The 142,700-nt window shown below is 43.0% G+C and overlaps 7 protein-coding genes across 9 annotated transcripts; 5 read left to right on the top strand and 2 right to left on the bottom strand.

The window, feature by feature from the left end:
- Positions 1-29,584: 29,584 nt before the first annotated feature.
- Positions 29,585-41,399, bottom strand: pdhx (pyruvate dehydrogenase complex component X). Of its 2 annotated transcripts, none has more exons than XM_051104759.1 (11): positions 40,980-41,399; positions 39,063-39,149; positions 36,780-36,880; positions 36,208-36,380; positions 35,055-35,153; positions 32,862-33,042; positions 32,553-32,700; positions 32,116-32,174; positions 31,725-31,883; positions 31,491-31,555; positions 29,585-30,201 (listed from the first exon to the last, which is right to left on the bottom strand). In XM_051104759.1, the coding sequence occupies exons 1-11, from the start codon at positions 41,149-41,151 to the stop codon at positions 29,937-29,939; spliced, it is 1,509 nt and encodes a 502-aa protein (XP_050960716.1). In that variant the 5' UTR covers positions 41,152-41,399; the 3' UTR covers positions 29,585-29,936. The 2 variants fall into 2 exon arrangements, with proteins under 2 accessions (XP_050960716.1, XP_050960717.1); XM_051104760.1 differs by having other exon boundaries at positions 39,063-39,146.
- Positions 41,400-41,496: 97 nt separating this feature from the next.
- chmp1a (charged multivesicular body protein 1A) lies at positions 41,497-44,309 on the top strand. The gene is made up of 7 exons (XM_051104762.1): positions 41,497-41,640; positions 41,987-42,006; positions 42,100-42,177; positions 42,454-42,600; positions 42,689-42,817; positions 42,897-43,090; positions 43,180-44,309. Exons 1-7 carry the CDS (start codon positions 41,634-41,636, stop codon positions 43,199-43,201), a joined length of 597 nt encoding a protein of 198 aa, XP_050960719.1. The 5' UTR covers positions 41,497-41,633; the 3' UTR covers positions 43,202-44,309.
- Positions 44,310-45,493: 1,184 nt separating this feature from the next.
- slc10a3 (solute carrier family 10 member 3) lies at positions 45,494-48,123 on the top strand. Its single transcript, XM_051104761.1, has one exon. It carries the CDS (start codon positions 45,855-45,857, stop codon positions 47,226-47,228), a length of 1,374 nt encoding a protein of 457 aa, XP_050960718.1. The 5' UTR covers positions 45,494-45,854; the 3' UTR covers positions 47,229-48,123.
- A 1,664-nt stretch (positions 48,124-49,787) lies between these two features.
- LOC127161974 (Fanconi anemia group A protein) lies at positions 49,788-81,988 on the top strand. Of its 2 annotated transcripts, none has more exons than XM_051104757.1 (42): positions 49,788-49,974; positions 50,070-50,185; positions 56,468-56,549; positions 56,759-56,901; positions 56,987-57,082; positions 57,761-57,828; positions 57,924-58,027; positions 58,189-58,281; positions 58,440-58,494; positions 60,178-60,293; positions 60,787-60,863; positions 61,112-61,253; positions 61,340-61,473; positions 61,616-61,726; positions 61,897-61,992; positions 62,106-62,165; positions 67,896-67,978; positions 68,064-68,124; positions 68,351-68,400; positions 68,526-68,602; positions 69,433-69,528; positions 69,692-69,810; positions 70,502-70,572; positions 71,237-71,336; positions 73,537-73,721; positions 73,798-73,891; positions 73,959-74,132; positions 74,204-74,277; positions 74,368-74,496; positions 74,574-74,643; positions 76,909-77,066; positions 77,148-77,256; positions 77,347-77,403; positions 77,490-77,594; positions 77,674-77,789; positions 77,877-78,021; positions 79,593-79,655; positions 79,740-79,842; positions 79,925-80,000; positions 80,081-80,219; positions 80,293-80,376; positions 81,842-81,988. In XM_051104757.1, the coding sequence occupies exons 1-42, from the start codon at positions 49,911-49,913 to the stop codon at positions 81,917-81,919; spliced, it is 4,173 nt and encodes a 1,390-aa protein (XP_050960714.1). In that variant the 5' UTR covers positions 49,788-49,910; the 3' UTR covers positions 81,920-81,988. The 2 variants fall into 2 exon arrangements, with proteins under 2 accessions (XP_050960714.1, XP_050960712.1); XM_051104755.1 differs by having other exon boundaries at positions 56,987-57,088.
- znf276 (zinc finger protein 276) lies at positions 81,666-88,769 on the bottom strand. Its single transcript, XM_051104758.1, has 11 exons — positions 88,420-88,769; positions 86,143-86,413; positions 85,917-85,963; positions 85,487-85,846; positions 84,578-84,662; positions 84,389-84,472; positions 84,096-84,200; positions 83,694-83,769; positions 83,503-83,620; positions 83,282-83,381; positions 81,666-83,202 (listed from the first exon to the last, which is right to left on the bottom strand). The coding sequence occupies exons 1-11, from the start codon at positions 88,523-88,525 to the stop codon at positions 82,869-82,871; spliced, it is 1,686 nt and encodes a 561-aa protein (XP_050960715.1). The 5' UTR covers positions 88,526-88,769; the 3' UTR covers positions 81,666-82,868.
- A 450-nt stretch (positions 88,770-89,219) lies between these two features.
- Positions 89,220-106,168, top strand: LOC127161962 (zinc finger C3H1 domain-containing protein). The gene is given in 36 exon segments (XM_051104738.1): positions 89,220-89,814; positions 90,693-91,088; positions 91,189-91,265; positions 91,352-91,637; positions 91,725-91,933; positions 92,018-92,138; positions 92,221-92,282; positions 92,453-92,650; positions 92,725-92,886; positions 92,973-93,110; positions 93,834-93,946; positions 94,074-94,199; positions 94,689-94,863; positions 95,011-95,142; positions 95,220-95,789; positions 95,875-95,984; positions 96,096-96,227; positions 96,307-96,428; positions 96,505-96,606; positions 96,680-96,802; positions 96,889-97,066; positions 97,254-97,440; positions 97,522-97,710; positions 97,941-98,049; positions 98,052-98,177; positions 98,270-98,375; positions 98,452-98,650; positions 98,731-98,825; positions 99,794-99,901; positions 101,045-101,149; positions 101,308-101,473; positions 101,625-101,725; positions 101,958-102,059; positions 104,901-104,940; positions 105,217-105,279; positions 105,373-106,168. Coding segments are annotated over 36 exon segments (5,748 nt in total). The 5' UTR covers positions 89,220-89,420; the 3' UTR covers positions 105,499-106,168.
- A 10,715-nt stretch (positions 106,169-116,883) lies between these two features.
- LOC127161963 (receptor-type tyrosine-protein phosphatase beta-like) lies at positions 116,884-137,753 on the top strand. Its single transcript, XM_051104739.1, has 32 exons — positions 116,884-117,028; positions 118,019-118,420; positions 119,370-120,709; positions 121,051-121,318; positions 124,476-124,739; positions 124,890-125,156; positions 126,614-126,874; positions 126,999-127,265; positions 128,853-129,116; positions 129,245-129,508; positions 129,854-130,117; positions 130,659-130,922; positions 131,161-131,430; positions 131,524-131,793; positions 131,901-132,167; positions 132,322-132,606; positions 133,032-133,310; positions 133,388-133,531; positions 133,638-133,896; positions 134,153-134,259; positions 134,339-134,444; positions 135,232-135,309; positions 135,414-135,431; positions 135,539-135,620; positions 135,713-135,803; positions 135,898-135,974; positions 136,226-136,360; positions 136,450-136,572; positions 136,651-136,814; positions 137,024-137,159; positions 137,265-137,385; positions 137,472-137,753. Exons 1-32 carry the CDS (start codon positions 116,977-116,979, stop codon positions 137,492-137,494), a joined length of 7,212 nt encoding a protein of 2,403 aa, XP_050960696.1. The 5' UTR covers positions 116,884-116,976; the 3' UTR covers positions 137,495-137,753.
- The last annotated feature ends 4,947 nt before the right edge of the window (positions 137,754-142,700 follow it).

Genomic DNA, 142,700 nt, shown 5'->3' with positions numbered 1-142,700 from the left:
GATCATTATGTCACGATTAACCAATAATGATAAACACCTGCTGTTTACAAGCAGAATCACCGAAGGAAAGAGAAACACAAGAATCAGACACAGCCAAAGAGAAAATGAACTTAAATAACTGAAGACATTAAATCTCTGATTAAACAACTCCACAAACAACATTACAGATTGACTTGATTTCTGTCATATATCTATAAATATTATTTGAGAACGTCTAAACAGAGGTTTAGATGTTTTATTTTAAAAAATGTTTCATTTGACCTCACCATCATGGCGAACAGGGTTTACTTTAGTTGGGCTCTTGACCCTTGACTTTCTTAGTATAGTTTTTTTTTGTTCTTTGGTTGCTGTAATTGTGTTCGTAGAGCACATTTGTATAGCGCAAAAAAAAGGGGTCCTTATTAAGTGTTCTTGGTTAATTATTATTGATGTTGTAATCATTCTCAAGTGGTCTGATTTGCTGATATTGTTCAGTGGTTTACCTCTTAGTTTCATTATATTTACAGTAGTTGTATGAACTGTTACTATTACTACTTTAAGATCTCCAGTGTTACTTAGACACACACAGACATCAAGAATCAGCATATGAATCTCAACAATGGTGACATTCAACAGCTGCATGCTGGGAGTCATGGGTGAGTTTTATAATCTGCTGTTACCCAGCATGCAGCTGTTGAATGTCACCATTGTTGAGATTCAAATGCTGATTCTTGATGTCTGTGTGTGTCAAACTGATGCTGTAGATTTCAAGATTTAGTGTATAAAACAAACATCCATAATCGTTCATACACCTGTCGTAAACATTATGAAAATAATAGACTAACCACTGCATGAGATCAGTGCATCATGCCACTGGATGATAATGATTTAACAAACAATAAAAATTAACCAAAAACAGCTAATCAGACTTCTTTTTGGCTTTTTTATTTTGTTGTAATAAATGTGCTTCATACACATAATTACAACAGCCAAAAAAACTAACATTAAAAAAATCAAAAGTCAAGAGTCCAACTAAAGTAAACCCTGTTCGCCATGATGGTGAGGTCAATTGAAACTTTAAAAAAAAATAAAAAAAATAAAACATCTAAACCTCTGTTTAGATGTTCTCAAATAATATTTATAGATATACAACAGAAATCAAGTCAATCTGTAATGTTGTTTGTGGAGTTGTTTAATCAGAGATTTAATGTCCTCATTTATTTAAGTTAATTTTCTCTTTGGCTGTGGCTGATTCTTGTGTTTCTCTTTCCTTCGTTGATTCTGCTTGTAAACAGCAGGTGTTCATCATTATTGGTCAATCATGACATAATGATCTCCTTAACTCCAACACTGTGTCAATGCTACTTGAACACTCTGTAGTGTGGAAACACATGAACACTGAGCAGGGTTTGTTTAACACTGGGAAATATTACATCAACTTTACCTGTTTCATTTACGTAAGACTGATGCATTTGAATCACATTAAGTTTAATTGATTTGTTTAAATTAAAACTACGTAATCTAAATGCATGGAAATTTTGTACGTAATTGAATTAAGTTAAGGGCTGAAATATTTTTTTGAGTGTGGCGAGTCAGGATCGTCAACTTCATCTTTGCGACACTGACTCAGACAATACTAGTTTATTAATAAATAATTTTGAATATCTCCTTACTTTTTCCCCGGCACATTCATAGTAATTGCTTTAGGTGGGGCTTTGCGGCCAGCTTAAGTTTACTGCGTGCATTTGAACGCGGAACTCTGCGCTGAAGGCACTTGCGCTCGCTGCTGCTGCTGCTGTTGGCGGGACACTAAACACCGCCACGGCAGAATAAAGAGCAGAAACACTGTATTTTATGTTTGTTATAATGTGTTTTTCTTCAGATATTTGTCTTTTCTCTTTATTACGACAGGTGGTCTAATAAATTGTTAAGCACTGTGCTTTCATAACATTCAGAATATGGAATAGTGTAATCTTGACAAAAAAATAAAAATTGGAACTAATCAATTAATCGAAAAAATAATCGACCAACTAATCGATCGTCAAAATAATTGTTAGTTGCAGCCCTATTGGTGCTCTTCATGATGAACTGCTCAGAGACAGACTTGTAGTTGGTCTAAGAGACAGTACATTATCTGAGCGGATGCAGCTGGACAGAGACCTCACTCTCGAAAAAGCTATTAATATGGCACGACAATCAGAAGTCATTAAAAAACAGCAGACTGACTTAAGAGGTGAGTCAAGAAGTGGAGCTGAAATTGATGTGGTGGCTGCAAAAACAGACAAAATGACAGCCAAACAGGGCCCGTCAAAGTTCAAAAAGAGCAGTTTTCCAACCTCAACCTCATCCCTGAACAAAAATGATAAAAGGCCCTGTCAAAGATGTGCAAAAACACCTGGTCATGGGAAATGGCAGTGTCTAGGCACTGCTGTGGTAGAATATAGAAAAAGGCTCCTGCGGGAGCAGAAGTGTTGTGGCATTGGGGCACTTTGAATGAGGCTCCTGCGGGAACAGACACTGCTGCTGCAGTGGGGAACTATGAATGAGGTTCCAGCGGGAGCGGGCACTGCTGCGGCAGTAGGGAGATAAGGAAGGGGTTCCAGCGGGAGCGGGCGCTGCTGTGGCAGTGTGAGGAAGAAGGCGAGAGGCTCCTACTGGACTGGGATGCTGAGGGGATGGTCGAAGCGGGGATGTGTCGTTGCGGAAGGGAAATTAAAAGGGGTTGCTGTGGAGGATCTGGAGATCAAATTAATAGGAATGGACTGGAGTTAAAGGGGTTGGCCGACTAGGGTTCGGTGGGCTTCCTTGATGAGGGAGCGATCTGATCGGATATAGCTCTTGAAAGCTTCTGATGACCAGCGACCAAGTGCTTGGATCTGCTGCTGGGAGAGGCCTTTTTGGGCCGCTGTGGTTGCTGCGCCTATTCGGAATGAATGGCTGGAAAAGTTGTCAGCTGGGGTACCAGAGAGGAGCAAGACGGACTTAAGGTGCTTTTGAACCAGAAGCGAGTGGCGGGGCGGTTGAAGTCGTCTGTAAAAAGGGGGTCAGAAGGGAGTTTGGATTGGGATTTCCTGAGCTGGAGGAAGGGTATAAGGGCTAGGAATGGTTGGATGGGTGATTGGACGTTAAAAATATAAATTAAGTGGCCTTTCTTTGTTTGGTCTGTCTTACTTTGTTTTATGAAGTAAGAGATGGTTTTGTCGTCTAGCACTGCTAGATCGGAGATGGTTGGGTGGATGGCTGGGTTATTCAGAGCATCTGAGGAAACCGAAGAAAGCCAGGATAAACATGGCGTCTAGTGTGCGGGCAGCGTGGATGGAATGGTAACCTTTATGGAGAGTGGAGATGCATTTGGTCAAGAAGAAAGTTAAGCGGTTCCATTGTTTGAGGAAGGATATCCATAGACGGAGCTCGTTGCGGCACGAGTCAGTTAGGGATATGTGGTCCTCTAGTGTGTGGGCGGAGGACGCAAGGGAGAGGTAGTGGGAGATGAAGGGGGCAGCCTTGCGGGAAAATTTTCTGGTGGCTATGCCAATGGGGCTGACCTGGAAAATTCTGAAGGGAGGGACGGAAAAGGGGCCGATCATGAAATTCTGTCCTGAAAGAGCAGTTCTCACAGTTCACGATGGTCTTCTATTAAAGGGAACCCGGCTAGTTATACCCTCAGCTATGCGCAGAACAGTCCTGGAGAAGCTGCATGAAGGGCACCAGGGGTTGCTACATGTCGACTGCGTGCTCGAGACTCAGTGTGGTGGCCGGGTCTAAGTGGACAGAACTGTACAACATGTATTAAAGAACGAGAGTCCAGCTGAGCTTTTAATGCCTTCTGATTTTCCAACCAGACCATGGCTTAAGCTGAGTGCTGTCCTGTTTTCTATACATGGGAGCACTTATCTACTGGTGGTGGACTGTTTTTCCAGATTTGTGGAAATTGCCAAACTAACCCCTGCAAGATCAGATTATGTAATAGTACACTTGAAGTCCATGTTTTCACAGCGTGGAATTCCAGAGTTCCTTTTCTCAGATAATGGACCTCAATTTTCCAGCCAGACATTTGCGAGCTTCGCAGCAGACTATGGCTTCAGTCACATCACCAGCAGCCCAAGATTTGCTCAAAGCAATGGAGAAGCTGAGCATCACAGTTAAACGGTAAAACATCTCCTTGTACCCCTATTTGGCAATGCTGGCTTACAGGACAACACCACTGCCAAATGGCTACAGCCCTGCTCAGCTCCTAATGGGACGAAGGCTACGTACACCAATACCACAACATCACTCGCTTCTGATTCTGAGCCTCCCTGATTACACCACTGTGGCAGCAAAGGAAAAGGGGATAAGAAAGAAGCAGGCTGCACATTACAACACACGTCACCATGCAAGACAAGTCATTCACCTTACCTCCGGTCAGAGAGTTTGGATCACAGACACTAAGACTGAGGGTACTGTTGTAGCATGCCATTCAGCTCCTCGTTCATACTTGGTGGAAAGCCCTCAAGGTACCATTAGAAGGAACAGACGCCATCTTGTTCCTATGCAGAACACTGAACGATGTGCTGAAAGTTTCCTAGAAACTAGTGATCAAATAGAAGAGGGGGACCACTCCCCGGAGTCGTCAACAGCTCAAACAGTCAAAACTCCCATGGCATACAGAACACGATCTGGAGGGACAGTGATCCCACCAAAGAGACTGGACGTATAAATTTCAGTGAGCAAATGTGGGTTCGGCATATAGTAAACAAAAAAAAAGAAAACAAGTTAAATGCTCAGGAAAAAAATAAGTCAAACCACTTGTTCAATTATTAGTGACTGTGGTAGTTCAAAAGTAATATTGGGGGCCAATTTATATTCATGTTGTGGCTTACTGTTTCAGGTGTTGTTAGAAGGGGAGATGTGGTGTGATTGTTTTTTGTTTATTCTGTATTTGATATAGGGCTCTTTAAGAGAGTTGGGGGTGGGGAGGAGTCAATGATATACCAGGGAAAACTGGATGTGAATAGGGTTAATAAAAGTTGAGCAGCTGAGTTAACACGTACAACGTGTCTCCTATCTTTTGTTGAATAACACAACAACATTGTCCGTCTCATCAGTGCATGAGCATAAATTAATGAGCTGTTTATGCTGCCACTGGGACTGATGTAGAAGGTGATATATATCGGATTACAACATGTATCCATTTTGTTAATTAACATTACACATAGTGTGCGTCTAATTAGAGTTAAGCCAGTCAGCGTGCCCAGGCACACAAAGTCGTAGGCCACTATTGTTAAGCTGGTCTGTGTGATGTTACCCAGCTCACGGGACAATACAGGATCTACTCGAAGATTGTAAAATCTCAGGTGTTAGGTGTTGCCCAGCCCGCAGCTCTACAGATGTCTGCAAGTGGAGTGAGCCCTCACTCCCAGGGGGCCAAATCACCTTGGCACTGGTACGCCAAGGTGCTGCCATCCACCACCCGGTGAGCCAACCTCTGTTTGGAGACAGCATTTCCCTTCTGCTGACCTCCAAAGCAGACAAAGAGCTGCTGGAAGACCAGCTAAAACCAGCTATTTCCAGCTTAAACCAGCTGAGATCAGCCAACCAGCCTAGGCTGGTTTTAGCTTTTTTTTTTTTTTTTTTTTCAGCAGGGCACTCGAAATACTCCATGCTAAAGGACAACATTATTATCTTCTGTAAAGTCACAGTAGTAATTTAGCAAACAAATATAAAACATTGTTTTGTAATACATGCAGAGGAAGCTAGGGCAGATAACAACACAACCCTTACGAAAATTAAAACCACTGTAACCAATAATGAACCATTGTTTTACTCAACTAACCATAGTCTAACCATGAGATGTGTAGTAAAACTATGGTTGTAAATTAAAACAGATTGTAATCAATCCACCAAAAAAACAGTGTTACTATACTTTCACTGTAATAAACCATCGTTAATTTTAGTAAGAGAAACATATGACTCATGATAGTGCAATAACATGTTCAGTATTAGGATTTTCTGTAAAGATATTTTCATGATGTAATCATTATTGTACTCATTTTGACATTTAGGCCATTTAGAAAATAAAGTTTTGTTAAATCTATAGTATTTAAGCCATTTTAAGATAAAACAACAACACCTGGTCATAATGCAATACTTCAAATGAAACTTAAAATTGTTACTGCAAAAAGAATATAATGAGATGGTTGTTTTGCAATAAGACAGGTAGTTGCTAAAACAGGTAGTAGTAATGGGTACTTTTTACTAAAGTACATGTCTGAGCCCATACTTCTTTACTTTAACTTAAGTAAAAAAAGTGTAGTCAGTACTTCTGCTTTTACCAGAGTATTTTTAAACATGAGTATCTGTACTTCTACTGCAGTGAAGGATGTGTGTACTTTTGCCATCTCTGCTCTGGATTCTTTCTGAATCTTTTAACAATATTATGTGTGGTAGTTGGTGAAAGACCTAAATTCTTTGTGATTTTCTGTTAAGAAATGTGATTTTTGATTTGTTTGATGCCTCTTTCATAAATCTGGCACAAAGTGAAGAAACACGATCCAATTTCACTTGCAAAGTCTGAAATGTTCTTTTTATACCCAAACATTATATCCTCACCTATTTCCATTTCACCTTTTGCTGTGAACTGTTTCAAAACCTTTTCACTTTTATTTTGCCTCTGTGCCAAATTTTTTGGAGTGTGTTGCAGCCATGGAAACCCCAAATCGTGATCTCTTGAATATGTCATTAATTTCTTTATTTTATGTGCAAAATTGTTCATCCATATGCAAAACTGCCTTAAATCCCCTTTGTTTGTTTTTTTTTTTTTTTTTTTTGTTTGTTTTTTGTTTTTGTCATTGTTAAAGATACTACCATCTTTCCCTGAGCTTGTTTGCAAAGTATTAATAATATACAGAAAATAAGAGCAACAGGTGCCCAAACATCTCATAGCATCAGTATCACAACAAGCCAAACTAGTACGTTTTCCTCCATGTTTGCAATATGTGCACAGAGCTGTCGTTCAGCTGCTCAAAGATCTCGCCTTTGGAGAAGACTGTTAATTTACTACTCAGAAATTACGATGACCTCAGAATGCATTGCTAGCCCACCCCAACACTTATGAGCAATAATAATGATAAATGCTGATTATATTTTTTAGGTGTAAATCAAGCAAAATGTCATTTGTTTTGTCATATGCCAAAGCTATGCATGACTACACACTAGACAAATTCAGCCAAGGTGAATACATCTCAATTTTCAGTCAAGTAATAAATTAATCAAGGAGAAAGGATGTGACATGAGGCCAAGTATGGTGACCCATACTCAGAATTTGTGCTCTGCATTTAACCCATCCAAGTGCCCACACACACACAGTAGTGTGTAATGAACAAATTATTGTTTGGTGCCTTGCTCAAGGGACTCACTCAGTCATGGTATTGAGGGTGGAGAGAGCTGCACCTAGAAAGAAAGAGTGAAATTCTTGCTAAAATCCCATTTGGGTGAAATCCCATGTTAACCAGGGGTCTGTTTCTGCATATGGGAGTTAGTTACAGTCTAACAGTAGTTCCACAAACAGTAAAAACACTAAAGTGGCAGCTTCATGATCCATGAACCCAAAGACAGCCAGTGTTACACCACTTATCATGGTGGTACGTGATAAAAAGATGTGGGAGTCCGCATCTCTTTAGCCTCTTCACCTATCACCACTTTGTCAAGTAAAAAAAATCAATCTTTAAATGGCCTGAAAACATGATCTCTGTGTGTGTGTGTGTGTGTGTGTGTGTGTGTTTTATATTATTATTATTTTAAGTGAGCAAATAGCTTGTTAAAATTAAATGTACATTGTGTCTGTGACCAGTGTTTACCGAGCTCTGATGACTGATCAAGACCTCATGTCCTTGCCATCAAGTATTAGACAGTTTTTTTCAGAAGTTTAGCAGTAAGAAATTACTCGTCATCCAGTGTTTTTTATTTTTTTTATTTTTTTTAATATCAACTACACATTCCATTAGTTTTTCAAATTGGTATGTTTTACCGGTTGAGTATCATCAGCATAACAGTGAAAGCTAACACCATGTTTCCTGATAATATCACCCAAGGGTAACATCTAAAGCGTAAAAGGTAATGGCCCTAGTACTGATCCTTCACTGTAAAAAATAATTCAGTGGCTTTATAAATATCGCAAAAATAAAAAGTTGTATTAACCTAGTAAAATATCTGAATATCATGAAAGAGATTGTTTGAGTTGGGCTTACCAAAATTAGTAAGTAAAAATCCCATGGTTTATTTTATCTCAAATTGACAGTGTCAGGCATTCACCACAGCCACCTCCATCTGCCACACCTCCAGTTGCACCACCCACTCGTTCATCATCACCCGAATTCTAAGTATCTGCACCTGATCCTCACTGAGCCACGTCCTATATAAGAGACACTCTCACATTCCCCCATTGTCTGGTCTACCGTTCATTGCTAACGCTATTCCTGACTCTGTGCTCCTCTCCACGTGGATCTCTCCATTGCTCTCTGGTGTTTGACGTGGCTCACTCTCTGGAACTCGCATCTACTCTACATTCCAAAGGACAGTCAGTTAAGAATGCAAATTGATACAACTCGCCTTTCCCGCACCGAACGAAATCGCAGCATCTACAATGGATTATGTCTGTACTGTGGACAATCTGGTCATCTCCTACGTACATGACCCATCAGACCCCCACGCCTGGTGGTGAGTACCATTTCCACAGAGGTTGAAACTACCACTTTTACACTGTTACCAGTAACCTTGCATACTTCTAATTATTCTATATGTGTTTCCGCTCTGGTTGACTCAGGCTCCTCCGGAAAAACTTCATCTCCCAGGACTGCTTAAATCAGCTTCAACTCTCCCGTCGTCGCCATTTTCAAGTTTTCTCTGTTAAAACCATTCAAGGAAAACCACTTGGGCATGGGACGGTACGTTATTCATCACCATTCATCACACTGCAAGTCGGGCTCTTTCACAAGGAGGAAATGCGTTTTCTGGTACTGGAGGATTCCACCGTAAGCATCATCCTGGGACGCCCGTGGCTGCACTGACATTGTCCAGAACTGGGAGCCCTGCGATGTCATCCACTGGAGTGAACATTGTCACACCCAATGCCTCGTCAACTTACCTCACCCTCGTTCCATTCCCGTTCAGCTGTCTGCGACCCAGATGGAATGTCTGGAACCATCCTTCACTCCCGAGATCCCAGCTGAGTACACAGCATTCCAGGATGTATTCAGTAAGCAAGCAGCCACCCATCTACCACCTTATCGGCCATGGGATTGCGCCATCGAGTTGCTGCCTGGAGCCCAGCTCCCCAAGGGACGTATATATCCATTGTCCATCCCGGAGCGGCGATGGAGGAGTATATTGCGGAGTCAAAGTTTCATCCAACCATCTACCTCGCCGGCCGCTTCAAGCTTCTTCTTTGTGGGCAAGAAGGATGGAGGTTTGCGTCCCTGCATTGACTACAGACAACTCAATTCCCAGATCAAACAACAACCCTACCTGCTCCCTCTGGTTCCAGCCGCCCTCGAAGAGCTTCGTGGAGACCGAATCTTCACAAAGCTGGACCTGCAGAGTGCGTATAACCTCATTCGCATTCGTGCGGGGGACGAATGGAAGACGGCCTTTGTAACACCTACGGGGCATTATGAGTAACAGGTCATGCCGTACGGCTTATCCATTAGCCCATCCATCTTCCAAACGTTTATGAACGAGGAGTTCCAGGAGTTCCTCCATTGTTTCGTTGTGGTCTACATTGACGATATTCTGATCAACTCCCAGAACTTGGCCGAACATCGCCAGCACGTCCAGAGGTCCTCCATAAACTATGTGAACACTGTCTATACCTCAAGATTGAGAAGTGTGAGTTCCACCAATCATCCGTACAGTTCCTGGGATATGTCATCAGTGCCGAGGGCATGCAGATGGATCAGGGGAAAGTCTCCGCCATAAAAGAATGGCCTCAACCTCTCACAGTCAAAGAACTTCAGCGTTTCCTGGGTTTCTCCAGTTTCTACCGATGATTTATCAAGAACTACAGTTCCATCACGGCTCCGTTAACCTCCCTCCTGAGGGGTAAACCAAAAAATCTCACCTGGAACCCCACTGCTCACGAAGAATTCGTGAATTCTTCTCAAGGATATCTTAAGGATATCTTAAGTACCGCACCCTTGTTACATCACCCAGATCCTGAACTCCCCTTCTTGGTTGAGGTCGACGCTTCCACCACTGGAGTGGGAGCGGTGCTATCCCAAGCGGTCAGCGAGCCTCCTCTCCTCCATCCCTGTGCATTCTACTCCCGTAAGCTGTCTCCGCGGGGCAGAACTACGACGTAGGAAACCGAGAACTACTAGCCATCAAGTTGGCCCTGGAGGAGTGGCGCCACTGGTTGGAGGGAGCAGCTCATCAGTTCACAATCATCACGGATCACAAGAATCTCCAGTATCTCCAGGAAGCGAGACGTTTAAACCCCAGACAAGCACGTTGGGCACTATTCTTCACACGCTTCGACTTCAAAATCACATACCGCCCCGGTTCCAAGAATGTCTCTGCTGACGCCCTCTCTTGACAGTTCTCCTTGACAGCCCATCTGAACCTAAACGCATCATTCCCTCCAACCTGATTGTCAGCCCTATTCTCTGGGATCAGGATGAAACCATCAGACAAGCCACCCTCCAGCAGCCCGCTCTGCCGGAATGCCCAGAAAGGAAGATCTACCCCTTCTGGGCGCAGCTCAGCAGTCTCCAGGCTCTGGACACCTAGGCAGCCATCGGACCCTCTCGCTCCTTCAAACGTGTTACTGGTGGCCCAGTATGTGCCGTGATACCATCAGGTACGTCCAAAGCTGCTCTGTCTGTACTATGTCTACCTCTCCCCGTCAACTACCCACAGGAAAGCTGGTGCCACTACCCATCCCACAGAGGCCCTGGTCCCACATAGGAGTGGACTTTGTGACGGATCTCCCGAGCTTGGAAGGTAACACCTGTGTATTAGTCATGGTCGATTGATTCTCCAAAATGTGCAAGTTTTTCCCTCTAAAGGGACTGCTGAACATCTCTTCCAGCAAGTGTTTTGTCACTTCGGCCTGCCCGAGGAGATTGTGTTGGACCGGGGACCTCAATTCATCTCACATGTCTCATGGCTTTTGACACTGTGAATCATCAGATCCTCCTGTCCACCCTCTCATCGCTGGGCATCACAGGAATTCCACTTCACTAGTTTGAATCCTATCTCACAGGTAGGTCCTTCAGGGTGGCCTGGGGAGGGGAGGTATCCAAAGCACATCATCTGGTCACTGGGATTCCTCAGGGATCAGTTCTTGGACCCCTCCTCTTCTCCATATACACTACATCACTGGGGCCCATCATACAGGCACATGGCTTCTCCTACCACTGCTATGCTGATGACACACAGCTCTATCTTTCATTTTAACCAGATGATCCAACGGTAGCTGCACGGATCTCAGGCTGCTTGGGCGGACATCTCGGAGTGGATGAAAGAACATCACCTACAGCTCAACCTGGCAAAGACTGAGCTCCTTGTTTTCCCTGCCACTCCGACTCTACAGCATGATTTCACCATCCATTTAGGTTCATCAACAATTACCCCATCAAGTTCTGCCAGAAATCTTGGTGTAATCTTTGATGACCAGCTTACTTTCAAAGACCATGTAGCTAAAACTGCTCGATCTTCAGGTTTGCCTTACACAACATTAGGAAGATCAGGCCCTTTCTAACAGAGCAGGCCACACAACTTCTTGTCCAGGCCCTGGTCATCTCTAGGCTGGACTACTGCAATGCTCCTCTAGCCGGCCTTCCTTCATGCACAATCAAACCTCTACAAATGATTCAGAATGCAGCAGCACGATAGAGCTTAGATCGGGCCCAAAAAATTAAACCCGATCCTACCCGAGCCCGTGCACCTTGTGTCCGAGCCCGACCCGGTCCGACACATTAACTGTAATTATGAGCCCGAGCCCAATTTAAACCCGACTATTTTTTAATACGTGAGCCGTTATAACAGACGTTCTCAACTACAATTCTAAGTTGTTTGAACTACAGAAATTAGTTTAGATTTATCTTAATGAAAAATGCAACAAGGACGAAGCATGTAAACTGCATTGTTTGTTTATTCAGAATGGATCGCAAATAGATCTGAATGAAAAAAAAAAAAATAGCCTAAAAAAACGTGAACAATGATAAACATAGAATATGAACAAGTAATTAACTTTGGATGGCATATGTAATAAATATAAGTTTTAGAATATTTTTAAATAAAATAAATATTTTAAAGCCTATTATAAAACGTAGTGCAAAACAGCTTCATGACCCTAAAAACTAGATTTTTAGCAATGATCTAAAACATGCAAAACGAACAAGAAAGAACTTGACCTAGTCTATAGGCATATAACAAAATCAATATAAATCGAATAATTTGAAAACACAACAAATAGGCCTATTTTGATATTTTCAAATGTAGGCATTATTGCAAAAACGCCAGTGGAGGAGACGCTGTCGCGGGAGCTAGAGCGTTGCTGCGCATAACACGCGTTGCAAATTGCGCAACTTTGTAGACTTACACGTGTTGCTCAGGCCGACTTTGCTAAAATATTCGTATAATATTTATAATTATGGCATAGCTCTCCACCCAATTAGGCTAATTAAGTAATGATTTAAAAAAAAAAAAAAAAAAAAAAAAAAAACACACACACAAATGCTTGATCATGGCCCCGCCCAGCCCGGCCCGGCCCGGCCCGAAGATAGTGGCAGGAAATATCGGCCCGACCCGGCCCACGGGTCGGGTCGGGTCAAGTCTGAGCTCGGCCTCGGGCAGAGAATCTAAACTCTACAGCACGACTGGTCTTCAACGAGCCCAAAAGGGCCCATTTCACACCTCTCTTTATCACCCTGCACTGGCTCCCAATTGCAGCTCACATCAAATTCAAGACACTGATGCTTGCACATGGAACAGCCGCAGGCTCGGTGCCTGCCTACCTCCACTCACTGCTACCAATCTACACTCCCTCCAGAACTCTTGAGATCCACCAGTGAGCGACGCCTCATTGTACTCTCATTGTAAAGAGGCACATAATCACTTTCCAGAACGTTCTCTTACACTGTTCCTGGCTGGTGGAATGATCTTCCCACCGCTATCCGGAATGCCAACTCCCTAACAACTTTCAAGCGACTGCTGAAAACTCATCTTTTTCGACACTATTTAAAAAAAAAAAACTTTATTCTACTCTTTTTCCCTTTCTAGCTTGTACTTATCTAAACAATGCCTGTTTTATGGTATTATGAGCACTTCCTAAGTCGTTTTGCCTCTTCAGGACAAATCACTTGATGTATTCCCCACGTATTAAATGAATAAATGTAAATGTAATGCTTTATGCATGCGTTATGATAGATGACTAGTCGTATAACCCACCTATGCTATGTTTGGTCTCTTTGAATTCGTATTTTGATTATCTAAAAGATGGTGTATATTATATGTTGATACCTATGCAACATATTAGTGTTTTAAGAAAGCTTAGTAGTTTTTGCATCAACACCCAATCGAATTACATATGCAAAATACCATGCTCACAAAGAGTCGTAAACTTTCCATCCAAAAGTGAAAATCGCTGTTGGCTCTCGGACCTCCTGGAGGGGCAGCTTCCAGAGAATTTAAATGCATCCCAAGAGCTTCTTTCCTCTTCTCTTTACTCTCTTCTTCGTCTGCAAAATCTTCCAATTGCTGCCCATGTGGAGGAACCCACGGGGAGCCTGAGCCGGCACAGGGCGTGCCTGGCAGGCCTGATGGGTCCCAACATATAGAGCTGTGGCTCTCGACCACAAAGAGCCAGACATTTCCACTCGACCCTGGAATTCATCTTCATGACTCGCCTCAGTCAGTCAGGGGTTCTTTTAGAACCTAAGAGGAGGATGAGCTAGAACTCTTCAGGACTTCCCTAAGCATGCGCCAGGTCTTGCGGCCTTGTCTTTCCATTCCCCAAAGATCACAGGACTTCAGCTGGGTCCCTCTCAGCTCTTGGTTCTTCTTCAATTTTACATGGGAAGAAACTCCCAGTCACCATCGAGTCAGAACATCTTTGGAGTTCATCACTCTTTGGACCCAGAAGAACGTGATCGCGATTCCAAAACCACCACTGCTCCAACCATCAAGACTTTCACCCGAGACTGCATTCGGACACTTGTTCAACGATCAAGGCAATGCAAGTATCGTACATTTAACTAAACAAAACAGAGGTTTAGTATAAGCTGTATACAGCACTGATGGATTAACTCAGGTAGTTAACTGACTCTTTTCATAGCTTCATCTTCTTGTCTCTCTCTAACTGCTTCTCACTGACCTTCCCCCATGTATGAGTGATTCCGTGTTTGTTTGTTTAGATTAGTTATGTGTTAGTCCTTCGTTAATAAAAGTCTTGTGCACAAATTACATAAGTTTTGATTCTGATTCTACCTTGCAAATTAATGTCCCTTTACGATTCCGATTCGAGCTACATGCTCTAATGCAATGGTACTTTAAGAAAGTTATTTTCTGTGGCCAAGAAAATATCATTTCTTATAGTAGATATAGAAATTATACTGAATGTTCGCTGGGCGAACAGATTAGTTGATGGAAAATTAATTCTGCTACAGTTACTACTGGCAGCTGATATAAATAATTGTAATTAATCATAATTAATTGTAAGTATTTATATACATTTCCCTTTGAGCTAAAATCGCTACACCCGCAACCTTTCGGTTACAAGCCCGACTCCCTAACCATTAGGCCAAGGCAACTTGTTATATAAATTTTACAAACATACAAAATTCATCAAAAATAACATTTAAAATTTTAGGCATTTACCGTTACTTGCCAAATTAGACCAAAGATAAAAACACGCCATTAAAGGGTTAGTTCACAAAAAAAAAAAATTCTGTCATTAATTACTTACCCTCATGTTGTCCCGAACCTGTAAGACCTCTGGTTCATCATCAGAACACAAATATATTTCTGATGAAATCCGAAAGCTTTCTGATCCTCCACAGACAGTGAGGGTCCTACCACTATCAAGTCAGAAATGTAGTGAGGACATTGTTAAAATAGTCCATGTGACCTCAGTGGTTCAGCCGCAACTATATGATAACTATAAGCTACGAGAATACTTTTTGTGCACAAAAAAAGTAAAATAACTTTATTTAACAACTATAATTGAACGACTGATGTCAAATGGACCATTTTATTGATGTCTTTACTGCTTTTAAGTTCCCTTTCTGTCTATCAAGGGCCAGAGAGATCTCGAATTCAATCAAAAATCTCTTTATTTGTGTTCTAAATGTTTTGTTTACTATTTTGTGTTTGTGCCAGAAGCTACATATCTTCCCCCCTTTCGAACGTTGTTGTCTGTCCAACAGACAACGGCGAGTGATGTCCGAGGTGCAGAACAATCAGACACGCACCTGTCACTCATGGCTGGGAGAGAGCGGTGGCTCTCTGGCTGTTGGTGCCACTAGGAGTGGTTGGGGTGCTGTCAGGTGGTGTTCTGTGATGGTGTAGGCAGTAGCATGGTGCAGGTCCTTGAGCTTGTGCAGCAGGTATCATGGCAGTGTCACCTGTCGACCTGGGGTGATTTGGCCTGGGTCAAATGGTTGCTTTAGGTGTTGTTTGGAACAACTAGTTGAACTCTCACTTGTGAGAGGGCAGGTGATTCCGAGGGTCACAGGGAATCATAATGGAGATGATAGTGTGAAGAGAGTTTCAGACTGACCTAGTGATGATGGCAGGAGGGCAGCAGGTGGTTGTTAGCCCTCTGTTCTGCTTGAACGTCACTAAAAGTCTGATGTTGGCAGTGTTGCTTTGCTTTGCTTTGGTGGCAGCACTGACTTAAGCTTGCCTGAGTTGTGTTGGTAGAGGTTTTGCTGTTGGGCATGTGGGCCTGTTGCTGTATCCAACGTTGTCTGGCTGCTCCTGGGGTGTCGACTGGTTTCGCAGGATGCTCCTCCCCTGGAGGAGTCTGATGCTATGTTATGTTTGACACGGAGTCAAAAGTTTGTCCTTTCCAGTACTTCTCAGTGGAGTTTTGTTGGAGGAGCTCTTTTGCTAGTGTCAGCAGCTCCTGTAACTCAAAAGTGGGTGTGTCCAGCTATCGTTGTGCAGCCTCCATTTAGCACCTGTGTGAAGGGTGTGGAGGAGGATGTGGTTGACTGCTGTTGGACATACCGTGGTGTTCACAGGCTGAGGATGCCCTTTTCCATGGCTCCTCCCAGTGGTTGGTTTGGAACCTGGGATTGTTGCCATGGCGACGGTTATGTCCTCTGTTGGCTAGTGTCTTTCTGTAGAAGGGCCTGGCATTGTGGCAGTGCTGGAAACCTTCTGGTGCCTGCTTTGAATTCTGGGTTGTGCAGTCCAGAATCAGTGGGTTCTTACAAACACCTTTGGTGGAGGCCTTGTGCTTGTTAAAGGCCTTCTGTGTCAGGGCATGCAGTTGTTGAATAGGCATTGAGTGAGGGCAGGCTAGAATGCCTAAATGGTGACTCACCTTAGGATGCAGGTTTCGGAGGAAGAGGCTCTTGAAGATGGTGTCCTCCTCCGTCCCGGGATCATTGCGAGCTCTGAAGTAAGCTCGTCGAAGTCTGTGGTAGTAAACGTGGAGTTTCATACCGGCCCTGTTTGGTGGCCAGGACAGCAATCAGTCCGTGTTCAGACTCTGGGTCTGAGAATTCCTTAATGATGGCTTGTCTTAGCTGCTGGTAGTCCGATTGGATGTGTCCTGGCTGTCGAGCCAGGAAGCGTTGCACCTCTGGGCTAGAGGTGATCCAGAGCAGATAACGTCTATCTTGGTAGTTCACACATTTCCAAGACTGAAGGAAAAAATTAATGTCTCTCAGGTAGGCGTGGGCGTCATGGTCTCCTGCAAGTTCTGGTGTGAATGCAGGGATGTTTCTCGCCATTCGATTGAGTTCTTTGAGTGTCACTTCATGTGTCACTTCAGAGTTTGTCTGAATGAATTCTGTTCCTTTTCTGGAAACTAACTTGTGAAGTGTCAAGCAGAAGGTTTTGGCTCCCCCCTTTGTATCTGTGTACAGGGGTACGGGGGTTTGCACTGCTGTCTGTGTGACGTGCAGCAGGGTGTCTTTTACTTGAGTCCATGCACAGTCTGTAAGACTGTTTCAGTTCTCTCTGAACCATGTCAAGCTCCTCTTTAATGTTGCTGAATTGCTGAGTCAGTGTTTGGACTTCAGCTCTGGCTGCATGCAGATGGCCTTCTAGGGCCTTAACTCTAGTGTCTCTCTCATTAAGTTCTATGTATGCTGTTTTTAACAGTGACTTTGTATGAAACAGTTCTCTTTCCAAATCTTGTCTGGTGGTCTTTTCAAGCTGCTCTTGGTGTCTGGCAGCTGTTAGAGCCTCCTGAAGACTGGTGATTTCCTTCTGTTGTGCCGTTCTGTCAGGTTCCTTGTGCCTGTCCTGTTCCTTCTCTTGCTGAGCAGGTGTCGGTTCCCTTTGGAACTCTGTGACTTGCAGTTTCAGTTCATTTATCTCCTGTCTGAGGCCCTTGAGGGTGTGGGCCAAGAAGAAAATGATGCTGGTCAGCTCCTGGTTGTCCAGGCTGGGTGTGAGGTGTCCCCTGGTGTCGCAGTCCCGCTGTTCCTTTCTCTGCCATTGCAGGTTGTTGGCTGCTTTAGGCTGAAGAATGTCCATCACAGTGCTCTGCAGGGTCTCCAGGTGTTCCTGGTGGGTGGCAGGGCTGGATGTCCGAGGCATGCTGGTCCACTTGTGGGAACACGAGAGAGAAATGCAAACAGCAAATGCAAGTATGTACAGAGGTGTTAGCTATCTGTATAGGGAATGGCTCTGTAAGCCGTGTAAAGTGTGAAAGCTGGTTAGGGCAACTAGTGAGGTGGGGGTGCTAAGATTTTGTGAGGGTCAGCACAAGGAGAGGGTTTGAGTAACTTTGATGGGGCTGTAAGCAGGAGGTCAGCTAATGACCAGGCTTTACCAGTAGTCAAATTATTACTCAAAACACTGATGGTTCACAGGTTTGGTCACTATGAAGGTACCAAACAAACAAAACTGAAACTGAAATAAAATCAGAAATAGACAGAGGGAGAAGGAAGGGCTTTCCTTATTTAGTTGAAGATAGGAGATATGACTACGCAGTTGTTCCTTGTTCAAAGGCATGCTGCAGTAGGGTCATAAATTTAGGGAGACTGTTAGCTAAGCTAGCAGGGACGCATCAAACATCTCAAGGTAAATAAGCAGAAACACTAGGAAGTGTTTCTAGTCTTCTCAGGGTCTATGGCTTGGTGAACGGTACTTGTACCTCATGTAATAGACTGCTAAGGAGTAAGGAGAGAAAGGAATTAGTCTACTAATGACCTGTACGGTTCATTAAGGGGACATCAGTTGTTAGAACTGCTATAATCCTATACCGAGAGGGAAGATAGTGATGGTCGGATAAACTAAAATGAGGAAAGAAAAATAGAAAATATCCTAATAGCTCTAGGAAGCTAAAGGAAAAGTAAATAACTTGATTTAATTAACTTGGTGACTTAATTAAAATCAGGTTAGCTGAACTGGTACATTCAAGCTAAACAAAGGTAAATAAATGAAATAAAATCAAAAAGAGGTAGAACAAAGTCAAAATAAAAATAACACAGTTAAAACCCAAGTATGTGAGACAGTGGCAAATTTCTAGTTAGCTAAACTAGAATTACACCATTAATTCGCTATTCATTTGCATAATCTTCATGATTACAATGATATGCGATAGTTACAAGAAGGCCTTAATTCAGAGGAATGAGGAACATCGCTCAAATCACCATTACAATAACAATACTGTAGCAAGATTTCTTCATCGTTCAGTTTTAATATCAATGCAAGTGGGATTCCTTCGCCAAGCAGATTATTTAATGCCGCTAATCTGAAATTTCCTTGTCAGACAAGACTCATGCATTTAAAGCTAAAAGTGGGGATTTCTTCACCCAAATTTAGATGAATTTATTCATTTATGTGGGCTGCTAATTTGAGATTTCTTTGTCAGAGGAGACTTGCACATTTAGAGCTAAAAGTGGGGATTTCTTCGCCCAAATTTAGATTAAGTCATTCTGGTACCATTTATACGGGCTGCTAATCTGAGATTTCTTTGTCAGAGAAGGCTTACGCTATACTAACAACAGAAATTAGGATTTCTTCGCTAATATCAGGTTAGTTTCTTATCGTACGATTTAAAGATGTGTTGTAGCATTAAACAAGTTCCTACTGCTCATGGTAGGGCACATTCAAGCTATTGTCTATCTGACTTTATCAGAAGCTGCGTGTGTAAGACGTTAATAAAATTTATGAGACAAACACACAAGTTTGATATTGAATCTGCTTGCAAATAATGTTTAAACGACCGCCTGCATTCTCCACCATTAATTATGTATCGATTTTAGCTCAAAGGGAAATGTATATAAATAATTACAATTAATTATGATTAATTACAATTATTTATATCAGCTGCCAGTAGTAACTGTAGCAGAATTAATTTTCCATCAACTAATCTGTTCGCCCAGCGAATATTCAGTATAATTTCTATATCTACTCTAAGAAATGATATTTTCTTGGCCACAGAAAATAACTAAATAAAAATAAGTAAATAGCTAAATTAAATAAGAAAATAAGTACCATTGCATTAGAGCATGTAGCTCGAATCGGAATCATAAAGGGACATTAATTTGCAAGACAGAATCAGAATCAAAACTCTTGTGCACAAGAGTTTTATTAACAAAGGACTAACACATAACTAATCTAAACAAACATGAAATCACTCATACATGGGGGAATGGTCAGTGAGAAGCAGTTAGAGAGAGACAAGAAGATGAAGCTATGAAAAGAGTCAGTTAACCACCTGAGTTAATCCATCAGTGCTGTATACAGCTTATACTAAACCTCTGTTTTGTTTAGTTAAATGTACGATACTTGCATTGCCTTGGTCGTTGAACAAGTGTCCGAATGCAGTCTTGGGTGAAAGTCTTGATGGTTGGAGCAGTGGTGGTTTTGGAATTGTGATCACGTTCTTCTGGGTCCAAAGAGTGATGAACTCCAAAGATGTTCTGACTCGATGGTGACTGGGAGTTTCTTCCCATGTAAAATTGAAGAAGAACCAAGAGCTGAGAGGGACCCAGCTGAAGTCCTGTGATCTTTGGGGAATAGAAAGACAAGGCCGCAAGGCCTGGCGAACGCTTAGGGAAGTCCTGAAGAGTTCTAGCTCATCTTCTTAGGCTCTAAAAGAACCACTGACTGACTGAGGCGAGTCATGAAGATGAATTGCAGGGTTGAGTGGAAATGTCTGGCTCTTTGTGGTCGAGAGCCACAGCTCTATATGTTGGGGCCTGTCGGGCCCGCCGAGCAAGAAAGGTTTGTCTGTGAATGAATAGGAAAGAGTCTATTTCTATAGGCATTGTGTCTTTCCTATGGGCAAATGTAGCATGGGCAAATGTGCATTCCTCTGGGCAATAAAACCTCTTATCAGATCGTCATCCTGGAAACTGAGCCCTTTTGGGGTGTTAGTTGCTTTGGGGGGTTGTCTCCAGAGCTCCAGCATGTAGCTGGCTTGTTGGGTTTAAAGACTGTTTGTTAAATGTAACAATTAATGTATGTCTGATTGGTCCAGATGCTACACGGGTTTGAATCCGGCAGGGATTGAAGGTGGGGGGAGTGAATAACCAGCGCTTTCTCCACCCTCAATACCACGACTGAGGTGAGTCCCTTGAGCAAGGCACTGATCCCCCAGCTGCTCCCCAGGCGCCACAGCGATAGCAATATGGCTGCCCACTGCTCCGAGTGTGTGTTCACTGTGCGTGCGTGCGTGCGTGCGTGCGTGCGTGCGTGCGCGTGCGTGCGTGCGTGCGTGCGTGCTACTCACTACTGTGTGTGTGCACTTGGATGGGTTAAATGCAGAGCACAGATTCTGAGTATGGGTCACCAGATGTCACGTCCTTTCCTTTTTTTCCCCTTTCCTTTCCTAATGCCAACATAATTTTCGAGTCTGTTCAAATGAATGTTGTAGTCGGTAGTGTCAAACGCAGCACTAAGATCCAATAGTGAGGATACTAGCTTTTCTAATATCTTTGACAGAAATGGGAGATTCGAGATTGGTCTGTAATTAATTAATTAATTGGGGTCAAGTTGTTTTTTTAAGGGGAGGCTTGATAGCAGCCAGTTTGAAGGTTTTGGGGACATATCCTAATGACAATGATGAATTAATAATATTCAGAAGAGGATCTATGACTTCTGGAAGCACATCTTTTAGTAGCTTATATGGAATAGGGTCTAACATACATGTTGGTTTAGATGATTTAACAAGTTTATACAATTCTTCCTTTCCTATAGTAGAGAATGAGTGGAATTGTTCCTTGTGAGATCTATAGCGCCAACACGTTCTCAGTCCCAACTCGTCACATATTGACAATTGGCGAGGACCCCTTCAGCGTCACTTTTTGACGAGCAGCGTTCTCCATTGTTTTCAGTTGTTTGTCTTTAATTTAATTTAATTATGCATACATTTACCACGGGACCTGGTGAGTCCTCTGTGTCTGGCCAGAGGAGAACTGGCCCCCCGACTGAGCCTGGTTTCTCCCAAGGTTTTTCTCTCCATTTGTCACCGATGGAGTTTTGGTTCCTTGCCGCTGTTGCCTCTGGCTTGCTTAGTTGGGGACACTTTATCTTCACTTTATCTTTACACAATATTGTATTTTAGTTTGTTGTATTTGATTAACTACCTTTACCTGAAAATTGAGTGTTTACTGTTGCCCTTTGCATTGTTGATGTACTATTTCCTATTTAATACTGTACAGCCACCTTGTCACAATTCTGTATTGTTAAAGGCGGTATATAAATAAATGTTAAAAAAAAAATAATAATAATAATATAAATGTATACTTTTAAATGGAGCAAGCTAACCCCACCCCTGCCCTAAACCTACCCACTTCTGAACAATATAAAACATGCAACAGGCAAATATAAGTATAGTCACAGGTATTTATTGCAAAAACTGACCACAAACAAGCAGTATAAAAGCATTACAAACAAGTCCTGTTGCATTCCGAGTCTTCCGAAGCCTTACGATATCCTTATGCGAATAACAGAATGTTTTGATCGCTGAAAATGATCCCGCTTCGTTTTGAATGAACGCTATCGTTCATTCAAAAAGATACTCCCGAATTTCGGTCACGAGACACATAAGAGCCAATAGCATTTCACAACCAATGCTTGCTTCTTCTGGTGGCATTTTTTGGATTTGCGCACAGACTGCAGCAGAACACACAACGGCGGTCTATTCTTTTCATAAATCAATCGTTTTTCTTCGGAACCCTTGGAATATTAATACTTTTTGAAGAAATTATGAATATAGTTGTATCTGCCTGTTATATCTTGCGTTTTGTTGACAGATGGTTAGGTTTAGGGGCAGGGGTTGGGATAAATGTGTAAATAGTGTAATATAAATGAAACCGTTTTGTCTGTTTGCACTGAAAAAATCACACCCAAACATATATGCAATAATAGCAATATTATTACCCAATATATAATTTAATCATGACGATAAAATCCCCAGTGCCTTTCGGGTCAGCACATTGACGCCAAGATTTCTTATGTAAAGTACTGGAGGACCATGCACGTCAAAAAATGACGCTAGAGGGGTACCCTGAGCGTCCAGAAGTGACGCCAAAGGGGTCCTGCCCAAGTGTCAATATGTGACGAGTTACTGTGCGTTCACACCGTCGCCGGCGAGAGCGTCAAAGTGGCCGGAAGTCATTCATTTTCAATGTGAGCCGGCGGCGAGCTCCGGCGAGAAGCGGCGCGGCATGTTTTGGACGGCGTGGGCATCAGGAAGAGTTGAAGTCAGGTCAACTTTATGGTAATGAGCTATGACGCGGTTCGGTAGCAACCAGTCGGAATGTAGAAGTCCACCCCTTGAGAGGATTGCAGAGAACGCAGTCCTGCAAAACTTTGGTTCCGACCACATTAGTTCCCAAGCAAAATGATGCATAGGCCAAGGTGTCTGAGATTGTTGATGTTCCTGGTGAGTTGCTGATGTGCATTAACGTTATATATTTTCTGTAAATAAGCAGGAATTGCATATGTTAACTTTAGTGCCAGAGCATGCAAAACAGTGTCGCTGCTGAAAAATATTTCTGACATATCGACACATATTAGATTAAACTAAAAATAGGTGTTGTAGAGAAAAGTCAACACCTGTGTTGGTGCTTTATTTTTCAATAATTTAGCCACTGTGTTGAATAGGATTTGTGAAGTCCAAACTCTTTAGAGATGGTTTTGTAACCTTTTCCAGCCTGATGAGCAACAACAACAACTCTTTTTCTGTGGTCCTCAGAGATCTACTTTGTTTGTGCCATGATTCACTTTCACAAACATGATCAGACTTTAATAAATCCCTGTTCTTTAAATAAAACAGGGCATAAACTGACACCTAATTGTCATCCTATTGACTGAAAACACTACTGAACAGACAGACTCTAATTTCACCTTAAAATCAGCTGCTAATCCTAGAGATTCACATACTTTTGCAACTCACAAATATTTAACGCTGGATCATTTTTCATAATATATAAATTACAAAGTACATATTTTCATCTCATTTGTTTATTTGGGTTCTCTTTGTCAATTTTCTGAACTTGTGTTAAAATCTGATGAACTTTGGTCATATATATATATATATATATATATATATATATATATATACAGGTGCATTGCAAAAAATTAGAATACCATGAAAAAGTTATTTTCTTATGGTAACTTATTTTAAAAACTTAAACTTTCATATATTCTAGATTAATTTCATGTAAAGTTAAATATTTCCAAAGGTTTTTTTTTTTTTTTTTTTTTTTTTTTTTTTTTTTTAATTTTGATTATGATGATATTATGATTAGAGCTTACAGCTCATGAAAATCAAAAATACAGTATTTCAAAATATTATAATATTTCCTAAGATCAATCAAAAAACAGATTTGCACAAAAGAAAAGTTCAAGTTCTTTAAAGTATGTTCATTTATGCACTCAAATACTTGGTCGGCAGCACGTATTACAGCAAATGACTTGCTCCTAGCACAAATTACAGCATCAGTGAAGTGTGACGTGTAAGTGATCAGCCTGAGGCACTGCTGAGGCACTATTGAGCCTTCAGATCATCTGTATATTGTTGGATCGACTGTTTCTCATCTTTCTCTTGAAAATATCCCATAGATTCTCTATGGGGTCCAGGTCAGGCATGTTGGCTGGCCAATAAAGCACAGTAATTTCATGGTCAGCAAACCATTTGGAAGTGGTTATTGCACTGTGGGCAGGTGCTAAAGTCCTGCTGGAAAAGGAAATCAGCTTCTCCAAGCTTGTCAGCAGATGGAAGCATAAAATGCTCCAAAATGTCCTGGTAGATGGCTTCATTGACTCTGGACTTAATAAAACACAGTGGACCAACAACAGCAGACGTCACGGCACCCCAAATCATCACTGACTTCAGAAACTTCACACTGGACTTCAAGCAGCTTGGAAGCTGTGCCTCTCCAGTCTTCCTCCAGACTCTGGGACCATGATTTCAAAACAATTTGCAAAATTTACTTTTATCTGAAAAGAGGACTTTGGACCACTGAGCAACAGTCCAGTTCATTTTCTCCTTAGCCCAGGTAAGATGCTTCTGACTTTGTTTCTGTTTCAGAAGTGGCTTGGTAGCCCTTTTCCTGAAGACGTCTGAGCGTGGTGACTCTTGATGCTCTGATTCCGGCTTCATTCCACTCCTTGTGAAGCTCTCCCAAGTGTTTGAATCGGCTTTACTTGACAGTTTTCTCAAGCTTGTTGTCATCCCTGTTGCTTGTGCACCTTTACCTACCCAATTTCTTCCTTCCAATCAACGTTGCATTTAATATGCTTTGATACAGCACTCTGTAAACAGCCACCCCATTCAGTAATGACCTTCTGTGACTTATCTTCTTTGTGAAGGGTGTCAATGATTGTCTTCTGGACCATTACCAAGTCAGCAGTCTTCCCCATTATTGTGGTTTCAAAGAACAACAGATACCCAGAATTTATACTGTAGGGATGGACATATAATGAAACTCAAATGTAAATGTTCTAATATTTTGAGATACTGGATTTTTGACTTTCACGAGCTGTAAGCTCTAATCATCAAAATTTAAACAAAAAAAACTTTTGAAATGTTTCACATGTAATGAATCTAGAATATAGGAACGTTTCAGTTTTTAAAATAAGTTACAATAAAAAAAAAAAAAAAAACTTTTTCATGATATTCAAATATTTTTACATTAAATGCCCAATACAATGTAGATCACCTTAGATTTTTATATGATGTTATGTTAGGATGTGGGATCTGCAGATATTAAACAAATCCTTACATTTGTAATCCCACAGTCCCCCCCTTTGAGAGTTCTAATAACTCTCACATAATACAAATTTAAACCTCCATAAATCCATTCTGTAGCCTATGTTTGTTAACATTAAGCCCCATCTTCCATTCATGTAACTTGAAATAGTTACAGGCACATATATCTTATTCTGTCTTGTCCTAGATTAATTAGGAGTAATAGTTCTTTTCAGAACCATAACTGTTGACACATGCGACATGGATGGTAACATGTCGTACAAGCTACATGTTGACACAGAAAACCATGTAGCATAAGAGTGGAAGTCCTGACGTCCATGTCGCCTGAACAGCTGTGTAGTCTGTAGTTTTCTGTAGTCCATTTCTCACTTTTTTTAGACATTTAGACTTCTGTTGATCGTATAGTGGTTTTGTTGACCTAGTCCTAAGTCATTTGACACCTATGGACCAGTGAGGTGGGGACAAACTGATGAGGGAAAAAACCTATGAGGAAATCTTCACCACAGGGTTGGCCCCCGAGGCCTGTTGCACTTCGGTTCTTCCCTGGGCTCCTCACTGGTCTGTGTGTGTCCTAGTCTGTCCCTGTAGTTGATGTGCAAACTTATCTGTGCAATCACTCCATCCTCTAATGAAACATCAGTCATAGCAAACATCATAACCCATAGAGGATAGGTGAGTGACTGGAGTGTGCTGTAGTATTGTTTTTGGCTGTGAGTGTCCTTAACCAGAGTCCCCCAGTGGGAGGAAGTCAACTTCCTTTGTTCTGTTTACAAAGAATCTTGTCATCTTTGTTGTAGATTACTGGGGTAATTAAGAACTCACAGCCTTAACAGTTAGCACCTCAGCAAGCTGCCCCACGAGTTTGGTGTAGTGGGGAGGGTCTGCTTCCCTGAGTTGCAAGCAGACTGAGTAGGAGCTGATTTACACTATTCATTTCTCTTACATACTTTTTGTTTTTCCTACACTCTTTCATCCAGTGTCCAAGTTTACCACAGTAATGACAATTACCCTCCCTCTTAGGACATTTTATGTTTCTGTTGGTTCTTTGTGTTGACCTGAAAGGATGCTGCTGCAATCTTTGCTCTTGCCTTGACAACAGAGTCTCTTTCCCAAGTAGCTAATGTGTCTAGGTTACTTCTGAGAGTTTTGTTAGACCAAGTTAGATCTAGAAATGGCAAAGCTTTTCTGTACTCAGCTAAAAGGCCATCTGACCAGATGCAGACTAGCGGTCCTTTATCATCCAGTACCTTCTCTGGAGTGTCAGTTATTCCACTGTATGCTGCAGCTGACTGGCAAAATCTTTCAGTGTGCTCACTTACAGTTTCATCTTTCTTCTGCATACAACTCGCAACCTTTGACCAATCCACTTTTGGTCCAACAATGTTCTTTAATTCTCTCAGAACTCCCTCTCGCAATTCATCTTTACTACCTTGTTTAAACTCAGAAGCATTTACTGCATTTTCAAAATCACTGAATTCAGACTCTGTCAGGATTTGGGATATTAGCTGGATGACTTCAGTTAGAGACATATCATACAGCCTCATCTTCTTAGACAACTCTCTCCTGAATTGAGAAAAATTTCCATCCACTGATGGCAAACTCTCAGGAAGTCGTTCTATGGCTTCAGGGCTTAAGGTTGTACTGACCACTTGGACCTGCAGTATGGAGGTTGCCGATGGAACAGTGTCAACCCCTTCTGCCCTACTCTGAGCCTTTTGTCTTGCTCCACACACTTCAGCTGCATTTACATTTTTATATCTTAATCCAGTGTTGCTATTGTCCTCTAGTCTACACAAAGACTGTAAGTCAGGATAGCTTTCATCTGACTGTTGGTCTTTTGAATCACTGTTGGTTGAGGCCTTGTTATGGCCCACCTTTTTAGTGAGACAGGACACTCTAGTTTGTAATTGTTTGTTGTGTTCTTTTAATTAAGCAATACACTGAGCTTGTTCTTGTGCTAAGAATAAGGTAAGTTCTCTGTGGCAGCAGATAATGCCTTTAATGTTTTTCTTTCTGATACATGCCCCAAGTACCTTTTTGCATTCTTCAACTGACCATACTTTTTCTGGATCAATACCAAATTTCTTTGTCAAATCCAATCTGACTGACTGTTGAGTCCATGTGCTCTCCTAACAATGATTTGAACTCATTGTCTGTCCATAAAGGTGTAGCTAGTCCACCTTTCTCAGTTGTTGGAATCAACCTAGCATTCCTTCTCAACATCTTGTAATGTTTTTCTGACACAACAATACACTTCTAACACCTCCCTGGCAAGCAGAGGATAAATTTGTTAACACAGAACAACTGTTGTTAACCTTCTCTGGCAAAGCAGAGGGCAACATAAACTACTAGCACTTTACGCTAATCTTCTTTGCCTAAACAGAGGGTAACCGATATTAGCACGTAATGCTAATCTTCTCTACCTGAATAGAGGATAACTAGTCTGTTAACCAAACCCTGCAGCTGTTTGTTAACACTTCTCTGGCGGTGCAGAGGCTAACCACATGTACTGGTCTGTAGTGTTTCTTTGAATAGAGTAACACTCACCAAATCATTGTTGAGCTGATAAAACAAGTTTCCGGAATTCAGTCTGGAACGATGTCTGGCGAGAAGCTCTATCCGGGTCACGGCACCAAAACTGTTGTAAATTTTTTTTTAGAGACCAGGAGACGTTTTGGAAATCTTGAAGCAGAAGTTTCTCTTTATTGAGATACTCGCTGTGTGTCGCTGCAGTCATCAAAAAGTCGTCTGACTAAGGCAATGATATATTGTAGTTTATATACATTTAGTAGGTGGGCCTTAGAGATATTGACACAGTACTCAAGAGGTGACATCCTTTGATCAGATCAAGAACAGAGGATGCAGGACGTTATATATCTATATATCTATATCTATATCTATATATAATTTAGCTTCATTTAACATTGCCTGTTAACAGTTTTTTTAGTGTATGATATCTATTAGGCGCTGTATTGTTGGATGTAGTAATGAACATAGTGGTCGTCATTTACTCCCGACATCTGAGCCGCTGAAGATGCAGTAGATTACATTTGTTTGTGAAGGGAGTGCACCTCCCCATCTACATATATCTGTGTTCACGCAAATCATTCGTGATCCAGCTTCACTTTCCCCTAATAACCTGCTAGTTAGCATGTTTAGTGACTAAACACGGCTAAAGTAAACGGAGCTCGACTTGACACTCCACAGAGAGAAGAGAGGGGCGGGGTGAGCAGAGCTCATTTGCATTTAAAGGAACATGCAACAGAATGAGATGATTTTTGCAGAGCTGATTTTGACAAGGTAAAAAGGGTATTTTTACACTACTATTGAGAAATTTTAACCAAAGCATGTTATGGACTTTTCATTAAGACCCTAAAGAATCATCTTGTGGAAAATGGGCATCCGATTCGAAGCACTTTTCCACACAAAAGACTGTCTATAAATATGAACGTTCCTGTGTCTTTCAGTGTACGCACAGTCTGAGATCAAATTTGTGAATATGCACGCTTTATAAATGAGGCCCATGAACTCTTCATACATATATTGTGTGCAATCTGTCATTTCTTCAGTCGGTCACGGACGCATGTGCTAATAGCTCTGAAGTAAGCTAACCCTGAAACATAACCTACTCCAGAGCAGGTTATATTTAGAGAGCAAGTTGCTATGGTTACTTACGTACCTCCCGTTTTTGGAACCGAAAGTTGAGCTTATCTGCTTACCCTTAAACATACCCGGGTATGTCACATGACCTGCTTTCTGGAACACCCCGTGCACCGCACTGCCCTCGTTTCAGTCTCATTTGTCAATAAACCCATGTCTCTCTCTCTACAGTTAAGTTCTCCTTACAGATCCCTGACAGTCTAAGCATTTTCCCAGCCCTAATTCTCAGACACTCAAGAAGCTCTCCAAAGACTCATGAATGTACTTCAACAGATCTCAGCTTTCACCTTAAAGCTTGCAGCACCAGTGTGTAATGTTTTATTAACTTCACTTACGTTTGACCAAAATAATTGGTGAATATTTGAAACGAATTTGCTGAATATTTCAGGAGAGCGGCTCATCTCAGTTGATGAAGATGCACAATAACAGATAACAGAAAGCTGAGTTTCCCTATGTTTACCTGTAAAGTTGCTCAGCTAAATAGCTCCACTGAGCGGTTTCCGACAGGTAATCAGTACACAAGCACATAAAAGAACAGAAAACATAAAAAACAACTGATTCAGTACAGCAGAAGACATGAGTTTATTGGATTATTTGGCAAATAGTGTCCTAACATGATGTAATGGCTTGGAAGAATGATTTGATAATTCAGGTGACAGATGTTGTCTACTACAAAGGTGCTTTAACATTGCCATGTGATTATCAGTAGGTTTACTTTCACGCACTACACCGAACGCTTCTCCGTCGCAAAATAACCAGAACGTTCCTTTCCATGTGCTGCAAATGATAGTATTAGTTGACCTAGGCCTTCAAAAGACCTTGAGTCTCTTGTCTATGTACATCTTAACAAATAAATAGCACGTATAAGAGAAGCCCCATAACACCAGAGCGCATTCACCGTTTCCCCTCTCTACGGCAGACCGGCGCGCTGAGGCTGCTCTAGGTTCGTGCGAAATTTTTCCAGAAAGCGCGAGGCGAGTTCGTCATCCACCAGACGCCCGTCGCTAGACAAAGTCACAGTTATCAGCTGCTGAGTGCGGAGAACGGGCCCATCTGGGCTCTGGGGGGCCAACCTCAGTTCGGCCCTGGTGCCGCCCACGGCTAAGATGCACGCCTGAGGAGGATTTATGACCGCGCTGAACTCACTGATGCCAAGCATGCCCAGGTTGGAGATACTAAAACAAACAAACAACAAACAAACAATCTGAGTAGCTGATAAACAGGTCTAATACAGGGGCGTCCAAACCTGTTCCTGGAGGGCCACGGTCCCGCTGAGCTCAGCTCCGACTAATGAAACACACCTGAAGCAGCTGATCAGGGTCTGCAGACTCACTACAAACTCCAGGTCAGGCTGTTGGAGCTCAACTCTGCAGGATGTTGGACCTCCAGGAGCAGGACTGGGTGAACTGAATTACATCAAGCACAACCTATTAAAGCGGTCATGACATGAGAAATCAAATTTGCCTTTTTTGTACCATTAAGGAATTCTGCAGTTGTCAACACTTAAAAACCAAGCATTTATTTCATCAAGCTCCAAAAGCGGCTCGTTTGGATACGGTGGATCTCACTCATGTGGAATAGTGAGGAGTGCTGATACGGTTTCCTATGCAGTGACATTAGCCAATCAAAAAAATGGCCATTTACTGGTGAACCTTACGGACACAACCCTTATAAAGCGGTCACTTCAGACAACGAGTCAGAATCAGGGCTGAAAATGATAGTTTTTCCACATACAGAATGTATTGAGTTTTTTGTGCACTCTAAATATCTACTTTATTGTCTACTTTAAGTCGAATATTTTGTATAGAATTCAAATGGGTCAGACACATTTTCTTGACAGTGACAATGACTTTATTTACCCCTATGGAAAGCACAATTACTGAATGAACTGACCCCTTAAACGACATTTTTAGTTTTGATTTGATGGGCTCTTTAGGTGAACTTTGCGCTTCACATGATTTGTGTCACTACATGCATCAGACAAAAATCACTCGTCTGATCGTGACAAAGCGTAACAGGATGTGACAGCAGCGCTATACGGAGGTTAAGCTGAGGGTTCGTTCCAGCATCGACACGACCAGTGCAATCTTACAGTCAGCTGCAGGACGGGGTTTGGGAAAAAAAAAACAGAAAAACTGCCTCATCCTGTGGTTTCAATGATCAGAACACAAAGTCTTTTAGCACCGACCACTTGTGATCTTAATTCCAGGTGTGAATCCATTTAATCACCTGATTCAATGAAAATATCAAACTAAAATAATATTTTTTTACCAAACAGGCATTTCTGCTTCTCTAATGAACAGGTTGAGGAGAGTGTGTGTGTGTGAAACAGTGTGATTTTTAGAGTTTTTTTTTAAGAGCCTAATTGTAATTGTAATTGCAATTGCAATGAAAATCCTTTGAAAGAGTTGGAGTTCTGGAGGTTTCACTATTCCTTTACTACAAACAACAGAACGGCATTCACCTGAAGGATCCTCCCTGATACTCCTCTGGTAACAGTTTCCCGTCCCGCGCCTTCTGCGCCAGAGCCTGAAAGAGACGAAAACAGACTACAGCTCTGTAACACGCTAATGATGCAACACAACGATCGCCATCTCAGATCACACACGCTTACATAACCAGCGTCATATTCTCATCCATATGCGCTCTGAGCTGCGTTTGCTTTAACTCTGACGATGAGTATCTGATGTAAAATGACCTTTGCGGTGGCGGCGATCTCCTGCAGCCCTTTGTTAGCGGCATCTTTGATGATGGGCGTCATGAGGCCCCGCGGTGTGGCCACGGCCATCGAGATGTGGATGAAGTCGAGAGCCTGCGGCCCGTCACCAGACCACATCACATTCACCTCCGGCATCTCCTGCGGGACAAGACACAAACGTGGGGAACGGACTACTGTAAGCAAACGGATCGTGGGAAACATCTTGTATTACTTCTGGAGGGATCCTTCATTTGGGGTGAAACCATGTCCCATTTAACACTGACAGTCTGCTTTTACAAACTACTGAAGCGACCAATGAAGGAATGACATCGCAGTCTTATTTCCCGTAAAAGAACCACTTTGTGAATAAATGATGTGATGCAGTACTTACTCTGAGTGACACAGCAGCCGCTTTGATGATGAAATCGTTGACCGACACCTTGACGTTCTCTGAACGCAAACACACAAAACTGATGTGAGTGCAAACAGACGCTTACGTGTTCAGCATCTCCTTCAAAACGGATTAATCAGGGGGTCTCTGTAGACACACCTTTAAAAAATATAGTAAATCTTTTTTTTTTTTTACTTATCTCAATTGGAACTGGAATTGTTTTTTATCTGGCATTCCAGGTTTTTGGGGGACAAAGAGCGATGGGAAGGAAGGTGGGGCGGCCTGAGGAATTACCCACTGATCACAGACATATTATTGAACAACAGCACACACATATTCACTGTCCTCAGAGCACAGGCAGCGTAATACCAGTCATCTGTCTTGCTGTTCTGTGTGGATTATCATTTTGTAACGTGATGTAAATGCGGGTCTCCCACCTGTGGCCAGCTGTTTTCGGAGCTTCATGACGGCCCCGAGGTCACAGTCGACCGAAGCGTACGCGTGAGGTATGGTGCTCTTGGACTGCGTCAGTCTCTGCGCAATGACTCTCCTCACGTTAGAGGCCGGGATCTCGGTGAACGTGCCCTGAAAACAAAACGCATCCCAAGAGTCATCGCTGCAGATCCTGCTCTCAGTCATTCCACAGTGACCCTTCTTAAATTTTAAGCAAATTTCATACAGAACTTTTTTATTGCTTGTTTTAATTCCAGCATGACAATATGAAATGAAACGCAGCGTCCGCTCACCGGCGTTCCGGGTTTTCCGGGCACAGACACGGGGGGGAAGGTGGGGCGGCCGGTGCTCGGGGCGACGGGTGGAGCGACCGTGAGCGGGGCAGGGGGAGCAGGAGGAGCAGGAGGAGCGAGCGCAGCTGCCGGAGGAGCCGGACGGCCTTTATCACTCTGATCCAACAGCTTCAGAGCGTCTCTGAAAACAGACGGCACAGAAACAATTAGGAATTCAATCGAGCCTGAACTGCCTGGATTAGTTGGACAAAACAAGTCATGACATTTTATTTACTGTATCTCTTCACATCCACCAAATGTTCTCCTCCATACAATGTGCAAAATCAAATATAAATGCACACTGTATAAAGCTTCAGGGGTTTTTATTCAGGGGTGCATATGAGCGGTCCATGTGTGCGCATACGTGAAGAAATGCGCTGCGTAAATAAGTTCAGGTCGTTTATTTGCGTACTGACAGTTTTTAATGCTAAATTACCATTTAGATTGACAAACTGTAATTCTGTATCAGTAATGATACAGAATCAGCATAAATCTAGGCCACCGCCCCACAGTATACGCTATACTTACTCGCCAGCAACCCGCCCAAACAAAAGCGCGCCCATTTTAAGTTGGAAAATCATGAAAAAACTATAAGTTCATGAATTAACTGTATTTTTATTTAATTCTCCCTTTTTATTTTAAAATATAATATTATCACACTTTATTATTTTGCTTATAATTTTTTAAACAACATAAAAAAAACATAACTAAATAAAGTGTAATAATATTTCTATCACAGGTATCAATTCATTTTTTTATAGTTATATTTAATGGATCACACTATGTGCAGTGTGAGGACCGAAACACAAATCTCCAGGTGTTCTTATGAGAACCAGGCTGAAAAACCGATGCCGCAACACAGCATTCACAATATGAATAGCAGACAGTTTCTCACATTAGTTTTTTTTTTTTTTTCTCAGCAGGAGAGTGTAAAATCACTGAATTACAAACAAGAATGTAAGGATGATCAGCAGGAACACACTGTCTGATCAGTGCAAGAACGCTCCTGTCAGTGAAATGTCATGAGTTAATGCTCTGTCCGATCGTCGGCGTCTCTGCTGGAGTCTCGTCAGAGCTCAGAGTTTTTCTCTTCACGTGCACAGCGGCGCTCTGCGGTGTTGTCACGGCGGGAAGAAGATTCAGATACACTTCAATGAAATCAACTGGAACCATTTAAAAGCGAGACTTTAAATACAATTCAAAATATACTTTTGTTGTGATTCCAAAAATTACCGTAAAAGCCTTAAACATTTTACAAAACAAATCAACATGAAATTGTGCAAGACTGTTCTGATGATCAGCATACATCTGATCGTTTCCATCTGGTGCTGGGCAGTTACAGCAGCACATTGGATTTGGACTGAAAGTGAGAACGTGCTGCAGCTTTGAACAGAGACTGAAGGAGCAAACGCTTCTGTCACGCGCTCATAACCGAGATCATCGTCGTCTACATTACAGTCAGATCTGTGAAAAACAGCCTGAACTGTGTGAAAAAAAACACTGAGCTGACTGTAGAACCATTAGCGCTGACGGTCTTTATGACAGCTTTTTTTAAGTGTCAGAGTTGGTAAAACGGTCATAAATATCTATTTTAAATATGTTTGGCACAAGAAACCTAGGCTGATGATACCGGCAAACAGATCTAATTTTCATGGAGAAAATGTATATATGATAAAGCTGCTGCTGATGATGATAATGATGATCATATCCCCCCTATAACATAACCAAATCTCTGCATAATCTAATATAAATGCATATTGTGTCTCTTTTTCATACAGCTGAACTGTCATCCTCAGATCTGCAGTGGATTGGAGGTATTAAAAGGTGTCAGTTTCTTTGTTTCTATGGACACCCAGAAGGAGGAGGCTGCATTGCCATGGTAACGTGCGTCAGTAATGAGACTGCTCAGCGGGATCCTGTGTGTGTGTGTGTGTGTGTGTGTGTGTGTGTGTGTGAGACACCCTGGATATTGAAAAAGATCTAAACCTAAAAATAGATTCACTGGGTCATGCTATATGAAAATCTCCAAGACGGAGAGACGGAGAGCAGTGCTTAAATGTCCAATCTGTGCTTGTCTTTGTATGAGAACGTGGAGAAGCACTCACAGACTGATGTACTATTAAAACCGCATGTACGTATGTGTGCGAGACTCACTCTTTAGTGATGAGGCCGCGTGGACCTGTAGCTTTTGCCAGATGAGGATCCAAACCATGAGTGTCCAAAATGTGTCTTGCAGCTGGACTCAAACGCAATCTGTCAAAATCACAGACGAGCACACACTGATATCAGTGGCACACACAACACAAAGCAAATAAATCCCTGTACTTTGCTTGGGCATTTCAGATGACCATAACAATATTTCAGATAATGTGGAGCGAGATCGGTCCGCTGGTTAGTCAGGTTTCTCCATTCCAAGTCACGTGACTTTATTGATACGCATAGAGAAATTTATTCTGCAAATGCGTTTCCATCTTCCATTATTCGCATTGCGCCTTTTTCACACAAGTCAAAATCCACCTCAAACGAGCGTAAAACTTTTTTGTGAAGATATTTTTATTCGAAATTTGGCAAATCTTTATAAGAAAGTCTGCTAGATCGACTATCAATAAAGCACACCAATACTAATCAGAAAATTAAGATTCTTATTAAAGTGATCAATTGTGATGCAAAATTGAGTACACCCTCCAAAATAAAACCATAATCAGGCCTTCACTTCAGCTTTCTTTTTGTGATTCTTGATAAAAAAATAAAAAATGGTAAAAAAGAAGAAGAGTGACTGTCACATCTCAGACTGTAAGATGCACAGCGTCTTCACACCGGAAGCAGCAGCTGCAGCCAAAGTATGAAGAAATGCTTTAGCCTTCGATCCCATGTTAACAGAATGAAAACTTGTGGGAGTCCACATGAGACCCAGTCAAACATTTTGCAACCAAGCGCCCAAAACGCATGGGGTCGTGAGGGGAAGCGGTACAGTGAGAACGATCTGGTCACAGTGAAGGTGAATTGCACTTTTTCACTGGCGTCTTGAATTCACAGGTGTAATAAAAATAAAATAAAAAATGAAACAAACATCATGTAAACTCAATGCCAAAAGGGTCAAGTCGTAGGACAGGGAATGTGTGACACGTTTGTTGAACCGAATCAAGGCTGTACCTGTTTTATAGATGACATATGGTTCTCTTTTTAAGCATGTTTAATAAATTGTGATTTTGTCTTGAACTGTAATTGTGATCATTACAACAGCCAGAGGTGCTGTTACATACATAAGAACATTCACAAACAACAGACTTGTGTTGCCGATACTGACTGTTTGAGCGCTGAAGCCGCCAGAGGAGGGGCGGGGTCAGCGGCAGTGGGCGGGGCTGCGGCGGGCGTCGCGGCCTCAAGCGCCGGAACCTCCACCTGTTTCCAGTCTTCGCCTTCACTGACCATGAGCGCGATGAGAGTTCCCAAACGCACACCTCGACTGCCCTCCTGCACCTGAGACACAGCAGTGACGCTTATTATCGATTGGGTCAGCTGCAGCCGCGTCTGCGTACGACTGCCACATTAACACGCCAGTTGTGTCAACTTGAAACAGAGGCGTGTAATAATACCTGTGCCCACTAGCATCACCAAATGGTCTCCAAACAGGTTTCTCTAACATCAAATCATAAACGAGGACAGTATTTTCATTTTTTTAAAGCTGGGATTCAGCCAGTTCATTTCTGGGTGTTGAGTAAAGCATCAAATCAAGATTAAAAGCGTAGTATTCTTTGTTTTATTTCCATACATGCCGGGTTTGTTCGTCTGTCTATATTTCGCACTCTCAATGTCATCAGTTCATATAAAATGTCAATGTTTCAGTGTTGATTCAATCTGTGTCAGACACACACTTACAAGTATTTTAGCAAGGATTCCATCATCACTGGACTCCATGATCACCACAGCTTTATCCGTCTCAATCTCACAGAGAGCGTCACCTGCGGCCACTTCATCACCTGCTCAAACACACACACATTTCTGTAGTTTGCTGTGTGTACGTTACAACAGTATTATACAACAGTTACACCACTGACCGCCCGACAGACATGTTTAACAGAGCATGCCGTATCGGACAGTCTGTATCTCATCTGTGACAGGACTGACCCAACAGAACGACCAGCGGTGTCATTTCCCAACATTTTTTGTGACTGAGACTCCAGGTGAGAGACAGATAGCTGCAAGACCATACATTCGTGACAGCTTGTGAAGGTAAACATTTGTTGTTTTGTTTTGCATAATTGTAATAAAGTGATGAGACCTGTGAAAAAGCCTGTCATCGTTTTTATCAGTGTATTAAAAAGAATTTTAACACTGACAAAACACAGGTAACACGAAATATACATAGTCTTATTTTCACAAATACATGTGGTAAAATAAAAAGATATAAAATAATATTTGAGTATCCCGTACACAAATTATCCATGGTTTTACTACAAACAAATAAGAACAACAAACAAATATGGTTACTATAGTTAAACCATGGTAACCACATATTAACCATAGTATCTGTAGTAAAACTGTGGTTATACAAATGGTAATCAATATGCCAATCAATATCCCTTCCTATAGTAAAACCATGGTTAATTTTCCTAAGGGATTGTGTGTAATAATATGAAATAAATGTTTTAACAGGTGACATCTGATGACATTTACATCTCAAAATATCAGGGAGTGACATTTAATGACTGGGCTGTGATGTGAAGTCACGGAGGTTTACTGAAAACCCCATCCCAGCTGGGTTGCGGTGCAGCTTATCTGGAGCACACATAAACATGAATATTATGCTTGAAACGTTTCATACGTTGTATTACTGTAACTACAGTTTTACCTGTTTTTATTTATTTATATTTTAATATATGTATGTGACCCTGGACCACAAGACTTAAGCAGTACAGGTATATATTTTATGCCAAACATCATTAGGATATTAAGATCATGTTCCATGGAGATATTTTGTACATTTCCTACTACAAGCAAACAATTAAGATCCGCACATGGTTATATAGCTCTTCAAAAAAATCTTTATTAAATGCTTAAAAATATGTGCAAAAAGTGCAATAAATGTGCGTTCTCAAAAACGTTTTGCACCTTTGCACATTTATTGCACTTTTTGCTCCATGTTTTTTTGGATCTACGCACCAGACTAACTTGGGTTTTAGATTTTGGACATTTGGTGCTGCTCCTTTTCGGTGACTTGGTAAATGTCCTACTGTAAATATATCAAAAACTTACATTTTTTCATTAGTAATATGCATTGCTAAGAACTTCATTTGGTCACCTTTAAAGGTGATTTTCCTCAATATTTAGATTTTTATATATATGTATATATATGAATGTTCTCCTTAAATCACGTGCTGCTGTGTGCATCGTCGTAACTGTGATTTACGTGTGGAGCGTTAGGGATCCTGTGCAGAGGCTTGAACATCAACCATCGATAGCATCTTTATTCTCTCAGCTAACAGCAGCACATCCACTGGAAGTACAGAGGTGAAGGCAGGACTAGACGTCACCGCTGGAGGACTGCATGTTTTGGGCTTGTCCAAATACTCACACTTGCGGTCTCTGCCACTCTCGAGTGTCGGCATGTGACAGGAAGTAAACGCATGAGACTGTGCCAGGTCTGATAACGCACACTAAACCCACACTATCCCATCATGCATCACGTACAGGAAATCACGTGCCCTGAAAACGCGAGATGTTGAGAAAACATTCCAGTGCATGTTAAATGAATTCGATATTACACTTAATTTGGTAGTAAGACAAGCGTTACATGTTTTATTTTGTCTGCAACTGCTTTTTTTCACTTAATTAGAAGCACCAAATTACTACACTGTGTCGTCTGTAGAGATGATGAACATACATTTAGAAGTTTATTTTAAAATGCAAAGTGTTGAAGATCAAAATAATGCTCTGAAAACACTGGCATCTTTGTGTGTCCCCCGTCGGGTCACTGAAGCTTCTACACACACTCGTGTCAACTGATTATTACTATGCACTTGTTCTGTGTGGACATGTGGTATTATTTTTAATTTGTGCCCTTCTTAAAAAGTCTTGAATTAGATCTTAAAACCTCTGCAGTAACCCTGACATGCCCCTCATCGATGTATTACATGTAAATGATGCAGAGAAGTGACTAACCTTCTTTCTTCAGCCATTTGACAATGTTGCCCTCCTCCATGGTGGGCGAGAGCGCTGGCATCTGCACCTTCAGAGGAGCGACCCCTGCTGGACACACAACAGACCGCCTGAAACACTACATCACATACAGACAGCACATCTACAGAGGATCAGGACCAGCGCTACAGAAGATTAGGCTACATTACAAAAAAAAAAAGGATGCTGGATGCTGATTGGTCCTGAGCAAAATAAACAAAATAAAATCAACATATTGGTCAAGGGACAATGCTAACATGGAGGATGCCCTAGTGAGAAATAAATATACTACAATTTGAAATACATTTATTTCATGCTAAGTATGCGACAAATACACTTACATATCATGTACTTACTAAAAACACCCTGCAACTGAACCTTTGGTTTACTAAACTGGTTTACTTAAAGTCTGCTACATTGGAACTACTCATGTTAAATGTGTGGAAGTAGTGCTGAAATACAACTAAAGACATACTGAAGTTTATCTGATTGCGTGTACGTGGAACTATTGCATGCAAACTTCATGTACACTATAAATATCTTGCACTTAAAAAAATCAATATTATTCAAAGATCACATCCTCATCAACAGTGCCATTAAAACACATTTCAGGCTTAATATTGAGAAATGTGCATTGAGCACAAGCGGTACTCCACAAAAAGTTGAATTATAATTTTTACATCAGTAAGTTGAGTGATACGTCAGTAAATATGTGACCCTGGAGCACAAAACCAGTCTTAAGTCATTAAGTGATTAGTAATATACATTGTTAAGAACTTTATTTGGACAACAACAACCCAAACCAAACTTGAATGAAAAACATATTTATTCAGCTTTCAGACGATGTATAAATCTCAATTTCGAGAATTTGACCCTTATGACTGGTTTTGTGGTCCAGGGTCACATATGTTAAAAGATATGAACTCTACTTGGTATGAAATAGATGTATTTTAAATAGATGACTTTTTTACTGTAGTGTAGTGTGACTGGGAATGAATGTGTTTATGAAGAGTCTCCAACTCAGTTCCTGGAGGGGCACAGCTCTGCACAGTTTAGCTCCGTCCCTAATCGAACACACCCGATCCAGATCTTCAGGGTCTTCAGGATCACTAGAAACGTCCGAGCAGGAGTGAATCGGAGCAGGCTGGAGCTGAACTACGCAGATCCGCGACGCTCCAGGAACTGAGTGCGAGACCTCTGCTTTATGACACACAACTGCATAAAGAACGATTTTCATGCACAAAAGGGTTTACAGAAACTACAGTGCACATGAAAAACATGTGATAAACAAATGAGAGATTACTGGATCAACCCGGCAAGAGATTTATGTTCATTTAAACTGTTCCAGATTCAACATCAGTCGATTTTATCATGACAAACATCACCTCAGCAAATCGAATCGTAAGACTGACAGGACAGAGAGCAATGACGCATTTGTGTAATAAAGCAAATACTGATCAATGTCACAATCAGCTGACACTAACCTGAGTGACCACACGATGACCGGGATGAGATCAGATGCCAATATGCTGTATGACAGTGTTTTATGTGTCTTTACTGTGTTTTAATAGACTCGGCTAGAACAGCTCCTCATCAAACTAATGAAAGCGAGATCACTGACCTGTCATCAGCAGCACACAACAATCAACCAAAGCATCACAACTGTCAGAATCATAACTATGATCATCATTTCTCAGTCATCACCTTCTCATGTTTTGAATTATGAAACCATTCAGTGGCAACTTTACCGCTGCGCCACGGCACCAGTCCGGGAGTTTAGTGTAGAGCAAACACACTCGTCTGCACACAGCGCTGTTGTGATGTAAACTGTGCCCTATAATTAATAAATCTGAGTTTTGCCTCATCTGTGTCCTTCCGTTGATCTGACAGAGTAACACTCACCGCACACTGACGGAGACACAAACAGGTGTCTGAAGCCGCTTCCGGTCCAGCCCGCCGCCCGCTGACATTTATTCTGAATTATTAGTCTGTTCTGAGCTGTCAGCTTATTCGGTTTTATGGCTCTCAGAGCGACGAAAACGCTCCTCCGCCCGAGTCTAATGGAGGCCGCCATCGCGGTGCCCTTCTCCCGCAGTGCCTTCTTCTCTGCCGCTGAACGGAGACTCGGAGACCGGATTCGCACATCAGCGCCGCCTGCCGGACGGTCTCGAGCAGCCTACTTGTTAAATGCAGAAAATACGAAGCAGAGAGAGAAAGGACCTGACGAGAGATATGGACAGACAGGGAATGACAGGTAAAGTGGACAAAGGAACAGATACTCGCACCGCTCCGTAATCGAAAAGGGCATAAATGGAAAAAAATATGACGCACTGGAGGATGTAGCAGTTATTTGACTCCAGAAGATGGCGGTAGTGACACATCCGGAAAACCCGAAGAAGAAGCGGCGCGTGACGTCATGATGACAACGGCGAGCTGAGCGTCTGAACCCGGAAGAGAGAGACGGAGCTGGAGCGGAGACACACAAACAAACAAACCGAGCTGAAAAAAACATCAGATTAAGCCATCGGACCTTATAAAACCGCGGTGAACGTGAACATGGACGGTAGGAACACTCTCTCTCGATGTCTGTTCAACTCGTCACATTATCGCTGACTTGATTAAGAATGTCATTTCATCTGTAATGAATCACGCGCTTGTATCATTCGGGTTCATAAATATGAACAGTTGTGCTGTGTCATCTTCATCACGCTGATTGACGTGAGCACGTTAACGGTTGGTTTGATTTGTGTCATTCTGCTCGAGTTTAATCGGAGTGTTGTTGTTATTCATAGACTCGCGCTGCTGCTGTTTAATGTAAACATGAGCTGTAAGACTGTCGCCTTTTCGTGTTTATTAGTCATGATGATGTGAGCTGAATGATTGATTGTTGGTGTGTTTCTCTCATACAGACACTCTCTTCCAGCTTAAGGTGAATATATATTTCTGTTTTCCGTCTCTGTGTCGTGATGGCAGTCAGCTCTGATCTCTGACTCTTGTTTCTGAATCTTGTCTTTTTCACCAGTTCACTTCGAAGCAGTTGGAGCGACTGGCCAAAAAAGCAGAGAAAGACTCCAAAGCCGAACAAGCCAAAGTGAAAAAGGTACACGAGCAGACGTGTGATGTCACGGGTTCAGGGTGTGTTGTCGATGGTGACGTCAGCTTCAGGAGCGAGCGCAACCTCGTGACTTTACCCATAAGCACTTGCCGTGACTATGTCTGACACGCCCCTGTTTGAGGCTTTAAGGATCCAACAGTCCACGATTTAAGTCTAATGGCTCGTCGTTAATGACGAATCCCGTAGTCGCACGTCAAGCTGAGCGCTCGCCCTGATTCACCTGCTCTTAGATTTGTGTAACTCGTGTGTGTGAATCCGCAGGCTCTCCAGCAGAAGAATGTGGAGTGCGCGCGCGTGTACGCAGAGAACGCCATTCGCAAGAAAAACGAGGGTCTGAACTGGCTGCGTATGGCGTCTCGCGTGGACGCCGTGGCCTCGAAGGTCCAGACGGCCGTGACCATGAAGGGGGTGAGACGCCGACCGCGTCCCGATCGTTGTCCTCGTCATCCCTGAGAACCGATCTGAGTCCAGTCTCTCTCCTGCTTTGTTTCTACAGGTCACGAAAAACATGACGCAGGTGACTAAATCTCTGGATAAGGCTCTGAACTCCATGGACCTGCAGAAGGTGTCGGCCGTCATGGACAAGTTCGAGAGCCAGGTGCAGAATCTGGACGTTCACACCTCGGTGAGTGATCTGACCCTTCGGACGCTTTTTCTCGCGAAGGTATCGACCTCTGAGGCCCGTTTGTGTGACGTGTGTTCAGGTGATGGAGGACTCCATGAGCTCCGCCACCACGCTGACCACGCCGCAGGAGCAGGTGGACGATCTGATCCTGCAGATCGCGGAGGAGAGCGGCCTGGAGGTGGTGGATCAGCTCAGTCAGCTGCCGGCCGGAGCCACGTCTCTGGGAGAGACGTCCACGCGCTCGCAGGAGAAGGAAGACCAGCTCTCCAGACGGTACGCCGCGGTCACCGCAGTAGTTTGGCTCAGTCTTTGCTGCTGTTGAGCGTTCATCTCATCTGGTTTGTGATCCGGTTGTGTTACAGGTTGGCGGCTTTGCGTAACTGATGGCGTCCAGAGATTCAATCAAACTTCTCCTGCGTGAAGGACTTTATCAGGCCGCTGATTTTTATAACCCAGTCCATTTATGCACATTATCTCCCACACTTTACGATAAAAACAAGCACTGTCTGTCCTTTATCAGCTCTTTTTTCTCTGTATCGCCATCATCAAATGTGACCGTGCCTGTCAAAAGAGCGCAAGTCATTTCCCCTGTTTATTTCTGGACGAGAAAGATCAGGAAACTCATTTCTACTTTCGGCGAGGCTTCTGATGGAGAGGAGCTGTTGGATCTGTACTGACGCCGCGTTGATTTACGTTTGCATATTTATTTAAACCCGCTACAGACTGATTTGTCGATAATGTTAATGTTGGCAGAGCTCACGGTGTAGTGTAACAGCGCATGAAACGCAGAGCCGCGCGTTATTTTGCCTTACTGCCGAGCACACGCGTGTGAGTAGGTGCTTCTTGCGTTCAGTGCCTCGTCCTGTCAAACCACAAGAGTCTATGAATCTGCCCCAGGTGTAAACACCAGTCTTATTTGGTTCCCAGCCCCGGATCGGCTCGGTGTAGGGTTAGATCGGTTTCCTCCAGGTGGTTTTCTTCTGTGCATTTATCATGTAAATAAATAAAATCATTCTCCTGTAAGTTCTGAAGCGGATCTTATTTGGCATGTTCCAGTGCCGCTGTTTTCATTCTTTAGCATCTTAGTCCGTTAAATGTCATTTGACGTGATGATGTTTACAGCTCGTTCATCTAAACTGAACCCGTGGGTTGTCGTCGAAGGATCCTCACTGTCCACGGGAGGCTTTGATTCTGAGCTCATACGGAGCCACAGAAACTCTCGTCATCACCGTCCACTACAACACCACCGTTCTGCACCCAAGTGATGCTGATTTGAACCATGGGACGGCATAAAGTTGCGTTAGATGATTGAGAATGAAATATGAGAGGAGACGAAATGAGTGTTTTATTTGGGATGTGCCCGGTTTAGTTATTCATCTGGTAAATGACTAGATGTTAGAGATGTTCCACTACACATACATGCTTTATTACCATTACTGTATGTTTATTGAATGCAAGTACATAATAAATTTTCTGATCTTTCTTGTCTGAATGTTCGTATTCGTTCTGAATAAAACTACACTTCTTAAAATGTTTTCTGAAAGAAGTCTCTTCTGCTCACCGAAAGCTGCATTTATTCGAACAAAATACAATGAAACCGTAATATTATAATTTAAAATAACTGTTTTCTATCTGAATCTCTGTTAAAATTGCTGTGATCAAAGCTGAATTTTCAGCATCATTAATCTTCAGAATCATTCTAACTTACTGATCTGCCTTTCAAGAAACATGAAAGATTAGTCAGTTTATGTTTTGTTTAGTGGAAATGATTGTTTATGTAGTGATGTGTTGATTCAGTTTGGCAGGTGGCGCCGTTTCTACATTCAAGACATCGGAGTGTCGTGAAACTGATTTACAAACATGTCAGAATAACGACGAACTTACACAAAAAGTGGACATACAGTGATCAATCAATTAAAGATAAAAATATCAGTGTCTGAATGGCAGGTGAGTTAATACCGATGGTTTCTGTAGTATTTCTGTAACACTCTGAAGCGTCTCACAGTATTTTTGACAGCCCTGTGGAAACATTACAGAAGCTAAAATAAGCGATTGTCAGTGATGTTGGTCCACGATCGGCTTCCGTACTGTGACGAGCGGAGCGTTTCCGTGTTTTCTGTGGAGTTTCATTGGGCGGCGCGTGTTTTCGTCTGATCCTCTGGTTCCCGTGAAACACACGCTTTATTCCTGCGGGGGCGCAGTGCGGCTCAGAAAGGCCTTTCCCTAATTCAGTCTCATTCAGATGTCAAAGCACAGTTACGCTTCGCCGGAAACACTTTTACGCTGAAATTATATTGGTTTAAAAGAGCCGCTTTCGAGGACTGTTAGCCACACACAAACGCGAATCCGCCGCAGCAGTCACTCTGGAAAGCTCAAATAAAGCGTGTGAGCAGAAGCCGCTGTGATTGGTCGATCCCTGCAGCGTTCACGAAAGAAACGGGGACCACGTGACCAACGCCGTTGCAAGTATTGTCTGGACAACATTTTATACTCGAGTAATGACGGAAACCAACTTTCAAACACGCTGTATTTGGACTTACGTGGACTTAGGAGTTAAAATGTGAGATTTACTCCGTGACCCCGTCGCACTCGACCAATCCCGAATCGCTCGCCCCGCCCACTCCCGGACCCCGGTTTCCGCTCCACTGCTCGTGTGTTTCTACAGGGAGTCGCCCGTAGTAACCGCCCGAGCTGCTCAGACCGGATCCACCAGCAGAGATGACGAGAGCAAAATAAAGACACAGAAACCAGCCAACATGATGAGAAATATTAATCGGCGCACGCGGAAATACCGTCTGTGAAGCGCTCGTGCTGGACTTTTCTGGGCGGGGTCGAGTGAATTCCGGTCTGAGCCGTCATGAGATGATTGTGAGTCTGGTCGTTGCGGTGGTGAGCAGATCTGTGAGGATTTAAAGATGCCGTTAGCCGCGTTTAGACGGGCGTGAGGACAAACGTCGACGCCTCTGATGAACCGGTGATCGTGTCGGCGGCTGTCAGCGGTGCGTTCGGGTCTCGTCGAAGGGCGGCCGGTGGAGACATGAAGACAGCGCTCGTGTTGAGCTGTCTGCTGTTAATCGCTCGAGCAGAAGATCCAGAGAAAGCCGATCGGAGCCAGAGCCCCGTCCAGTACCTGCGCATCGGCGACGGCTCCTCGCAGGAGTTCGAGTTTCCCCAGAACACGCGCGGCGTGATCGTGATCTCCAGCGGCTACCGCAGCTCCGGGGGCCGGAAGGGGCGCGAGAGCCTCAAGCAGACGGTCCGGGTGAGATCCCTGGACCCGGACGTGATCTCCGTCCTCAACGTGAGCGACAGCGGCGGCGCGGGAGCCGCGAGCAGCTACGTCATCAGCATCCGGTCCGGGGTGCCGGGGACGGCGCCGCTGCTCATCCAGCTGCTGGATCTGGACAGGGACTCGGAGCCGGTTCTGATCGAGGAGCGGACCGATTACTCCATCAGGGTGGCGGCCGGCGGCGACGACCCCGCGGCCCGGCTCCTCGGGTCCGACGGGCTGTCGCACTTCTCGGAGAACCCGGTGCTGTTCGCGCTGCTGCCGCTCATCTTCGTCAACAAGTGTGCGTTCGGCTGTAAGGTGGAGGTGGACGTTCTGCTGGGTCTGCTGAAGAGGCCCGTGCCGCTGCTGCTGGGCGTGGCGGGGCAGTTCCTCATAATGCCGCTCTACGCGTACGCCCTGTCCCGCCTGGCGGCGCTCCCCAAGGCGCTGTCGCTGGGCCTGGTCATCACCTGCTCGGCCCCGGGCGGAGGCGGCGGGTACCTGTACAGCCTACTGCTGGGCGGCGACGTCACCCTGGCCATCAGCATGACCCTCATCTCCACGGTGGTGGCGGCCGCGGCCATGCCGCTGTCGTCGGCGCTGTACGGCTGGCTGCTGGGCGTTCACGCCGCCCTGCACGTGCCCTTCGTCAAGATCCTGGGCACGCTGCTCTTCATCGCCATCCCCATCTCGCTGGGCATGCTGGTGAAGCTGCGCCTGCCCGCCGTCACCAACGTCCTGCTGGCCCTCATCCGGCCCTTCAGCTTCGTGCTCATCGTAGGCGGCATCTTCATGGCCTACCAGATGGGCTCGTCCATCCTGGCCAACGTGCGGCCGCCGATCGTGGCGGCGGGCGTGACCGTGCCCGTCTTCGGGCTGCTGGTGGGCTTCGGGCTGGCGCGGCTGACGGGGCTGCCGTCGCCGCAGAGGAAGACCGTCGCCATCGAGGTGGGCGTGCAGAACAGTCTCCTGGCGCTGGCCGTCATGCAGCTGTCGTTCCAGCGGGCCGAGGCCGACTACGCATCCCAGGCGCCCTTCATAGTGGCCCTCAGCAGCACGTCGGAGATGCTCCTGCTGGTGCTCGCCCACGTCGCCCACCGCCGCCTGTGCCTGCCGTCCGCCTCTCGACCCGGCGCCTGACCGCCGAGCGAAGCCGAGCGCTGCCGAGCGCCACTGCCAGAACGGGCCGCCCGAGTGTTTCTCTCTTACTACCAAAGGCCTTCGCTCATTGTGGCCGTTTTTAGTTCAGCCTCTTTTTTAAATCAGATTTTAATGAACACAGTCTTACGCGTATTACGACGACAGTGTTTATCAAAGATATATGAGATATTTTTCTAAGTGATTTTGCGCTATGTTATTTTGTAATTCAGATGGTTCGTTTGTATCTTGTTTACAGATGACGTGTGGCTGAGATGTTGTGTGATGATGATGATGATGATGATGTTGCTGTTGATTGTTGATGTGATTGAACCGTGCGCTGAAACAATGGTGACTTGTGATTAAATGCTTTTTGACGAGACTAAACAAGTGTCTTTCGGTATTGGCACCGCGTGACTCACTTTTAATCACGCTCTCATTCATCTCATATGCAAGTTCAAACCAAAGCTGGCCTTTTTCAGATTCATCCGATCGTGCCGTCTGTACGCTACAGTGGACTCTTATCGACATCCAAACAGCGTGACGCGAGGTGTTTCACCCTTATCCCGAGTTCTCCGTGCGCTTGCGTTCACTAGAGGCACGTTTATCTTTGGCCTTTGAAAGTAAAAGTCTTTGCGTGCGAGCAAAGCTCATCTTAGGAGAACTGGGGCCGGATTCACGGAACAGGAGTAAAATTCCTCTTAAGTGCTGTTTTCTTCTTTTTAAACTTGGGAATCAATTCAGAAATATTTTGTATTACAAACACATTCCTTTAAGATTGTACTTGATCTAAAGAAAACAAATTCCTAACAAACATGTCCTTAAAAATAATTGCAAATCTTAACGTTAAAAACACCTCTAATGATCTGAGAATACATAACACCAAAGCTTTTCTTCTTAAGAAATAAAGTATGATCTTAACAAAACATTTGAGGACTTTTCAATGTTTTTTTAATAAAGAGTTGAACTTGCATTCTTACAAACATCTTAAGAAAGTTTTCACCAACAGTTTCATGAACCTGGCTACTGATCAGAAAATGTTTTTTTCTCTTTGAAATATTGACATTAGTTTATTGATGTTCAGTGGTTACAGATACAGTTCTGATGCAGAGGTTCATTCTGAATGACACTAAAATACACTCTTTGTACAGAAGCGCATGTGTTTGTGATTATGGTGGATCAGTAATAGTGTAATAGCACATGCAGAGGGTGTTAAGTCGGCTTTGTGTTTGGGACAACTGACCCACCTAAACATTCGTCCAGCCCTCATGATTTGCAGCGTAACATGGCGTGTCCTGTTTTCTTTACAAATGGCCGTGAGATTCTTGGCTTGTTCTCTCTCGTTTTGGTACAAAATTGATTTATTTGCCATCATGACTAACAACTTCCTTTGAAGGGGCAGTTTGGCATCATTTACTCATGTTTGTCTCGTTCTAAACCTGTATGATTTCTTATCGTCTGTGGAACACAAAAGAAAATGTTTGAAGAATGTTGCGGCTGTTTTTGTCCCTACAATGACAGTCAATAGAAGCACATAAGGGTTGGGTGAAACTGGAATTTAGATGACATTTCTGTTCCCTTTGAATGTCTTTTTTGCAGGCTGAAGCTGTGAAGCCCATTGACGTGGGTAAAAACAGCATTTATAAATAATGTGTTCCTAGAAGAAAGAAAATCATTCAGGTTTGTAACGACGTTAAGATGAGAGACGATGACAGAGCATTGATTTCTGGGTGAACTGTCTCTTTAAGCTCTGCATGAGCTTGATCTTTCCTCTAGTGGTCTTTGCTCTTCCTTCTGCTCCTTCACAGAGGAGTGGAGCGGTCGGTGTGACGATGCACTGTTTATTGTATTGATCCAATCTCTCCATCAGTGCATCAACGAAAAGGGGATGTTCTCTGCTCCTAATGGTCTGTTCACAAACCTTTGAAATGCTCTCATGTTCCTCATATTAACATTACTGTCACTGTGCTTCTGGGATGACTAATGCCGTAGGAGTTATTTTAATGATTAACAGGAAAACTTACATCCGCCTGAAGCTTCATGACCACAGAACATTCAAACCGTTTGTTTTATTTGCTTATGTTAACAAGATTATTATCTTAGATAAACAAATGTGTGTTGCAGTACGAACGTAACGTGTCACTAGGGTAATAATAACAACATTTTTTTTTTTCATGAGAACTGGGTTTGAACTTTTTTAAACATGTTAATTGCATTATGTGCATTATGCAAATCCATATTGCCTGATTCGCCATTCTCGAAAAGAAACTAAATTAAACAAATATCAGTTCTGATAAAACATAAACAGCCTTTTGCTGATACTATACTGGGAATTTAGCGAGCAGCGGGATGTCTGAGTTTATATTTGGGGGCGTGGCACAGAGGCTCATTGTAGCCTTTCTGTGATTGGTTTGACGTTCACTCTATGGCACCTTTGATTGGCTGACATCTGAGGCGCCCATGACGATTGGCTCCTGCCCGTTCTCTCCGAACCAATGAAAACACCCGCAGTAAAAGCCCGTTGTCGGTGATAGGTTGCTTTCAGTTTTCTCACAGCCAGTGAAAACACCGACGTGCAGCGCGCGGGTTTGCGACGGATGAAGAGTGTGTGCGTGTGTGTCACTGTACTGCTGTGTTTATCTGAGTAGTTTATTTGCACATGAGATCGAGTTTAATTATCGCAACATGTTGAGCGCGACATCAGACGCAGAGCAGTCCACGCGCTCCGCCACTGTCTCAGCGCTGCTCGGTAAGACGAACTGTTCCTGTCATTGACACACGTGTAGTGTTAGCATCAGCCGTGCTGCTTATTTCACTAGTTCACACACTGATTCATGTGTTTAGCGCGCAGACCTGTGAAGAGAGCCAGAGCTGAGGAGACGGAGACACAGCTACAGGAGTCCTGTGTGAACCTGCTGATGAGACACCAGAACACGTCACAGCTCCTGCTGGAGATCACAGTGAGTCTGATCTCATCCACAACATCAACAACGACACTCACATGCTCTGTTCTGAGTGTCACTGACAACACCAGAACAAACTACAGCAGCTCCAGTCAGAGTCACAGATGAACTTGTCCATTAAGAGGCAATATTTGACCCCCGGAATTGATTTCCGGGGCAGTGTTTATAATGGCCTATGGAATGCATCTTTTCAGAAGCACCCTTAAACCGGGGGTATTTAAAGGGGTCATCGGATGCTAAGTTCACTTTTTCATGTTGTTTGAACATTAATGTGTGTTGTCAGGGTATGTACAAATCTACCATGTAATGATCAAAATCCATGCAGTGGTTTTTAATTAATCTGTAAAAATAATATCCCTTTTTCAAATCGAGCCGTTCTCAGATGCCTGTCGGTGTGGCGTCACATGACAGAGGCCACTCCCACAATAGTTGATTGACATGAGCGTCTTACCTCAGACCCGCCCTAAATCAGCTGTAACAGTTCGACCTCCATTGTTTCGATGCCGGAGCAGGGATGTAAGTTAGACAAGAATTGAGTGATTGAGGTGTTGTGTTGCTGGATGTAATAATGAACATAGTGGTCGTCATTTACTCCCGACATCTGAGCCGCTGAAGATACAGTGGATTACGTTTGTTTGTGAAGGGAATGCGCCTCCCGATCTACATATATCCGTCTATGTTCGTGCGAATCATTCGTGATCCAGCTTCACCTACAGCAGAAGTGAGTATAAGGGGTTTATTATGAATCTTTGCAATCATCTTTCCTAATAACATGTTAGTTAGCAAGTTTCAGGGCTAAATGCGTGAAATGTGGCTAAGAGCTCATTCCATCAGAATGAGCTGATTTTTGCAGAGCTGATTTTGGCAAGGTAAAAAGGGTGTTGTTTTACACAACCATTGAGAATTTTTAAGCAAAGTATATTAGAGACTTTTCATTAAGACCCTAAAGAATCATATCAGCTTGTGGAAAATGGGCATCCGATGACCCCTTTAAAACCCATCCTGGAGTCCCTGCACTGCACATGAAACACACCTCATTCAGTCCATGCAGACTGGTTGTTTATGTCTGGACATACAAATCTGATATGATCAGTTGAAGTTGATAGTGCAGACAGTCTGCCTGAGAAGTAATGCGGCTTAAAATCTGCCTAAATTCATTTACGTCTTCACAAACAATTTCACTCCACATTCTAACAGTATTTGTGTGCATGTGTCGTTTCGTTAAAGCGCATAGCGAACGTTATCAAGGCGTTTGTGTGCGTGTGTGTTGCTCATCTGTCGTTGCAAATGGGCTGTGAAAAGTTTAACAAGTACATAATTGTATCACCATTCTGAGACGTCCTGGTTCATTCTCATAGGTGTTTCTTCTGCTGGAGTGTCTCCTTCATCCGTGTCTGACTCCAGCTCATACATGTACGACTGAACACCGGTTCTCTCGCTCTTTTCTTAGACACGCCCCAAAAAATTACACTTTCCACGTATTATTACAAATCTGTGGGGTATTTTGAGCTTAAACTTCAGACACATTCTGGGGTCACCCAAGACCAATATTACATCTTGTAAAAAGGAGTATAGTAGGTGCCGTTTAACTAACAATTAACTTTAGATGATGTTGCAAATGGAGTGTTACTGCAAAGTGTTGCCATGTCATAGAAATTCCATAGAGTCACAGTTTTACATTTTCAATGTCTGACCTCTCAAATCTGAACCATTTCCAGATCACTGAAGAAACTGGACCGTGTTGATGTGTGTCAGACCGTTACGTTTCGCTCCATTAGTGCGCGCTCACACGTGAACAGCTGATCCGGGGCGCCGTCGTGCGTCTGATCGTTAGGGCCCGAGCACTCAGTGCTTAAGCACCTGTTGGATCCGTTTGCTTTCATATTTTTTTTCTTTGTAATCCTGCTGTCAACATGTCTAATTGTGACATTTGCTAATATTTTTTATTTAAAACCCTGACATCTTGATTAAAAAAAATAATGAAATTGTGTCAAAACTTTCATTCAGAATAATCAATAAAATCTGAAAAATTCCTGAGGCACAGATCAGGCCCACACCTTCATCTTCCCACATACCGCATGGAATGACGGCACTTGGGCAGTTCGCTCCTGTTTGCCAGATTTGGGCCACAAGCAAGCCATAGGAAGGCCCAATGTCAGCCGTGAAAGTAAATAAATAAGTAAAATAAACCAGGACTGGCCCTAATGTGGGCAACAGTTGATTTTTATTCTAACCCTGGTCTTCCTCACAGTCTTCATGTGGCCACATGCAGCATGGAATGGTGGCATTTTGGCAGTGGTTCACAAGCAGGCCACTGCACAGACACGTTTTAGCGAAAATGAACCAAATAAACCGTAAATATACATTATCTGGGCCACACTAAGCCCTTTACGAGAGCTGTGCATCAACACTACTCAACATAATGTGAAGAGAAATTAAAAAAATGTCCTCCCTAGAAGTTCAAATAAGTTCCAGAAATGTGTCCTACTTTATAAAATCGTCCCAACCCAAGTGTTGCACAAGCAGCTATTCAGATGTCACAGATAAATCTTCAAAGACACATTCCAAGACTTTAAGAACAGCTCTTCATAAGTTTGAACCCAAATGTTTCTCACTCAGAGTCTGTGTCACAGCCACGCACTGTTAAAGAGCACACAATGAAGGTGAAAGGTTATATATCATTTTTCATCCAACAAAGGTAAATCCAAAATGATGTAGCACAGCAACATTCAAGACATGTAGATCTAAAACCAGACAAACCCCATGTGAACATACAGGGATAATTAAGTAGACACACCTGAACAGAATAATACAATCAACACAACAAGGAAATCGGTGCAAAAGGAAAACAAAGTCCAAATGAACAGAAACCGTGACAGATTGAGCTGTTATTATAGTGCACTTCTGTTACACACACATATATATCAGGCCCGTAGCCAGCCTAGTGGAAGGGGGGGTTCTTTTTTTCCAAAAAGTGGACCTTTTTCAGTTCCCACTCATTTTGTATTTAACTATGAGGTTCAAATACTTCATTTTGTTGACTGCTCATGCACCAGTTTGTGCTGTATTATCATGTGTGCTGGTATTTTAATAAGCATGATTTTTTGATTCACCAAAAATATTGACTACAATGTTGTCAAACTGCTTACCAAGATATCGCCTTGTTCAGTAAATATACACAAATACCTAAAGCAAGAAGTTAGTTAATTAAATGAGTGACGTTTTTAATGCAATAAAATCACAGATTCTTTGTACTGACACATATCCAAATGGTGGGTGGATGTGTGTCCCTCTAGGGGGGTCTGGGGGCATGCCCCCCCAACCCCCTCCCCCCCCAGGAGAAAATTTTACACATTTTAAAGTGAAATTCATTCATTTGGTGTACTTTAAGAACTCAAAAGTAAGAGCTCCAACCCATCTTCATTGTACAAATTGAACAAACAAAAAAGTTGATGACAGTCTGAAAAAACGGTTCTAGAACCGCCCCCGGTCAGAATATACTGTGTTCTTCCTTGACCCATGCTACACCCTTCCACTGAGTTTTCTGAGCCTCCATTCTGGGCCCCTTTCAACCTCTGAGCCCTATGCAGTCTTTCCTCCTTTTCAAAATACAAATATCAAGAAAGGAATTTTATGCAGAAAAAAAAAAAAAAAAAAAAAAAAAAAAAAAAAATATATATATATATATATATATATATATATATATATATATATATATATATATATGTGTGTGTGTGTGTATATATGTATATATTTAAAGACCTGCAGAAATAGAATTAATATGGAAAAAGCTGTCTAGTAATATGTTAAACTGATATTCTGATTTACAGCTCAGATAATGTTCATTATCAAAAACAGTAACATCTGTTCAAATTGTAACAACCTTATTTTTTTAAAACTTTATTATGGACAGGACAGATCAGAAAGGACAGGAAGTGAAATGGGCGGCGGGAAAGGTCCCCGAGTCGGTTCTCGAACACGGGAAGCCCGGAGCGCGCTGCCCACAAGGCCATTGGCGCCGACAACAACCTTATTTTTATATGATGAAATTATTAAATATAATTTTTCACCTCAATACCATGGTATAAAAATGAGCTACATGGCTTCTAGGTATTTGTATGAAGAACGGTGGTCTTAGTATTAATGCACAAACGCTATTAATCACAAAATACTGTAATTATATTCCATTACTCCTTTAATAGATTTAATACATGTATACATAATAATGTAACAGTTCGATCTGTCCCACAATTCTGCCGCAATACCATAGTACAGTCAGTGTTACAGTAAAAATAATCCATATGAAATGATTCTGACTATAGTTGCGCACAGTGTTTCTGCTGTTTGTCAGCGCTGTTTCATGTTTAAATCGCCATGTCATTGTGTTCTTCACCGAATTCAAGCGCTTCACTCTGGATCTCACAGCGCTGTTTAGTGCTCGCGAGTAAACGCGTCTGCTCTAGTGAACCTGCGCTGCTGTGTGAACTGTGATCTGTAGCGGATAACGCGCGCTTCAAACGACTAGCACATTTAATCCATAACGCGATTTTTGTCTTTTCGTCCCCAAATTTAAGACCTCTTGAAATTATAATTAAGACTTTTCTTATACTTAAGGTATTTAATACTTTTTATGGCTTTAAAGGTGTGTTGTTATTTAAAAGAACACTTGTTTATTTAAAAAAACAAACAAAAAAAAAACACGTACATACATTCCGGACCTTTGACTGGATGGGGTGGGTCGTTCGAACGCGACGGACACGAGCTAATTGAAATAAGCAAAAGTGATTCACGAGCTGCGTCCTGATTCAAAGACTGCAGCGGCTGACTTGGCCTACGAATGACGCTCTCAGTCTCGCCTTCGCGGGATTTCGTAATTGCGTCAGCAATTGCGTTATTTTATTTTTTTCGTTTCCTCACAGGACAGCAACACTAAAACATAGCCTTGTACAATATGATGCACTGCTGTACATTAAACTTCCCAACAGTAAATAAAGTCTTTTAAATGTCATGACCATGGACATATTCAGAAGTAAATGTAACATACAGTAAACGGTAGTGCAGCAGGAAATATTAATGCAAGTCCATCATATATAAAACATTTTTTCATCAGAATACAAACCAGTACATTACAGTATGAAGGATAATACTTTACTTAAGATTTTAATGCATGTATTAAATTTAGATTTAATGTAATGCATACATTACATTTGTATGGTTTTAATTTTCAAATGTTAATTGTCAAAAATGTATTGAAGAATTTCCAGAACTAATTCTTGTTTTTTATTTACAAGTTTCAACTTCTAATGAAAAAATAAAACAATGCACAGAAACAACTTTGCTTCATTTACAAATAATTTGTCAGTGTCAAAAGTGGTGTACAGAACAACTTCATTTCATTTTCCCAGCAGCTCCATTTTTGTTCCAGAACTGTTCTAAAAGAAGAGAAAAATCGAGACTAGTAAGACTGGGCTGCAGTCTTGGTTAGAAAACATGACACAGCAAGACTTGTGCACAAAACACTCCAAAAATCATGTTTCTGGATCATCACGCTCGCCTAAAACAATTGTGGACTATTTTGCATGACAGCTCTGCAAAATAAATCTAAATTTAAAAATGAAATAAAATAGAAATACAAGTGAAAAACTTAAAACATTTAACATTTGTTATTTGAGTACATTAAAACACAGTACTTATATTTGAAGGGTGCATTTGAAGTGTCGTTCGAATTGCGGCAGCGTTTGTCGCACCGCGGTGACGCGATCGGTCGTCGAATGCAGCCTTTGTAGGACCCGGCTCTAAATTAGGACAGCCTTCGTCGCATCATTGTGACGCAGTCGGCCTTCAAATACGCACTTCGAAGGATTTAGCCTATGAATTGGGACGCAGCTGCTGTTTCATATTAAAAAAAAAAAAAGTGAAATCCTGGTGGGACTGACAAACTGACTAGGGGCCCTATTTTAACGATCTAAGCGCATGGTCTAAAGCACACGGCGCAGGTGCACTCAGGGCGTGTCCGAATCCACTTTTGCTATTTTAAGGATGGGAAAAAACAGTCCGTGTATATATATATATATATATATATATATATTGTATATATATATATATATATATATATATATATATATATAATAAACAAATGTTTTGTGATTTTTTTTTTTTTTTTTTTTTTTTTTTTTTTTTTTTTTTTTTTTTTTAATAAGTAGTTTGACAAATCATAACTGTCAAAGTGTAGTGGCGTTTACAGATCCTACATTGATTACCTTTATCCTGTCTTCACAGTCACATGAGAAAATAAGAAGCATCAGCTGTGACGGATATGAAGGGCTGGAGCACAACACGGCTGTTCAGACGTCTGTTCTGGGTGAGACGCTCTCATGCAGTTCTCATACGTTATGAAAGACTAATGAGGTGGAATCAGCAGGTTTTTTAATTCTGTGAAGATTCTGAACTGTCAGTTTAAGCATATGATTAAAGCCATGAACATGTTTTTGTGTGAATCATTGCCTGTTTCTGTCGAACTGCTTGTCCTGATGTGATTATGTTGGTGTGTTTTGTGTTGATGTTGATCAGAGAGTGAGCTGCGGAGGCGATCGGAGCAGACGGGGGTTCCGGTCGGGCTGCTGTCAGCCAGAGTTTTGCTGGAAAACATCGAGGATCTGATCACACAGACGGACACAAACACAGAACAAGTGTTACTGGACGCTAAACAGAGAGTATGTCACGTGCCGATTCAGCTGATCTAGTTCTTACAGTCTGATGGACGTGTTCACACATTCAGCGTGTGTGTTTTATTAACAGACCGGCGTGTGCGCGTTACTGAAGTCGGCTCAAGCGCTGGTGTCTGCTGGAGTGTTGGGACCGGAGCTCCTCTGGCAGGAATACTGGAAGCTCCAGGTGTGTGTAAGTGTGTGTGGATCAGGATTTGATCCTGATTAAAAAAACTCACTGTGAGTAATCCATTGGATGCTGTGTAAAAAATAACCTCACTCTCACTGAAAGGTACGGCAGCATGTGTCCAAAGCATTTCTCTTTACCGCACATACAGGCATATTGTGCATACATCCATTAATACAGGAGTTTTTCCTCTCAATATAATGACATTAACTCCATGTTATGACATACTATTAACTAATCAGATTTTTCCTCAGCTTACTCTGATACAGGCCTCTGTGTGTGTGTGTGTGTACTTGTTTTTGCTTTTGATAGTAAAACCTGAAATTTTTGACCGGCCTGCGGTCCCCACAGTGTTAAAAAATGATTAAAAATAGTAAATGATGTTTATCTGAAAGTGTAACGATGCAGACATGTTTTCTGTGAGGGCTAGGTTTAGGGTTAGGGTTGGGATGATCTCAATCAGGTGTGTGAAACAAGGGAGACATGCAAAATGTGCAGAGCAGGGGGCCCCCAGGACCAGGATTGAGAACCACTGGGTTAGGGGATAGACAATATTGTTTGGTCAGTATAAAATCTATAGAAGTCTATGGAAAGTCCCCACAATTCACAAAAACAAACTGTGTGTGTGTGTGTGAGCGGGACTGCAGTGAAGAGTTGTTTGTTTTGATGTGCACACAGCCCGTGCTGGAGGTGATTTATCATCTACACACTCACAACATCCTCACGCTGGACTTCATGCTGGAAAGGTAACGCAGTCATGACACGACATACAGGAGAGATATGATGATCAGAGCAGCCGCCACATACACTGATCATGTGATGTTTGTGATGTGGTGATCAGAGATGCAGCCGTGAGCGCGTGGATCACCCGTCAGCTCGAAGCTTTATGTGCGTGCGTGAAAACGGCGGCGGACGACCGGCAGATACGACGCCAGATTCTCTCCAGTAAGAAATGATCCTCTCTGCCTCACGTCTGTCACTTTAGCATGCTTTGTTTAATTATTTTTTTATAGTTTACTTTATAATATTTCACTTAAGAATTGGCAAAGCATTGCATATAAATATACAGAGTAACAATTCCAAATGAGCTGTTGTTTGTGTTGTAGCTGTGGTGTGTGTTCTGGTGCGGAGGGCGTTTGAAGACTCGGGTCATAAACTCTCTCAGACGTGCTGTGTGATTCTGGACTCCATGATCTCATGTAAGTCCGTGGTTTACTGCAGAATCTCAGGGAGTGACATGTACTGCATTAAATAGTCAATTTAAAAAAATTACATTTTTTTTTTAAATAATGATTTTGCATACACCTTTCATGTGTTAAATTATTATAGAGTGATATGTTTTGTGTTTGATCGTCAGGGCTGCTGGACTCTCTGAGTGATACAGGCACAGAGACGTCGGCCGCTGACTTCTGGTAACTTAGTGAAGAGTAGTTGAATGAAAGCATGAGATCAGAGGTTTGGAGGACATCCCTCCAATTTTCTCTCTTTCTTTTTGGTACTGTTCTGATGATATAGCGGGTAAAATAAATATTGAACATGTCACCATTTTTCCCAGTTGTTGTCGGTCGACGTGAAATTTTCAGCAGATGTCTGTAACAACCCATGTAATCCACACATACAAACAGAACCAATCAAATACGTTCATAAATTATGTGTAATACAATGGAATGACACAGGGAAAAATATTGAACTACTGAAATGTGTTTAACACTTTGTACAAAAGCCTTTGTTGGTAATGACGGCTTCAAGACGTCTCCTGTATGGAGAAACTAGTCGCATGCATTGCTCAGCTGTGATTTTGGTCCATTCTTACACAGAGTCTTCAAATCTTGAAGGTTCTGTGCATCTCTTCTATGAACTCTGATCTTGAGTTTTTATTTTCTATTGGATTCAGATCAGGTGATTGTCTGGGTCATTCCAGCAGCTCTGTTTTCTTTTTCTGAAACCCATTGAGAGTTTCCTTGGGTGTGTTTGGGATCATTGTCTTGCTGAAATGTCCACCCTGGTTTCATCATCCTGGTACTGTAGGTGTTGGGACTGAACCATCTAAAATTAATTCCCACTGACAAGGAGCAGGATTGCTTTATAATCACGGATAGATTTCAGCTGGTGTCTTTCCATGTCTTTTTGCACCACCCTTTCTTCATGTGTTCAATATTTTCCCTGTGTCATTCCATTTTATTACACATAACTTAATTTATGAACTTATTTGTTTTGTTTTCTTTGTATGTGTGGATTACATGGGTTGTTACCGACATCTGGTGAAAATTTCAAGTTAACAGCACCTTTAGAAATATTTTTACTGAGAAAAAAGGGTGATGTGTTCAATACTTATTTTACCCACTGTATATGTTATTTAGGGATGCATTGAAATTCTGGGACAAAAACCGAAAATTCTGGATGCACTTGGCCGAAAACTGAAACCAAAAATGCTTTGCAGTAATTATTATTTTATAAAATGATATAAAGTGATTTTGTACGACTTTTTCATTTAACTCAAAAATGTTAGTGATATTAAATTAAAAAAAAAAAAAACACAAGCCAATAAAATAACCACCCTTTTTTTTTTTTTTTTGAAAGTAACTGGACATAAAATTTTATTTATATTAAATATCAGTATATTATTTGTATTCAGTGTATGCAACAGAATCAGATATTACTTTTTTTTTTTTGGACTAATTATCCACACGATGAGCAAGTCCTACAAAGCTGTTATTATCAGAGCATGTGAGCAGATCATCGTGGGGAGCAGATTGGTGAACTATGATTTATTTGAAGTTTACGGTTTCAAAAAACTAGTTTTCCAGGATTTTAAATTATTGAACAGAAAAGTAAATGTCTTCATTTAGGAAGCTAGAAATAAAAATGTGATTAATGATAAACCTAATAAGCAAAATACAATTCTGCCTCAAAGTTGTGTGACAGTTCAGAATTCTGCTTCAGATGCATTAATATTTCATTCCTGAAAATCAATAATCCATTCTGGGAAGTTGTGGTGAAGCTGACACGGAGAAACTCTTATATTATTCAGAGAGAGAACGGGATGTGTTGTGGCCGGGGACTGTCACGTGGATGTTCATGTTTGTTGTTATCAGGGTTCAGGTGTTTGACGTGTCGCTGTTTGACGGTGACCGTGTTCCTGAAGACACGTTGCGGCGCTTCTTCACACACTCGCTCATGCGCGTTCTTACGTACAGACCCGTTTACAAAGGTGAGACTTCTGTCAGATTCCAGATTCATTTCTTACATTTTGCCTTCATGTTCTGCATTAGTGAAGGGCAGATAATGTCATGTTGACAATAAACAAGTGAAAGTGCACATAAACTAGTTTGCTGGTGCAGTATGAGTTTCAGAAACACAAGGAGATGTTTGTAGTGTGTCTGACGTTCGGTCACTATATTTGAGTGCTGCTGTTCAGACTTCCTGTATCTCAGCATGACAGCTGAGTAGTGTTAGACAACTACTCAACGAACGAGTGAATGAGACGTCTGTTTTTGCTGCACCGATGAACAATGTTCCAGTAGATTTTAAACAAATTTGAGCGATTGCTTCAATGTCTTGCATATAAACACAGTCCCCTATGGACAAAGAAACCTAAACCTAACTAAAGCACAGACTGACAGGATGTCAGGAACCTCTTTTCTGTTTGTATCTTTGCAGCAGCTTGAACTGTGTGTAACTGCGTGTAATTGTGTTTTGTGTAGTGTCAGATGTCATCGCTATACAGAGTGAATGGAGCTTTGCTAAAACCCCTACGTTATTGACGGCTCTTTTCTGTAAGGTCAGTGACTTTCAGACACTTTGAACATATTCTTGACACACATTCTCTGATTCATCCATATGTTTACATAAGGGGTCATCAAGGACCCGCCTGTTTGATCGTCACTCCTGCCTTATGAAATATTTTCGTGGATGGACAGTGATCTCTGTCAATAACTGTTTCTTGTTTTGAAAAGAGAGAGAACGCTTCATCAGGCCCAGAGTAACAGCTGCGTCTCGTGTGTGTGTGTGTGTGTGTGTGTGTGTCAGATGTGTCTTGTGTTCAGTGTGGAGTGTGTGTTGGACCAGCTCCTGCAGGTTTTAGAGACGCACGAGGTGAACTGGCGTCACATTCTGTCGTGTCTGTGTCATCTGCTGATCTATCACTCTCAGACTCAGAGCTGCCTCACAGGTACACGCCATCGCTCTTCAGTTTCTGACGAACGAACACCGAGGGGGTAATTGCACGTCACGCAGCGTCCGTCTCTGTGTGTTCAGATCTGCTGTCCGGACTGCTGAGATCAGCGTTCGACGGTTACGACGTGGAGAAGATGATCACGTTGTTCCTGTTGGCCCGTCAGGCGTCTCTCGAGGGTCCCGCCGTCTTCCCCTCATACAGTGATTGGTTTAAAGTCTGTGATTTGTCTCCATATTAAACCCTTGATTAGCTTTGACCTAAGTTTGAGAATTTCAAATGTCACTTTTAAAAATCACGTGTTTGTGTTTTCATTCGCCTGTGGTGTTCAATCTGTTGTTGGTGATTTGCTTTGTCAGTTGTCGTTTGGTGGCTCCAGCAGCTATCATGCTAAAAGCAAGAAGTCCACAGTGTTTCTCCTGAAGTTCCTGTCAGATCTCGTTCCTTATGAACCACCGCAGTATCTGAAGGTCAGACGCACCCGGTGCAATTTAAGTGCAACCTAGTACCGGTTATTCACAAATCGTGCAATGTCATTTAGAATATGAAGTCTATAAATCATTGTGGTCCTCACTGATTTAGATGCCGTTTGGACTGAACTCCCTTCATGTTTCCTTTCTTTCCTCCTCTCGTTCCTCAGGTTCATGTTATGCATCCGCCGTTCATCGGAGGAAAGTATCGTTCTCTGCTGCAAGAGTACGTCACCCTCGCCAAGACCAGACTGAGAGATCTCAAGGTCTTAAAAGCTTCTTAATGTGTTGTTTGTGTTTTTATGTATGAAGTGTCATTCCACTGCATAGGAATGGATGTGTTTTGCTGGGATTTACTGTTGCGTGTGTGTGTGTGCAGGTGTCGCTGGAAGAGACGGGGATCTTTGAGGTGGTGAACGGGTCGGCCGGCGCGGTTGAAGTAAGTCACGTGAACGCGTGTTCTGTGTAACGTATCAGTTTTAGCTTGTTTGAGTGTTACAGAGGCAAACAAGTCTGTTTCTGGGTCATTTCAAACTTATAGCTAACAGCATTTGTTTAATTTGTTCCTTATGGGTGTGCTTGAGGGATCAGCAGTATTCTGACAGCAGACTTTATATGGAAAATAAAGGCAGCTAATAAAAAACACAGCAATAAAAATCAGCAGTCTCACAAATCTGCATAAATGCAAACAATGTAGCAACAGGTGAGAATAAAGGTTGAAAAGAAAAAAACCTTATCTGACCATTGTCCAATGAGAAGCACAAATGTCCTCTGACGAATGCCTGTTGCACTTGCCATTTGAAGATAATGATGATGATGGTGATGATGGTGAAATACTGTTCGCTGAGTGACAAACGAGTCCAAACCATAACCGTCCACCATCCCGAACAATCCACCGAAAGAATAAATACCTTCAAAATTCCTTTAAAAAGTCCTTCTTAAATAGAATATACAAACTTAGCGTTGGCTTACTAACAAACACATTCAACAGAGCACACATGAAAAAACTAATTACAATTTATATGTAAAGTCAACTGAACATGCTGAATAATGTGATGAACAGACTAAACATAGAAAAACACTTCCTTTGAGCTTGAAACAAGTGTTTCTCAATCTGGACTCTGTGCATTGCAGGGTTGGGGTCAGTTCAGGAATGAACTCAACAATTCCAATTCGAAGAAGGAAATGGAATTGGAATTGGAATTGGAATTCAACAACAATTACAGGAAACAGAGTTGGAATTGAATTGGAATTACAGGAAGTGGAATTCAATTCAGGGAAATTCCATTGAATTCCGTTTATTGCTGTTTCTGAGCATTTATTTGTGATTGCATTTAGAGACATGCATTTGAACTTTATTTGTGATGCTTTACAAATACCAAGTAATGTATGAAATAGAGTTGATCAAATGCAAGTAAATAAAAATGAGAACTGTACATTATGAATTAATAATTGAATGACAGTGGTGATAAGTTTCTGGATGTACTATACATTCAATATATGATTACCACATAGTATATGCCTCAACTCACAAAAAAAAATGATTCCTGTTCATTCATGTATTTCATTCACTTTTTATTGCATCGAATTATCATCATTTCCTGAAAATTGTCATCGCTAAGATTGCATCTCTCAGGCCTAAACATCTCAAGTGGAATTTAGTGGAATTTATTTGATTTCAATTCTGTTTCCTGACATTCCAATTCAATTCCAGTTCCATTTCCTGTCAGCTGCATGCAATTCCAATTCCAATTCCATTCCAGGAAGTGAATTGGAATTTACCATTCATTCTCAATTCAATTCATGAATAGCCCCAACCCTGGTGCATTAATCTTCCTCCACTACTTTACCTGGTTTTATGTTAGAGGACGTGAGAGGCTTAGAGCCCCTAGAAGACGGTAGTAGAGCTATAACCTTATATAGTCCATAGTAACAAAACTATACTGTTACATACACACACCCCCCAATGAGTGTAAGATGTGCCATAACCACAATAAATCTTTGTACATGACGGGTATCGACGTTGGTTGGATCAGACATAAGAGAGAAAGAGTAATTAACGTGACCTAACCTTTGTGGGGCCTTTTCACTTTGCAAAACGTTTGGCCTTAAAGCCGTCATCCGCTCTGGATAAGGGATGAGTCCACACTCAAGCTACAGTAGTCAGCATTTGAAGTGGATCAGAAAGTTCATGAGAGTCGTCCTAAAGCGAGAACAGAATGTTTTGGTTTTGGTCCACTTTAATGTTGACTACTGTAAATCTCTGACCTGGAATCAAGTTTGTTTGCGATGCTGCTCATAGTATCGGTTCTTCTTGGCTTGGGCTCGCGCTACAGTCTCCTTTACCAGGCTGATGAGTATAGTATAAACAGACTGTTGGGGTCAGGATGGTTGTTAAACTCTTTCCATGGTTTTTTGCACTTACGCCCAAGAGCTATTTCTGCTGGTATAAATCCTGTGCTCTTACAGTCATGGCCAAAAATATCAGCGCCCCTGCATTTCTGTCAGAAAATGCAACACTTCTCTCAGAAAATTGTTCCAGTTGCAAATGTTTTGGTATTCATGTGCTTATTGTTTTTTGTTGGCACTGCAACAACACAAAAAAACAGAGAAGAAAAGTCAAACTTGATCAAATTTCACACACAACCCAAAAATGGACTGGACAAAATTATTTGCACCTTGTCAACATTGTAAGAAATAATTGCTTTTCAAGCATGTGATGCTCCTGTAATTTGTATTTAGACACACCTGTGACAAGTAACAGGTGTGGACAATATAGTAATCACAAATGAAGCCAGTTAAAATGGAGAAAAGTTGAGTCAACCTTTGTGTAAAGAGTTGTCTGTGGATTTGAGAGAAAAAACATGGATCAATCTCAAGGCTACAAGTCCATCTCCAGAGATCTTAATGTTCCTGTGTCCACTGCGCGCAATATCATCAAGAGGTTTACAGCCCATGGCACTGTAGCGAACCTCCCTGGACGTGGACGGTGAGCAAAATTAAAGTCCACTTCCAGAACAATAATTGACAGATGATGTACTCACCCCTGGTCATCCAAGATGTTCATGTCTGTCTTTATTTCTTCAGTGGAAAATAAATTGTTTTTTTCAGGGAAACATTTCTTTTCAGCATTTTTCTCCATATAATGGACTGATGTAGTGCCCCGAGTTTGAACTTCCAAAATGCAGCTTAAATGCGACTTCAAACGATCACAAATGCGGCTGTAAATGATCCCAGCCGAGAAGGGAGCCAATAATTTTGTCCAGTGCATTTTTTGGGTTCTGTGTAGAATCGTATCAGATTTGACTCCAATGCAAAAAAAAAAAAAAAAGTGAGAATCAAAACATTTACAACTGCAAAAATTTTGTGAGAGAAAGGTTGCATTTTCTGACAGAAGTGCAAGGGTGCCGACATTTTTGGCCATGACTGTATGTAGGGATGCACCGAATTTTTGTCCGCCAAAAATTATCGACAGAAAATGGCATTTTAGATTTAGGTTTTTGGCCAAAGGCATCCATAATTTTCTGTTTTGGTTTCAGCCCAGATTTTCAATTTCGGTGCATCCCTACTCTCTGGCAAATCTATGTTCTATGTAGGATCTGATCATGATTTCACAATACTATTTACCTGCTCAATCAGATTTGTCTGTGGAAGTTACAAAAGCTGTCTTCTGAATCTCCAACTGTCAATAACCACTTCAGAGTACTGAAGACAGTGGCTCCGTGTAGTGACTCCAGGATGTCCTGTATCTGGGGCATGGGCTAGGCATCTAGGCGGAGCTTGGCATTCAGTCCACGGTAATCGATACAAAGTCTGAATCCTCCATCCTTCTTTTAAACTACCACCACTGGAGAAGCCCAAGGTGAAGTAGATCAGTGGTGATGATGCTGTTTTTAACAAGATCAGTCCGACCAGTTTCCAGTAGGCCAGTTTAACATCAGTCTCAAAAACCTGCAGGAATGGACCCAGTTGGCATAAAAACAAACAACGCAGCAACAGATGGAAATAAATGATGAAAAGAAAAAACCTTATCCGACCATTGTCCATAGAGAAGCATGAATGACCTGTGATGAATGCCTGTTGTACTTTCCTGTAGAAGACGAAGATGATGATGATGATGATGGTGTTGGTGGTGGTGATGATGATGAAGATGATGGTGGTGATGGCGGTGCAATACAGTTCAGTGAGTGACAAACGATGGTCCAAACAATAACAGGTCCACCATGTGCTCCAAACAAATGTTTTAGTCCTTGAGTGATCAATCTAAACAATCCAGCATAGGATGTGATGCAATAGCCTCAAAGAGTAAATGCCTCCAAAATCCACTCAGTGAGCATATTAGTAGTATTAAAACTATTCATATAAAAGAGTCCTTCTAAAATAGATTAGGATTCTGCCTAGTCTTTCAAACGTTGACGAGGTGTATGAATGCTGCCCTGTCACCCTGTTTGGGCCCAGGGTCTGCTGGATCATGTTGCCAAGGTGGGTCTCCTAGCGAACAGGTCAAAGAGTTCTCCATTTCCCACACAGTCGTCACGCTCACTGGGATGACGATTCGGTCACAACGCGTACCACATTCTTGCCCAGTTTTCACCTTTCTCTGGGATTACTTTACCTGCTGGTGAGGAACAGTGACACATGAGAAAATGACTCAGTTGTGTGTGCTCTTTGAGCAGGGCTGCTTAACCCTGTTCCTGGAGATCAACCTTCCCGCAGAGTTCAGTTCCAACCCTGATCAAACACACCTGTCTGTAATTCTCAAGTGCTCCTTCAGATCCTAATTAGTTGCTTCAGGTGTGTTTGATCAGGGGTGGAGCTGAACTCTGTGGGAAGTGAGATCCCCAGGAACAGGGTTGAGCACCCGTGTCTTTGAGGGTGGACAGCAGGCGTTCTGTTCTCTCTCTCGACCGACGCGTTCCCCATGGGTTGGGGAGCAGTTTGCAAACACGGAGGTACCAGGTTGATGGGCCAGTCAGTGGATCACACCAACCTGCTGGAGATTTGTGCACAATTGCTCAGGGAAGTCACAGGGTGGCACATGGATTTCCGTGCTGCTAACCATTTTGGTGGACAGAACCAAGGCACCTTCCTCTCAGGAGGTATCTCAGCTGGACAGCCGTATTTGGCTCTATGACCCGGCATGTCTTCAGTTATGGGTCTGGGAACTACTGCCCTTGAGCAGACAGTGAACCCTCAGTCACTGTACTCAACTCTAGGGCCGCTTCTACACAAACAACACCTCATACCTATTAAAGGAAGTCTTTTTGTTTGTGATGAGAGACAGAAGGTCTTTGGACAGTGGCATGGCGGTGTCCACCTTATGTGTCTCAAGTTTTATGTGGTGGTTGTGTGTTTCTGCACACAGTTCATATGGATGTTTATTCCACTGGACTAGTTTGATAGTTATTTCTTAAAAAAGGGTGCCTGCGAGGTGCCTTAAACCTCCTTGCTCTCCTGGTTCTCCTGTGTGCAGTTGACCTCTAGTGTTGGGATCTCTTTGTCAACCGCTTATTAAACTGTTGGAAATCCTTAAAAGCAGCCTTCCTCCTGGCCATGGCTTCTATAAAAAAGGGTTGGACTGTCGTTTGTCACTCACCAGAGCGTGCTTCGTCTGTGAGTCAGTCCTGCATGAGATGGAAACCAGAGGGTACTGGTGTTCTCCTTTAGCCCAATCTAGCTTTTCTTCCTAAGGTGCACTTGCACCAGTTATTATAGTCCATTGAGCTGTAACCTCCAGTCAGCAGTTCTTGAACATCTGATCCTTCTCAGCTCCTGTTCAAACCTTGAGGTGTTATGTGAAGGCTGCAGCTCAGTTAAGAGCATCAGAACAGTAGTTGTCCATTATGGTGGTGCTAATAAATGTGCTCCTCTAAGCAAAGGGTCGAGGTGGTTGTTGTGGTTGTTGCCGGTCTGAGACCATCACCTCCCATGGACTGTTTCCTCTCATGAGCCGAGTGTTTCTCTTACTGGCTGCAGTAAGGTGGTCTCTCCCGGTGGTTCGCTGTTTCTTCTCAGGAGTTTTTCTTTTTGTTGTTGTTGTTTTGTTACTTTCCTTGTGACTTTGTTGGTATACATCATCCACTCCTATATGACAACCAAATATTGACTAAATGTAAAGAATATTTCCACCAGGAGGCAGAAAGTCAAAATGTATGTAATGTATTTTCAGTGTCCGGCGCAGCAGGATGTAGAGAAGGCCATAACACTGTTCATGACCACCAATAAGATCCCAGCAACAGTCATAGAGGCCAGGTACTGTCAGATCACACACACACACACACACATACACACACACCTGTTGAAACTGTGTTGTGAGTGTGTCTTTCTGTGTCTTCAGTATTTTTCGGAGGCCGTATTTCCTTTCTCGTTTCCTACCTGCTCTCCTCTCTCCACGTGTGGTGAGTGTCATCATTTTTTCGTCGGTACGGTCTAGGTTTAGATGTCGGATGAGAAGAAGTTCAGATCGTGGTTGTAATCCTGATTCTCTTGAGGAAGACCCCACGTAACCCATGTGATGTGAGGAAGAGACTGTAATGCTGGTGTGGGGTTTTGAGGATGACCAGCGGCTATAGTAAAATGTTGGACTGGTTTTTAATGATCATCAGATTTTGTCTTTCGTTGCAGCTTCCTGTGAAGTCAGATCCCAGAATGATGTTCATTGAGGCCTTAAGAAAGTAGGTATCACTTTATCACACATTGTATTAATGCATACCATAACATTTAAATGGTTTTGAAAATGTAAACCTTTATAATGTTTGTTGATTGTTTGTATTTGGGTGTTTTTGTTTTAAACAAACAGGGCAGATAAGATTCCCGGCGGCCTGTACACGTCATACACTGAGTCCTGTCAGAGAGAGACCAACAGACTGAAACAAGGTGCTTCATCACAACATTTCTGTCCATGATTTAAAAAAAATACATATTTGAAATAATTCTTCATCTAATTTTAAAGGATAAATTGTAACTTTGAATTTTAAAGATACTTAATTTAAATATTTGTTGTTTTCATTTGTTATATATGTGTACAAATGAGTGTTCCTGCCAGCCGTGATCCTGCTGATATTACCATTACAACGAGTTTACAGAAAACAACAGAGTTTTTCTAGGGAAGTTTATATGTGGTTAGGAAGGAAATGTGGCATGACATTGTAAATATTTAGCAGGTCAGCAAGAGTGATCTTATAGAAATCAGACAAGTCATTCATTTAAAGATGTGAGAGCAGCATCATTAGGTGTCATTATCAAACTGGCTTTCATTTATTAACAATCTGTTTTAACTGAAGTACAAATTGTACATGTAGATCATACTTGAACACACGTGACATTTTCAATAGTGTCCATAATTCAAGAACCGCTTGTGTGTTTTACCAGAGTGACCTGAATTAACCCCTCATCATGTTTATAGCTCTGTGTGCTCATTTATTTTCTCTCTGATGTAGAATGTGTAAAGGTCTCTGGGTTTGTGTGTCCACAGTTTACTGTGGGTTTTGTCTGCTGTTTTTACAGCACGCACTGACATAGACGGCATGTGTGGACATTGTAGGTGTGTCTGTGATGCCTTGAAATACATTGGAAGCTTACAGTTTTTTGCGGTGGCCATTGCAGTTCAATGCTATGTGTCTTTTAGCTGAGCTTCCATTCAGTAAATAGCTAAAAAGCGCTGTGATGCATTGTTAATGTGTGTGTGTGTGTGTGTGTGTGTGGAGGTGTGTGTGAGTCGAGTGAGGACGATCACCTGCTGGATCTACAGGAGCAGTTCCTTCATTTGAGGAGAATGATGACTGACGGGGCCTCTGACGGTGGTAAACACACACACACACACGTTCATGCACACAGTGTCTCACTATCAAAATGAAGGTGTACCATAGTTATTCATGATAGAAAATGACAAAAATATTGTTTCCTTTTACGATGAGGAAAGGTTTTTAGCTCCTCTAAACCCTGCTGTCTGTTCTGTCATGGCAGATGTTTGTGCTCAGCTGTCCAGGATCTCTCTGACTTTGAGGAATGGGCGTGCTGATGAAGAGACAGGAAGTGATGTCATCACACTGAACCGGGATTCGCCCGATTCGGCGCACACTGCTGTATGAACTCCGATTAATACTGCTGTCAGTGTGCGGCTCCTTCAGAAAGCATTCACCCTCCCGCCGTTATCCCAGCATGCTTAAATGGACCCCGTTTACTCGTGAGGTTCACGATCAGCGCCCTGGGATTTGCTCCGTTCATTTTGCAGGGGTTGTTTGTTTTTAGCTCGTGTGAAGCACAGATTCTCGACCGCTTCTCCTCACGTTTCTCGAGTTTGTGAGTTGACGCAGGGTTACGTCGTCCTCCTGGTTCGGTGGAGTCGTGCGCTGAGTTCACACTGAACAGTTTGTGTTCAGCAGAGGTGAGGAGTGAGAAGTGGCAGGAAATGAGTCAATAAATGCCGCGGTTTTGCTGTGTCATGGGACTAAAGCTGGGCTTATCTTGATAGATAAACAGACCTTTGGTCCCTTTATCTTTGCTCTTTGGCCTGAAAATGAAGTGATTGTTTGGCACAAACTTCTAATCAACTTCTAGGCAGTAAACGTTCTCAGGTCAGTGAACCAAACACACAGGAAGAGCTATGAGGAAATGACCTCATCAGCTATGTTAAACCCCATTTAAAGTCTGATAACATTTAGAGCTTGGCTGTGGGTGTTTTCTGAATGTGCTGCACATCTGGTTATTTTTACGTCAGATGATAGATGTATTAATCCTCACAGTTTGCAGTCTGACTCTGTCTGCATCTTTCAGGTCACCGGTCTGATCTTACAGAACTTCTGTCTGTGTTTGCTGGACGCGTCCAAAGTAAACCCTCCTAACAGGTTTGACCTCCGTTTTCCTCATGTCATGTACATGTTGTTTCTGCCTCAAAACGTGAAGCCAAATGTTTGAGTTCTGTTCAGACCAAGCCTTCATCGCAGTCGTTCCTGTATAATCAATATTTGAACATTCTTACTGACATTGCTGTAGCCAGGATTAGGCCATTAAAACAAGCTATAACATCTGAGAGAAATTGTATAGTTCTAGGTATTATTAGCTTTACTCTACTAAAGAGTGTTCTTTAGACCGTCTGAGTGCTTCATCAGCGAGACTGAGTAATTTTGATTACAGGAAACACGTGTGTGTGTGTGAGAGTGAGATCAGAAGTGTTGTTTTACTGCTCCTACATGCTCACTTCTGAGAAAATGATTTGCGTTAAATACTTAGAAACACATCCAGGGGACACAGACACATCGTTAGAGACCTTAAACGGTCACGTGTCGATCATGTGTTGTGATTGGATGAAACGGAAGCATCCGGATTTGATTAGAGTATAAACGCCGAGTCAGGGTGTTCCTCTTGGTCACAGTCTGCAGACATGACTGTACTGCCTGTGTGACCGTCACCTTTTCTTGCAAGAAAATGAACCTTCAAAAGACTTTTGTCTCATACATTCATTGAGACAGAAAATAGGCACAATGGTTGATAGATGTTGTTGTTTCTCAGGCAGGGCTCGTGGCCGAGTGTGTTTGCGAAGGTCCTGCTGGGTCACAGGTGGCTCCTCTCAGCTGTGATACACAGACTGTGGGATCTGCTTCGGTTCCAGGTATCTGCTCTTCACTGTCTGATTGCTCTTCTCCAGCAGCATGAACCGGACTCTAGTTCAGAGCCACGGCTAATGGCGGTTCGGAGTTGGTTCGACCGGCGAATCTTCTAAGAACCGCTTTGCCTTTCCACGGGCCACATTAGCATCTGAACACAACGAATCCAGCACAACGCGTCTCAGCCCCTGACGCGAGCGGTTCTTACTTCTAGGCTGCGTTTACACTGGCACAACAAATCTAATTTTTTGCTCACACCTGACACAGACCAGAATTTGTCGCACACATGTAAACACGAGGTCCGATTGCTTTCGCATCTGATCCGGGCCACTTCCGAATGTGGGTTTTAATCGGATGCATATCTGATATCTGGGCGTCCGACCCACATCTAAACGCGCACGTCCGATTCCTCTCAGAACTTCTGATGCGAGAGAGACGCGTTTGTCCATAAAGACAGTGTTTTAATGTGCTGTATGTCACATTTTATTTTATTTTATTTTATTTGAGCTGGTTTTCAACCCCCGCCCTGTGAATTCGGTCTCAAGATGCACACCTGTAATGTTTTCTTCTAAGGCATTTTTATAAAAGCTGCTTCGATATCTTAATTTAACTAAGGCCTAGTCCTGACTTAAGCTAAGCCCCGTCTGTGAATCCAGGTCTACATTTCTCAGCAGTGAGGTGATAAAATTCACAAGTTTCTCTCTCTGTCTTAATTCATTCAAATTCATTCAAATAAATATCTTGGCAGTGCTTTATTTTACTAAAGAATTGTACCTGTAATGAGCTGTAGGTAAAACACGAAAATGACCGTCATTTTCAGATTTTGTGCTGTAAAACATCCATGGCAGCTTTTGACCATGCTGAGGAATTATAATGGCCACTGGATGTGTGAGTTATATGAAGAATTTTTATTGGCACAGCCATTTAAAACCCAAGGGTTTACCTTGTGCGTAGTAAAGCGATCACTGACCGTCATTTTGGGTGGAAATTCATGTAAACTCAGATACAGTGGCATGTGAAAGTGTGAAGAATGTGAATACTTTTAACAACATAAGAGAGATCATACAATATGCATGTTATTTTTTATTTAGTACTGTCCTGAGTAAGATATTTTACATAACATATGTTTCTATATAGTTTACAAGACAAAACAAAAGCTGAAATGATTAAAGTTTGGGAGCCCTTGGTTCTTAATGTGTGTGTGGTTACCTGGATGATCTACAAGTTTTTTTTGTTTAGTGGTGGTTGTCCATGAGTCCCTTGTTTGTTGTGAACAGTTAAACTGAGCACTGTTCTTCAGAAAGCATCCAGCTCCTGCAGATTCTTCAGTTTTCCAGCATCTTTTGCATATTTGAACCCTTTCCAGCAGTGACTGTATGGTTTTGAGATCTTTTCACACTGAGGACAACTGAGAGACTCAAACTATTAAAAAAAAGAGTTCATTCACTGATGCTCCAGAAGGAAACACGATGCATTAAGAGCCGGGGGGTGAAAACTTTTTGAACTTGAAGATCGAGGTAAATTGTACTTAATTTGTCTTGCAAGTACATGTAAGTATCTTCTGTTGAAAAATCTGGACCTCTTCATCCTGTTCAAAAGTTTTCTTAATGCATCGTGTTTCCTTCTGGAGCATCAGTGAATGTTTGAACTTTTTTTTAATTGTTGTGTTTGAGTCCCTCGGTTTTCCTGTGAAAAGATCTCAAAATCACACAGTCACTGCTGGAAAGGGGGTTATTTTAATAATTTCAGCCTTTTTTTGTTTTTTGTTTTTTTTGGCCATGGACTATGTGTGAACATCTTTTATGTAAAATGTCTTACTCAGGACAGTTACTAAATAAAAATAACATGCATTTCGTATGATCTCTCTTATTTTGTAAAAATAAATTTCCACAGATTCTGCAAGGGTTCCCAAACTTTCACATGCCACTGTATCTGAAGTGAATGTAAACCGGTGGACCATAAAATCGTACATGGTCAAAAGATCAGATCTGTGCATTAAGTCTTGCGGTGTAAACGCAGCCCTAGAGCATCAATGTTTTGGTTCACTTTCCTGGTTCAGAGCTGCTGCTTTGTGTCAAAAGACAAAGCACCGATTTGAAACGTGGCTGTGAACCAGCACTCGGACTGCCTTGTTGGACAGGTGGTATGAGAGATGTGTGTGGCCGCTGTGTGTTTATGCCGTTTCTCCTGCCGCGTGTGTTATAGGGCAGCGCGCTGAGCGCGGCTCACGTGTTGGGTTTGGCGGCGCTGCAGGTGGAGCTGCATTACTGCAGACACGCGTGTCCTCCGGTGCGGCTGACGGGCTCCTCTGCGGCCGCTCTCTCCGTGTCCGAGTGTCTGTCTGAGGCTCTGATCTGCTCCACGCGCTCACACATGGCCTTCTGCCTCAGGTTTGTCCACACCTCAAACACGTCAAGGTGATTTTGCTCTGATCTGCAGTGCTGGACGTCTTGTGTTTGTGTTCAGGTTCTGTGTGGCCGTTCTCTCGTATGGACTGTGCAGAGCCAACGCTCAGGAAGAAGAGCTGCACCACTTCATCCCAGAAAGACTTTACAAAAAGGTACAAAACCAGTTTGTCGTGAGTGTTGATGTTCAGAGCGCAGGGGTTTACGCGCGTGTGTGTTCAGGCTCAGTATGTGACGGCCAGACTCATCGCGGAGACTCGAGCGCACGCGAGCGACGAGGACGAGTCTGATCCGCGCGGCGACGGCACGGATCTCACGGGAACGCTCCAGGACTCCGCTGTGGCTCTGTGGAGAAACGCACAGATGCGATCGCTGAGGAATCGGCCGCGCTATCAGGTACGCTCAGAGCTTCAGCTGACAGTCGTGTGCTGATCTGGTGTTGATCTCTGCTCTCGTTCGTTCATCAGCTCTCTTTCTCCGAGTGGCTCTCATCTGAGCTCCACGTTCAACGGAGTCAAGACGCACTGACGGATGCGGAGAGGTAAGCGATACACCTCCACGTCACGCTGGAAAGAGTTTCTGAATTTTTGATGTGCGTGTTAAAAATAGGAGGGGACGGTGTTTGATTCAGGCAGGAGTACGAGCAGTGGGCGTGTGAGCAGTATTATCTGCCCATGTCTCAGCGTGACGGAGGTTGTGAAGGAGATGTCAGTCGAACGTGCGCTCTCATCGTCGCTGCCGTTCTGGACCGGCACGCCGCGTAAGTGCCTCACGTCCGTCTCACGGTCACGTCGCAGTCACGCGTCGCCTAACGTGCACGTGTCTCTCTCTCTGTAGGTCACGGACAGGAGGAAGTTCCCTCGAACACACAGATGGCTGTCTGCCTGACCTGCTGTCTGTCTTACAGGTGCTTCTCTAGATTTCCCTTGCAAATGTTCTAAAGCCACAAACCAGAAGTGTCTTGTCCTCTTGTTTTTGTGTTTGCATTGGTTGTCATGCAGTTCTTGCGTCCATATGCTGACATATAGTTCAGCTACATCTCTGGCTGCTTGCGTTGAATTGCTAGTTCAGTTCTCTTTGTGTCAAGACGCACACGTTCAAATGTCGTTTTTTGTACTAAAGCGTAAAATAGCTTTACATGTTTACAGATGTTTAGGAAACTTGTTCCTCTAACAGTCAGTTATTCTGCTTTGAAATACAATGGCATGTCTGTTTTTGTTTTGGTCTGCGTGACTCCGCCCACTCACGGTTCACCCAATAGTATTTCGACAGCCTGCGTTGCCAGTTGTTGGAAGACGCAGTGTACTGTATTTCAGCCGTGGAAGTCAGCAAATCAGCTGTTCTGAGATCACGGATACTACTTGACCTTAAAAAAATCTAAAAACCTCTATGACCAGAGGAATGTTAAAACATGGGTAAATCAGCGAATCAACTTACAGTGCAAGGCTCGTCACCTTCTGTTGTCGGTTGTGCTCAGGGTTGCCAGGTTTTCACAATAAACCCTGCCCAATTGCTACTCAAAACTAGCCCAAAAGTAGCCCAGCCACATTTCGTACAGTAAAAATCATGTTCCGGGGGGATAAAATACACGTTTTTTTGTGTGGTTTGCCTGGTAAAATTAATATTCGAGGAGTTAAATGTGACGTTATGGGGGTCGCTTCAACCCACAGACATGAAAAACAAGCCGCAGCAACAGCGTTAAAGCAGCCCAACTCCACGTGAAAACCGCAGACTTGGCAACACTGGCTGTGCTTGTTCCTGTTGACCGTGAGCCGCATGAGTGTCGGTCTGAGGAGGAGCTGGAGCAGTATTTGGAGTTTGGGCTGCAGTACCCATTTCAGCCACGAGCTGTCACTATTACACACTGTCAGTGGTTGAGGCTTCTGTGTGAACGGAGCTGGAGCGGATGCAGTGTTGCCAACTTAGCAATTTTGTTGTTAAATTTAACAACTTATCAGACTTCACTAGCCAAGGCACCTAGCAACAAATGTAGATATTTTCGGCAACTTTTTGCTGAGTTTGTGACTCGATGAAAAGGCACAAATTTATCACCTAAACTACAGAAGAAGAAGAGCCAGAGATGTCTATCAGCAACATCATGTGAATAAGAATCAAATTTAGTGTGATTAAGAATAAATGAATAATGGTTCATTTATGATAGACATTGTTAGTAGCTTGTACCTGTGATTGTACACTTCACTGTAAGAAAAACATCTAGAAAACGGAAAAGGTACTAATAATTTTCCAGGACATGATCTGTTATGCATTATCCGTTGTAACCCTGTAACCTGAAAACACAAAATACAATGTGTAATTTAATAGGCAGGTAAAAACAAAACGCTGTGAAAAATCAATATGAAAAATTCACATTAACAGAAGGTTGTGCCCTATTTTTAAAGACTTTTCTCCGAGTGTAGCACGCTAAATACATGCTAATACACTCATTAAAACTATATTTGTTCAGAATGTGTAGTTTTACTAGTTTACTAGCTAATAAAAAAAAAAAACACCCTTAAATTCAACATTTATTTAAAAAATAGTAAATGCACACACAGTATATATTTTGAAAATATTTACATGTATTTACATACATTTACATCAAAGAATTATATATAAACAAAAACTTTTATTTTGGATCAATTATTGCCCAGCACTTAAAAAAAAAAAAAAAAAAAAAGTTAGAAAGAGTTATTTATATTTTATTATATTATGCATTTATGATGTTATGAACAAATCTAAATGAACATATAAAATATTTTTTAATTGGAATTTGATGCAGTAACATGATTTTGTGTTGTAATTATCTAATGATGTCATCGCGACATCACAACGTCTTTTTAGCAACTTTTAGCAACATCCGTCTTTCTTTAGCAACTTCCTCTTAAAATGAGTCGGCATCACTGAGCGCATGATGTGTGTCCGTCTTATATTGGATTAGACTCGCTTTGTAATCATCTCTTGAATCCATTGTCTGGGGCGTCACTGAACACTGTGGTCTGACATTAAAAAAAGAACTTAAATTCTCAGGGGTCTTTACATAGATATTTTCGGTCAAAGTTTGGGAATCCCTGCATTGCATGAACAAACATGAATAAACATGTAAACCAAAATGAGCAGCAGGTGGTTTTGTGTGGTGACAGATGTGCTGTGATCTGCTCTGATCTGTGTGCAGGCGTTGCTCTATGAAGTGGCGCTGACTCGGCAAAACGCGTCAGAGGAGACGGGTCGCTTCCTCTGGGATGTGATCGACGACAGGTGCGCGGCGACCCCCGACCCCGACGGCATCGGAGCCGAGCTGAACTGTCAGCAGACGCTTCGCGACGTCAGCCGGTAGGAACGCCGTCGCCCGCGCGCGTCTCTGAGATCAGCTGGTGAGCGGCTGCTGTGATCAGTGTTGTTCGTGTCCGTCAGGGTTCTGGTGCTGCTTCCTCCCGTCATGCTGCTGAGCGTCACGACCGACAGGACAGGAAGAAGAACTCCGGACTGCCGTCGGATGATCCGACACATCGGTCACGTTCAGGTCTCCATCATCAGCTCACACGAGTCTGTCACGTGACGACGATCTGTGTGATTCACGTGTGATTAACGTGTGTTATGTTTTGTGTCTCAGAGGACGTGCGGTCCTGCCGGTCTGCTGTCTTTCAAACTCACCGCTCACTTCCTCAAAGTATGTGACCGTAACGAAGGACAAAGATTGAATGTTTTTGCACAGCAGGTTCAGATGATGACAGCGGCGCGTGTTGTGCGTTTCAGGCGGTCGTGAGCGGCGGCGCGAGCTGCGATCGTCCGGAGGACGCGGTGAACGCGTGTGTGTCCCTCTTCAACACCGAGTGTCCTCTGCTGACGCTGTCTGCCGCGGTAAAACGTCTGTCCTGTACTCCGCCGCTGTGCGTCAAACGTTCGGACGTGTGATTGTGACTCTGTGTGTGTCGTGCAGCGCTGGTGGACGCGTCTGTCGGCGGTGTTGATCTCGCAGTGGAGGCGTCTGACGGGACGGGACGCTCTGCCTGATCAGCTGCAGATGCTGGAGGACGGTCACCGCTGGAGCGCACGGTGAAGCACAGCGACCTGTTCCTGTCACATCACAGCGGCTCAGTCTGCGTCTGTATGATGTGATGTAACGCGTGTGTGTGTTTGTAGGGCGAGCGAGGGACGTGTGTCGCCCGTGCCGTCGGCTCCGTCGTGGCTGTTGGCCGCGTGTCTGCGCCCTGTCCTGAGGACATCAGACGGTGAGACGGAGAACGTCAGAAGACTCGTCAGACAGCTGCACGACACAGACAGACAGGTGAATTCACCTGTCAAGTCGTAAATCATTCAAAAAAATTTTTTATATGGGCCATTCTACAGAATTGTCAGACTTTTTCAAAAAAATGTGTATGTGTGCAAATTGTATAATATCTAAGGTGCACATTTCTAGTAATTGTGCAGTTCATTCTCATATTGTTTTTTCAGAAAGTTTTGGAGTGTTTGTCCTCTCCCCAAATTTGTCGCTACTGAAAGACAGTAATATATAATTGAATTGGAAGCGTTATACTGACCTATTAAGATGTTGCTTACATCTACATTGTAAATATATATATTTGAATATTTTATTACATTTTTTTCGGATGTAAATCAGTTCGTGTAGTTTATCAGATCTGTCATATTTTAAATCTGATCTTTCTTTGTAAAAGGCCAAAAGTTGATCATACTAATGTCAAATTTATGGATTCATTAGTTTAAATGTACACTGAACCAAGCACTATCATAACGTCGCAGTTAATAATTCATTATACTGTATTTCTGACAAAACATCCTGTGTTTTGGTAGAGATTTTAACTCGTATATTGAAACACTACTAAACATACTAAAATTCAATTAAAAAATAGCATAACTGTACTAAAATTGTATAATTTCCCCCAGATATAAGGATGTGCGTTCCCTTTTGTCACTACTGGAACAATGATGACATGACAGTTCAAACAAAAACAAAGATGTCATTACAGAAACTCCACTAAACGTTTCGGTAGGTCAGAGATGCTAATCAGCACTTATGTTATGGAATAACTCTCAAAAAATGTTTAATTGCAGAAAAAAGGTGTTCAGTAGTGACGTTTCTGAAAGTCACACACAGATTTTCATACTTGTGAACACATTCAGCTCTAAATGATGAGGCCGATTAACTCACCGTGTTCAGCTACGAGACACAGGAATGTTTCCTGATCATAAATGTAGAGTTGTAGTTAAAATCGGTCTCAGCCAATGGACTAAAACATACTTTTATTTATTATTATTATTTTTACATAAAGTTTCTTAATTCGCAAAGAAAATATATGATTTTTTTCCTGGAATTCACTTTTAAAAACAACAATGGACAAAATCAATACAAAAATTATTTTAATCAATTTTATTTATGTTGGTTAGGATTTGGTACAGGAAGTTCCCAGTCAGAAGTACCCAGTAAATGATTTCATATATAGATTAATCTCACTAATGTTTTAAATATTGTGGGTTTCAATAGATAATAAAAGGATGTAAGATTTGAGTACTCAATGGTTTCTAAATGTGTTTTTGTGTTGTGGGACAGCGGCACTAATGCTGTAGAACGCCACGTTTTTTTCATTCACGACCTTGACATTTCATCACTGGCGTTACTTATCATCGTTTAACATTTCAATTATAAAACAGTTGTCAAATATTAAATGTTCAGTTAGTCGTGTTTTACCTCGCTCATTACAAACTGAAGTGTGTTGCTGGACCGGCCTGAAAATGTCACTTTGTCCTCCACGCGGAGCAGCAGCGGTGTGGAGTGTTGTCGGGACGGGTTCTGATCATTGTGCGTCTGCTGTGATGTAACGCTGCTGCTGTTTCCTGCAGGTTCTGCTCTTCTTGTTTGTCTTCAGCGTCATGGAGCTGATCTGCGCTCGTCTGAATGAACAGGTAACGCTCAGCACCGACACCAACACAAACACACAAACGCAGCGCCACTGATGACGATGATGACGACGAGGCGTGTGTTTTCAGGCCGCGGGGTGTTTGCGGCGCGTCAGAGACGTGAGCGTGTGTCTCCTCTCTCATCTGCTGGATGATTGTGATTGGCTGCTGCTGTTTGATCGGTCTGGATCAGGTGTGAACACGTGATGCTGTTTCTGTCTGTGTGCGTGTGTGTTATCGCAGCTGTTTCAGGTGTGATGTTTCTCCTCTTCCAGATCACAGACTGACTCACTTCCTGTCTCGTGTGGCGTCTCCGCAGACGCTCAGGCTGATGCCGTTTGCCTTTTACAGGTGAGAGGAGACGCTCTGTTTCAGTCCGGGCGTTCATGCGTTCTCGTGCTGACGGCGGGTTTGCTGTGCTCATTTCCCAGCATCCTCGGCGGTGCGGAGTCAGAGGTTCTGACGGGAGCCGTCCGGTCTCCGGGGTTCCTCTACAGCGCGGCCGTGTCGTACGGGGAGCTCAGCAGACTCTTCCTGAACGCTCATCCCTCGGACGGTCCAGAGCAGCAGGTCAGATCGGCGTCTCGGTGGATCCGCACACGTTTAACTGTTCGCGTGTCTCACGTCTGTCCTCTGTGCTCAGGTTCTGCTGGAGGCCCGGCGCGTTCTCATGAGCGGCATCGCACTGAGCTCACCGGACTGTCTGACGCTCAGCCAGAGACGACAGGTACACACACACACACACACACACACACACTCACACACACGACAGGACGTGTTAAAGTCGAGTGTATGCGATTGTGCTCCATACACTAATGATCCTCAGATCATGTGACTCAGTGATCACCTGCTGGAGCAGGACACGGGTCAGAGAGACCAGATCATCATTTGCTGGAATCACAGCTAAATCTGTTGTATTTTTTCCCCACGTTAAGCATACATCTAATCATGTCCCCGAAGAGAACGATAACTGTGTGGTTTCTGTCATGTTTTGTGTGTAAACGGAGTTGGCAGCTGTCTTACAATGACAGCTGTCAGCGTGAAAACATTGTCCCAAGATGATTTTGATCGATGTTGGACACAGAAGGAACACCTCATGTTGAGGAGCGTTCAGGTGGGACTTATATGAGGATGCCATGGAGGGACATATGAAGATTTTTAATTTTCTGGGTAATGGGATTAATTTGGAAGCAGGGGTTTACAGATCACAATGCAAAGCGGGAGAAACCTCTTGTTACGGTCAACTATCACAGATGAAGGTCCAGGATCAGCACTGTTCATGTACCGCAGTGTAAGATGAAATTAATTTACATTTAACTACTTTAATATGGAGAGGCACTGAAACCTTCGTTTGCATGTTTTTAACCGGTTCATGACAGTTAGCTATTTAGGTTTGTACATTAGCATGCACTCGATAACTTTTAACGTCAGCTAGTTTTAACCAGAGATAACATGCTGAGCGTTCTGCTCGAGCAGATGAAAACTGTAACTTAATGAGAGTATGACAACCAGAAAATAAGAATAATAAAGTAACTTCCAAATTCCATTGCCCATCCTCTCAGTGTTACACGTACCCCAGTCACGTCCTTTTACCATTTTATGGCATAAACACCACCAAACGAATGAGAACGTCAGATCTTCCAGTGTTTGTCTATGGCACTGAAACTTAAAGATGTCTGAGTTGCGGTCCACTGCCATTGGCTCATGTGTGTTCGAGGGGAGGGGCTTACTGATACCGTTTGGTTAACTGCTGCCAAGAGACACAGAGACTGAGAGAAGAAACTCACGATAAACATCATCATCCGTGTTCCTGCGGGTTAAAAACATGAGAGTTTCTTTGGGAAAGGTTTTCTGACATTTCTGATGCCCTGATCCATTTATTGACGTTCAAAATCCTCCACAGCGTAGCACGTAAACCACGTAAATATTCAGAATTTTTACAGATAGACGAATGAATGGGTGCCTGAGCCCTTGTGTTGAGCCAGCAAACAAACAAGTAGAAAAGCTTTGAACACGTAAAATTAGATGTATTTATTATATACACATTAAAACACCAACATCATCTCATAGGAACAGCCGGCTTCACGTCCGATGCGTTCGCGGCGGTTAAATGAATAATCGGTGGCGTTATTAGCTGCCAGTGAACGTGACTGAGTGAGTCTTCAGTTCTGTGCTGTTTGTGTTTCCTGTAGTTGCAGTCCGAATACGAGCAGCTGGATTCAGAGATCGCGGCGGCGCTCGGCGGCTTCGGCGGCACGCGCTTCACGTGAGACGGCGGAAAACGCCATCGGAGCCTCTCGCACGGGTCACACGATCAGTAACGTGTTTGACGCCGGCCGGCCTCAGTAAACAGACTTTCTTCATGTCATCAAAGGGATGAAAATAAAACATGACGCATCACCTTTCAGAGAAAAACATGCAGAGTCTGTCATGAGCTCTGTTCCAAACCCTAGTGAGCAAACCACAAACCAGACCAATCAGCTGCGAGTCAAGTGACATTAAAGCAGTTCAGTGAGAAAATCACTCCGCTTTTGCTAATAAATACCTTATTTATTGTTATAGGAATTTTACATCCTTGCTGTGTTACGCAAGGAAATGTTTCTAGTTTTCAACTTTTAAATATAACGTGAATAAAACTTTCGAATATATAAAGCTTGTAAAATGGCTAAGCTTGTGTTTTCTTTTTAAGCTCTTTGTGAACTTACAGAAATGTGATGCTTTAATACAGTCGGGTGTTTTCTTTCTGCTGCCTTCCTGCCTTGTAAACACTGAAATGTATGAAATGTTTTGTAATAATCTCTTCATCTTCAGCACAGAAATGTGTGACTCGTGAGAGTGAACGGAAACTGTTGTTTTGCGTTTTGTGTGGTTTACTACAGATGCTCCAGAACGAATCAAATGCCAGATTTCAGTGTTTAATGGCTAAAGTGGGCTGGATTCATTTGGTTTAACTCTAAACCTAGTCTAGAACTTCTTGTTTTTGCGTGCAGCTCTTGAGAATAAAATGTTGCTCTAGCCGTAGCGTTCTGTGACCTGTGAGTGCTCTGATAAAAGCGGCTCACTAGCATTTGGAGGAGAGCTCTGAGCAGGTGCTGATGGGACTGCTGTAACGTGAGCGTGAGGACCTCTAGATCTGGCTTCTCAGGGAGATTGCACTTCCTCATCAAACTCGTCAGCCTGTTAGAGGAGACTCCAGGAGCGCCAGATGGAGCCGCCGGTCTATACGGTGCGGTCGGCGAGTTCGGACTGAAGGCCGTCCAGCACACGGCTGATGTCGGAGGGGCGCGAGTCGGTCCTCGTCTGCTCCGATCTGAGGTCGGCGTGTTGAGCTGCCGTCGGGCTGCCGCCGGCCGACGGGTCCGGAGGAGCAGAAGCGCTGCCGCCCTGCATGAGAGGATGTACCATGGACATGTGCACGTTCAGATTGTGCGCCTTCTCGAAGCGTTTGCCGCAGATCACGCAGGCGAACTCCAGGTCCGCCTCCGCCTTGTGCTTAGTCATGTGATACTTGAGCGACGCCCGCTGGCGGCACTGGAAACCGCACACCTCGCACCTGAAACGCACACAGAGGCACGCGGTGAGGGTCGAGCTCCGAGACGCGGCCCGTCGTGAACGGTCGAGCTGATACTCACTGCAGCGGTTTGGCTCCGGAGTGACGCATCTGATGCACGGACAGATGCTTCCTCTGCTTGAACGTCTGGCCGCACTGGTCACAGATGTAGTTCCTCACCTCTGGGAACAGGAAAACACTTACTCTTAACATCACAGAAGTCATAATCATTCACGACTTTGTATAGCTGCAGATCATATTTTCTTTGGCGTTAAAGGAGCCAGTGATCTGTGGTGCATCCACCTGTGTGGATGAGTTTGACGTGTCTCTGCAGGTATCTGTCGATCATGAAGACCTTGTTGCAGCCTGGATGCGGACACGGTCTCTCCCGCACCTCCTCGTGATGCTCCTTTATGTGTTTCTGCAGCGGGACACAGTCACTGAGTTCACGTCACAATGTCAGTCGACACGTGTGTTTGAGACGCGATCGTTACCTTCATGCCGTCGGCTCCTCTGTAGACGGCCGTGCAGCCCTGGTGAGGACATTTGTAGATGGTGGGCAGCTCCTCTCTACAAGACACACAAATCAGCACAATCCCTAAATATGAGACGCCATATTCACGCTTGACCTGCTGGCTTGTGCGGCATCTGCAGTTGAAGCTGTAAGTGTAGTTACCTCAAAAACAGTTTTTTTTCTTTTTTTTTTTTTTTTAAACACCTCCTCGTTGCTGAGAATTATAATACAGCAATTCAACATTGAAGCTATTTTTAGCTAAGTCTCAGGGCAGTGCTAATAAGAAGTTGCATTGAACTGTTTTGATACACACCTTCCAGCCAATCAGAGTCGAGTATTCAGACAGACCACGGTATGGAAATGATACTGAAGGTCATCTTACCGCTCTGCCTTGATGTTGTTCTTCCAGCCAGGCTTGGGTCCAGGTTTCCTCCTGGCTTTGGGTTCCAGTGTCTTGGCCTCTTTGTTCTTTGAGGAACTGACACAACTGAAAGAATGTGAGATCTTTTAATTCTTCCTGATCAATCTGCCGTCTTTCTTCATAAATGGAAATTCATATGGACATGAATCTATTAGACCTCTCCTGTTCAGTTCATTCGATCACTGGCAGGTCTCACATTTTAGATCATCACGTGTGTATTATGGAGCTGAACTCTCGAACGGTGTATATTTTACCGCTTGTCAGTGTTCAGATCTGAGCTGTCTTCCGACGAGCCGCTCTTCCTCCTGTCCTCGCACTCCTCGTCGCTCAACACGTTTCTGAAAACGTCAAACACTGAGGTGACTCGGGATGTCGTCTTCTGCTTCACTAACAGATCTTTGTGTTGTTCATGGGTATCTGGGTGTTTCACGTGTATGAACTACCTGTCTGAGAGATCACTGTCCCCATCATCTCCGCTCATCAGCAGTGGTGCTACTGAAGTGGGCGTCTCCTCACAGGACTGCGCGTCTGAAATACGAACGACACTCGTTACGTGCGGAAGATACTGCACAAACACAGTGAGCAGAAGATGCTATGCGGCCTCGTACAAAACATGCTGACTGACAGAACTGCTGGGTCATAAACATACGACCGGATCACAGTTCTGCCTTTGACACCATGGATCACAGCATTCTCCTAGACTGGAGAAATTCATTGACATTTTATTGTCAGCTAGCATTAGCATCATTTAGGTTGTATTTACCTACGATCAGTAACAAATGATGTAAACGTAGAAATGCCACATCAATTATACGTTAAGTACGGTGTGCCACAGGGCTCGGTGTTAGGTCCTCTGCTTTTCTCATTTAATTTCCAAAGTTAACAGATTGTATTAACGATATCATAGAGTGGATGGCTATCAATTTCCTTAGGCTGAATTCTAATAAAACAGAGCGCTTAATTATTGACCTAGCAACCTCTAAATATAAGACGTTTACCTGTCTTGAAGGTTCTACAAACTTGTCAAATTGGACAGATAGTGCAACCAAACTGCTCAGGTGGATGAAGAAAACCACACTCAAAGGGTTTGCTGGTATTTTTGTGAACTATCAGTTGTGTTTATTGTGTAAAGTGCGATATAAATACGAAATTAGAACATCATTGGATAAAATTACAAATATCTACTATGTCTTTTTTTAAGGCATATTTGGTGGAATAAAGTTTTTTGTTTTGTTTTTTTCAAAAATTAAACAATCAAAAATTCCAGACTTGTTGCATATATTACAAAAAGAAAACGCTTTAAACCAGCTCCCGGCTCAGTTGTTTTTTCTGTCGTTTCTCTGTCGCCTCACCTTGTGTTGGGCCCGCCGGAGCGCTGCTGTGATTCTGAGGTGCGGCAGCTTCACCTGATCTGGCCGTGTGGACGCTGTTCGCTCTCGACGCCGACCGGTGGCCGTCTTTGTTTCCTTTTGCTCTGTCGTCACATTGAGTTTTAGCGGGTGCCGGTCCGGCGTTTGATCTGGTCTGAGCGCCGCCGGTGTCCATCACATACGTGTGACCGTCCACACAACCCCACACCACCTTCAGAGCCCCTCGACACTGACCCTCCAGCATCTCCTGCAGGTCGGGGCAGGAACGGCAGCCCTCCGCGTGACTGTGAGCCCACGACACCAGACCGTGCAGACAGCGTCTGTCTGATGTGATGTGCGACCCTGTCGAAGACGAGACGGATAAGACAAGAACACAGCGATAACCGACGCGTGTCTGTGAACATGTACTCACGGAATAAAGTGATGTCTTCCTGTGACGACGGGCATTCAGTGCTGCTCCTGAAAGAGACAATATGATTGTTTAACTCTGGTCTCACAGGTCATGGCTGGAGGAATAATTTTGATCTTCTGACTGTAACAGATGTACTGTCTGTGTACTGATTTAAATGAACAGCTCATATATTCCAGCATGAAACTGTTGTGCTCTTGACTTCGGGGTGAGACGTGGCGCCGCTCACCTGTCTCTGGAGACGGGCGTCAGGTTGACTCTGTTCCTGAAGTCCAGCAGGATGCTGTGGCACTTGTAGAACTGAGCGTGGCAGTTGTTGCAGATGAACTGGGACAGACTGGGGTCTCTGTTCATGGGGATTCCCAAGAGCTGCTGGAAGTCTGTGCAGAAGAGCGGATAAACGGCGCAGGACTCGCCCTGCAGCTGCGCGAACGCCTGCCGCAGCCGCCGCGTGGAGAACTTCCCGTGACAGAGTCGACAGAAGCCAGTGCTCATCCGGCCTGTGAAAACAGAGGGAGGTCGAAGGTCAACATTAAACCACTAGGCAGCTGTGAGGACAATCGATGATCATGATGCTATGAGCCAATTCGATTGAAGGAAACTGGAGTGCTTTTACTCAGAGAAGCATTTCAAAACATCATAGTGAGCAAAAACTTCAACTGTCTTTTTAAATCAAACATTTCTGCTTGGATTTAGATTTAAAATTAAATAAATTATATAATGAATCGAAAAGCTGTACGTCACAAAAATAACTACTTTTATACCAACAGTATATTATATTGGTATATACACTACCAGTCAAGATTTGTGATGTCTCTTCTGCTCGCCAAGCCTGCATTTATTTGATCCGAAGTACAGCAAAAACAGTAAAATTGAAATGTTTACCATTTGATTTCAAAGCTGAATTTTTAGCATCATTATTCCAGTCACAATCATTCTGATATTCTGATTTGCTGCTCAAAAAACATTTATTAATATGTTGAAAACAGTGTAGAATTTTTTTTTTTTTTTTAATTCTTTAAAGATTTAAAGACTGGAGTAATGATGCTGAAAATTCAGCTTTGATCACGGGAATTAATTACATTTTTTAAATATATTTTCGAATAGAAAGCAGCTATTTTAAAAAGCAAAAATATTTCACAACATTACTGTTTTTCCTATATTTTGGATCAAATAACCACAGGCTTTACTGGTAGTGTTTTATCAAAACTAACAAAATTACAAAGATTTCCTAGGAAAGTAGCTGAAGGCAAAATGTAAACATTCAGTTTGTACTTTTAATCTACTGTTTATAATGCAGTCATTTTCAATAGTCCTGCTTCTTCTAAACTGTGTTTAAGTTTTGTTCATGTGAAAAGGTTCTAACATTTTACACTGATGTTAAACAATTCCTGCACACAATGTATTGCATGCTCATTGTATCGTCTCCATAATATTACAGTATTTTAACATTGTTTGGAGGAAAACATTTGTAAAAAAATTAGCAATTTTCTTTAAAACTCTTCTTTTGTTTTAGATATTGTACATTTTAAAGATTTTAATACATTCCTCCCCACTGCAAAAGTTTATCTGTAGAAGCCAGGCTACCAAATGAATTCTGTTTCGTCCACACTGAAAAAGAGATTTCTGGTCGCTGGTCCCCTTTAACTTACATTATATGGAAAAAAAGCTACTATGGATGTCAATGGGGTCCAGAAACTGTTTGGTTTCTCACATTCTTCAAAATATCTTCTTTTATGTTCCATATAACAAAGAAAATCATGAGGATTTGGAACAATCTGAGTGCGAGTAAATGAAGGCAGATTCTTCATTTTTGGGTGAACTTCATAAAAGACGCGGCACTAAAACTGAACGTTTGTGAAGGGCAAGAATCGTTTTTGTCAATATATGAAATGTACTAATCAAAAAGTGAACCCCAATGCACAGTATTCAAGTAACAGACCCGTCATGAGCCCTTGACAGATCAAAGAAATAATGGATATATTAATGGTCTTTAGTCAAGGGGCTCCATTCCTGGTCCCAAAACACCTGTCTGGAAGATCAGAGTGACCCTGCTGTGGTTCAGGGGTGTGTGAATGAGGTTGGAGCTGAACTCAGAACTGTTCGGATTCACTAGTAACGAGAATCAGTCTGAGGAAAGATGGAAAAAGCTGCTTCTCCCGATCATTCATCTGACCGAATGAAAAAAAACATTTAAGATGCTCTCACTGTCGCTGATGCTGAACTAAAGCTGTCACAGAATCACGCTCCAGTCAGACGTTTGCACGTAAATCTGACTGTGCTCCACATCTCACACACTCGTTCATGTCACAGACCAGTTTCTGTCGCTGAAGGCGCGTGCGGGTGAGTTCATGTGCGCTAAACCTGAAGCAGCAGCAGCTCTACAGGAACTTCATGAGTTCGGTCAGTGAACACAGACACGCGAGAATGATTGGGTGAATGACAGAGCAGTCAGAGCTCCAGCAGAAGACAGAGACAAGCTTCATCATCATCATCATCTCCTCACCGGTGTCGTCGTGTGTGTCCGCCGTGTTTTCGTCGGTGTTGGTTCTGTTACAGGCTCGTTTGCTCGCTCTGCCTCTCCGCGCGTGTCGCGCCGCTCTCTTCATCATCTCCACTGATCAACACTTCATCAATATCGGATTATCGGATTGTCTGATTAGGATTCACACACGTCAATCATCGCATCAGCGCTCCGCAAGCCGGACTTATTTAGACTCTTCTTCGATTATTACCACTTTGAATTGCACAAATACGAAATGATCAAATATTTCATGAAAACACGACGGTGCATTACACGACCGGAAGCGCTCTGGTGTCAACAGGAGTAGCGGATGTGACGTCGCTGTGCGAAAACGGCGCCACAGCACCGCTCGTGTCCGCCAAGAGAACTGCACATGCTGGATGATTTTCACAACCTTTTTCACCTAAACACAGCTATTTTAGTTATTTATATACGGTTCTGTTAATATCTTGAACTACATTTTTTATTTTTATTATTTTAGGTTATTATTAGTTTTTATGTCTCTGTTTAGCTTAGTTTTTTTTTTTTTTTAATAATTTTACTTCAGTTTAGCCTTCACGTAGTTGTCAAGTCAGCATTTCTTTTTTTTTTTAAGTTTACTTTGTTTTTTTTATCTAATATTTATGTTTTGTTTCATATAACGAAAACTAGTTTTTTAAAAAAAAAAAAAAAAAAATGCATTAAAAGAATGAAAATGAATGAAAATACAGTAATGTAATGCTCGATTCCCGGCAGATGTTTTGTGCTGCCCTTTGACACAACAAACCTCAAAAATAATTTCCCCGGCCTATCTACGGGAAAGAGACGGGAAGTGCGTGAAATCTCGCGATACTCACAGGAGGAGCAGTGAGGATGAGTGCGATGTTCCGCTGAAAGCTGCTTAGTAGCGCGTTCGACGCTTCCTTGCGCGATGCGAACTGTTCGATCCTAGTTATCAGCATGAATTGTAAGTAAACGCATCCAGCCGTCAGTAGATATCAGTAATGGAGGTGAATTCGGGCTGTCCGTCTCCTAAAGAGGAGGGCGAGCTGGAGGACGGGGAAATCTTCGACGACGAGCCGCAGAGGCAGCGGCAGAACGCGCGGCCTCCGCGACGCGCACGCCCCGGCCGACCCATAATGAACAGGAGAGCGCGTTTACCGGGACCCATGCTCAACAACAGCGCTCCGGTGCCGCTGAGAGCCGTTCATCCGCCCTTCCCCTCCGGCCTCCGGCAGGGGTTCGAATCGGCGCCGCGCTCCGGCTTCTGGGAGCGCAGTCACGGCGCGCTGGGCCGCTTCAGGTATCGCGCACACCGCCCGCCGGACTGGACGCGAGACTGGACGGAGCGATTTCCGGACAATCACGGCTGCAGAAACGACTCGCCCAACAGAAAACGTATCCTTATCTCGGTAAAATACTGCTGTATGATAGAGAGTTATCGTGATCTGAAGATATGAATGCTGTGTGTGCTGCCATAGTTCGTGCTCTGTGACTTACACCACAAAACCAGGCATAAGGGCTCATATTTTTTACCAGTCATATTTTTTAATTGAGATATATACACTATCTGAAAGCTGAATAAACAACCTTTCCATTAAGGTATGATTAGTTAGAATAGGGCAATATTTGGCTGTGATGCAGCTAGTTGAAGGTGAGGGTGGAAAAATGGAAAAAAAAAAATCAAAATACTGGGAAAATCGCCTTTAAAGTTGTTCAAATTAACTTCTTTGCAACGCATATCACTAATCAAAAATTACGTTTTGATATATTTGCGCTACGAAATGTACAAAATATCTTAATGGAACATGAGCTTTACCTAATATCCTAATGATGATTGGTATAAAAGACAAATTGACCGTACTGTTGGTTATTGCTACAAATATACCCGTGATACCTGTGACTGGTTTTGTGCTCCAAGTTTACAGCAGTTCACTTACACACAAAAGTAGTTTTGACTTGGTTTTCTCTTGCTGATGCTTTCAATCACCCGTCTGGGTCTGCCACTCTGTTTCTATGTGTAAATAGGCTCTGCTCTGATTGGCTAATCACTGTGTGCTGTGAATGTATGCCCTTGTGTGTTAATGAGCTCAATGGAGGCCTGAGGATGTGGGGAGGAAAATGAGAGATCCGCAGAGCATTCTGTCAATTATTTATGGTTAAATTAATTTGGGACAGCAGACCAGCGATGTGCAGTATATGTTGTATGTTTTCACATTGTTACAGCAGAAAACAAAGGAAGAAAAGACAATTGATTCTTAACCGCCGGTGCTCAGAGAAAGCGGGCAGATGTCAGACGCGGAGGCCGGCGAACAACGCCCTCAAAGCCGAGACCACGGACGAGAGCTTTGAGGATCTGCTGCTGAAGTACAAACAGATCCAGCTGGAGCTAGAATGCATCCGGAAGGAGGAACGAATGGCCCTGAAAGACGAGGACGAGCCGCCGGGTCGCTGCTCGCCGGCCGCCGACCCCGTCCCGCCGCCCGAGGCGCTGGAGGAGCCCGTCTCTGCTGTGAAGGAGGAGAAAAAAGTGTTTCAGGCGTTCAACATCAGACCCCTCAGACAGAAGCTTCTGACGCCCGCCGAAAGAGACGCTCTCAACAGCAGAACCGCGCAGGACGTGCAGAGGCCGGACGGCGACGAAGGGGAGAACGACGGAAATCAAGATGACGGTAAACGCAGATCTTACGCTTCGGTAGTCGAGAACGACATACTGAGTTATAAGCAGTTCATTGAACGGGCTTGTTTATTACGATTATCATCTTCTCTCAGGTGTGAAGGGTGAGGAGTCAGAATCGGACCTCAACATCTCCGCTGTGAGTGACGAGACTCCCGTCGTCCACGTCAAGGTACAGATCGACTTTACTGTGTGACCTGAAACCTGAAAGTTCATAGTTCAATGGTTGAGCGCTTGAATGCGACGATGTGCTTGCAGAAGGAGGACGAGGACGACCTGTCGGAGCTGCAGCTGCGTCTCTTGGCTCTGCAGTCGGCCAGCAGGAGGTGGCAGCAGAAGGAGCAGCAGGTGTTGAAGGAGAGCAAGGAGAAGATCACCAAAGCCGTTAAAGTGTCTCAGGACAAGAGCGAGTCTCCGTGCGACAGGAACAAGACGGGCGTCAGAGGAGGCGCGGCGTGCAGGTCGCAGGAGAGGGCGAGAGTTGCCAAACCCGCTCCGGACAAGAGCAAAGCGGCAGGCAGAGCGAAGAAACCGGCCCACCTGAGTAAGACACATTCACACCGACACACCGAACCGTGCTTCGCCGTCACATCCGTCTGAACGCAATACTGCATGTGTCTGTCCGTTGCAGCCAAGCAGGCGTGGAGGAAACAGCAGCTGCGCACGTGGAAACTGCAGCAGCAGAGACAGCAGGAGGAGCAGAGGAACAAGCAGGAGGAGGAGGAGGAGAGGAGGAAGAGAGAGGACGAGATTCGCAAGATCAGAGACCTGTCCAATCAGGACGAGCAGTACAACCGCTTCATGAAGCTAGTGGGCTCCAAACATCGCTCCCGCAGCAAGGTGAGAGGCTCGAGTCTGACGATACGACGGCCTGGAGCTCAGCGCAGTCTGATGATCGTGTGACGTGTGTTTTTTATTTTACAGTCTACAGACGCTGATCAGAGGAAACTGGCCAAACAGAGTCTGGACACGTCGGGAAATCTCTACCAGTACGATAACTACGACGAGGTGGCTATGGACACGGACAGTGAAACCAACTCTCCAGGTAAAGGAGACGAGCAACGTGATGTGAATGCTGTTGATTTAAACACATTTCAGACTGTAATGGTGTTTATGATTGTTTGCAGCCACGTCACCGACGCACGACGCGCTGCCTTGGTTTCCTCTGGAATCGACACCTTACAGACAGGTACGTTTATCCAAAACATCAGAGTGTCTCAGTCGAGGTCAAGCCCCATGTATAAATGTGTTTTGTTTGTCCTCTCCTCACACCTTTGCTACATAATTCACCTTGATGAACACAAGTTTTAGCTTGATTTCTAAAATGGAAACGTCCTGGTTCCTGTGCTCGTGTGTCAGGGTGTGGGGCAGCACTACCTGCAGCAGATGGAGTTTGTGCGCTTGACTCCTCCGCCCCCCTTGCCTCCGATGCCGCCCCCAGATGAAGCGGAGCAGCCGCCGAAGCCGCCGTTTGCTGATGAGGAAGAGGAAGAGGAGATGCTGCTGAGAGAAGAGCTGCTCAAGTCCCTGGCCAGCAAACGAGCCGTTAAAGCAGAGGTAAGGCGCATCAGAGTGTAACGTGTTAAACCGTGAGCGGGACGTCACGTGTGACAGCTGCTCTGTCTCCGTAGGACGCGTGCAGCAGCAGCGGGCCGCCCTCTCCGGCTCTCAGACCCGTGGCTCAGCCCAACACCAGGAGCAACCTCACGGCCGTCAGTCTCAACACCGTCATCTCTCACGCAAGGGCGCTCAAGTTCGTACGGGGACAGCCGGCCCCCAAAGCCCCGTTTGTGGTGAGTGACGCAGGCTCATGATCTGGAGTCGTTAGCTCAGACGTGATAAAGAGCGAAGGCGTTATATGTCTGTGCGTTTGTTGCAGTTGCCTCGACACAAGGCTGTGGTGGTGCGTCTGAACGCGTCGGACGACAGCGACTCTGACGGCGAGAGCTGCGGCCCCGCTCAGAGCATGTTTGGAGGACTGGAGTCCATGATTAAAGAAGCTCGGAGGACAGTCGAGGTACGTGCGAGTCTCTGTGTGAACGTGACGCTGCAATACACTGAATGGGCTTTTGAAACTCAGAATCTGTTAAACCATTGCGTTGCAAAATGATTCAGAGTGAATCATTGTGAATTATAATTCAGATCAGTACTTCAAATCACGTATTGTGAATCATTTGCTCCAGGTCCGGACTTCGGGGCGCATATCGCAAATCATTTGATTTAGATTGGAACGGGTTTGAGAATCATTTCGTGAATTGAACGATTCAAATCTAATGATGGCGGTACGCAAAGTTCCGACCTACTGTATGTCAAATCATTCATGATCCGTGAGTTCGTGAATCATTATTCAGATCAGGACTTCAGACCGTGGATCGCAAATATTTAGCTTTAGATCGGAACTTCGGAGTGCAAATCAAGAGTCATTTGATTCAGATCAGGGCTTTGGTGCGGGTTCGCGAATCATTTGTCTCAGATCAGGATTTTGGAATGTTTTCACAAGTGTTGTATTTGTTTATTTAATTTGTTTACAGTATAAAACATCAAACCATTAAGGCGATACAGTTTGAAATAGAAGAGGTCTGTTTGATAAGTGAGGTCTGTGATTAAAATCCTTGAAAATAGGAAAAAAAAGCTTTGCTGAATGTGCTTGGTTCACTTAATAGAACACAGTCGGAGTGATTGATTTGGGAATTAGTTTATGCCACGTTTTCACCAGTTTTTGATGTTTGTTTGCTTTCAGGCTGCCAAACCGAAGCACTCCGTGTCAGAGAAGGAGAACAACCCAGTGAAGAGCGCAGAAGCACTTCCTGACGCCAAGAAGATGGATCGCCTGCTCAGAGACGACATGGCCAGGTGTGTTTGCTCATGTGTCCCGTACACATCTGATGTTTTTAACAGCACCGGTGTCAGTGATGACTGGATTTAATGTTTGTTCATTTCTGAGTGTCGAGGAATATGTAATGAATGTGTTGTGCTGCAGTTTGGAGAGGCAGAGACCAGGCCGGCTGGAGTTGGTGATGGGCGTCCCGTCTCCTGCGGGCTCAGACTCTGAGCTGGACCTCCTGGGAAGAGCAGTGGATCTGCAGGAGAAGTTTAATCAGCACAAGTGAGATGACAGGGTTTCTGCAGGTTTTCAAAAGCTTTAATTTTTAAATTAATCATACAATTCATTTTGATCAGTTTCACAGAAAACAGGACTTGTCATCTTGCCTCTTCGGTAAATGCATCTTGGTTTAAGAATCTTTAGACATTTGCACTGGAAAACGAGACCAATGTATTTAGGAGGAACATCACTTCCTTGCAGTAAAAGTTATTTTCGTTTTCTAGTATTGGGAGCAGAGCTAGTCATAGCTATTTTTTTTGTCGAATGATTTTAAAGGTGATCAGTGTTTCTGATGGTTTACATTTAGAAACATTTGATCTCTTGTCATTTAGAGACAATGTTCTCTTTCATTTATTCCATAAGTTTTCTTTACTTGGGATCTTAAGAAGGGTTTAAACTCTTACATTTACCTTCATGAAACCTGCTGGGTTGATCGGTGTATTTTTGCTGTGTGAAGACGCGCTCATGCTCGTAACTGTGATTCCTGTGCAGAGCGCAGCTGTGTAAAGACGAGGCTCTGCTGAAGCAGCTCCTGCAACAGGAAGTGAAGAAGAAAGAGTCTCTGAAAGCAGCCGAGGGGAAGGTGACGCGACTCAAAGAGCAGCTGCTGGCGTCAGAGAAGATCGTGAGTGCCAACAGAGTCCTGCTGAAGAAACTGCAGGAGCAGGTGAGCCGAGCTGAATCGTGGGTCTTTACGGTGCTAGTGGGACTGTCTAGTTCCTGTTATGTGTCATTTTTAATGAAATGTCATTTTTTTGAATTGAATCTTCTGAGAGATTTGGCCGCTGTGAGCGTGTGTTGTGTTGGGCTGCAGGTTCAGAGAGTTCAGCACCGTGTGAGCGTGAAGAAGCAGCAGTCTGTGAGGCTGGAGAGAGATCTGTCTCAGGCGCAGGCCGCCGCAGCTCCAGCCGCGCTCAAACGAGGCTCGTCGGCCGCCATCTACTCCGTAAGATCACACGGATGATTGATTGACAGAGCGAATGACGTTCTGTAACGGTGAAACTGATGCGTTTCTGTTCGCAGCCGGTGAAGGTTCGGCGCGTGGACCGCTCGGACGCGCATTACGCGGAGCTCATCGCTCAGAAGCGGCGCCTGCAGCAGCTGGAGTCTGAATACGCCCTCAAGATTCAGAAACTCAAAGAGGCCCAGGCGTTACGGCAAGCCGAGCCTCGGCCCGCGGCCCCGCAGACGCCCGGCGCGCTGTACCCGTTACCGCAGCCCTCGCTGCACGACCTCACCCAGGACAAGCTCACCCTGTCCAATGAGGACGTGGAGGCCGAGGAGGATGAGCAGCAGCAGCAGCAGATTCCCGCTCCGGTGACGCCCAATACCCGCCGGCGGTCGTTCCGAGAGTCCGGTTCCTTCACCAAACCCAAACTGTGCCATCTGGAGACGCCCGCCGCTTCGCCCGTGCCCGTCAAACAGGCTAAAGCGGCGTCCTGCAGCGCGGCCGGTCTGCCAGAGCTGCTGCTGGGGCTCAACGTGGAGGATCTGCGGCAGCGCTACCAGCGGTGTGTCGGCCTCTCTGAGCTCCTGCAGGAGGAGATGCGCTCGCTCAGCAGCGGCGCGGAGGACGGCGGGGCTGTCGGGAAGGTACGGTGCTGAATGTAGTGCTGTCTGTGTCATTAGCATCGAAGCGTTTTCTTCTCTTTTCATGGTGTGTGTGTGTGTTGTGCAGCTCGTGCAGGTGGACTTCGATCCGATGGCAGCGCATCAGAGCAGAGCCGAGCCAAAACCAGAATCGTTTGGACCATATCACAGTCCTTTACTAGTGTTCAAATCATACAGGTTTGGCTCAATATTCAGGATGTCAACTTATTAAAACTATTTTTCTTGTTGAAATGTAAACGTTTATACAGTGGCTGTAATGGCGCGTATTCATGACGTTTATTCAAACAGGTTCAGCCCGTATTACCGGACCAAAGAGAAGCTTTTCCTTCGCTCCGTCACCTACAGCAACGCCATCGAGCCAAAGAAGCGTTTCTGCCGCTTCGATCTCACCGGGACGTGCAACGACGACGATTGCACGTGGTACGTGTGGATGGACACCATGCTGTTTGAGGTTTGACTGTGTTTTTACTCTGTGGCTGAAGCGATCTGTGTGTTTCAGGCAGCACATGAGGGACTGCACCCTCACTGAGAGCCAGCTGTTTCAGGACATCCTGTCCTACAGCCTGCCTCTGATTGGCTGCACAGACGCCAGCAGCAGCGGTGACATCAGCAGCGCCACAGGTAACGTCACGTCACACGACGTCTCTAGACGACCCGTGGAAAATACATAAATCACGAGCCCCGACTCTGTTCACAGAGAAATATATGAAGAAACTGTTTGGGCCCAATAAGGACCGGATGGGGACGGACCAGAAGGCCGTTCTGCTCGTGAGCAAAGTCAACGAGAGACTGAGACACAGTGAGTGCTCGTGTCACATCTGTGTTTGATGAGTTTAGTTTGCGCTGCAGCTGACCGTCGCTCTTTCTATCAGTTCCTCCTTTCACCACGTGTAAATCCCAGCGGAAATGGAGACCTGCAGCTCAGAAAGTGAACGCACAGGGACAGGAAGATGAAGAGCTCAACACTGTGGACGTCACCGTTCCCGTCTGTCACGGTCAGAGTCACCAGACATCACGGCGCTGCTTATACGGTAAAACTGGGCCGATATCACTGACGTGAATCTCTCTTCCTGTCTGACAGACGGGCGCGTGCAGGAGCGTTGGTCGTCGGCTGATGTCTGCGTCACGCAGGATGATAAGAGGTACTTCGACAGCGAGACGGATGACATCAGTAATCTGGAGACCAGCGTGCTGGAGAGTCCCAACGACGTGCAGCTGTGGATCAAACTGGCCTTCAAATACCTCAATCAGAAAGACACGTGAGTGTGGGAGAGCAGACGTTCATGCAGATCAGTAGAATTAACCATTAATGCAATAAACTCACTATTTTATTGAGTTCTCGAAATGAATTATTCTAGAATGATTTGTAGGCGAGCGCATCTTCCTAGAAAACAAAAATCTCTGTTAGTCGATGGGGCTGAACAGTTTGTGGGTTTGTGTGTGTAGCTCTGTGTCAGAGTGTCTGGACGCGGCGCTGAACACGCTGTCCCGTGCTCTGGAGGACAACCGCGAGGACAAAGAGGTGTGGTGTCACTATCTGACGCTGTTCTCGCGGCGCGGCAGCAGAGAGGAGGTTCAGGAGATGTGCGAGATGGCCGTGGAGCACGCGCCGCACTATGACGTCTGGTGGACCGTGAGTGGAAACGCGTGATTGTCTTTTCGAGCGACACGCATCTGAGCGGATGAAGAGCTGTGGTTTGTGTCTGTCTTCCAGTACATGAGCGTCGAGAGCGGTTTCGAGGGGAAAGATTACGTGTGTGGGCGTCTGATTTCACACCTGCTGGAGGCGTCGCATGACATCAGGCCGGATGTGCGCTCCTTCCAGCTGCTGGAGTCGCTGCTCTTCAGAGTTCAGCTCAGCGTGTTCACGGGCCGCCAGCACAGCGCTCTCAACATACTCAAGGTACAAGTCTGATCTACATAAGTTTATTTATTTATTTATTTTAGTTTTGGAAAATTGAAATTAAACTTAAAAAAATATATACTTGTTAGCTGGAAACTTGATTAAAGGGATAGTTCACCAAAAAATCAACATTTGTGCTGAATTTGCTCACCAGAATATAAGCAAATATATTTCCCATTATTTGTCTTTTTCTAAATTAGATTGTTTGTTTTTTATTGTATCTTCTGCAGAGTGCGCTACATTCGGGCTCTAAATCGAGCGTCGCGGATCATTTGACCGTGGCTGACCGTTGTCTGATGTGGCTGTCATATATCCACCTGACCCAATTCAGACGTCTGCCGCGTGTCTGTACGACCCCGCCAACTCCAACCCCTCCAGAATCGTGTGCACGGAGCCGTTCCTCATTCCCTGGAGAACAGTCAGAGATCTCCAAACACCTGCTGACGCCATCATCAGCCTGTTCAAAGGTGAAGCGCCTCGTAAATATTCAACCAGCCTGACATCAGTGTTAAAGCACCTACACAAAATAAGAAACTCAAACGTTATCTGTTTCCTGTAGATGCTGTGAGTCGCTGCACGGATGGGCGTTTGTCTTCCAGTGAGCAGATTCAGGCGTGTTTCCCTCTTCATTCAAACCTCATTCATCTGTACAGGACGCTGGACAGGTACAGGGGCTCCGTCATGCGGTGATGAGACTTCCTGAGTGCTGTGCTTTTACTGATGTGAGTGTTGTGGTTTCAGGTGTCAGGAGGCTGTTGCACTGTGTGAGCGTCTGCTGGAGGAGTGTCCGCTCTACTGCCCCCTGCTGGAGATCACCGGGGAACTGCACGTGTCCTCGGGACGCACAGATAAAGCAGAAGAGCTGTGGAGACGCGCTCATTCCGACAGCGCCGGCAGCGCTCGCATATTCCACCAGCTCAGCAAGAGTCTGCTCGCTCAGGTGAGAGAACGGCATCATCTCAACATTCAGGAACTTAGTGAAGATGACCTGACGCTCATGCGTTTGCTTGTGTCGCGCAGGGTAAACACAGTGTTATGGAAGAGCTCTTTGACAAATTCATGTGCTCTTTCTGTGAAACTGCACAAGATCAGCTGAAGCCTCTGGATGTGTTAAGGTAACATCCTCACTGACACCACAGTCTGCACACACAGTCATGTGATCATATAAATAGGGTTCCCACTCTAATAAGCTATTTAGGTTCTTCTGTTTTTTTCCTCAGGCTCTACATTATTGTAGAAAATAGTAGAAAATCCAGTTCTTTGTTTTTTCTGTGACAGATCACTCTGTTCCTGTTCCAGGACTCCTCATTCCTGCATGTGCACCAAGCATATTTTACTTTTGCTTGCTTTTCTGTTGGCAATATTAGGCTATGTTCACACTTGGCGTCTTTTTTCAAACTGCCAGCGTCTGTTTTACATTGTAATTCTATGGAGTAAACCGTGTTTTCAAAAAAGTCCTGAGTGCTTTTTTTAAACGCCACCGCTGGCGTCTTTTTCTGCAGCTCAGAGCGTCTTTTCAAGTTGAAAAAAGTTACATTTTTCTGAAAGAAACGCCCTACGTCAAGCGCCTTTTTGACAGCTGACCAATGACAAGCGAGTAGCCAAGAACAAGAAGAAAAAATGGAGACGGTGCCGGCTGATAGACTTTTATTTTATTGTTGTGAACCGACATTCTCCTCCCCGTTAACTTCAAAAACCGACGCGCTGCCCACAAGGCTATCGGAGCAGTGTGTTGGTTTTTGAAGTTAACATGAATGCCGTTGCGTTTCGAGCTTCCCCTTTTTCCAGTCTCAGCTCGCAGATCCTTCCCGATCCCGTCCCCCTCTCTCTCTCTTTTTCTCTCTCTCTCTGTCCCCCACTTCGCTTCCTGTCTAAATACTGCCCTATCAAGTAAAGGGCAAAAATGCTAAAAAAAAAAAAAAAAAACACTAGGGCAAGAGCGAGCTTCCTCTTTTCTCGAGATTCAAAATCTCGCCAGATTTTTTTTTACTAAAAAGCACCGTTGTCAACTTTTTCTTGTCAAAAAATACGCCAAGTGTGAACGTACCCATAGTGCTGAAAGATGTGATGTTTATGATTTCAGTCATGTTCTTGGTGTTCCGAGTCAAGACTTGCTGAGAGTTCCAGCCCTCAAAAGTGATCTTCAGGATGAGATCAGAACTCAGCTGCCATACCTGCATCTCCTGCACTGGTGCGTCTGTCCATCTGTCTATCTCAGTCTGGGTGTCAATCCATCCGTGAGCCTGTCCGTTTGTCAGCAGTCAACTTGTCCATCTATCAGTCTGTCTGTCTCAGTCCACGTGTCAACCTGTCAGTCTATCTGTCAACTTGTTCGCCTGTCCGTCTGTCTCAGTCTATCTGGCAACCTGTCCATCCGTGTCTGTCTCAGTCTGTCTGTCAGCCTGTCTGTCTATCTCAGTCCATCTATCAGCCTGCCCATCTGTATGTCAGCTTGTCTGTCCATCTGTCAGTCTGTCTGTTTATCCACCTGCCTGTCTGTCTGTCTCAGACAGATGGACTGACAGGCTGACAGATAGACTGTCTGTCTGTCCATTTGTCTGTCTCAGTCTGTCCATCCGTCTATTTGTCTCAGTCTGGGTGTCAGTCCATCCGTCTCAGTATGTCTGTCAGCCTGTCCGTCCGTCTGTCAAACTGTCCATCTGTCCATCCGTCTGTCAGCCTGTCCGTCTATCCGTCTGCCCGCCTGTCCCTCTGTCTCAGTCCATCTGTCAACTTGTCCATATATCAGTCTGTCTGTCCGTCTGTTAACTTGTCCGCCTGTCCATCCGTCTCAGTCCATCTATCAACCTGTCTGTCTATCCGTCTGTCTCAGTCCATCTGTCAACTTGTCCGTCTATCAGTCTGTCAGTTTGTCTGTCCGTCATCTTGTCCAGCTGTCCATCTGTCTCAGTCCATGTATCAACCTGTCCACCCGTCTGTCTATCCGCCTGCCTGTCCATCCGTCTGTTTGTCTGTCTCAGTCCATCTGTCTGTCAGTCTGTCCATCCTTCTGTCTGCTTATCCGCCTGCCTGTCCATTCGTCTATCTGTCTGTCAGTCCGTCCGTCTGTCTGTCTGTCTGCATTTCTGTCAGTCTATCCATCTGTCTGTCAGGTTGTTTGTCTGTCCGTCCATTTGTCAGCCGGTCTGACGATCCGTCTGTCTGTCTCAGTCCGTCCGTCTGTTTGTCTGCCTCAGTCCGTCTGTCTGTCAGTTTGTTTGTCTGTCTGTCTGTCTGTCTGTCCGTCCGTCCATTTGTCTGTGTGTCCGTCCGTCTGTCTGTCTGCTGCCCTCACCGGTCATGCTCTAACTCTCATTCCTGATTTTTAACACAGTTTCTGGCAGTCTAACTATGGCAGTGTGAGAGAAGCCATTGATGCGTTTGAGAAAGCGTTGGGAACTATTACGAAGCTGGAGTTGATTCAAAGCCTCTGGCTAGAGTAAGTAAAGTGTATGGTTTGGTAAACCTAACTTCTTATCAGTTATTATGTGTGCTTCAAACCATTGAGTAGATTTCTTGTTGATCTGTGTGTCATCCTCACTGTGCACATGGTCGTGCTATTTCCGCTCTTTACTGGTCGCTCCCCTTTTCCCCCAGCTATCTGTCCTTCGCCAGCACTAAGATGTTGGCGCAGCAGCCGAGCGTTCGCGATCTGAAGATGTTCACGGGTCTGGTGCACCGCTGTCTGGAGACTGTGCCGAGCAGGCTCACCCTGCCCTTCAGCTCCTCGCGATATTGGAGCAGCTTCGGCTTCCATAACAAGGTATGTCGTGATGAAGCCTCGGTCCTTCATCTCTTTAGCTCATGGTATCACCCTGGTCTCAGCAGGATGATTGCATGTGAAGCGTTCTGGCCATTGTTTATCAGACAGTGTAGATGTAGTGTGTTTTTTTTTTGTGCTGTGTGCGTTGCAGGTCGTATCCTTCTATTTGGGTTGTTTCCCTCAATCCCAACATTCCCTTATCCTGGAAAAACTTCAGCACATCATGCCAACCAATACTGAACTGGCCATAAGGTAAACAAAAGACTTGCCTGAACTTTGTTTGTTAGTCCTGTACAGTGGTAATATTTCTCATGTGTCTAATTTGATTGGTTTTCCTGGCTCACCGAAGCTGTAAAAGTCAGTCTTCTCTGTAATGGGGGAATATTTGATTCTTTAACGTCTTTAATAGGTGGCACTGGATACAGTCAGAGCTTCTGAAGGCACTTTAATGTCCTCGAGTTTAGTGTCATTTGTCGTTGTGTAGGTTGCTGCAGCAGGAATGGCAGGATGGCAATGTTGAACATTTTAAATTGCAAAGCAGAATGTTGTGCGGTAGCGTCCCAACCTGTCTGGCCATCTGGAAAATGTAAGTTCATGAGCTCCAAATATATCAAGCTAATCTGTTTCTGTGTGTCCGTATGAGATGATCGCTTACGGTGTAGCTCTCCACCTCTTCTGCGTATCTTGTAAGGCATTCTGTATGATAGTAATAAGAAAATTGGCTGCTTTCTATCAAATCTCTGTGTTATATATTCCATATGTACAGGAAAAGACCCGTGGAATCTCCTTAATATAACTTCTCAAATTTAAATTCTCCTTAAAACACACGCCACCTGATCCTGCGAGTGTGAATGTTCCACATGACGTGTAAGATCCAGCGGTCTTTGGCTTTGTGTCTGAGGACGCTTTATAACGGTGAGGTGCAGTGGTAAAGATGAGTGACACAGGTGGTGGTGAATTGAATTACACCCCTGCCTGTTAGTTTACTCTCATTCTAGCATCTTTTGTTACTTATCTGACGGAGATGAGGCTGACAGGGCTTCACATGCCTCTACTGACCGTGCATTCTAGAAAGCATCCACCATCACGCATGGGTCGCTTTATCACGCCACATGAATGATGGCCCGTCTCAGGCTGACTGGGATAAGTCTATGAGTTGGGAATCTCTGCATTACAGTGGGATGTACCCCTGCTCATTCACTCATTCTCTTCTGATGTTCCTGAGGTAGTGTTAACACAGTTCCTGTAACACAGGGCTGTGTACTGGCTGGGCGTAGTGAGGTTGTTCAGACAAAGGCTTAATATGCACCCACCACCACTTGAAAGTGGTCTGGCTGATTTCTGTTGAATGCAGTTGGAGGCGCAAACGTTACCATGGGCCGTTGCACTCAAGGCGCTGGTCCATGGCCAGTTCTGTTCAGAGCTGCTCCACTGGGCTCCTGGCAATGATGGGCCTTGTTTCCATAGTGCTTTGGGCCAGGAGCATCTGCTGATTTGGTTATGCATCGGTCTGAACAGACAAATCCCATGTGAAAATCAGACCAAATTTTCCTGCAGTCTGTGGGGCCGGTTCTTCTCTTCACTTTCTTCATCCTCATGTGTGTTTGCTATTGTAGCAATTATCAACAATACATTGTATGGGTCAAAATGATAGATTTTTCTTTTAAGCCAAAAACCATTAGGATATTAAGGTAAAGATCATGTTCCATGAACATTTGTAAATTTCCTACCATAAATATATCAAAACTTGATTATTGATTAGTAAAATGCATTGCAAAGTATTTATGCATTTGTTTAGTTTTATAGATGATTTTCTCAGTGTGTGTGTGTATGTATATGTGTGTGTGTGTGTGTGTATATATATATATATATATATATATATATAACAAGAAATTGACTCTTATGACTGTTTTTGTGGTCCAGGGTCATATATGGGATTGAGGCACATGCCCAGGAAAGACTTTCCAGCACCATTTTGTCACTACATTACCTTTGCCATAAACTAGTTTTTGTTTGGTTCAGTTTTTATCTGTATTTATTGAGCTACTTGCTCAAAAACAAAGTTCAGCATGAACACAACTGGCTCAGTCTGAAGTTCTGGTCAGCTTTAGGGCCTGGAAACCTCCTTGTATGAAATTTACTTTTTTTTTTTTTTAATGTTATAATTTTTTGTGTTCCAGAAAAGAAAGTCGGTTTATGTCAATATTAGGGTTAAGTACATTTATATTTTTGCGAGAACTGTTTTTTTTTTTTTTTTTTTTTTTAAGCATTAAAAGAGCGTTTCCTTTAGTCAGTTGAGGACTAGATGACATACCTCATGCACTCCTGTTTCTGATTTATGTCCAGTGGCGGTGATATGCGGAAGCGGTTTTGCGTGGTGTAAGTTTGGCTGCTTGGACCCCCCCCCTGAAATCCCTGCCTACACCCAGTACTGGGTTTCAGGGGTCTGAAACAAATACCTTCAGCACCAAATGCAGGATGTTAATGTTTCAAGGGTGTGGAGGACTAGCTGTAAACTAAGGCGGCTGGTTGGAAGCTGTCATACTTGTACTATATTGACTTCTGTTGTGTTTTTCTGAAGGAGATTTGCATGGCTGCCACGTGTTGTTTTTTTTAGACAGTTTCCAGTCATAAGCCCCATGTACAAAGTCACTGGAGTGTCAAAGTGAGTTGAGACGCCAGTGGGCGTCTGATGAATATCATCCAAACGTTTCCTTCAGTAGATGGTGTGCAGTTGTCCCCAATCACAAGTGGGTGTTTTCAGGTCAGCTGGAGAGCTTCCTGACTTTTTGTTTTCCATGTAATTCTTAATACCTTGATTTAGATGCTTCATGTTTGGTTGGAGCTAAACTCCAGTCCTCCAGGAGCAGGGTTGGCCACCGCTGGCTTAAATGCTGCAGAATGGCATCTTTTTTTGGTAGTCGGTGCTAGGAACAACTTTAAACTAACTAATGCCGTGTCCTCGTGATCCTCCATGTGGGCCGGGTCCAATTGCGTTGGTTTTGCAGCTGGCATTTTCTGCGAGAACGGTGTCGGCGTTTGTTGGGTTTATGCGGTGTTACCTGCACTGCGGCGGTCACGCTCTCCACAGGGATTTTCCCTGTACGTATGGAATATGTAACACTGTCACAGACGATGTATTGTAAATAAACAGTCTTTTGAGCAGTCTCGACCACACTGACCCCAAGACTGTTTTAAGAATACGCCAAAGATTTTAGTGTCCAGACACGCAAAAGCGTGAGACGCAAAGAATCGCCCAGGCGGTTCTTCTCGTTGAACTTCCCCGGGGCCTCGAATTCGTTTGCATGCCGTTCTTTTGACAAGCATCTTGAGTTTTGTAGTGCAATGGTGAATTTGATGTCCATTGATTTGGAAGCGGAGATGAGGTGAAGTGTTTGACGTCCTCTGTCGATATATTTCTTGCCAGAGCTATTGCTGTTGAGAAGGAGCAAAGGCAAAGAGCAGAGGTGAGTGAGAGGTCAGAGGTCGGGTCATGACTTTCACAGTGGCCGATGTCTGTCGAGTTTTTCTGCTTTCATTCTGTCGAATCTATTGTGTTTGTTTTTTCCTGCAGGGTATGCTCAGTGCACGAATATGTAAGAGTTTAGATGATGGCATACCTCTGAAGACCAATGAGTGTGTGTGTGTGAATGTGAATGCTGTGGAAATGTTGCGCGCTTCTGACCGAACTGACCGTGTGTTCCCGCTCTGGTGTGTTTGTGCTTCTGTTCGCACGTTTGCAGGTGCAGCGGCTGTATCAGCAGGCGCTCCAGAAACTGCCTCTGTCCGCTGCTCTCTGGAAAGATGTAAACAGCCTCTTTCACAACCTCACACATTCACTCCGGTCTCTTTGTCCGCGGACGCCGTGCTCACCAGTGCTCTCCTCTTTCTCTTTCTAGTGTTTGCTCTTCGAGGCGGCTGAAGGAGGTAAAACTGACACAATGAAAAAAATAATTGACAAGTGCCAAGAGGCGGGAGTGAGTCTAAACGAGCCGCTAGGGTTAGAGCCGAGCCAAAGCGAGTGACACGAACGGCACGTTCCCAGAGCGAGGGCGCGCGCTTCCGTTAGAGCACCAGAGCCACGCGGACACGTGCGTCCGTCTTAGCTTAGACCCGCCAGAGTCAGTATTGCGAGCGGAAATCCGGCGAAGACACTATGAGCTACCCATAATCCAGTATGTGGGCCTCTTTTATCATCATGTACGTAAGTATGAATTTGTTGATGATGCCTGTTGCTTCCTGTTGTTTTTGATTTGCGTCTTCTGTTTGTACACTAACACTTTTAAGTTGATTTTTATTTTTCTTGAACGTCGCGTCGTGGTTGTTGACGGACTGTGACTCGTTTTAAGGTGGCTTGCTTCCTTTCTCTAAATTTACTTCAGTTTTTGTTTCGTGAAGAATGACATTAACTCGGCTCCAGAGTTTAAGGGCTCAACACCAAGGGTTTTTTGTTTTGTTTATTTTTTTTTTCTCGTTTTGTTTTTTTTGTTTGTTTTTTTTTCTACTCCACCTCCAACCATGGATTGAAATGGCTGTTATTGGAAGTATTGTGTTTCACCAGTGTCAGTGTATTGATGGAGAATCTCCACAGACTGCCAAACCTCACCGACACTCACCATGTCTGTAGTCGTGGACTCTGCGCCAAAAGACATCTTTAAACTGTTCATGTAATATTGTTTCTTCACAAATTAAAAATATCCATGTGTGTGTATGTGTTTGTGTGTGTGTGTGTGTGTGTGTGTATATGCACACACACACACGTTGATAACGTATTCTGCAGGAATGATAATCTTGCACCTGTTTTTTTTTTTTTTTTTTTCCCCTTGAAATTTATAATTGAACAATGTTTCTATTAAATTATTTTGTACAGAAATACAGTGTTGCGTGTTTATTATTGGGGTGATTTTTGTTTTTTCTGAGGCATAATGTGATTGGAAAAAAATGGCAGTTTAGGCAAAAATAGTATACCTTTAAATGACTTGCATGTTCACTGATTAAATTGCAATTTAATTCATTAAATCGCAGAGACGACGGTACTTTATGAACTGTTCCACACACACGTTTAGCCCGTGCGTGTGCTGAAGTTGAGTAGCAAATATGGTAAAGTCAACCGAGTTCTCTCAAAAGCTATAGAGAAGAAATAGTTGTATTATATTAGAAAGTCTAAGGCTACATAAAGATTTCCAAGACATTAAAAGTTCCTAGAGACACAGCTGGCAGCTATTTTCCTTAGTTTAAAGTGTGTTGTACCAGAAAACCTTTGAGGGTGTTGAACAAAAAAAACAGTATCAGAGCAACTGAGAAAAACCTGCCAGTGTATAAGAAAAACACATGACAAGTACAGCCTTCATACTGACACATCTTGACAAACAGCACTCTTGACTAAGAAGAACAAAAAGGCCGACTTCAACATGCTAAAATTCATTTGGGTAGACACGAGGAGTTCTGGAACAATGTTTTATGGAGTGATGTGACCAAACTGGAACTTTTTGGACCCGTGGATCAGCGGTACGCCTGGTGCAACAAAAGACAAAGCTTGTAAGCAGAAGAACATCATCTCCTTTGTCAAACATGGAGGTGGATCAGTGCTGTTATGGGGTGTTTTACTGTAGCAGGAAGTGGAAATCATGACTGTATGAAGGACATCATGGATTCTTTGAAGTATCAGAATTGTGATGTCTTTGGTGCAGTGACTGAAGCGGATGATCATGTTTACCCAAAGTAAACATCCGATCTATTTACGCTTGGTTCAGGGATCAGTCACAGACTGTTCTGGAGTGGCCTGTTCAGTCTCCAGATTTAATTCTCATTGACAATATTTGGATGAATTTGAAGAAAGCAGTGGCAATGTGAAAACCAAAGATTGTCAGTGATCTGAAAGCTTTTCTTTCAGTGGAGGAATGGGCCAAGATTGCAGTAGAGCGATGAAAGAAGCTTCTAAGGGCATTCCAAGCAGCGTTTATTGATTGTTTTGAAGAATAAAAGATTCTGCACCAAATTTAACTTTCGGAGGTTGAATAAATGTTTAGAGCCAGGTTTTTTTTTTTTGTTTTTGTTTTTTCATTATTATCAACTTGTTCTCAGAATTATTCAAATGTGTATTAATAAACATTCTCCAATGCCTTTGTTGAATTTTTATAAAATGTTCTCTGCAGCAAAATGTCTTTCAGGTCAAGGGGGCTGAATAATTTTGATTACAACTGTACATGTAATTTTAAAATCCAGAGGAACTCAGTACCCTTTGACACTGTGGATGGTTCCTCAGGGTTTTGGTGTCTGATTAATAAAGGAAGGGACAGGCGTTCAGACAGCGCTGCTTTCCTGACAGCGGATGCGTCTCGTTCCAGAAATGATTTCTGCAGGCTCCATTTCAGTTCTTTGTTCATTTTACAAAATATTAAAAAATAAAAAATGAATAACACACTTTTGTATACACTCATTTCTAGATGTAGTTTTTTTGTTTTGTTTTTTTCAAAATGCAAAAGTAATAATAATGTGATGATGATGATGGAGTCAACTTGAGATAAAGCTCAAAATCATTCAACAATAATGTGTTGTCTGTATTCTTTTGCAAACAGCCTCACATCTAAACATTTCAAGAAAATTTAGTAATTAAATCACACAATGACAGATTGATTGTCTGTTGAATTTGGGATTATGTGACCATCAGAGGTGAGACGGTTGCTGTCAAGGTCTCATATTTGCAGGAAATCACTGATTGCAGTCCAGGAAGTGTTTCCTATCTGAGGATGAAATGCCGTACATGGACATGAGTGAGAGTTTGATGACACGAGATGTTTCAGAGTCTCAGAACAATAGACTTATGTAACCAGCAAGTGTTTTGTGTTAGATCTGTAGGATTTCATTTGATTGGCCACTGGAGCACACACTGCATTTACTGACCTAACACACCTCACCATGTTGGTCTTGCAGATGTGCTCAGTTGTGTACTTTCTTATTTTGAACTTATCTTCAAAGTATGGCTGAGGTGCGTCGTATGAACCGTCGGTCAGAGACATGAGCGGCACAGGCAGAAGGTTACGCTCCATGTCTTCCTGTGGTGGGTGTTGTTTCCTCCATCGCAGACGTGCTGTTACAGCTCCAGGTGGACTCACGCTGCACTTCAGATCTGCTGCTTTCAGTATCACTTCTGTTTTCCCTGCAAAGATCACACGGCTGTAATGACCTCATGTGCCTGAATCTCCATTCTGTTTGATTCTGGAACAACATTCCTATCAACCAGTCACACATCAGAACTCTGTTCATTAGAGTTTCTTTTTCTCATCAAACCATTATTTTAGGGGCAGGGAATAGTTAGAAATAGGGTTCAGGAACACGTCCTGCTTGGCTAAATGATTGTAGCAAGCCATGTGGCAGATTGTGGCTCAGGGATAATGGGTTTTATATGATCAAACTAGTACCAAACCTTCTGTCCCTCATATCTGATGATGGAATGTAAAATTTGTGTCCTTCAGCACAACTTACTATTTTGACCTTTATTGATCGTCAGTTATCTTAAAAATGCTTTAAAAAGACATATATTAAAAATAAACACAGGAGAGCAACATGACAATCACCCACGTTCCCGCTTCCAAAACGGACTCATTTTCTGACTTTGATTGCAGAATCTACAAAAGTAGGACACCTCAGGTGTGGACAAGGCATGATTTGGTTGACGTCAGCTTAAGAACATCTGTATCTGTGTGCTGATCTGTGTCCATCAGCCGGGTTTTTCAGGACAGCACCCACTCCATCAGATGAAAGGAGAGGACGAATGCCTTTTTCCATGAGTTTAAGGTTTGGTAACCACTCATTGTCTCTACACATGCTGACGTGTTTAATGTCCTGTTTAACCTGTTTAATGGACATGATGATCTGGTGCAGCTTTTTTATTTTCCATAGTTTATTTGCCATAGTGTTCATGCATTTGGCAAGCACATAAATCTGCTGGCCAATCCAAAACGGGCTTGAGTTTACAGAATTGGAAAGTGTGTGCATGAGATTCTCAGAACGCAGCAGTTTTCACATTCTTCTAATAAAATTGGCTGTTTCTCATATTATGACAGGGGATCAAAGTTGTGATGTATATGATTAATTTTAGAATCAAATTTTCTGTTTCATGGTCAAGGTGGCTCTTAGTTTTTTATCTGTCACTTTGTACAGATGGTGTGCCATAGTGTACTGTCTTCTTAGGGACAAATAGACAGTATTGAAAGAGGGGATTGGTTCCATTGCTCAGCTCTTGGTATTGCAGGGCTTCATAATGGTATGATTCGGGGTCGTTGACTTTTAAACGCTTCCATAATTTGATTGACCTTTTTTTAGTTTCTCTTTCAAAATAGTCTCTCACATTGTGTGAATGAGTCTGCCGAGATCCCTCTGCTTTTAAAAAGCTTGCGACACAACCTATCAGCTCTGCACGCTACTTAATCTTGATCCAAGCCATTGGTCGAGCAATGGCCAACCTCATGGCTTCAAGCACCACCTCTGGCCAGAACTAACTGAAATGAAGGACAGAGACGAGACAGTCGTCCTCAACTCTCCAGTATTTCCCACAGGCCTCTTTGGCCCTGCAGTGGGTGGCTTCAGTGAACAATATACCACAGCCCAGAAGTCGCCACTTCCTGCCAAATCGGTGAACCGCCAACATATCCACCTTCGTATGGCCATCTTAAACCACCAAGGCAGTCTCAGGTCGTGGCCCTTATACAAGATGGTGAGCAGCTTGGCTGCTGCTTCAAATCACCAGAGGTCTTCATTGCCAAGCCGGCATCAATGACTGTTCACCCTCAACCAATGTGGAGCCTGAGTTGAGACAGCGCTTCCGTAACACTAAGTGCTACCCCCTTCTCAAGCACCAGGGTCCCAAGATAACACTGGACCCTGAGTCACAGTGGAAGCACTTCTGATGTATAAGGGGTGAAGAAGGGAAGGCTGAGTCTTACTGTGGCAAGTCCCCCTCCCAAGAAAGCTTGTATATGCCTCGCAACCCCTGGTCCAGATCTGGTGTTGCAGAACTGTGTTATTGCCAATACTGAGTTTGCCCCATTAGATGTGTGCATGAAATCCATGGCTGTTATAATGGACAGAGCAATTCTTCTGTTCGCTACAGCACAAGTGTCAGGCCCCTTGCTGACCAATGTCAGGCTTGGGAAGGCTCGATCGGAGGCACCTGAACCATGCCCTGACAAAGCGGCCATTTAGGATGTTGACTTCGAATCAGACCCTCTCGCAGATTATCTCTCACAGACTGCTTCTTTTCAAGCTATTTGATCATAACTCGTTTGGGGGTGGAGTCTCCATTCTCCTGGAAACACACTGCCCCGGGACAGCAGGCTGCACTGAGCCCGTAAGAGGGGACGCCTCACCATCTTGCATAGGGACCACAACCTGAAGACCTGTCGGAGATCACTAAAAATAATGTTAAAGAGGTGTGTGAACTTGCAAGTACGATGTCAGACACTGTAATTTGCTCTGGCCCCCTCCCTGCGTATCGTGGTGACGAGATACATAGCAGACTGTCGTCACTGAATGGCTGGATGTCTAAGTGGTGCCCGCAGAATAACATAGGTTTCATAGACAATTGGACAAGTTTTTGGGGCAGACCTGACCTGTTGAAAAGAGATGGTCTTCATCCCTCCAGGGGTGGTGCCGCTCTTCTCTCTAGTAATATGGCATATAGTCTTAGAGTTTGCACTTGACTAACTGGGGCCCAGGTCAGGAAGCAGACAGACTGGCTAATCCGACCGTCTGCTAGCCGCCTCACGTCACCAGAATCAGTTAATTCTCAGCACATAGAGACCCTTTCACCTAGATATCATGCTATAGAGACTGTGTCTGTTCCCGAGCTAGACAATACAAAAGACGTCCAAACCAATTTAAGAGTAACAATCTAATCAACGTTCAACAAATAAAAAACTTACATAATACAGAGAAACAAATGATAAAACTTGGCCTTTTGAATATCAGGTCCCTCTCGACAAAAGCGCTTTTTGTAAATGATATGATCATTGATCATAATCTAGATGTGCTATGTTTGACAGAAACCTGGCTAAAATCAGATGATTACATTATCTTAAACGAGTCTACTCCTCATGATTACTGTTATAAACATGAGCCACGTCTAAAAGGTAAAGGGGGAGGTGTTTCTACAATTTATAGCAATATTTTTAGTGTTTCACAGAGAGCGAATTTCAAGTATAACTCATTTGAAGTAATGGTGCTTCATATAACATTATCCAGAGAAACAATTGTTAATGATAAATCCCCTATGACGTTTGTACTTGCTACTTTATACAGGCCACCAGGGCACCATACAGATTTTCTTCAAGAATTTGCTGATTTTATATCTGAGCTGGTGTTAGCTACAGATAAGGTCTTAATAGTAGGTGACTTTAACATCCATGTTGATATTGAAAATGATGCGCTGGCAGCTGCATTTACAGACATTCTAAATTCTATTGGAGTTAGACAACAGGTGTCCGGTCCCACTCATTGTCGAAATCATACTTTAGACTTAATACTGTCACATGGAATTGATGTCAATGCCGTTGAGATTCTGCAGCAAAGTGATGATATCTCTGATCATTATCTAGTCTTGTGTATTCTCCAGATGACTAAAACTGTAAATTCAACTCCTTATTACAAGTATGGTAGAACCATCACTTCTACTACAAAAGATTGCTTTCTAAGTAATCTTCCTGACTTATCTGAATTCCTCAGCATGTCCAATAGCTCAGAAAAACTTGATGATGTAACAGAAACTATTGACTCTCTCTTTTCCAGGACTCTAGATACGGTCGCTCCTCTGCGCCTAAGGAAGATTAAGGAAAATAGTCCGACCCCGTGGTATAACGAGCACACTCGCGCCCTAAAGAGAGCAGCCCGGAAAATGGAGCGCAGCTGGAGGAAAACAAAATTAGAGGTTTTTCGTACTGCTTGGCGGGAATGTACCCTATCGTACAGAAAAGCGTTAAAATCGGCCAGATCTGACTACTTTTCGACTCTTTTAGAAGAAAACAAACATAACCCTAGGTATTTATTCAATACAGTGGCTAAGTTAACAAAAAATAAAGAACCAACAGGCACTGACTATGCCCATCAGCATAGCAGTAATGACTTTATGAACTACTTTACTTCTAAGATCGATACAATTAGAGACAAAATTGTCACTATGCAGCCGTCAATTACAGTGTCGCATCAGATGCGCTATAGATTTCCTGGGGAACAATTCAACTCATTCTCTACTATAGGTCAGGAAGAATTGTATAAACTTGTTAAATCATCTAAACCAACAACTTGTATGCTAGACCCTATTCCATCTAGGCTACTAAAAGAGATGCTTCCAGATCTCATAGATCCTCTGCTAAATATTATTAATTCATCACTGTCATTAGGATATGTCCCCAAAACCTTCAAACTGGCTGCTATTAAGCCTCTAATTAAAAAACCACAACTTGACCCCAACGAATTAACTAATTACAGACCTATCTCGAATCTCCCATTTCTGTCAAAGATATTAGAAAAGGTTGTATCCTCACAGTTATCTTCCTTCCTACAGAAATATGATATCTGTGAGGATTTTCAGTCAGGTTTTAGACCGTACCATAGTACTGAGACTGCTCTTATTAGAGTTACAAATGATCTACTCTTATCATCCGATCGTGGTTGTATCTCTCTGTTAGTGCTACTGGATCTTAGTGCTGCGTTTGATACTGTTGACCACAACATTCTCTTGAATAGACTTGAGAATTATGTTGGCATTAGTGGTAGTGCATTGGCATGGTTCAAATCGTATCTATCTGACCGCCATCAATTCGTGGCAGTAAATGATGAGGTATCATATCGATCTCAAGTGCAGTATGGAGTACCACAAGGCTCAGTACTAGGGCCGTTACTCTTTACGCTTTACATGTTACCCTTGGGTGATATCATCAGGAAATATGGTGTTAGCTTTCACTGCTATGCTGATGATACCCAGCTCTATATTTCTTCGCGGCCTGGCGAAACGTACCAATTTGAAAAACTAATGGATTGTGTAGTTGAGTTAAAAAATTGGATGACAAGTAATTTCTTACTGCTAAATTCTGAAAAAACAGAGGTGTTAGTTATTGGGCCTAAAACCTCAGCGTGTAATAACCTAAAACACTGTCTAATACTTGATGGCTGTTCTGTCAATTCTTCGTCATCAGTTAGGAACCTAGGTGTGCTATTTGATGGAAATCTTTCCTTTGAAAACCACATCTCTAGTGTTTGCAAAACTGCATTTTTCCATCTCAAAAATATATCTAAACTACGACCTATGCTATCAATGTCAAATGCTGAAACATTAATTCATGCGTTTATGACCTCACGGTTAGATTATTGTAATGCTTTATTGGGTGGTTGTTCTGCTCGCTTAATAAACAAACTCCAGCTGGTCCAAAATGCAGCAGCTAGAGTTCTTACTAGAACCAAAAAGTATGATCATAGCCCGGTTCTGTCTACACTGCACTGGCTCCCTATTAAACATCGTATAGATTTTAAAATCTTGCTAATTACTTATAAAGCCCTGAATGGTTTAGCTCCCCAGTACCTGAGTGAGCTCTTATCGCATTATAGTCCCTCACGTCCGCTGCGTTCTCAAAACTCTGGCAATTTGATAATACCGAGAATATCAAAATCAACCGCGGGCGGCAGATCTTTTTCTTATTTAGCACCCAAACTCTGGAACAATCTACCCTACAATGTTCGGGACGCAGACACACTCTGTCAGTTTAAATCTAGATTAAAGACCCATCTCTTTAACCTTGCTTACACATAACAAATCCACATTCTTATAATTCAAATCCGTTAAAGGATTGTTAGGCTGCACTAATTAGGTCAACCGGAACCGGGAACACTTCCCATAACACCCGATGTACTCGGTGCATCATCAGAAGAATGGCATCTACGCTAATATTAGTCTGTTTCTCTCTTATTCCGAGGTCACATTAACCACCAGATCCAGTCCGTATCCAGATCAGATGGTCACTGCAGTCCCCCGGATCCAGTCCGAACCCAGCCCAGACGGTGGATCAGCACCTAGAGACGACCTCTACAGCCCTGAATGTCAGCGGAGTCCACATCAACTAGATGAGCCCCAGAGACGGATCCACATTAAAGACCACATCACCTAGACGGCTGTCGGCACAAGACCACGGGAACTTTGGCCAGAGGAGAACTGGCCCCCCGACTGAGCCTGGTTTCTCCCAAGGTTTTTTTCTCCATTTGTCACCGATGGAGTTTTGGTTCCTTGCCGCTGTCGCCTCTGGCTTGCTTAGTTGGGGACACTTTCTCTTAACACAATATTGCATTTTACTTTATTGTTTTTGATTAACTACCTTTACCTATAATGTGAGTGTTTAATGTTGCCTTTGGCATTGTTGATGTACTGTTTCCTATTTAATACTGTACAGCCGCCTTGTCACAATTCTGTATTGTTAAAGGCGGTATATAAATAAAGGTGACTTGACTTGACTTGACCTGTCTGCCTGAGATGTATTGTCCATTCTGTCCTTTTTACAGGAGCAGCTGGATAAGGGGTGCACCCTTTTATGCTCAAAGTGTACATGGTGGCCATTGTGACAAATCACACTCTCATGGTCGATCAGTCTGTAGGCAGAAGCGACATAGTGGTGAAGTTCCTGAGGGGAGCCAGGAGACTGAAAGTCCTCGCCCTCATGCTGTTCCGACCTGGGATCTGTCCACGGTCCTCAAGGTCCTCTGAGGCCGTCCGACTTGCAGCCCCTGTTGCTTAAGATTGCTTAAGCTTTAGTGTCAGTCAAGCGAGTGGGTGACTTTCAGGCTCTATCAGTGAGCACTTATGTTCTGGAATTTAAGCCTGCAAAAGTCATCCTCTGTCCAGTGAATGTGCCTAAAATGTTCTCTGTTCCATTCATAGCACAGGTCATTAACCTTTTAGCTCTCCCTGCCTCAGAGAATTAGCAGGGTGCTAACTTTCTTTGCCTGGTCCCTCAGGATATATATAGAGTGCTCTAGCCGGTCATCTGCAATCAGAGCAGCTCTTTGTGTGTTTTGGAGGCCACTCAAAAGGGCTGCCAGTTATGAAGCAGAGATTATTCCACTGGTTAGTTGTTGCCATAGGCCAGGCTTATGCCTCAGTGGGCTAAAAAGTGGGGGCCCACTCCACCAGGTTATAAGGACCAAGCCTTCCTGGGCTTGGTCCATCTGGAGTGGAGTCTCCACTGGAGATATTTATGTAGCAGCTGGCTGGTCTTTGCGGTCTACCTTTGCTAGGTGTATAACTTGGATGTCCTTGCCCTTTAGGCAAGGGTTTTGTCTGCTTAGTTTTCCTTCACCATTGCTAGAAGTCTGGACTATCCTATCTGAGGACTCCGTCCTCAAGGCCTGAGACTCGCTGATTTTGCTTGCCTGGCTGTGCTATACAGCTGAATGCGAGTCAACGCTACTGCTTATTATTCTAAAGATTCTGAAGAAATGGCACTCAGCGCCAACAGACCCCACACCTCACTGCCTCCATGACACATTATAATACTTTCAGCCAAATTCTAATAGAAATCTCTATTGGGTATTGTTGTTCCATGGCATGTTTTATCTCTCAACTTCATTCACTGCAGGGTTTAGTTTCATGCAGTGGAGGTGATATTTAGAGCTGGATAGTTATTCTGTGATGAGTGAGCTATGTGGTTAGTTCCTAATGTAAAGTGGGATCAGTGCATCCTTAAAAAAACAACAACTATGAAATAATGTATGTTAAATAATATGTTAAAATGTATTTTTTTTTCTTCATTTTCCTTTAAATTATGTCTTTTGTTGCCCAAATAAACCAGCAAGGCCCCTGATGCTCGCTCAAAAACAATCCAACTTGTTTCTGGTTTCAAAAAATTATGCTCTTATAATCCCTGTCTGGCACATACGTAGTTAAATATAGCACAACCCTAGCTATCAAAGTTATTGCGTGTAATTAATTACACATATTTGATGCTGTTTTTCCATTTGGCCCTGACCTGACAACAAAGCAAGGTTGCTATGTGTTGTGAGACACTGGTGAGGTGTGGATGGCATCCTGCAGTGAGGGTGTGTTCAGTGATTGGACTTCCTGATGGACTCCTACTCACTGAAGGACTGGCATTTAGTAATAGAGATCCCAAATGATCTGAACATCTCCTTATAGGCCTTCTAGAAATCTGGGCATGCCTTGAACTGTATAGAACATTCTTAATCTTGTGTAGTTTTTATTTCAAAAATGCTATGCCGAATACATACTACATATCAGAGTAATACCAATTATTGAAACGAATATTGTAAAAGCCTGTGTGTAATGATTTAACCAAGGCTAGCGTCTGAGGTGTTTGCGTGTAAGGATCGCTGTACTGTCACTAGCCTCACACTGTTGAATAGAAGGAAACGGCGGTCAGTGACTTTTCCTTCCCCTGAAAGAGAATTTCCTCCTGAGCTCTCAAACTCTCATTTGAGCTCAGAGAATCTCACAAAGCAGTAACATGGAAACGCTGTTTCTCATCTTATTAACACTGGAGCGTTTTTCTGCATTGAGTGAGTATTAATATTATCATTACTTACTGGCTTTTCTGTCTTTGTTGAATTGTTGGTTAGGGACAATCCAGGTAAAAACTGAACTGTTGTGTGAACCATTGTTTGAGCTGTAGCAGGTTAGCTGAACTGATCAAAGGTGTATTCGTCAGCCATTTGTAATACGTCCTATTAATAACGTTGTCGTATATACATTAATAACAGAATTAAATTCATTGTTGTTAGCAGTGTCATTATTATTATTATTATTATTGTTATTAGTGTTCATTACTGATCCATTTAACATTATTTAATGGTCATTAATAATGGTGTGTATTATGAAGTATGATAAGCTGTTGTTTTAAACTTTAAGTTTTAACACAAAGAAGCTTCATCAGTCAGTTCTGTTAACAGTGATTGTAATACCGATTTGACTGATTAATACAAATGGCTAACACTAAAGTAATTTGAAACAAAAAGTGGAAAGGAATATGAGCTTTTTTTGGCTGTGTTGTATTAGCATTAATATTTGTATATGTCAGTGAGGTGACAAACTTATTTTGCATCAAGACAAGACCATGTGTCTAACTGAAGACTTTCTGATTTCTACTGTGGCCTGCAATCCATTAGATGCTGAAGATCTGATTTTACTGGTTTTCACTCAATCATCAATTACAACGTTATTTTCAATTGTGTGTAAATATGCTGAAAAATCCAGGAACAATGAGTTTCAACTTTTTTCTGTTCCTACATCAGGTCCTTTATTGCCTGTTGAAATGAGGAGTGAAATTATCGTGAGTGGAATTTATGAAAAGACTTTCTCACCTCAGACATTCTTTACCAAAAATCGGCCAAAAGTCTAGCTTTAAAATGAAGAAACTATCTGCGGAAGTCTAAAACATAATCCTATCCAGTGTTCTCATTCAGGGATATTGATCGTAATCTCTGATCTGCGTTATTATCAGATTACTCTGATCGTCAAACTAACACGTGCAATTATTTCTTTTGCGCTAGGTGGTTTTCTGATCGCACACACTAATAAAGGGTTATGTCTGAGCACGCACAAGAGTGGGGTGGTCCTGAGGAAGTGTGATGAGACTAACCCGTCTCAGCAGTGGATGTGGACCAGCACCATGAGGCTCAATCACACGCTCATGTCCAGATGTCTGTGGGTCAATCAGAGCCTCGCCGTCCCACGGCACGCTCGCCTGGTCAAACTCAGCGACTGCGATACTGCACCGGCGTGGAAGTGCTACGACAACCAAGGGACCTTTGGACTGGCAGAGACGCCGATGTTCCTGAGAAAACAGGGTGTACGAGTTGTTGCCCGCTTGGAGCCAAAGTATTCAAACTGGTCTATGATGACGGTGGCCTCCGAGGGGAGACGGGTGTCCATGTCCCTCTGTCCTACCACAGGTCAGCCGACCGTCTCGCCATCACATAAATGTTCACATGTGTCTGTTCACATTTGGGTTGATTTGGCTGGTGTTGCCATTTTTATTCAGTCAACACGGTCTAAAAAATGCTGGGTCGTTGGGTTATATACAAATATGGACTAACCCAACTGCTGGGTTAAAATTTTATTTGAAAAATTGAACCCAACAGTTGGGTTAGTCTATATTTGACCCAACGTTGGGTTAAAACAACCCAGCATTTTTTAGAGTGCAGGCCTGCAGTTTAATACACTAAAGTAATATGAGACCACTATATGTGTGTACCCTACTGTGGGTTATCTATCATGACTTTTAAAAAGTTAGTAGAAAAAGATGTCAAGTTTGAAGTCTGAATGTTCTTTCACATTTAGACCAAAATATCAGTGTACAAAGAAACATATTTGAATGTTATGCAATCATTTCAGATGCCTCTCCCTACATTTTTGCAAAACTCCAAAACCATACCTGTACTGACAATTCACAGCAGTTTCCAGCTGAAACACATTTGTGGTGGTAAAACACCAACAGCTTTGTTGGAGCTTCTTTTAGCATCAATTACTGGATATTTGCATGTGAAACATGCAAGCAACATACTATTATTTTGTAGAAATGTTGTGATTGGGTTGCCAGGTATGCACCATTAAAACCCTGATAGCATACATCTCAAAGACATCTAACTGACGTTTGTATTTACATCTGCAAGACGTGTTTTTTAGAGTGTTTGCTCATCTGCAATATGTCTATAGGACGTTTCCTATCAGATGTCAAATAGACGTCTATTAGATGTCTTTAAGATGTTTTTGATTTAGAATGTATGTAAATCTGACATCCTAGAGACGTCTGTCAGACGTCTGTACAAAGCAGATGCTTTCCTGATCAAGATGTATCTGGGAAAGCGCTCATAAAGCTAACATCAGTCTTTTCTGCAACAGGCCCATCCACAGTTTCATTAATGAAATCCACGGGAGAAATGACCACTCTGACCGTCCCTGTCATTACCCAAAGCAGAGCGGTGACCCACCACAGTAACACCGTCAGAAGCAGAACGAAACGGACCGTTACCACTGGTCTAGGTGACCTGATAACGTTTACTGCCAAAACGGACTTCAAGGAGAACTACACTCAAACGCTCGAGACAGAATCATCCTACGAGATGAGTGATGTTACAGATGTGTCCTCCACTGCTCTGATGGTAACAAGAACTCCTCCTCATGTACCTCAGAACTTCACCCAGAATCGAGTCGACACGACAGAGATGAACTCCGATGTTACGGAGCAGTCCCATAACCCTCTGACGTCTCAGACAGAGTTAACTGCCTCCACAACAGACGATGAGCGTTCAGTTTCTGCTAATGGGAGCACTGAAACTCAGACCGCTTTAGACTTTCATACAGCAACGTCTGAAGCCAAAAGCACTGATGTAGATCCTACACTGACCGAGAGTTCGACCAGTAGTTTCCCAGTGTCAAACACGGATGGGGCGTGGACGAATGCCACCACCAAAAGCATCAGAGATGTTCAGACGATGTTGCCATTTAAAACAAGAACGACCCGGGCAATTACTGAAGTTCTTTCCAATACAGATACTAGAGCTACTCCAAATACAGCCACCAGTTCTGCTAAAACTAGAGCGAGTGCAACAACTACCCCTACAGTGCTGTACGCTTCTACAGCCGCCCCGGACAGGTTCACATCGGCTACTGCTACAACTGCAGCTACAACTGCAGAAACAACTGCAGCTACAACTGCAGAAACAACTGCGGCTACAACTGCGGCTACAACTGCGGAAACAACTGCAGAAACAACTGCGGCTACAACTGCAGAAACAACTGCGGCTACAACTGCAGAAACAACTGCGGCTACAACTGCGGCTACAACTGCAGAAACAACTGCGGCTACAACTGCGGCTACAACTGCAGAAACAACTGCGGCTACAACTGCAGAAACAACTGCGGCTACAACTGCGGCTACAACTGCAGAAACAACTGCGGCTACAACTGCGGCAACAACTGCAGCTACAACTGCAGAAACAACTGCGGCTACAACTGCGGCTACAACTGCAGAAACAACTGCGGCTACAACTGCGGCTACAACTGCAGAAACAACTGCGGCTACAACTGCAGAAACAACTGCGGCTACAACTGCAGAAACAACTGCGGCTACAACTGCAGAAACCAGCACGAGCACCGTCAGCAGCACTGCTGCTCTGAGCACAGGAACCTCACCACCTCCACCGTCTACTGCCACTCCCACTATGGCTTCCACAACAAAGGTCAGCAGTCAAGTTATCCATATTCTCTCTGATAGACGTTTTGCTATGGTATATCTGCTCACAGTTTAATGCTGTCATGAACCAAGAACCTGATTTACGTTGCATACATGGTTTACACTTGATCAGTTCATGCATTCCCTGGGAATCAAGCCCATGATCTTGGCATTGTTATAACTACACCAGTAATATTAATTATTGCAGATACTGGGGGTTTAGCAAATATTTGGCATAAATCATTTGACTGTCCAGAGTGTTTATGTGCACAACAGATTTAGTTGATTTTGATTTTACTAGTCAATCAGTTCTTCATTAACCTTCTGTTGTACATTTCTCATTTGTAGCTTGCTACGACGGAGGCCGTCCGGTGTCTGGTGAACATAACTGCAGAGAGCATTCATATGGATTATTGTGTGTTCAATTTCACAACACCTGGAAAATCCTGCCGCTTCATCATGACCGACGGTACTCACTACACAAGGTGTTCTCAAGACATGAAGCGTCCCGACCATTACGCGTGCCTGATGACGGGTTTGACTCCCGGTGCCACCTATTGGTTTGGAATCGTTTCTGAGATGGATGGCGCACACTTGAACGTTACAGCTCACACCGGTAAGTGCTCTTACATTCTTTCATAGCTTTAGTTTTCTAAATGTGAACCTGTGAACAGAAGTGTCATGAACCAGAGGAGGGTCCTTATGTTCTCTGATTAAAGTGCTTTAAATCTCTGCGTGATTAACACAATAGCATGCCGTGATTAACGGTTGTTTTTTTATTGTTCTTCTTGTTCACATTGATATGGTGGAACACATTGTTCTGACAGACTTGATAAAGCACCTGCATTCACACAGAGTCCAGAGGATGTGTCTGAACGGCTGTAGACATTCCATATAGAAGTGTTTTTTCACTGAAGTCTTGGCAGCCACGCCGAACAGTGTGTTCGTAAGAGCCGTCGATGACCCTCTCTGACTCTCGCTTCCTCACTCAAGGGCATCTTTAGGCCGCAAAAACTAAATAATATGAAATACCTTTTTTTCTCTCCTGTGAGTCTTACAGAGACATTTAACAGATTTTATGATGTTTAAACTTACGGGTAAGTCAGGGCTTCTTCAGGTTCTGGTGCTCTGTGACCCGTAACCAGAGGTTTGGTGAAATAAATGTAGGGCTGTGTATGATTTCTGTGATGTGCAAAATGTTGACAGAATTGCAGAATCCATTTGAAAAGGAATTTACTGTATAACGCAGAATGTCACAAAATTTGCCAGGTTTTGGACAAATAAGGACTTGAACACATGAACTTCATCTCCAGAGCTGCTCTCAGTCACTTTATTAGCATTTTACTACTTCATTTTATTATACACACACAAAGACTCAATGCTCTTCACCACAGCTCATCAAAATAAGAGTTCAATTTTTATTTCTGACTAAAATATATTACTGTTGTACGACAGATCAAAGTAATAATAATACTGATACTAATAATACAGTTATTAAAACTTAGAGTAAATGTCTACTGTTTAGCACCCTGTTTGCCAAAATGAAAAAAAAAGAAGGTTACATTTTCATTTGATTACATTCTAAAAGATTAAATTGTTAATGTTGTCTGCCTTCATTTCCTTATCACAATTTTTGACCCTAAAATATATATTTTTGTTTAATAAATTAGATTTAATAAATTGTTGTGTATGTTTCATGATTTCAAATAATTAGACATCATGTTTTATTAAAATTTAATTTATTAATTGCAACAGAAAAAAAAGTAACCCAGAAAAGAAAATAAATTCCAGAAAACCAGAAGTTCCACTGGCATCTAAAGTGTAATATGCTTAATCAAAATGTGAAAAGCTCTGGGGTAAATTATTCAAAAACGTAATCAGTTGCTAACTGCTAATGTTTACTAGATTATAACTTTTCTGAGCAGTAACAGTGTCTCGATTCAGTACTCAATACTTTAAAACACATAGCAGCCAAAAGAATAGAAACCAAACTGTCCTCATAGTTCTTAGTGAATAAGTGGTCAATTATAGTGCAAGTAAATTAAAAACAGGTCCACTCTCAACATTTCAGTAAAATTTCTTCATGTAGGCATTTCTTATAGTTGTCTGTCAGTGTCTTACATTGACAAAGCTAATTTTCGATCCATTCCTCCAAGCAGAGTTCCTGTGTTTCACATACAGTCCACTTCAAGCCCACAGCATTTCATCTGGAGTTTGACTTGGCCATTCCAGAAACCTTCATTTCTTTCTTCCAAATCATTGCTCTGTGGGTCTGCTGCTTCATCTTTACCTTTTTAACAAACGCCTTCACTTTCTTCTCACGGGCTTTTTTGTATGATATGGAATTCTTAGTTGACTTTAGTGTTTGGCTTTTGCCAAACATGATGTTTTGGAACTGTGGTCAGACAACTCAACCTTTGACTCATTTGTCCAGGACACGTTGTTTCAGAAGTCCGTTGACGTTCTTGTTTTAAGACCAGAAGCTTCTTCCTTGCTGTCCTCCATATTTGTGGAGTTTCTAACGGTTGACTGGCGCACATTCACGCCAACTGCTGTCAGCGCTCCTTACAGATCCCTCGATAACACCCTGAGGATCTTGGAGTGAATTTGGTGGGACAAGCCCTATCATCAGTCACATGAAACCATGGCTTTCTTATGAGATACAAGATACAAGATACAAATTTTGTCATGATGGTACCATGGACTTTATTTTTGAGGTTTATATAATGTGTGGCCCTCCTCTTTATTGATGTTCTACATGTTGCATTAATTACTAATCAGCTCTATGAAGCATTTGAAAACTTGCGGCTGTATGTTTTTATGCATGGTGAGGTACTGTAGCTTTTTCAGACAGGGGCACGGTCTCAGGGTACAGGCTCATATGAGGAACAGGACCTTAGTGAAACAGGGTGGTGTTGTGTTCTGAGCCTCCCTTTCCTGTATCCTTTTCTTTAGTCTTTTATTTGCCCATTTTACACACTGTGACATATAGCTGGACCACACAGTAACTGCAGTTCCCAACACGCACCGCAGCATGACACCAACATAATGGTTGCTTTAGTGTTGTGTTGGTGATGTGTATTGTCGTGTTGACATTGTAGTTGTGGTTTGTATGTCTGAGTTAAACAATCAGAACAGAATGTCTATACAATATTGTTTGACAGAGATATATGTCTGGGAATGGCGACCAGTCCCATTTTATTATCTAAATGAACATTATCTAAGTTAACAACTCACTCTTTTATGTTCTTTCACCAAACAGTTTGATAAAACCTGCTCTAAATCTGAGTTTAATCATCTCTGAGTTCATGTGAGCTCATTTTACGCTGGTATAGTCATCATGTTCCACGGGACACAGAAACACCTCTACCCAACAGCAGGTTTTACTCCTAAAAGGCCAGCAGCTTTTTATCGTTATTTCCAGGATATTTTCAGCTCACCTCCTCCCTTCCTGCCTTACCAGACTACCCGCCTACATATCCTGTCTTTAACTGCCCGTTACCCATGATGCACACACGCTCGTGTATTGTCACATACTCTCTCTTCAGCTGTGTGTCTTCAAGAAACACCATTGCTGAGATTATGAGATGACGGTGAATATTTCACCGCTGGTAACGTTCACGCTGTCATTATCTACTTGCACTCATGTCGTTTCAAACCTGTTTTTATTCCTTTATGTCACTAAACGTAATAAAGTTCTCAACACAAAATGAATCTAATGAAATAAAGATTTCCAGTGACATTAAGTGTATTTAATGACATCATTCCTGCAGCTCCTGCTCCCGTCACATCATTGACTCTCCGGAGCGACGGCGGTCCGGACTCTCTTAAAGCCGCCTGGATTCCTGCCGTCGGATACGTGGAGTCCTACCAGCTCTCTCTGTCACCCTCCGTCTCTTCAGAACGGGACCTTTCCCTACCTCCAAACACAACTCAGTGGGTTTTTAGCGGCTTGACTCCTGGAAAAGCTTATCAAGTCTTGGTCAAGACGAAGAGTGGAGAACTAACAGCTGAGACCACGACAACAGGGAGAACAGGCATGAACTATGACAGATCTTACATATATGCAGTTTATTAACCCCTGAATACTAGTACTGTCATTACTTGCCTTGTCAACTGATGGTTCATCAGTAGAAATAAGGTGAGATGTGTCTTCATGAGTTCTTGTTGTGTGTGCTGCTCCTCAGCTCCAGGATGGGCGTCTCATCTCAAGCTGGAGGCCCTTAATGAGAAGACCCTGCGTCTGTCCTGGTCTCCTCCTGCTGGGGACTGGGATTTCTACCGTGTCCTGCTGTTCAGTGGCTCGTCTGTGCTGACGAACCGGACGGTTGACAGGAATCTGGTGCAGTTCAGCTTTACTAACTGGACTCTGATTGCAGGCCGTCAGTACAGAGCTGCTGTCAGCGTGGAGAGCGGAGATCTGAGCTCGACCGCCGACTGCCACGGGAGAATAGGTGTGTTACCGATCAGCTCAGATACTGCCGCGACGATGCTGTTTTAGTGCCACGTTAAAAAATGTCCAGAAAAAAAAATGTACGAGATTGAAGTCGTAATATTTTAAGAAAAATCGAAAAAGTTGAAATTACATGCATAAAGTCAAAATATTTTGAGAATAAAATTGAAATTTCAAGAAAAAAGTTGAAATATTTAGAGAATAAAGTCGAAATGTTTCGAGAATAAAGCTAAAGTGTTTTGAGAATAAAGTCGAAATTTTTGGAGAATAAAGTTAAAATTATGAAAATTAATTTGTAGCAATTATGAGATTAAAGTTATGATATTTTGAGAGTATTTTCTAGCCTATTGCGCATGGATTGGGAGCACCGGGAGATATTACAAAGTCTCAACTTTTAAAATCTGTCAGTGTTATAGCAAAATATGTCTATTACAATAATGTGTTTTTCACGCTCTTTAATGTGGCGACAGATCGATGTATTCGCCTCAGTTTAAGTGTCACGTGAATCAATCATCTTCCTGATTGCAACGAGTCATTCGTTTAGTTAAATTAGGCTGTACTGTTTTTTTTTCATTCTTTCTGATGTTCCTTCACATTTATATCATGCTATAAACTTGAAATTAAGAAGAAAAACACCTTTATAATTTGTATATTGCAATCAAACTGATAGATATATTAAAAGCAACAAAGCACAAAATGATTGCGATCACTGGATGTGCTACAGATAATGAATGGAAGACGGTGGCCTGAAATCTTCTCCTGGTGCTCCCAATCTGGGCCATTTGGATGCGCAGACTATACTCTCAAAATATTATAACTTTAATTGCTGCGATTTAATTCTCGTAATTTCAACTTTATTCTCGGAACATTTTGACTTTTTCATGAAAATTTTGTCTTTATTCTCGTAATTTCGATTTTATTCTCAAAATATTACAACTTTAATCTCGTAATTTTCATTTTTTTTTTTTTTTAATGTGGCCCTAAAATGCTGTTGTAAAAGGCCCCTGCTTTTGTCAAACAGAAGTGTGCTTAATTGTGTCATATGTGCACTTTTAATGTACTTCAAATCTTTTTTAAATAACTGTACTTGCAGATAATATATACTAATAATGAGGGCACATACTAATATAATAGTAAGGCCACTGAAGTGTACGTACTGTAAAGAGAGCACACTGTCATAACTGTGATCCTTAACACATTTTTAAACAGTGCACTTCGTATTCATGTCAAATTCAAATGAGACTCTTACTGTCCTGCAAAGCTGGAGTCCAGCTGCTGCTGATTCTGCAGTGTTCTGAGGAGCTGGTTTGGCTGGAGCTGAACTCTGCAGGACAGTGTCTCTCCGTGAGCAGGACTGAAGTGCTTTGGTTTATGCACAGTAAAACCAGAGACAGGGAACAAAAGGGGCAGGGTAAATTGATAGACACAGTTCTCAGCTTTTCTGCACCTGTCCATCAGCTCCCCGCTCCGTTCAGAGGCTGAATGTCCGTCACAGTACCGAGACCTCGCTGAGAGCCGCGTGGAACCGTCCAGTCGGCGAGTGGGACAACTACACCGTCCTGCTGAAGGACAGAGACACGACAGTGGACACGCGGACGTTAGCCCACGATGAGCAGGAATGCAGTTTTAATAACCTGGTGCCTGGACGCACCTACACCATCACCGTGATCACCAACAGTGGAGATCTGAGTAGTTCGGCCCACGTCACAGGAAGAACCAGTGAGTCGTTCAGATGCTGCTGTGATGGATTGACTGGAGTGTTAATTCATATTTACTTCCAGAAAACAATGTCCTATAATGTGTCTTGGTTTAGTTGAGTAATCGTGTGTGTGTGTGGTGTCAGTCCCTGCACAGGTCACACAGCTGCGGGTCAGCAATCAGGGCAGCACAGACGCTCTGCAGGTGCTCTGGGACGGGGTGGCCGGCGATGTGGATCTGTACCGCGTGCTCCTCATCCACGACAGCGTGGTCATGAAGAACGAAAGTGTGCCGCCCAACGTCACCTCCTACCACTTTCAGGGCCTGAGATCCGGCGCTCTGTACAGGACAGTGGTGACCACGGTGCGCAGGGGCGACCTCTCGCGCCAGATGGTGGCTGACGGACGCACAGGTAACACAGCAAAAACAGAGCGTGAGGTGTATGTTATTACAGGACGTACAGGCTGAGAGTGAACGTGGCATGTATGCACACTTACAGGAATAGTTCAGCAAAAATGACAGTTAGCTGAACATGTGCTCACCCCCTCAGGCCGTCCAATCCACAAGTAATCCACACCACTCCAGTCCATCAGTTAACATCTTGAGAAGACGAAAGCTGAAACAAACCCATCATTAAGACGAGTTCATAATCAACAATAACACTTCCTCCAGTGAAAAAGTCTCCTGTTGTCTCTCACATCAACATACACACATATTTGTTTAGAGCTGTTTTGGCTTGATCTGTGCAGATTTCTCTCCTGATTCAGATCAGACCACTTTCTCACTGTATTTTAACCAGAAACAACAGTTTGAAGTCAAAACATCTTAATGATGAGTTTATTACAAACATCCTTTGTTCTTCACAAGACATTAACTAATGATCTGGGTTCATGTCAATCACTCGTCAGTTACTTTGATCAGCTGTTTGAACTTAAGAATCTTTGTTCAGTACTTTTATTGCATTTTCTCGTTAAAAATGCTCAGTGCTGTGGTTGTAAGATTATCATGCTGTTTAAAAACATGCAGTGGTGCAGTACCTGTGTATCCTGTTTAGTCAGAATCGTTTCTTCAGATTTCGTTCTTGAAGATGACACAGGTACGCTGAACTTCACACACGCTCTTATCTGGAGCTGCAGGAATGCTCCTGGAATTTTCAGGAAGCCTTGAATATGTCAAGGTCATTTGTGCGACTTCCTGCGGGGAATGTTGTTATGGAGGGAGGATGTTGTTCTTTTCTGAGCGAACAATCGTGCTTTAACTCAACATTTTATTGTTGTTAACATGGTAACAAGTTGCTTATCATAAATTCATACAGTGATACGCTGAACGTTATATTTCTATATTGTTCATAATATTGATTATATTACAAAATGTAAAGGTTTTCTGTAGCTGCTTAGAATAGTTTTGGGCCCCTGGTGAAAAAATATGCTGGTAGGTATGTTTTGATGCTGGTTTAAGCTGGTCCTTTGCTGGTTTATGCTGCTCATGTTACTGGTCAAGGACCAGCATAAACCAGCATCAAAACATACCTACCATATACTGTTTTTTTCACCAGGGGCCTCCTCTCTCCACAGATCTGTTTCAGTGTAGCAGTAAATCTGGGTTGTCTTGATAGTGAAGCCCTCTTTAGGTTTTGCCACCGCATCTCATCGAGACTTGGGAAATCGTGGTGCGACGTCCAGTCTCATGTCCTTCATTGACTTGATTATTACCATAAGACTGCAAGCATTAAAAAGTTTATCATCACCCTGCATTATCAGTTTGTGATTTATAATGTGCATAACTACTGTTATTATAAAAATAAAGGTGACTTCCTGTGAATCACATTCCACCATTTCTTCCTTTTCCCATGGTCAAACAATATTTATTAATATGTAGTGATATTGAAAACAACCGAACAGATCACTACCAGCAATCATGACTGTGTTTGTCTTTAGTGAGCAGTGAGCTGTGTAGGGTTGACAGAGGTGATGACGGGCGCGTGTTGTGTGTTGATCAGTTCCAGCCGCAGTGAGAGACGTGACGGTGAGCAACAACGGCCGCGTGGACTTCCTGAGCGTGTCCTGGAGAGCAGCTGAAGGAGACGTGGACAATTACTCGGTCACTCTGAGAGATCAGGAGAGAATCATTCACACCCTCACTGTGTCAAAGCACGATACAGAGCGTGTTTTTAATTCTCTGGTGTCCGGACGTCTCTACAACATCTCCATCAGCACCCGCAGCGGAGAGTATGAAAACCACACCGTGGTTCAGGAGCGCACACGTAAGCACATTCATGAGCAGTCTTGATAGCCTCTATCTGTTACTGTGATGTAGATGTTGAGATGTTGCTGTGCAGTGATTGTTTGCAGCTGGCGTTCATTGACACGAGCCTGTGGTTTTCTGCTCCAGAACCTTCCACGGTGTCGAACCCCACAGCCACACACATGGCTCGTGACGACCATCTGAAGGTGTACTGGTGGCACGCGGCCGGAGACTTCGACTACTATCATGTCTCCATCAAGCACAACAACATGTTCCAGCAGAACAAGACGGTGCCCAAGACTCAGAATGAATGTGTGTTCAGTGGACTGGTACCAGGCCGACTCTACACCGTCATTGTCAGCACGTGGAGCGGGAAATACGAGTCTAGTGTCTCAACTCACGGAAGGACATGTGAGTGTGCTGCTTTACTCTGATAGCTCTGCAGTTCATTTCTAGCTACTACACTTTTACATCTTGCTGATCTAGATTGCTATAATTCTCTGGTTCTAGGATTTTTGTTGTTGTGTGGCTCTGTGATCTTAATTTGCTCAGGTTCTTTCACTCTTGTTGTAAGTCTGTGATTCTGTAACTCTGTAGGTCAGTTAACTGTAATTCTGTTGTTTAATAGTAGCACAGTTCTACAGTAAACTACCAGTTACTGTATTTATGTTATGTTAAGTTTACAGTATTAATTTTAGCTTGTGTGGCCTTTTCTGTATGGTAGTTTACTGTTACTATTATGTATTATTATGTTAGTGCCAGCAGGAGTGCGGAACCTGACGCTCGCTGACAGCGGCACAGAGGATCTGCTGGTGACGTGGGTTTCTGCTCCCGGAGATGTGGATCATTATGAGGTTCAGCTGCTCTTTAATGACATGAAGGTGTTTCCACCGATCACTCTGACCAGCAGCACCAACAAATACCTGCTCTCTTCACTGACTCCTGGAAGACTCTACAAAATTGTAGTGTCCACCTACAGTGGACCAAACCTCAGTGTGCAGTTTATCAAAGGCAGAACAGGTACATCTCAGTGTTGTATGCGGATGTCTGAGAAATATGTGACCGTGGATCACAAAACCAGTCTTACGTAGCATGGATAGGCTATATTTGTAGCAATAGCCAAAAAAAAATGTCTGGGTCAAAATTATTGAATTTTCTTTTATGCCAAAAATCGTTAGGATATTAAGAAAACATCATGATCCATGAGGATATTTTGTAAATTTCCAATTGTAAATTAGTTAGTTAGTAATATGCATTGCTAAGACCTTCATTTGGACAACTTTAATAGGAAAATTTCTCAATATTTAGATTTTTTTGCACCCTTAGATTCCACATTTTCAAATAGCTGTAGTCGGCCAAATATTGTCCTATCTGAACAAACCATAAATCAATGGAAAGATTATTTATTCAGCTTTCAAATGTATAAAACTTTCAGATTTATAAAACAATAAATGACTGGTTTTGTAGTCCAGGGTCACATACAGTGGTTTAACAGTTTAGACTTTTTAGTGTAGCTATCTCGCATAATCTTAAAGGTGGTGTTGTTTTCTGTATATTTCAGTTCCCAGTAAAGTGAAGAACATCCATATCAGTAATGACGGTCAGAGCAGCAGTCTTAGAGTGAACTGGACACCTGGACAGGGCGATGTGGACCGCTACGCTGTGTCACTGGCCAAGATGGGAGGTCAGGCTGAGAAGACACCAGTCCCTAAACATTTGAATGAGATCAGTTTCCAGAATCTATTGCCAGGACAGCAGTACATGATAACTGTTACATCGATCAGTGGATCTCTGATCAATAACAGCACAGCAACAGGACGAACAGGTGAAGTAACATACTATCAACGTTGTCATGTTGTTACTGGTGTTTTGTAAAAGCAATAATCTGGTCAAGATGGTGTATTACATGCCTGGAAACATCATGGTAGAAGCAGTGTACTGCACAGTCTGCAGTGGTGTGTTTTTAGTTATTCTGTCAATATAAATATTTAGCCTATTGTTAAATTCAGACAGATCGACATAATCCAATTATCGGTTTACTCTGTTACTCATTTCCTCTGCAGTTCCCTCCTCTGTGACGGCTCTACAGGTGGAGAACCAGCGCAGCACGTCCAGTCTGCTGGTGTCATGGCAGGCGGGTCGAGGGGTGTTTGACAGCTACCGGCTGCAGCTGCTGGATGAGCGAGGATCTCTGGTGTCTAACAGCTCTCAAGCTGCAGAAGCCAGCCAGCATTACTTCAGACCGCTCACCCCAGGAAAAAAATACCGCGTTGTGATGCAAACCGTCAGCGGAGGAATCAGCAGCAAAGTTGTCATCGCGGAGGGCAGAACCTGTGTGTAGATGATGTCTTTTGCTCCGTTTTAACATGTGATAATACGGCAGATGAACCGAACCGTTACAGTGTCTGAAAATGTGTTTGTTTTAGGTCCAGCGACTGTTAATAACCTGTCTGTCCTAAGCAACACAACCACAAGCCTGTCGTTCGGCTGGGCTCTGCCAGACGGCGAGTTTGATGGATTTGATGTTTTTCTCTATACTGGAGTTGAAAGCTCGCAAAGTGCATATCAGAAAACAGGAATGGTGAACATGCAGGATTGTTCTTTCCAAAACCTTCGACCTGGGACGCTTTACAAGGTGGTTGTCGTGACCCGCAGTGGAGATCAGACCAATGACACATTCATCTTGGCCCGGACAGGTGAACAACACACACCGGTTTGCCAGTAACCAAGATGTACTGTTTTGATACAGTTCATAGGTCGTGAAGGTAAATAAATCTTTAATCTATACCTCTGTTCAATGTAGTTCCTGCAGCGGTGACGTTCTTGCGTGCTGACAGTAGAAGAAGCTCTGAGAGTCTGTGGTTGAGCTGGAAACAGGCCGGGGGTGAAGTTAGCAGCTACACCCTCCTGATCTACAACCCAGATGGGACTCAGCAAGCGCAGCAGAGTTTGGGCCCGGAGAGCAGAAGTCACATGTTTCAAAAGCTTGTGGCTGGACGGCTTTACCAGGCTGTCGTCCTAACACATAGTGGAGATCTCACCAACATGGCAAATACCACCGGCAGGACAGGTAAGTGCGTCCTGTAAACTGTGAGAAAAATATATGAACTTGATGTGTTGAAAAGATCTCAAAAGACCTTATGATGGCTCACAGTTTCAGGACTTAACTGCAGTACTGACTTTAATTGTTGAGTCTTTTCCTTAATGGCTTCGACATATTGTAGACCCTAGGCCACCGCTCTCGTTCTCCTTTGGAGAAATCACCAACACATCATTGGAGATCACCTGGAGCTCTCCAGAAAATACTGATTATGATGACTTCGACCTTCAGTGGAACCCCAGGGACCATCTGTCCGTGTTCAACCCCTACCACAGCCCCACGTCCGGAAACCGTATTCTTAAAGGCATGTACCCTGGCCGCCAGTACAACATCAGCCTGCGCATGGTCAGCGGCGCTGGAACCAACAACCCTGCCTACAGCTTTCCAGTCTACAGGAGCATCAGGACAAGTCAGTCGAGCACCAGACACACATGTATAAGAATCAGTTTATCAGTCATTCTAACAGGAAACAGTCACCAGAACCAGCTCAGTTTGGACAAGATCGTAGTTTAGTAGTTTTACAGCAACTATAAGAATGATAAGAATCTGTTGAAGGGGTTCTCAATTCTGGCCTCTAGGGACACTTTCCTGCAGCGTTTATTTCCAACCTTGACCAAACTCACCTGCTTGTAACTTGCTAGCTAAGGCCCTGAAAGCCTAGATTAACTAGTTCAGATGTGTTAGATTAGGGTTGGAGCTAAACTCAGCAAAGTGGATCTTGAGGGTCAGAGTTGAGAATCTACTGCGTAATAGCACAGTAATAAACCGCTAATAACATATGGCATTATCTTTAGGTGTAGCACTAGTAGACTGTGTGTTTTTTCCTGTCTTTAGAGCCCGAGCGCGTTCAGAGTCTGCATTGCCGTCCTCAGAACTCTACAGCCATTTCCTGTTCCTGGAGTCCCCCGGAAGCTGACTTTGACTCGTACACCATTGAATGCTTGAGAAGGGACTCTCAGAGAATGGTGTACTCACAGCGCACAGTCAAAGAGAACACCGTCTATCTGATCAAAGATCTGGAGCCTCATAAGCAGTACATGGTCTCTGTCAAAGTCATCTCCGACAGCATGACCAGTGAGGCAGTCATGGAAAGCGTGGTCACGATGATAGACCGTGAGTCAGGCTTTTTTGTTTGATATAAATCATACTTTCTGAAGGTGATGTTTACTGAATAGTTGACGTCTTCTCAGGTCCACCCCTGCCCTTGACTCGCGTCGGTGAGAACACAGTTCAGATTACCAAGTCAACCATATTCTTCCGGTTCAACTGCAGCTGGTTCAGTGATATCAACGGTGCCGTGAAATTCTTCACCATCATCGTAACTGAATCTGATGGTGGGAAGACATTTTTTTCCTTATTTTTATACTATGCACAGATATCTAAGATGTCTCCTTGCACGACCAAAGTAACACAGTGATCGCTCTCTTTGGTTGGTTTCAGACAGTGAAAACCAGCAGCTGCACCAGCATCATCCTCTTCCCTCATACCTGGACTACAGATCCAACAGCTCTGTCAACGCTTATCAGACCAGTTACTTCCCAAGTCACTGTGATGAGAGCCAGAACACAAAACAGGAGTTTGAGATTCGTCTGGGGTCGGGCATGGACAGTCTGGGAGGACGATGTGATCAGAAACCATCAGCTGATGCATCTCAGGCGATCTTCTGTGACGGACCACTGAAACCCAAGACGGCATACAGGTGATGAATCTGACTCTGCAGTCAAACCATAGCCTGTGCTGTTTGTTGCTAGTAGAGTGACCATTGTATCCAAAACGTAACCAATATATCTGGAGACGGATCATGTGAGTTTCAAGGGTTAAATCTATTCTTAACCTCACGTTTAGCCCTTGATTCTATGATGCTCAAATATGCACTCCTGCCATTATTAACATTGTACTAATGCAGTCAGGTGATTGTTGGTGATCTCTTTAAATGTTTGTCTTGTGATTCTCAGACTCAGTGTTCGAGCATTTACGAAACTTTTTGATGAGGATCATGAGGAGTTTCTCTCTCCGCTCTATACTGATACATACCTGTCCAAGCCCTTCATGACAGAAGCAGGTATTACACGTGGCTTGACCATATTAAAGGGTGACTGGTAAGATGCGCTTGTTAACTGTTCATATTTGTGTGTGTTCAGAGCCACTGAGTGGGGTCATCGAAGGGGTCAGCGCTGGACTCTTCCTCATCGCCACCATGGTGGGATTAATAGTTCTGCTGATCTGCAGACAGAAAGTCCACAAAATGTGAGTCACACCTTGGTTTTACTATAGTCATCTAAAGTCAATATTTAGTGCATCAAATCTAAAGCTCAAATACAACATGTCCTCTCCTACACATCATGGACTAACTTAAGGGGTTACTAATGATGAATTTGCACATAGGTGTTGGTATTGATCATGACAGTTTGCACTAGGGCTGTCATCATATCAGACAACAATATTTTTGTATGCTTAGTATTATAAATATCACATTTCTTTACGTCAATACAGGTGTGTTGCAACACCCCTAGTTTGTGATGGTGACAGGTTAGTAATGGTTAGTAATGGCAGGTTAACCAAGAAAAATTCATTGTGATTTATTAATATTGACAGATATGTTGATTGTTTTGGCATGATTCGTCACTGATTATATGCTTGTAATGATGGGCTTATGATGATCAGTTTGAGTTGATGGGTTTGAGATGATGGTGTAGAGCAGGGGTTCTCAACTCTAGCCCTCGAGGTCCACTTTCCTGCAAGAGTTTAGATCCAACCTTGATCAAACTCACCTGCCAGTAACTTTCTAGTGATCCTAAAAGGTCTTGATTAGCTTGTTCAGATGTTTTTGATTAGGGTTGGAGCTAAACTCTGCGGGAAATTCACCTCGAGGGCCAGAGCTGAGAACCCCTGGTTCAGAGTTGGCGACGATTGATTGGCAGTGATGAGTGCATATTGACTTTAGCTGAGGAACAGAACAATATCTAATCAGATACTGAAGATGACAAGTATCAGGCAGCCATTAGTTAGTGATGACAGGTTTTTGTCTTTTCAGGAGTGCACAGGAGCCTGTGGTCAGAATGAGCTTGAGAAGAGAAAGACAACCCTCAGGAAGTCACGTCATTGTTAGGGGGTAAGAGTGACTGCATTATATATATGATCATTATTACAGGTTATAATGGCAGTTAAACAGCAGCATACATTTTTATTACAATGTTATTTTCCCCTGTGTTTTAGGAACCGTCGTATCTCAAGGTACTGTACTACATCTCACAGCAAGATATTTTATCGTATGTTCTGTGAATGAACTCTTGATTTTTCCATTATCTATTGTAAGATAGTGTTGTCTTTTCCAAATACAGTCCCATCAGCATCACAAATTTCGAGGCACATTTAGCTAAACTTCGAGCCGACTCCAACTACCTCCTTTCTGAGGAATATGAGGTAACATACAGTGTCCTCCATATTATATAATATGATATTCAGAAAGGTTCTCCTTTCAGAATGAACGCATTAATCCTTCGTTCTGCTTTAAGGACCTGAAGGATGTCGGTCGCAACCAACCTCAGGACGCGGCGTTATTGCCTGAAAACAGAGGCAAAAATCGCTACAACAATATACTGCCCTGTACGTCCATGCAAATCAAAGTTTTCTTGTTTAAATATCTAAAACTATTCTAAAATAAAAAAAAAAAAATTATTTTGACGTGTCCTTTGAACAGATGATTCTACACGGGTGAAGCTGTCCTATGTCGATGATGACTCCTGCTCAGATTATATTAATGCCAGCTACATTCCTGTAAGATCTTTGGCCATGGAAGTTCACTAACGACAAAAGTCAAAAGTCTGTCATACAAAAAAGATGGTTGAATTACAGACCAATTAAAAAACGTGATTTCATCAAAAGTATGATTAATAGTGTTAAGTAAAGTTCTCACCAAGTAATATGCTATTGATACTAAATGTTAAATATGTCAACAAAAATATACTGCAAGTGCATGTTTGTGTCTTAAAGCTTACAATAGACATATCACATGGTTTCTTTTCAAGGGAAATAACTTCAGACGGGAGTATATAGCGACTCAGGGTCCTTTACCAGGCACTAAAGATGATTTCTGGAAGATGGTCTGGGAGCAGAATGTGCACAACATAGTTATGGTGACACAGTGTGTTGAGAAAGGAAGGGTACGTCCACAGGATCACACGTGACCTTTCAGCTCGTGAGGTTCTTTTGGCGTCAACTCGGTGAATTTGTGTTTGACTCTCTTATTTAGGTGAAGTGTGACCATTACTGGCCATTCGATCAGGAGCCGCTGTACTACGGGGATCTGGTCGTGCAGATGCAGTCGGAGTCAGTGCTGCCCGAGTGGACCATCCGAGAATTCAAGATCTGCAATGTGGGTACAGTGTGTCTGTTCCTCTCAGATGAGGTCTAATAGGAATACACTAATGAGCTGTGCTGGATGTCTGTACAGGAGGAGCAGCTGAGCTATTCCAGAGTCGTGCGTCAGTTTCACTACACCGTGTGGCCGGATCACGGAGTTCCAGAGATCACGCAGTCGCTCATTCAGTTCGTGCGCACCGTGAGAGACTATATCAACCGGACGCCCTTCTCTGGAGCCACTGTAGTGCACTGCAGGTGGACAGTTCAGTCACTATCACAGCATCAGCTTGATCATAGTATTGTGTAGTTGTCCATCCCCAACTTAGGTACTGTCAGGGACATGACAAACTTAATTCAAACAATGCAAAGCAGAATATTCTACTTGAAAAGATCTAGTGCACTTGCTACTAACTTAGCAAATCCTGTACGAGTGTTAATATGTGTGCACTTTTGATCTCTGACAGTGCCGGAGTGGGCCGCACCGGAACCTTCATCGCTCTAGACAGAGTCCTTCAGCAGCTGGACACCAGAGACACGGTGGACGTCTACAGTGTTGTGTTTGATCTGAGGCTTCATCGCACACACATGGTGCAGACGGAGGTGAGAGCTCATCTGTAAAACACACTACCGCTTTGGGAACAGAGAGATACACACACTCACGCGTACATATGAAAACAAATATATTTGTCATGTGTGTTGCATTAGTGCCAGTACTCGTACCTCTATCAGTGCGTGCGAGACGTGCTCCGCGCGAGAAAACTGCGCAGTGAACAGGAAAACCTCTTGTATCCCATCTATGAAAACGTGCATCCGGAATACCACAGAGGTTAGTGTGCGCCTGTCGTCTGTGTGATGATGTCTGCTCAGTCTTATCATGTGTATCTAATTGACATTTTGTATTTCTACCTGTAGATGTGGTCTACTCCAAACGCTGAAGTGCAGGTGGATAAAAACAGAGGCCAAACACTTTAATGTCAAACACATGTAAAAATGTATTTGAAAATGAATTGAAGGTAATATGCTATGTGTATGCCTAGATGTAACAGAATTATATCGTGTACATATATTATTCAGTATTAATTCAGAGTTTATGGTAATTCTTGCATAATATAAGGTGCATCACTAATTAAATGTTTTAGCTTATTTTATATTAATAAAGATATTTTAAAATAAAAGTATGATCTGTTTCCCATGTAGCGTTATACAGTCAAGTCACCTTTATTTCTGTAGCATGTTACACATACACCTGTGTCAAAGCAGATTCATAGAGATATACATGAAACAGCAGAATCGGTCTCTATAGAGAGAGTTCATAAGTTCTGCATCTTAGATATAGATAAAGCAGCTCGTTCATCGTTTAGCTTAAAAAAGTTACTCAATCAGCTATAAACAGTTCGACAAAAGGCAGCAATGTTGTTATTCAGCTCCAATTAGTTATTAATATTTCAATTTAGTTTAATACTGGTGTCGATGTTGCAAGATGCAAGCAAAAATAGCTCTACAGAAGACGATAGTGCCGTCATCCATCTTAATTCAGTTCAAGTTTTGTCCTCATCCGATCATCGTAAAAGAAAATGACTGAAGTGAAGCGTCACCAGTTAAGCAAGTCAGTGCTGAGTTCAGTGTTGATTCAGTTCGATCTGAAAGCAGTTGAGTTCAGCTGTAGACAGGTCTACAAAAAGCAATGTCATTTTTCAGCTGTTGTCAAGATGTGATTGCTGTAAATCAGCTCTACAGCGATGCCATTCAGACTAATTCAGGGAACATAAGCTCTTCTTGGATAAAATATCCACTGACAGCACTTCTTACCTCCTGAGATGGAATAACCTCCTCCAACAATGTCTGTAAAGCAGAATATGTAATCAGCAGCTCTCTGTAAGAAATAGGAGAAAGCCAGATACTAGTCTTTTTCCTTACAAGATGCCTCATGGGCTCCTTAAACGAGATACGTCAGGGAATTTTTCATTTAGAGATTCTGATTTTTCAGTCATCTGGCCATGCTCTACCTCCAGCCAAATCGTTTCCAAGGATTACAGTTAATTTATCCACGGACAACAGTGGACGCACTCCCAGGGTTACACCTGGAGTCAGGAGTCAGGTTTACTCTGTGCAACAAAACAGAAATTCCCCTCATCTAAACATTTCTCCCTTCACTTGACACATCAGAAAAAGTCAGAACAGATTCAAGAATAAATTCCCTGTATCTCTCAAGATTTTAACCCGGCCTTTATCATCCGAATTGGGCACAAGGACACGAGACCTTCAGTAATAAAGGGTGCAATAAAGGTTTTCATTCTTTCAGTTTCGACTCATACACTACATTCTTGACTTCCAAAGAAGCACTGATCTTAACGTGATCAGAAATGGCAGTCTCGGTCAGTATTACATGACTAACGTGGTTAGGCACGTGACTTGTTTTTTTGGGGTTTTTTTGACTGGACTTCCACTTCGCAGCCAAAACAGGACACGTATTTTTCCAGTGTCAAATGCTGAAACATTAATTGCATATTAAATCTCTACATTTTTTACAATACCAGTTTTCTCCAATTTTCTCCAAAAAAAGAGAATGTTTGTTTAGATTTCTTTGATGCCACCCTATTTTCACTCGTTACCATAATGATGACCTGACCTCTGCCTTCTCTGTACCCTTTTTTATGCATTAATATACTGTATAGTCGACTGCAGCTTCAGTCGCATCCTTCGCTCAGAAACTGTTCTAAAATGATTGTCACATAACTTCTCAAAATGATGAACATCAGAAGCAAAACACCAACCATCAAAGTGCAAAAATTCTCTTACCATATCAGAATGTGTTTAGCAGTCACCCTTTCTTTTTTAAAACGTATTTATTTTCACAATAATGAAATATAAATGAAAATGTAATAAACTATGACAGAACACTGAGGGACAAATGCATACAAAGACAAAGTATAATTGAACTGCATAAATGTTGTAGAGTCACTTAGTCCTGTGCGTGTATAATAAAATGAGAAAAAAAAAAAAAAAAAAAACATTATCCTGACTAGTGTTGGATGTCAAATAAGTCTTTAGGCACTATATTACATACATTATCAATGAATACAGATCACACTCCATTATTTTGTCATTAACGAAGCTCATTGGCTATGAATGCGTTACATCAATCACCTTGAGATGTTCTAAAATCTGACCCTGTGTTTTGTCATATACCTCAGATTTGTCATTATTGATGTGCCTCAACCTCTCCAATACAAGCACATTTACAAGATCGCTACCCCGCATTTCCAAGTCGGGCACAAGTTTTCCACATTCTTAAAATCCCCCTCATGACATTTATCATACTGAATGATTCGGCTTGTCAAGATTCTTTTTGAATGCTATAGAAAAACAATCAAACATGTTTTCCCAATATTGCTGTAATTTATGACACACCCATAGTGTATGAGTTACTTTTACGGCTCTTTCCTCCTCCTTCCGTCCACTTCCTCCGTGTCAGTTTCTCCTCTTGCTCTTTACAGCATTTCCCTTCAATCTACTCATCTCTTCTTCCTCTCCTTCTCCTCTCTTCTGTTTATTTTATAACAGCTGCAGTTGTTTTTTCCTGATACATTAATATTTTTGTTGGCTGTATAAACTATTATGAAAACATTTGAGACTTTTGTGCACAGTGTTTTGAGAGAATGATTCACATGATTTGTAATGTGCATGAAATGAATGAAAGCCTACAGTTTGTTGAGAACAGTTCCAAGGTGTTCAGATCACAGTGTTTTGAGCAGGGTTGTGCAGAGAGCTTTGGAGGGGAATGTGCTCCATGTGTGAAAGGGGCACATGGAACAAGGCTTTAAATAGGGCTGTGCTCAAAATATCAATACGGCAATAAATCACGCCATCTCCAGGTTTGAAAAAGAAACCAAGAACAGAAAAGGCCATTTTAAGTTTAAAAGTTATATTGTTATTTTCTTTGCATCTATTAATAACTCTGGGATTAGAAACTGAAGTGTCTTAAGTCTTTTTTTTTTTTTAAGTTGTATATATTTAAAACCTAATTCTGTTCTAATCCTGTTCTGAATTTATTCATTTTTAGAATGATAATGACAATGAAAACAGGACTGATAAGTATAATTTTTTAATAAAAGCCAGTTTTAGCAGTGTTGTGATCATTTTTTAAGGCACTTTGTGTTTTTAAATAAATACTGTAATAATAATAGTAAACAGTTTTTAGTCAAATAACAAAAAAGACCAGACCCCTCCATACCTATGACACGTTTCTCACTTAAACTTCTCACTCTTTATATTGCTGTGTGTAGAAGTTACATTAGCTTCACATGGTTCTTGTAAAATAATAATAATAATAATGAAGTAAACATAAACAAACAAACCAACAAACAAAAAAGCACACCTCTCTGCTGAGAGTCCCACTGTCGACTGTATTGAAGGTGTTCTGACTCATTAATTTTTACTAATAGTTTGATTGGACAGGCCTTCACAAAAGGGCCTTTAAGTACAAAAAAAAGCCTTGAAAATAGGGCACTTTTGGCATCATGGGGCAAAGGAGCAGGTGCTCAAGTTCCCTACACCCCCTATATCTAGGAAGCTTCTTCTTTGTAATTAGTTATTCTTTTCTTTCTGTAATGGTCTGTCTGCCCTCTAGGGGTCGGACGTGTTTTGTTTTCTGTATTTGTGTTGTGATTGGATCCCTACACCTGTGGACTGTCTGAAGGGGTCTATATGTAAATAGTCTGGTTGCCAGATCGGGGCGGCGGGATTTTCAGCAACAGGTTGCGCTCTCCTTTGTTTTGTTTTCTGTTTACTATTTTCTTCCCCACCTTATGTTGTGTTCCTGCTTTTAAGTAAAGTCCTCTATTGAGCCGGGCTCTTCTCTGTTGACCCTGTTGAATGTTGTGGCTGTGACTGTAACACTTGTGCTTATGGCGGCTGATCAGTTGCCTGCTACTGCTAAGCAGCAGCTTGTTTCTCTGGTTTCTTTCTCTCTCTTTTTTTTAAACCCCAGTTTCTGTCACTTGATGAAGTTTGTGTTCCTTGCCATTGTTGCTTTTGTCTTTCTTAGTTATGGTCTAAAAGAGCTAATAAAATGATTGTTCCAGATTAATAATAGCATATTGTGTCTGGTCTCTCTGCATCATCTCTGTGAGCCTTTATGACATGTAATGCATGTGCAGACAGGTGGTTTAAGAAGTTGTTTTCAGAAGTTTCAGTTTAGATCAGCAACTTTTGGAAAACCCTTAGGCCTCTTTCCCCATCAGAGATTTTTTTTTTTTTAAGTTGCCAACCACTGCCAGCATTTTGATTATTTCAAGGTCCAAGTTTGTACGTTTTAATTTCCAGTTCAATTCAAGTTTTCAAGGCCCGCAGAATGCAGTACTCCTTCAGAAGACGTGCAGTAGCGCCTCTTACCTGGTAAATGGTGGAGAAGCTTCGTCTCATAAATGATGGAAAGTTCCATGGGAAAGAATTAAACACTTAAACTTGCTAATCAGTTGATTGAAGATCTCAGAGATGCTGTTGTATTGAACATGGTACCTGATGGCTAGTTTATGGTGTGCAGTGGCTTGAGATCTGTAGTGGGCACGGCTGTGTTCATTGGCTGTGGCTCAAACTCATTCTCCACCAGTCCATTGAGGCAGGAACCACTCAGCTGAAGTTCTTCACAAAATGTCCAACAAGAACCATCAGTAGTGATTTAGAGGGGATTTAGTAGAGACTTCAGTAGTTCTTTATGTCAAGCTTGGTAAAATGAGATAATGTGTTTCACATGCTAGATCCAAAAACTCATGGGTGTGTTCCTCAAGGGTTCGATCCCCCTGTGTGAGGAGCGGCTCCTTCATGTCCGTCGGTTCTGTCCAGTTCCCAAGTTTCCTTGTCTCGGCCATAGAGCTCCTTTGTCCTTCTTGGTTCTGTCTAGTTTCTCAGCTCCTCCCCTTCCCTATATATGCACCAGTTGCAATAGACCCTAGTAATTTTAAATTGCAGCAATATTTAAAGATACTGCTGTATTTTTTTCCACACAAATGCAGCCTTGGTGAGCACAGGAGACTGCAGTGTACATGACAGAATAAATAAATGAATAAAATTACCTCCTGCATAAGTCAGTTGCAAAATGACCCATATTGAATGTGTTGAAATGATAAATCAGAGGTCAGA

The sequence above is a fragment of the Labeo rohita genome, unplaced genomic scaffold, assembly GCF_022985175.1.
Source record: "Labeo rohita strain BAU-BD-2019 unplaced genomic scaffold, IGBB_LRoh.1.0 scaffold_79, whole genome shotgun sequence".
Classification (NCBI taxonomy): Eukaryota; Metazoa; Chordata; class Actinopteri; order Cypriniformes; family Cyprinidae; genus Labeo; species Labeo rohita.
Note: the sequence above shows the minus strand (reverse complement) of the source record. Positions and strands in the feature narration are given on the sequence as shown.

What these genes read in the sequence shown, in the direction of transcription:
- slc10a3 (XM_051104761.1), top strand. Translation starts at nt 45,855, where the DNA reads ATGAAGACAGCGCTCGTGTTGAGCTGTCTGCTGTTAATCGCTCGAGCA.
- chmp1a (XM_051104762.1), top strand. An exon ending in CGGCCGTGACCATGAAGGGG is followed by an intron (nt 42,601 to 42,688) that starts GTGAGACGCCGA and finishes TTGTTTCTACAG; the next exon opens with GTCACGAAAAACATGACGCA. An exon ending in GAAGACCAGCTCTCCAGACG is followed by an intron (nt 43,091 to 43,179) that starts GTACGCCGCGGT and finishes GTTGTGTTACAG; the next exon opens with GTTGGCGGCTTTGCGTAACT.
- LOC127161974 (XM_051104755.1), top strand. Translation starts at nt 49,911, where the DNA reads ATGTTGAGCGCGACATCAGACGCAGAGCAGTCCACGCGCTCCGCCACT. An exon ending in ACGTCGGCCGCTGACTTCTG is followed by an intron (nt 58,495 to 60,177) that starts GTAACTTAGTGA and finishes TGTTGTTATCAG; the next exon opens with GGTTCAGGTGTTTGACGTGT. An exon ending in CGGACGGTCCAGAGCAGCAG is followed by an intron (nt 80,220 to 80,292) that starts GTCAGATCGGCG and finishes CTCTGTGCTCAG; the next exon opens with GTTCTGCTGGAGGCCCGGCG.
- znf276 (XM_051104758.1), bottom strand. Translation starts at nt 88,525, where the DNA reads ATGATGAAGAGAGCGGCGCGACACGCGCGGAGAGGCAGAGCGAGCAAA. An exon ending in ACGCCCGTCTCCAGAGACAG is followed by an intron (nt 85,964 to 86,142) that starts GTGAGCGGCGCC and finishes TGTCTCTTTCAG; the next exon opens with GAGCAGCACTGAATGCCCGT. An exon ending in GGAAGACATCACTTTATTCC is followed by an intron (nt 85,847 to 85,916) that starts GTGAGTACATGT and finishes CGTCTTCGACAG; the next exon opens with GGTCGCACATCACATCAGAC.
- LOC127161963 (XM_051104739.1), top strand. Translation starts at nt 116,977, where the DNA reads ATGGAAACGCTGTTTCTCATCTTATTAACACTGGAGCGTTTTTCTGCA. An exon ending in CACAGCAACAGGACGAACAG is followed by an intron (nt 130,923 to 131,160) that starts GTGAAGTAACAT and finishes TTTCCTCTGCAG; the next exon opens with TTCCCTCCTCTGTGACGGCT. An exon ending in CGTGGTCACGATGATAGACC is followed by an intron (nt 133,311 to 133,387) that starts GTGAGTCAGGCT and finishes ACGTCTTCTCAG; the next exon opens with GTCCACCCCTGCCCTTGACT.
- pdhx (XM_051104759.1), bottom strand. Translation starts at nt 41,151, where the DNA reads ATGGCGGCCTCCATTAGACTCGGGCGGAGGAGCGTTTTCGTCGCTCTG. An exon ending in CGCGGCCTCATCACTAAAGA is followed by an intron (nt 33,043 to 35,054) that starts GTGAGTCTCGCA and finishes GTCTGTTTTCAG; the next exon opens with AGACGCTCTGAAGCTGTTGG. An exon ending in CCGAAAACAGCTGGCCACAG is followed by an intron (nt 32,175 to 32,552) that starts GTGGGAGACCCG and finishes GTTTGCGTTCAG; the next exon opens with AGAACGTCAAGGTGTCGGTC.